A 131,998-nucleotide genomic window follows, 5' to 3' on the forward strand; every position below is an offset into this window, starting at 1 on the left:
ATAATAAAAGCTTTTCGCGAGGCCATGTAACAATTTCGACCAATTTCGGCACGTTTACGACCTCGTTCTGTGAACTCATCTATGCTAAGAAATCATCTCAGCGTCATTCTTAAGCTTCCGTTTCATGCCGCCGCAATTTTAGACCAGCCACCGCAAGCTAAGTAATATAAAGCGGACCTATCGCAGACGCTGGCACCACCCTCTTCATCCGGTTATCGATTTTCAGTGCACTGGCGATGCCCCATCGAATCCCTCTCCATTTAAGCGTGCTCCTCATCTCTTATCACCCAATTAGATAAGGCAAACCGCTCAGTGTAGGCAATGTGTGTTCTCGTATGAACAAGGAGAACGTCTGATTGGTCTGTCTAGACAACATTGTGGGTGACCGCCCGATGCTTGCGTCGGTGGTTACGCAAATCTGACCTCATGAAAGTGGAATAAAAACAAATTGGAACGGTTCTACGTTATAGGGCCTAAGCTTTCCCAATAAAAGCAACGAACAATGTAGTAAGGCAAGAATCACTAAATCTATCAAATTATAGAAAATATCGGGCGCGGTAAGTGAGTAGAAAACAACTTCATTTTCTGTGTCGTAAAACAACAGAATACAGATAACCAATTCGGCAATTGGTAATTCGGCATTACCAAAAGAATACAAACTCGCGCAGCATAATTGTGCAAATGAACTATGCACTTGAGGTTACAGCCATGACTTGCTATGCATGAGAAACTTCGGCACAAGCCACCTGACAATGACTGTTGGCGGAAATGCGCTTAGCAATTAAAATTTATAGCGGCCCAATTAATGGACGCCATATTAACGTGTTATGTGTGAGGCGTGTACTGCAGCGGCACTCCTCTGTCTGACTTCTCTATGAGTACTCGGCGCCATGAAGCGACGGTCCAGAGACACCGGCGCATGGCCTCCATATACATGAAGCCTCGGTGTATGCGAATGCTGAGAAACATGACTTGTGGCAGCTTGCTCCTTTCTCGCGCGTTTTTTATACTTGCTGAACCATATACTCGAACTTGGCGAAGTTCAAACAATACAACCAAAACGAGATGCGCGTCCCTGTGTATGTGAACGGTGAGAAGTGCGCCCACGCTGGCCAAACACCCAGCGACACATGCACAGTGACACACGTTGACGAGAGGTTTATTGAAGGCAGTAAATACGCACTGCATTCATAGCGCAGGTCGGTAGAGCGTTGGCGTGAAAGGCGTTCTTTGTGGTGCAGCTTGCTAATGCGTCGGTCCACTGTCCTTGAGGAAAAGTGCGACCTTGGTTCGATTCGGTGCAGCACAGGGAATATTTAACGTTTCCTGATGGTACTTCCTGCTGGTGGAACTCGCGCATCGTGAAATCGGCTGGTCCAAATGCTACCCTGCTCCTCTCCCATGCCTCCCGGCAATCAAATTGCGCTACCTAGAGGTAGCGTGTGGGGCGAAATGGGTGGCGTTCGGGGCACAGAATCCACCAAGGCCACCAACTACGACGTCAAGTTGTACAAAATGAAGGAAAAAAGTGCTTATTAGGCCTAGTCACGCGGTCCCAGTACGGGATCACACAACACGCAGGACCAAGGTAAACGTCAAAGTCCACATCAGGACCCTCTGTCCTCATTCTAGAAAAGTATCTGCTTTAATGCGGTCGTTTTCCCTGGTAGAGTCGACGAGGGAATCTGAGGTCTGACCAGCAGCAAATCCCCATCGTCGACTCTGTTACAATACGACGCGAATGCTATCCATTACCCGCAGGAGCTCCGCCTCGAAGAAACTGGTTTGCAATTTGTGGAAAGAATTCATGCGGCCACACCTAGTTCGTTTGTCCTTGCCCATCTGTTACAGCCAGACGACTCGTTTTGTACCTCAACATATTGTGCTGAATGTGATGAGTAAGATTTCAGAAGCTCTAATGCCAGAAAAAACATACGGTATGCTTGTAGCTTAAAGCGTATTCTTTTGTGATTCGCAACGTAAAATGCTTTAGTAAAATTTATATTACCCCTACCACTATTTCGTTATTGTTGAAAGCTTGCGGGATAGATTCTTCGTCCGTTAAAAGAGCTGTCTCGGATGACTGGCGTTCCGTGAAATTGTGTTGGAGTTCGACTGTTTGCTTTAGCAAGATGCCACACTAAAATAGAATGTACTCTTTTTTTCAATGCCTTTCAAGAATACTGTACAGATAAACCTGGATGATAAGTGCCTCATAAATTCTGGTCACCTTTTTTTACATACCTCCTTTACTCGGGCGTTCTTGCTTCTCTCTTTGCGAATAGACCAGTCCCCAAAATCAGAGTATAAATGCTAGCAGAACTTTTTTATAGGTTCATATTTAAATGGCACGTGCCTGTGTCTTATATATCACTGTATTTGACAGAAATAACTAAAAAAATGGCACAGCGGGTAGGTGTGAAGGAAAATGACTGCGCACTAATGTTTCGAATACAGATGACACGATAGTCCAACTGCATAAAGCGCCGCAAGGGCTCAATTTCCGAACGAAAAATCGCCAAATATATCGGCTTGTATTGTATCAAAAAACTATTCCCCAGTACGTTGAAAGTTATCAGGAATAGTGCGCGGTTTTACAGGGCCTAGTAGGAAGAGTAAATTTAATCATATCACATGTGACCACGTAATCATCAGTATGAAAGCAAATTTTGAAAATATGAATTTCTTTGAAACAGAACAGCGCGGATTTGACGGGGACAAGGAGGGAGACACGACATGGTCGAGCGCTGACTTGCAACTGAAGTTTATTCCTTGGAAAGACGAATATACAACAGATGCAACCAACAAGAGAAACCAAACAACATACATATATTCACAGTCAATCATACATGCCGCACTAAACAAGGGAGATAACTGTAATCATCATACCCCCCCCCCCCCCCCCCCCAATAAAAATGCCAGTTCTTTGGACGTAATCGATAAGGAGGGGCTACTCACACATCCGTCTTTTGACCAGGCGATGTGCGCTGCTTCGATTATTTCACGCGTTAGTTGGTTGCTATGTTTACTTAAAACTTGTGTTCAAGCGAAGTTAGGTCCGCGTCAAATCCGCACTGTTCTGTTTCAAATATGCCTTACCAACTCGCCCAAACGTTCGTTTTAATGAATTTCTTGTCGCTTTAATTTATTTGTAAGTTTGTTTCGGTGCAATCTATATTGCTCAGAACATGGCGTGTTTTCTTTAATGAAAGATATGTCGGTAGAAAGCGCTGTTGCGCTTAAGGATATGTAATAATGTCTACGTCAATTATGGTGTAAGAGCTTCGAAGTGTTTTTTTTTGTTGTGTTTTCGGTTATCGGCTCGAAAATATTCATGGTAGTTGATTGTAAACGTAGTGAATTTAATGGTAGTTGGCATTTCACTTTCCAAGACAGCCATCGCAAGGCAACGTGGCCACCTGCCAAGCACGCTCTCCTTAGCAAAATGCCACACTCCAAATATCGGGCACACAAAATTGAAATAACTGAAATCATCCGCTCCGACCTCCACCCGCACTTCATCGACCTGAGACAGAACATCCGCGTCGGCTCCTATTCGAAATTGACGTCACGATGGCTTGCAATAGACTATTTGCAATAAGCGACGGCGCTGCATGCGATATTTTCCGCAGCGGAGAGAACATCCAGCATTTATTCTGCCACTATGCTCAATTTTTACAGCAGCCATAAGTACTCTCCGATGCAGCGCGATCGCTGGACGTTGGGCCGCTGTCTGTGCAAGCGCTACTCAAACACCGGCTCTATCCATCCACGAACCACAGGGCTGTAGAAGAAAGTCATGTGTTTTGTTAAGGCTGACAGGAATGTGTGACCACCACGTACTTAGTCGTGCTGTTCACGAGCAGGGGTCACTTTGTCGCGTGGTTCCTCCGGCACTTCTCTCTCACCTTTACCTTTCCTCATTCCCTTCTGCTACTATAGTGTAGATAACCACACGCTTTTAGGGTTAACATTCCTTCTTTCCTCAATAATTTTTTTTTCCTTTTCCGTATTAAACTTCAGAGTTTAAACCAAACGGCAGAATTCGCCAACCAGGAAAAGCTCGGCTTTATGGACAAGGAAATAGGGCTATCTTATAAGCGCATGCGTTTACAGCTTGAACCGATGCCGACAAAATGGTCCTCTCTTTGTTTTTTGCCGCTTTGTAAGGCAATTAGGCGGCTTGGATTAAAATCACCACCTAATACAGCCGCGAGAAGATAATGTGCGCAGCGTGTAGAACCCTTCAACCTATTGCGTGGTACCCTTTAAACTACGTTGATAGGTTGTTGCAGGCAGTCTACCCGAGTGTTGCCTATAAATTGTGGTAGAAGCGTTTCTCGCGGAGCTAACTATAACCAAGAATTCAGTAGACTGCACAATCAATAATATTATCTTAAGATCATGATAATACTATATGTTCATACACTGATGCACGAGATAACACAGACAGTCGCGAAGGCTACAGTGCAAGTCGTTTTTACACACATTGCACAGCACACATTGCACAGCACAAACTACACTTTAAAGACATATTCGGGCACTTGATTCAGTGGCTTCAGGAAGTGCTACAGAGTTTCACTGCTAGCATGTGTGGGCGGTTCTCATGATAAGGAAGTAGGGTTGTCACTTCCATACTCAGTTATTCCAGTAACACAGCTTAAATGATCGTACTTACAAACCTTCTATAGGGTGAAGCACCTCTATACAGGAAATTAAGAATGGACTGAGAAAAATTCTGAAATATGAAAAATGCCTGTACAAGTGAATAGTTCCGATGAAACTGGCTTGTAGTGTGAGAAATACATGGGGTAAAATATAGATCACTTCACTTATCATTGGGGAAATAGCGGTTGCGTGCCGAAATTTGAATTGTGCGTATCGTAACATACAGCGAATGAAAAAGAGACATGTATCTGGCAAGTGTATATGGGTTTGGAAAGATAAAACAGTTGTATACGTGTGCCCATCGCTAAGCTTTCAAGAAAAATACAGTTTTCTTTTATATTTCACCTTCGCAATGTTTTTCAGAACACGTTTGAAAGAGGAGTATGGGCATTTCTTTCTATATGCCCATGCGCTTCATCTTGTTGAAGAATGCGCACAAATTTAGTAGAGCAATGTTTTTTTTTCCTGCAGCCCATCGTTGCATCTGCTTCTTAAGCAGTGTGTCCAGTTTTCGGGCTGTCTTCGCAGACTTAGTTGACGGAATGTCGTAGAATGGCTGCAGAATATATAACACTTCGTTAGGCATGTAACGCATATAGATTAGTAAGAGCACGAGCCCTAATCTCTAATAACAATAAACGCCTTGACTTAGGATCATTATTTATAGAAATATGTTGCGGAGCACATTTTGCTATTGCTAACGAGAATAATTGTTACTCATTAGTATGCCAGAGAACTTTGGAAATAGCAATCACTCATACCTTGGAATAAATGGCAGCTTTTTCTTAAGCACTGCAGACAGAAATGTCCTCAAGCCCCACCATCTGGACGCGTGTCACCAAGCAAAGCATATATATTGAGTGCCGACAGAACAATCGGGCAGGTGGCATTGATCCGGCTCTAGCGCTCCGACATGATCCGTGCGACGAGAGTGGGCATTCCGAAACTGATGATAATCGCCCTCAATTTTATGATCACGTTTTCGCAAGCCGAAATGCAAAACAACGAAGATGACTACGATATTAAGTTGGTGAGTGCTACCTTTTCTCTTGGTGGAATATAACAAGATATTGTCTTCTTGGGACTGTTCGAATTTAATCTCAACGTGTAAATAAAAAAAAATAAAACTAAGTAGTTTTACCCGAAATACGAAATAATGAAGACGATCATAAGATTTTGCCATGTACAGAAGCTCTTCAGGCGGTATTTTACGAATAGGCTTAAGCGGCATGATGGACTTACAAAGCCAGCAAGTCAACTTCGTCAGCCCAGCAGGAGCAGCGGCCACTCAGCTGTTATGCTTCTGGCAGCCCTTGAGTGAGGAGGAAGGCGGCTGCCGGCATTGCAGGCGTCGCACCTCCATTCAGGTCACCGTGGTGAACGAATTGATGCGTAAGAAAAGCAGTAAGAGTTTGTAGCTTGAAGCGCATTGTTCCTTCTGCTCGGGTGACGCCATGTACCATGGTTTGGCGTCCACACTTCACAGATGGGACGCTAGTGTTTAGAACGTTCATGCCAACTACGCAAGGCAAAACGCTACCGTCGCACCGCGTAGAGCCAAAGCCACCTAGAAAAAAATATTATTTTTTGGAAAGATAACACAGACAGTCTCTGCAGGCGTCACAGACTTTCTCTGCAGGCGTCACGTATACGTTGTCTTTTTTGGGTGAACGCAGAAAAATATTATTTTTTTCTAGGTGGCTTCGGTAGAGCCCATTGAACATAGCATCAGGGTGCGTTGACTTGGCGTCATTGTTTTTGCAGCAAAACACGTGCACGTGTTTGTCGCACGCGCAGTGTTGACGTCGTTACAAGTCGGCCGTGACGCAGATGCGTGAACATGCCTTGAAGGTCCATATATTTCCTATCGCAATGAACGACACGCATAAACCGCTTCAGTCGAATAATCAATAATGGGGCCAGATAACCTAAAACTATTCCAATCTGTTCCTGTCCTAGTCTACTGACGTCAAATTTACGTGTAGACCGACGCAAGCATCGGGCGGTAAACTGAGTGCGGTTTGGAAAGTCCAATCAAACGCACTCCTCGTTTATAGGAGGTCGCTATTTTTTTCTAAACGAATAGAATGACCTACATGGGGCAGATCTTATAGAATTGGCCGAATAGAATCGAGGAGCACGCTAAAGTGGAGAGGGGATAGATAGAGGCGAACCAGCTGACTGAAAATGGATAACAGGATGAGAAGGGCGGTGCCGGCGTCTGCGAATGATCCACTTTTCCTTGCTAAGTCTGGGGTGTCTGCTCGAAAATCACGGCGGCGTGCAAGGCAACGCTAAAAATGCCACGAGAATGGGTCCTCACCAAAGAGTTGGCAAAGTGGTTTCGTATAGGTGCCGAAAGGGCTCAATAAGGTTATGCTGCCTCGGAAAAATGTTTATTAAACGCCGATAAATCCATGGCCCCCGGCCGCTTCCAGTAGCAAGTGCCAGAGCAATCGGAGGGCAGCCATCTTTAATTCCTTTAGGAACAGGGGAGCCTCCGGCTATACAGAAAAAAATGCAGTTTTGTTCGACATATTCATGTGTTGTTAACGCGTACATGTCACTTTGACGCGGTGAGTTTTCGCAGGTTACTTTGAACTCGGGTGACAGACAGGCGAAGTGAGCGAATCCCGAAAACGTTTTATTAATGCCAGACTATTTTGGCCAAAAAAGCGTAGAAACAGAAATATTTATTTTTCATTCGTTGCGTGTAATTATGCAGAATCAATGTGCACACATATCAGATGACACGATGGATCAGATAACCTTCTCGCGGTTTCATGACGGCGCATGCGAGACAGGCGAAAGGGGGTGGCACGAAAATTTTAGATCAATCAAGAAGGACCAATTGAAGAATTGTTATAGAAAAGTTTGGAGCAGCTTTAAGGTATAGTGTCCATGGAGTACAATCAGAAGCCAACGAAGAAAAACACGAAGGACAGTCTCGTGGAAAGTACTTGTACCTAATTATCGAGCTACAGATCACATAACTTCATGGAAGCTATTGTGGAAGAAAAGACTGGCTACAGGTTGGGCACGAACCCATTTCTTCGCATTACGCCAGCGATGCTCTTACCGAAGGAGCTACCGCGGCACCGATTTATTCATCCACTTTCGTAGGTAAATATGTTTAAATGATGGCACTAAGCCTGGGACTGTTAGCCAGTGCCACCACTAATGGCCTTGACGGCGGATGCCGAGCACGCTTTCTCTGCAGGCGTCACGTATACGTTGTCTTTTTTGGGTGAACGCAACTGGTTATAAACCCACACATGCTATCTGCAAGCATCGATACTGCAGGATTGGAGACCTCGCTGTGTAATCAACAAGAAGAAACACCTTAATCTACATTGGATTTATACAGAAGATACGTCTGTTCTGTAGATTTGTACAGTTTGGCAGTAAATGTCCTCCAGTTTGGCAGCACCAGTAGAAAAAGGCGCATCGTCTTCTGGCTATCGCTAATGGCGAAGAGTAGAATGCGATAAATAGAAAAGGGCGTTGCCTCGCCTGAGGTGTAAAGTGACTCATTTTGCGAAGAAAACGGTAATTGAGCACACCGATGCTCCTTGCCATGGCTACCACTTCGACGTAGGCCTTCTCGGAGCCAGATTCCTTACTCATTTACTCCAGAATCCACCCGTTTTGGGACTTCGTGAGGTTGATTTCAAGTCCCCGTATATGTCGAGCCGTATGTCTCTTTCACAGTCTTGCAGTGGCAAGGTATAAACACAGTTTTGCTACAAACGATTGCCTGTCTTGAGGCGAATGGGCCACCCATCTCCTTGGTTACCCCGTAACTGAGATAGATGGAGGCGATAGGGATGTTTTGCCTTGTGCGCGTTCTGTTTTCCAGACAGACATCTCTAGCATGCACTAGCGAATGAACAATTTGGCCAATATAAACGAATAAAGCGCGATCCAATCGGGCGGCAGCTTTCCTCGTTATACTCCAAAGCTGTAAACTCCTTCTTCGAGCAGGGCATGTCTGATGGCTTCGTTCGATACTTTACAAGATTTTATTGTTTGCTTCCCTGCTTGCTTGCTTTTGATGACGTTTACTCCATACGCCACGTTGGCCAAGAAGGCGGTGGCTAAACAGTAGGGAGGCAAGGAAAACTTGAAAGATAAAGTTTATCAGAGTAACGTACAAAATGTTTAGGTCCAATATAGATACATAGTCCAGGAATGTGCCTGAAGCATCACAAAAATGACACCGTAATACAACTTGGCACGCCTTCGTTTGCTTTGCGTTCTAACACTTTATATATTTCCCTTCCGTTGGGATATTTTTGAGCGATTAGCACTCATTGAGCATTCCACGGACTTTCTGGGAGATATGTATCTATGCCTCTTATATATGCATTCATCTAGCTATGTTTATATCTATTTTTGTATCTAACCGTTCTCCAGGCTGTCTTAGTCACTGGGTAACTTGTGGTCGAATGGGTAGCGCATCGGGCTGCTGCGGGGAGAGAACAGCGATCGAAACCATCCATCGTACCAACTCGTTTCGCTCAGAATGTGGCAACGTGTACATATATGCTGCTCTTCAACGAACCTTCTTGATGCCGACCTCGGTTACTCTGGATGCGCGACTGGGCAAGTACCGCTGTTCGAAGAAACTCTTTGACGCTGACATGGCGTGCTGCGGATGTGCTACTCGGTCTCTGCTGGTCTGCAGTAAACCTGTTTGATACCAACTCGTGTCACTAGGTATGCGCCACTGGGAATGTGCCGCGGTTAAATAAACTGTTGCATACCATCGGCCAATCAGCCTGTGTCTCTGAGTTTTTGACAAGTCAGGGAAGAAATATCAGCGTTCGCAGTGACCAGCGTCCCACGCTTCAAGTCTCGCAAGCCGCACGCGAACTTCTCGGCAGTGCCAATCCAGTAGTAGTAGTAGTAATTTTAAGATGAAAGGAAGAGAAAAGTACAGTGCCGTAACTGTCTCTCAAGGGAGGGCACCTCAACAGCACTGCACGGGGAAAGGGAAGTGGGGAGAAAAAGATTAGAGAGAGAATGAAAGAGAGCGGAAAAAAAAACAAGAAGGTTAAAGAAGAAGCAAAGCGGGGCTTACAGCCGCGCTCTCAGCTGAGTCTCGTCACAAAAGCCAAGGAGGGCAGCAAGCGCTCTCTTGGCGATGGAGGCGGGGGCTGCGGGAAATAGGAGATCACCATCCGTGCTGCACGGCAGTCCGACTCGGCGATACGAAGCACAGAGCGCGGTGCGCTCAACGTCGAAGGATGGGCAACGCAGGAGAAGGTGTTCCAGTGTCTCATCCTCGCCGCATTCCGCACAATCCAAGGCGCAGCGTGTACCGACGGAGTCGCGATTGAGGAGCTCGGTTGCCGGATAACGCGTTTCTCAGCGTTCGTACGTACCGGTGCTCCATGCATACCGAAGGCCGCGAGGAAAGCTTCGCGGCGGTGGCGTCAGATGGCGTTGACTTTTCTTAGGGAAGCGCAATAGATGAATGCCGCTGCAGTACACGCGTCACACATAAATCGTTTCGATGGTGGCAATACGTTGTGCGGCTCTATTTATTATTATTATTTATTTATTTCATACCTAATATTTTATCATAATAATAATAATAATAATAATAATAATATTTCATAATACATAATAATTAATTCAAAACTAAACGGATTACTGTGAACCATCATAGTGAGATCGGTTCTACCGTATCTTTTGTCTGTATGGGTTAGGCTACGAGGTAAAAAAAATGATTGAAAAAGCATGACAGTGATTTGGAATTTGAAAAAGAAATCACACTTTCGCCCGAATGGCGAAGCTCCCACTGTGATTACAGATTAGTGGATAGCTGTACAAATTAAGACTAACAGTTTTAGCGGCCGTATAAACTTGAACACATTCGCTCACACACTAAATTAACAATTATAGAATGTGTAAGTGTGACTCAGTGAGGACGTAGAAAGAACAGACACACACAGGCAGCGCTGCTCTTGTGTGTCTGCTTTTTTCTGCGTCCATGTTTAGTCACGCCTACGCACTCAATTATGGGTTTAAACCAACTAGCCCCCCAACGTGTTTTACCTAATTTAACCAGCATGGTGTCGCGCGCGCACAGCTAAACATGAACCCATCTCACTCGATGAGCGCGGAAACACGTTGTCAAAATTTTGGAGTGAGGAACCGCGGCAGTAGCAAGCGAATGGACCTTCATGCATCTCTCGCTTCAACGCGAACGAAGCGCCGAAAGCACAGCGCATGCGAAGCTACAAGCACTACGGGCACTCTGCAAACATCGCAGATCGCTTTCAAGACACATGAGTGCCGGCAACGCGTCCATACGGCGTCCGCCAAAGGCGTCTACTACGGCTTCCGCGACTCGCGTGGCGAACGCCGTAGTAAGCGCCGCGGCTGTCTTCACTCTCTTCAAGCGTCTTTCCTTTCTTTAGATCACTATCATCATCGCCTTCACTCTGTACGGAGTCGCGAACGAAGAAGACATCGAGGCACCCTAGCAGTTGCCGCAAAAAAACGCCCCTCCTCCCTCGCCAGACCATCTTGCCTTGCGCGCGACAGGAGAGGACACGTACCTAAAGCCCCTCAGGGCCGGATTCTGAAATCCTCCTAACCTTAGACCGTTTCCTTACCTTCCGCAAGGAGCCCTCCATGCTACCTAAACGTTAGGCGCCCTCGGAAGGCCACCGCGAATTCTAAAAGCTTCCTTTCGCCTTCCCTGCGGAAGGAGCGCCTCGCCAAAGGAAGTGTAACGTTAGAGGCTTCTGGTTTCGAGATTACCCACAAAAAATGCGAAATATTTGTAATGAGTTGCCGAGACAAAGTGCCGGGACTGTTAAAATTGCATTTCTACTTTTATACTGGGGCATAAATTACATTTCTTTGGTTAATAACGTAAAAATGGTTCGAAAAGGATGCGCGTGGCAAGAAAGCAATCTCAGTTTAGCAACTATGAAAGCATCTGAGTTCGTTTGGTCAGGCGTCGCTTTTTTCCTTTCTTTGCGTGCGCTTTCTTTCGTGTGTGTGTGTGTGTATGTGTATTTGCCATGCCGGGCAAAGCATATTTTACGGAAGAAGAAAAGGACTTGTTCACGGAACTTCTACAAAGGTACAGCAATGTGATTGAAAGCAAGAAAACAGATGCTGTGTCGCTGAACGCGAAGGCGAAAGCGTGGGAGCGGCTGTGCACAGAATATAACAGCATGCCGCACGTGCGTCGACGCGAAGTAAAACAACTAAAAAAACTGTGGGATAACCTGAAACAAAAACTGAAAAAAGCAAAGGCGCAGCAGATCAGAGACGTCATGGCCACAGGTACGTTTTCGTCTTTGTTTCCCCTAAACGTTGCAAATATTTTCCACCTGAAAACTTGCAAAAAGAGAGCGTAACGTATTTCAGGTGGCGGACCACCGCCTGAGCCGCTAGACGACAGGCTCACCCGAGTCGAGGCGCTCGTGCCGCACGTGGCGGTGCGAGTGCCGAACCCATATGACAGCGACAGGCAGTCGCAGACGCCAGCCAGTGAAGCCGTTACAGACATTATTGACAGCATGATGCATGAGACCGATTCACGGTACCACGACAGCGACGATGGTAAGTATAGTTTCTACGACTACAACTGTTTTTTTTTTTGTAGTTTTGCGGCCACCTTGGCACGCCTCACCGCTCAATATGTGCAGTAATTGCTCGAGTGCTGCTCACGGGCCATTTCATTACGATAAAAGCCCAAACACTTGCTGGCCTCGCTGCCCGACGTTTCCATCATATAGCGCGGCAAAATTTGCGGTTGGACCGCATGTCGTATGTACTGTAAGGAATTAATGAATGTCAGTGTAATTACCTGTTGGTGCAAAATTGTGACGCACATTTTCCGCTCAAGGAGCAGGCTTTGCGTAATGAGCGCCTGACCTGATAATATGAAAAATAGCCTATTCCTTTGCACATTACTCCGATATTTTGCTACTTTCCCAAATTATCCCAATGTTGCATTGCTGCGCTTCCGGGAGCACAGACAACCGATTCCACTTTTCATGCGGAACTAGTTCCTCTGCATGGTTTAGGTGAAACCCGTATGCCTGTTGTGAATGCACGCATTCAAGCTACCACTGCAACGCAGCAGCACGATCTTGTGTTCGAGCAACTCGCTGTAGAGCATGTACAGAGTGTACATCATGCATTATGTACAGTGTGACGTAGTAAATAAAGGCGGTAGAGTGTAGTGCGCTGCAATAATTGCTGCCATTCTTTCTTCTGGACAGAGTAAAGTGGCATGAACAAGTTTGTTTTGTGGTGAACCGTTTATTTGTTCTTTTTAAAGCACTGTGAAACTTTTATGAACACTGTTACTTGCAGAGTTCGGGATGAATAGTAACCTTAGCCAGGCAGGTGGGTTTGCCGAGGCTACATCACAGCAGTGCTCGCCAGCACCTCCTCTCAGCAGTGGTGGGCTGCCTGCAGAAACAGCAACCTCAAGGCCATCGGGCAGCCAAAACAGAGAAGATGCTTTCATGGACCAAGGCTCAGGAGCTGAGCCAGTTGTTCGCCGTCGCCAAAGTGGTCGTCTTGCTGCTGTCGACACAGCATTATCGACGGAGCTGGAGGCTCGCCTTCGTGCTGTAGACGACGAGAGAAATCAAAGACGTATTGAACACGAGGCCAGGATGAAAATGATATCAGGCGAACATGCTTTGAAGATGCAGCAATATGCCGATGAACGACGCAAACGGAGTGCGCTGCACAGAATGAAGGTGCGTGTTCTAAAAGCTAAAGAGAAGGTACAAAACTTCAAACAAGCAATTCTAAAAAAGCAGCTCGAACTCCTCAGGCCAGGAGGCATTGCTGAATGTGACCTCGTTCCACAAGACTAAAGGCATTTTTTTTTCAGAGGCGGCAGCAATAATAAACCTAGCCACAAGCCATATAAATGAATAAAGTCAATTTCATTTATCCTGAAGAATCGCCACTGTCTGATATGCGAACACTTCTCCACTTTTAATTACGCAGCACAGATCGCAGTTTTACCTCTACACCGTGTCCATATCGCTGTCATCTTCACTTTGGGCACTTGTGAAGCAACGCTGGATAAGGTGCCTTCGATGTTGGGTACCCAGAGGTGAGTCAGGTTCACACAATGCCACACCTTCACCTTCAGGCTCCGGCTCGTCAACATTAGGGTTGGGTTCCCGCAAAGTGCAAGCAATGTTATGCAGTGCTGCACATGCGGTGATAATTGCAACCGTCCGCTCTGTCAGCGTTTCCAGCTTTGTCCTGAGGCATGCAAAACGTCTCTTCCAGAGTCCAAAAGCTCGCTCAATGGAATTCCTCGTTCTAATGTGACTCCTGTTGTACCTGCCAGGAGAACAGCAAAATAATGACTTCGTGCTTATTTCACATTGCTTGAACAAAATTCTTTCTTCCTAACCTTTTCTCTGCAGTTGTTTGAGGGTTCCTCAGTGGGGTCATCAAATAGGGCGAACATGCGTAACCTTGATCGCCAAGGAGGATGCCAGTTACTGCCTTCTGCTCATACATGACACTTACTCTGCTGTTAGTAAAAATTCGACTATCGTGGACAGAGCCAGGCCAGCTTGCCACGACGTCGAAAAACTGAAGCTCGGGCCCTGAGACCACCTGTAAAAGCAAAACAATGATTTCACACAGTGGCACATGCGTTGACGTATTGCATGCACACAGATGCCATGTACAGTTGTCCACACACTCGCCTACACCGCTCAAAATGACTGGGCTTCCTTTGCATTTATGGCATTTGCCGCTGCCTGCTAGGGTGAAGAAATCTTTTTCACGCAGGGTTACACAGCTATGGTCACGAATGTGCACGCCCTCTAGATAAATATGTGGTCGACATATATAAATTTGTAATGCCACATGTCAACTGCGCTCAACAGACATACATACGTAATGCGACACCTTAACTGTCATTTCACCTTACAACCTTTCGTTTTACCTCTTTTTTTCTCTCTGTGTGCGTGCGTACTTTTGTGTACAATGGACACAGCACCTGCATGATTCATGTACGGAAGTGAAGAGAAACGCGAATTGCGCTGCAGTCATTTCTAGCAGGTTTCGGGGAAAACTGGCCACTCACCTGCACATTTATGGAGAATACTCCTTTCCTGTTTCGGAAGACTTCTGCGTCGTCTCCACCGGGACTTTTAATGGGTATATGAGTACAATCGATGCACCCAGTAACCCCAGGGAATCCTCCGATTGAATAGAACCTTGTCATGACTAACCTCGCTTCACTGGCGTTTGGCAGCCGAACGTACTTGGGATACAGACGTCGGCATATCAGCTGTGTCACCTCCCAAATACACCGGCACACAGAGGGTTGGGATACACACACAAGGTCTCCTACAACAGTTTGCATGGAACCCGTTCCGTAAAAACGCAGTGCAATGAGGACCTTCAAGAGAGCAGGTAGCGGCGCTCCTCTGTTGTCAGTGTTACAATGCAGTTGCAGCTCTGCCAGTATGGCTGTAACAGCTCGCTTGGAAAAACGATACCGGGCTAGAAAGTCCCCTTCGTCGTAGTATTCCAGTGGATTCTGCCTGTCAGTCAGGCGCCGGGCTAGAGTCAAAGGTGGAGGCTTGTACACAGTCCCGTAACGGAGTTCATTTGCTCGTCGAAGAAACCGTGCATAGCTTTCGAAGCTATCGTCTTGCAAGGCCGTCATTCTCGCCGCTCGCTTTCCACAAGATCACAGTTCAAAAAAGATATGGCACAAAACGCGGTCCGCGTAACCAAACTGGGCGTCAGTACACGGCGGCTGGCTACCGCGGCCTTGGCTGCGCACGGCACCTACCCTAGCCGAGCGTACCGCGTGCAAAGTCATGCGGAGAAGCATACGTTCAGGTAGAGGAGCGCGGTTAGGACGCATGAAGGTAGCATGCCGGCTCCCTAAGCGCGGGGAAGCACCAAGGAGGCCCTAACTTAGTGCCCCTTAGTAAGGTACGTTCCAGAATTGACGCCAGGTCGCCTCACAGCGTGTGAGGCATCCTTAGTTAGGAAAGGAGCGTTTCAGAATCCGGGCCTCAATCTTTCAAAAGTAGCGCCATTCTTAGATCTTTCCGCCACCCCGCTCACCCTGGCGCGTCCTCCTCCACGCCTCCTGTCGCCCCAGCCTCCTCCGCTCCCCCATTGGCCAATCTGTGTCACGTGGAAGCGGGCGCCGCGCTTTTGTGTATTTTTTTTCTTTCCAGCGTGGAGCAGGCGCCGCGCTTTTGTATATTTTTTCTTTCCAGCGCGCGCCGACCTCCATTGTTGGGCCTGCGCGACGAAAGTACGGCAGGCAGACTGACGGAGTGCGTTAGCGTAATAGAATGTGCAGGGCCGAGAACTTAAGTGCGATGCCATGCTGCTGCACCTTCGGTTGCCGCAACAGACACAGCGAGGGCAAAAAGCTTTTTGCTTTGCCGTCCGGCGGGCGCAACGCAAAAAGAAGTGTGGATTCGCAGGATCGGGCGGGCTGACTTCGAGGAAGTGGCAAAGAGCGCACGGCTTAGTGAAGTAAGGGCCACGGCTACTCACAACCTCTTATTTTGAGCCTAGTTCACGCCTTCCGCTTCGAAAAAGTGAGTGTTCATGCTCTGCGGGGTTTTTAGCGCGTTGTTTGACTTTCTTTTTTCGAATGTGCTCTCTTTGTTTCATGTAATATCGTCTTGCGGTGAAATGCACGCATCTGCAGCTGGCCTGTGACATAAAAGCTACTTTATTCAGGGTGTGTTTTGAGCTCCACCAGAAGTTAGCACATTCTCGACGCTTTTGCAAGGCTCACTATGACTTACGATGCAGTCTTTTAGCTTCGAACGCATGCCCGTATGTATTGATTTCGTTTGTGGTGACTAACGTTTTTAACGTTCCGAAGCGACTAAGGCTAGGATGGAGGTCGTAGTGGATGGCTCCGGATAACTTTATCTAGCTCGCCTGGGGATGCTTAACGTGCACTTTGATCGTAGAGTCGTACGTGGGCCGGTAAATTCCTCGTTAGCGTTTCATAATACTCGTGCGCTAGTGCTGCTTTAGAAGTTGGCGCCTCGGCGCGATTGTATTTCTTCAATAAATTTTACTTACTAGTGTAACAACTTGTCATTATTTCGTGTTATTGACGGCGCCGTCAAGGCACCAAAGCGGCAACGGCAACACCAAAGCTAGAACCAGCGCTGGATGGGGCTCGCCGAAGCCTGTGCATGCCAAGGGGGTATAAGATCGCGGACAGCCAATTTTGTATGCGAACACTCCCTGCGACGTCTGCATTAGTGTAATGTTACGTGCTCTTCAGAGGCTTCCGTTAGCCATTACATGTGCCCTCCTGGAGCAGTACTTGTAAAAAAAAAAAAACAAGATATCGTCACGATTACCAAAGCACCCCGCAATGAAAAAACGGCCCTGTTGCCACGCATTGCTGACCACACACAGCCGGAATCTCTCACGCGCCGACCGAACAAAAGTGTCCTGCAGGTACGTGAATGAACCTACGAAACCACGTACAAATACTTTCACGCTGTCAACACCTGAAACATTGGTGATTACGCGCGTGTTTGAGTACACCGCGTGCTTGCGTCGTGTTTCAGCAACACGAACTCTCAACGTCGCGCGCTTTACGCCTTAAATACGCCTTGAATAATGGTCATTTTCTCTATTTCCTCCGCAATTCTAACACGAAATTCTAAAGGCCAGTTACCGACTGACGAAGAAAGATCTCGATTGAAAAAACTGCTCCGCAGGGCTCGAACGAACTTTTCTGCGGATTTCCTCCCGTAGCGTGTTAGCCGTCGTCTGCTACGACAGGCCCACCACCGGCGGCGCCACCGTCGAGGCCGCGCCGAGCGGAGGAGGAGGGAAGCGAATGGCGCTACTTTGGGAGATTGAGGGGCTTTTCACGTACCCGGCCACGTTCCTCGCTCGCGTACGCGAGATTGCAGCGCGTTCGTCGGCTCACCCTCACACGCTTTCACTCGCGGATAGAGCATACAGCGCCCAGCGACGGTTTTATTTTCCTCCTGTGAGAGACAGTTACGGCGCTGCACTCATATCTTCAGTTTCCTTTCCTAAAATCACTTCACACACACACACACACGGTTTTATCGCCGTTCGAATTTACCCGGAATCTCACGGCAACGCCGAAGGCAGAAATGCGCCTGGAAAGTCCATATATTTGCTATCACAATAAACTTTTGAACCTTCTAAAATTAGCATGGGAAATGATGGTGAAGAATCATCTTTTTTATGTGCTGTCATAGCATCATAAGTCCCGGTCTTTCGATGCTGGGACATTGACATTTTTCGAAATATTTGAACCATAATTGACGAATTTACGGTTTTCATATTGTTCTTGGCACAGGTACTGAACACTGAAGAGAAGCTGTGGCTGTACCAGCAAAATTATAACAGCAGTGAGATACACTTGCATGGTACTACTTCACCTTACACATGTTTATACATGATGAAGACGACCCTCAAAGATAATGAGTACAATTTCACAGAAACATTGAGATATTCTGGAAAAGAGTAAGTGGGCTTAAACGTTTTACCTAAAATTTCCTGTCAGAGTTCTTGCAGACACTTAATGAAGGAACTGATAATTATAACGAAATACATTGGCTCTTTTGCGTAAAAGGCTAAATACAGATATCGATAGAAAATTATGAGACAACTACACAAAGCTAGGCTTGTAGTACTGCCGGTCGTATAAATGGCAGCAAACATTCGCTTAAGAAATTACTTTGACGTAACACTGAAAATTAGAAACACACACAGGGCTCATAGCCAGGGCAGAAAGCGGACATGAGGCGGAAAGTGCGGCATGCGGAGCAAGTGAAACGCAGTGCCCCGCAGTACGCACACTATGGCGGCAATGGCTACGAGGTGGCGCCAGAGTAGCGCGTGTCATAAGAGTGTGTCTCTGCGGCAGCTGCGGCAAATTGCATCCACGCGTCAACCACACGCTGCTTCTGGCGACCTCCCTAATAGCGAGGCTGTCGCGTCCCACTCAGTTCAGGTTGCAACGTGCTGCACGAGACAGCTTGTCCCCGTCAGCCAATATATTGCGAAATAAAAACACTAACTGCGCTCAAACTTGGCCTTAGTGTCGTAATCGTCTGCGAATAATTAGGACCTTCATCAGGAAGCGTAGCAACAGAAAGTGGACCTGGGAAAGCCCTTATGGGGAAGCAAGAAATGAAATTGATTTTATACTTTTGATTTCACACTTCCTGCCGATCCCAACACAGTGCAGGATGTAGAAGTGTTACGTAAGTGTTACGTAGGGTAAAGTGCAGTGATTATAGGTTAGTGAGGGCTAGGATTCACGTCAGTTTCAAGAGATAAAGAGGAAAATTGGATAAGAAGAAACAGGCAAACCTAGATGCAGTAAGTGTAAAAGCAAACAAATTCAGGCCGGTACTTGCAAACAAATATGCAGCCTTAGAACGGCGACATAAAGATGACCTACAGGTAATGAATGAAATCGGAACTACGCTGGCCTCACAGGCAACAATTGAAGCAGGCAGTAAGGCACCAAGGCAACCAGTAGGCTAGTTCTCCCAAGTAAAAGAGAACCTAGTAAAGTAACGGCAAAGAATGGAAGTGTCCAACTCAAGAGATAAGATAGAATTCGCGGAACTGGCAATTGTGATTAACAAGAAGAAAATAAAAGATATTCGAAATTAGGACGTGAGAAAGACTGAGGAAGCCGTAGAAATGGATGCAGCATGAAATGAGTTAGAAGGAAACTTGACACAGGACAAACCAAGATGTGCGCACTGAAATATAAGCAGGGTAATATCATCAGCAATCTCGGAAGTATAGCAAAAGCAGGGAAAGGATTCTATACTGACCTGTACTGAACCTAGAGGAGCCACGATAGCTCCATTCGAAGCAGAAATGAACAGGTTACAGAGACTCCTTCTACAACATACGATTTAAACAAAGGTGGAGTAGACAATACTTCAAAAACTGGCGGCTCTCTATATGAAGTGTCTATCGACTTCAAGGGTCCCGGGAAAGTGGAGGAATGCAAGCATTATGCTAATACACAAACAGATAGACGTAAAAGAAACGCAATTTCTCCATGTTATTCACTGCATGCATGGAAAAAGCTTTCAAACCATGAAACTTGGAAGGCTAAGGAGTAAGGGTCGACGGCGAATATCTCACCATTCTTCGCTTTGCAGATGGCATTGTTCTGTTCAGCTACACTGGAGACGAGTTACAAAAAATGCTTGAGGACCTTAGCAGAGAGAGTGTAAGAGTGGGGTTGAAGATTAATATGCCAAAGACAAAGATAATGATGAATAGCCAGGCAAGGGAGCAAGGCTTCAGGATCGCCAGTCAGCCTGTAGAGCCTGTGAAGGGGTGCGTTCACCTAGATCAATTATTTATAGGGAACCCTGATCATGAAAAGGTAATTCATAGATGCATAAAAATGGTTTGGATCGCATACGGAAGACATTGTCAGCTCCTGACTGGAAGCTTACGATTATCATTGAAAAGGAACGTGTATAATAAGTGCATCTTGCCGGTGCTGACTTATGGGGAAGAAACTTGGAGTCTCACAAAGACGCTTGAGAACAAGTTAAGGACCACGCAAAGAGCGATAAAACGAAGGATGCCAGGCATAATGTTAAGAGACAGTGAGAGAGCGGTGAGCGTAAGAATGCAAACGGGTATAACTGATATTCTAAGTTACATTAAGAGAGAATATGGAGCTGGGCAGCGTATTAAGGTGCAGGTTAGATAAGCGGGGGACCATTAGGGTTACACAATGGGTGCAAGAGACGGGAAGCGCAGTCGAGGACGGCAGAAGGCTGGCGGGGCGATGAAATTGGGAAATTTGTGGGCGCTAGTTGGAATAGGTTGACGCAGGACAGGGGTAACTGCAGATCGCAGGGAGAGGCCTTCGTCCTGCAGTGTACATAAAATAGGCTCATGATGATGATGATGATGATAATAATAAGTTCCCGTTATTTTATCACTTCTACACTTTCATAAAACTAGAAATAATGTCCCTGTGCTTTTCTTTGTTTTGTTATCTGGTAGTTACGTGTAGATATGGCTAACAGAAATTAGACTACCCAGTGCGCCTTCTTCTCGATGACTTGTGAAAAATAAAAAAAAAATTGGCAGCGTGCTTTTCAGGCCATTAGTAGATAAGAGACATTTAATAGATTTCATATTTCTTACGGTAATTTCTGCAACTTTTTAGTTTCTAAAAGATTATATGTATGAACGAATTTGCTAGCTGTGTTGGTGTTTGAGAATGCAGGCAAGAGTAGTTTTTGTATATATAATAAGTAGTCCCATAACAGCGCAATACGCATAGTTACAAGGTCTTAAAGTAAGCAGGAGCCAGGTAGCTGGGCACAACCAAGTTGATGATGTTTGCTGGCGCTTGGAGACACTCAGATTGTTTTTTGGCATTCTAGCAAATTGCATAATTTGTCTTAGTTGAATAACCAACTATCCAAATATTATATTTAAATGAAAACTCTAAACGAAAAAATTTTACGGCAACATAAGAAAACTGCCAATACAGATTTCTGTTGCTATGTACGTGCTTGTAAATGTGTTTTTTTCTGAGCGTCAAGCGAATATGCACAAAAGGCCCCTCGAGGAACATTGCGAGGCACTTATTTCTCCGTTTTAAATGTTCATGGTCCATAGAAATATGTTCGTCTAAGGATAAGGAGGTCAGTATATTACGCTTTATTGTAATTTAATTGTCAGCGTTCGATGCGCGATAGATTTTTACGTTTTTAATTAATTTCCTTTACGAATCTGCACTTACGTTGTTACGTAGAGCAGGTCGATCTCGTGCCTAAGGTGTTCTTCATTTTACAGAGATACCTTTCAGTATTACGGGAAACTGGTGCGGACTGGAGGTAATGACAAGCCAATGAATGCCCTCGAAGTTTTTAAGCCACCAGGTACGTTGAAGAAAATACACAACCAAAATGGCATAAAAAAGGGTCACTTAATTATCGCTACGCGGATGAATGCGATATGATTGAGGCCACTGCGCGATGCTTAGACACTATGCCACAATGCAAGACTGCGGCTTCGACTCCCACCAAAGGCCTAGGGTTTGACTCCCAACAAAGAACGTAGGTTCGAGTGTCGTAATTAACCCTACTTTAAGTCACTGTGCCGTAATTATTTTTCCGTTATTACCACCAGTGGTCGTGGGTTCGAGTGCCCTAGTTACCTTAGCTAACAGAGCTACCTTACAGAGCCACATGTAGAGTGTAACTCTTACGGCATTCTTCAGTGTTTTGGCTACAGACTACAATCTTTTTGTATTCAGCAAACTGTGCGACACGTTACAAGTTTAGCATGTTCCCGCAAATTCCGCCGTGTGTCCGCAATATTTACTTGCGAATCTGTTTGGGAAAGCTAAAGGCATACTGCCCGTGCGAAACGTTCCTCGCACTCCCTGATGGTTGTTTGAACGTTTCCCGATTGTTTCTTAGAGACGTTTTATGCGTTTCGTGTCTTTTTGGGATTCAACGCATCCGTTCTTATGTACAGCTCTTTATTTCAGCCTTGGTACGTGTCTGCTTTGTTTCGTTATCCCGTCTTTCCGCATGAGTTATATGGTTATATGAAACAATGAGTGAGTGCACGCGATTTCTCCCTTGCGCATTATTTGCTTGAATAGTTAGCTAGAGTAAAACGGAAGAAAACATTACAAAAATACGTTGTTCTCCTCGTTGTACCAATTACAGTGTTGAAACACTTGTATTATGTTCAATCTGGTCAAAATTTATTGGCAAACGTCCAAACTAGTGGCTGTACCGCTTGATGGTTTGATGGTCGACGCTGTTTCACAATATTTTATTTTGCACCTTATCTAACCTATATCGCGGATATATGGTACCGAGGATATGCCTGCACCGTGGCGAGCTGTCACTAGAGCAAATAATGAAGCAAAAGGAAAAGTTAAACGCAACGGGCGTTTTCTCCGGCCACAACTCCTTCCACGAGCATACAGACTAGCCGAATATGAACCGAATCCCTTTCCTGGCGCTGGATCAGCCTAAACAAAGAAGGTTGAACTAACGAGGCAACGGATGCGCATGATCGTTGAATAGATGGTGACATGAAAATTGTTGGCCATAATAAATAAAAAAAAATAATATAATTGAAAGAATCAATTACGCCCTGCCTGCTGCAATATATGGTGACAACTGAATTCATGTTGAGTTAATTGCGCGGGCACCGAATCGATGACAAAACTGGCCTCCACACCCCAGGAGATGCCGATAACTATCGCCACCCAAAAGCAGTGAAAAAATTGACTAGTCCACTCCGTGAAGATGGAATGGCAGCAAAAGCTGACGACAGTCAAAGCTCTGAAACGAAAAGCGAAGGCTTTCACATCCGCTGCGGGTCGGCCTGAAGACAGTGCAATATCGGGCCGACCCGCGGCGGAGGTGAAGCAGGCGTTAAGAACTCCGCATACGTGAGTCGATCCCGAAAGCGGTGCAATGCCGGGCCGACCCGGCATTGCACCACCTCAATTTGTGTTATTATGTGCTAGTTTGGGGTAACAATACAGCTGAGAAGCTACACAGACTCGTTTTAGTGCAAAATAGGGCAGTCCACGCGGTATCAAGTGCTTCTTATGTAGAACACAGCGCGCCTCTTTTTTGAAAAACATAAAATCGTCAAAGTTAGACATTTGTACACTTACACTCTACTGTGTTCCTATAAGAAAGCAGTTCAGGCCAGATTATATGCTTTTCTCGATATTGCACAACTTGAGCACACCCCGACAACATGTCATTCTCGGTATCAACCGCCACGGCACGTTTGTTTTTCGCGCACACAGTACGGAAGACAGAGAATTCAGCATACATTGCCAACGACATTAAATCACTATGACACACTAAACATTGACATCACAACGTTAACGAAGAAAGACATAAGAAGTTTATTAACGTAATAAAAAATTGTTTTGTTGTGTCTAGCCATTCTATTATGTATGTATACTATGAGTACTTATAAGTACTTATGAGTACTTAGTCTTTCCATTTCATTCTTGCTTCCTACATGTTTTTAGAGAGCCGTGTTTGATTGTTATGCAATCTTTGATTCATTGTATGTCTGCCACAGTGCTTTTTAAGAAAGTTTAGTAATTCTAAATGTGTTTCGCCTCCATTGCTGTGGGTGGCTGGAGCCCAGTAAAGCTGCAGTGTAGCAGCTTTTTCTTCAGCCACCTTTTTCGCCTTGTAATGTTGCGAAATAAGGTTGCTTTGATTTGATTTGATTTGATTGACCCGCGGTTGAGGTGAAACAGGCATTAACTCGTCATACGTTGGCCGATCCCGAAGATATTCCAATACCGGGCCAATCCGCGGTGGATGTCAAGCAGGCGTTAAGCGCTCCCCATATGTGGGCCCATCCCGAAGATTCCGAAGGGCGCGTTATAGGTTCCCGAGTCCACAGGGGTATGTGCCATTGATCTTGGACCCTTTTTCCTCTATCACCAGAATCCACCCACATGATGATTTTTTCTGTTAACGAACGCCGAAAAAAACTACGGAAGTTAGTCATGCACTGGTTTCGCTGTAAAAGGCAGCAAAATGTTGGCCGCCGAGTAGATTGATTTGTCGACGCTTTACGAATATGTGAGGAGTGGTGCCTTGGGCGGATAGGGGGGGGGGCGGCCCCTCCCCTTGGATACGTGCCTGCAGTGTTCTTATGCAGCTTGAAATTGTATACTGAATACAATGCCTTAAACATGGTCACCAAGACATGTGACCAATTTCCAGTGCCGCATCTAAGGAACTAATAAAATGAAATTTCCCAGAAAAATGTGGCCCGCACGCTTTTGCTCAAGGGTGTACATACCTTGTCGACAATAAAACAGGACTAATGTTTGTTTAAAATAAGCTATCTGAATATTTGTATTTCGGTATCGTTTTCATGCTTCCGTTGCAGTTGAAGTCCTGGGGCCGTATAACGTAAAATTATTCCAATATCTTTTTTATTCCAATCTGCTGACGTCAAATTTACGTAACCACCGACGCAAGCATCGGGTGGTCACCCGCAGGGTTGTCTGAAAAGACCAATCAAATGCTCCCCTTGTTCATAGGAGGTCAGTTTTGTTTGCTTGAAAAACGAATTAAATTGCCTGCACTGAGCGGCTTGTCTTATATAATTGGCTGACAAGAGGCGAGGAGTATGCTCAAGTAGAGAGGGATTCGATGAGGCCGAGCCACTGCACTGAATATCGATAACCGGATGAAGAGGATGGTGCCGGCGTCTGCGATTGGTCCGCTTTCTCTTACTTAGCTTGCGTTGGCTCATCCACAATCGCGGCAGTATGCAACGGAAGCTTAAGAATGACGCTAAAACGTATCCTCAGCAAAGAATAGTAGGCAGAATGAGGTCGTAAACGTGCCGAAAGTTCTCGAAAACGTTACACAGCCACGCAAAAAGCTTTATTACACGCAAATAAACCCGTGCTCTCCGGCAGGGGCGAGTAGCCAGTGCCGGAGCGATCGGGGGCAGCCATCTTTTATTCCTTTCGGAACGGGGCAGCCTGCGGTTATTCAGAAAAAAATTCAGTTTTGTTCGGCATATTAATGTATCTTTAACGCGTACGCCTCACTTTGACGCGGAGGGTTTTTGCGGTTTTGTGACGTCGTGTGAGAGGCAGGTGAAGTGGGTGCAGCCCGAAAACTTTTGGCCAATAGCCGAGGGCTAATAGCAAAAATGGCGTCGAATCAGGAATAGCTATTTTTGTTTTGCGCGGTCAAATCGTGCATAATCAGTGTGTACACGTCATATGAGATGAGGAGCTATCGCGGTTTTCGTGACGTCGCGTGACAGACAGGTGAAGTGGGGGTGGTCTAAAAAAGCTTTTGACCAATCACGGTGGGCTGATCGCAGAGTTGGAATAGAAAAGTTTGGAATAGTTTTTCGTTATAGCGCCCCTGATGCTCTGCGTATAAAGGGTAGCACAAGTATCAAGTGCAATATAATCTACAATATGTGCTTTGTCAGCTTCACTGCCTCCTCCATATCCTCCCATCCCTGTTTTGTTTTACCGTTTAGCGTGGGACTTACAAGGCGAACTATTCTAACGGAATGTACGTTGACAATACCATGATTCACTTCTTTTCACTTTGCTGTCGTCATGGTTGCGTAGTTCTTGCGTGTATGTTCGGTTAAAAAATTACTTGTTCCCTTTATTTACTGCGCCTTCCAGATAACTTTATCCGTACTGTGGCAAAGATGCCTGACCACTATTTGTAGGTCAGAAAATTTTCTTGTAGGGGTGATGTGTTGCGTTATTCTTTTTTTTTTGTTAGAAATGTTCGATATTAGAACAGTTTGCCATCGAGTGTTTTATATATCACATCAAATGATGCCTTTTTCCACGCATTGAAATAAATGTTCATGTACCTAGTTAAGTCTGTACCCTCCCTGCTGTAACGCCCTACGGGACGATGCAGGTAACTAATGAATAATTAAATAATAAATAATATGCGAATATGAATCGATTGCGGCCCGCGCCTGAGTGTTCTTCTGCCACTTGGATATTTTCTTGTCCTAAATTTTTGTTGAATTAGATGATAATAACGGTTTGTGTCAGCACATTGTAACTTATATGAACCATTTGTGCAGTGCTTGTATGAATGGCTGTAATATCGAAGAGATGAGTGATCTTGAGTAATACCAATACATTTTCGCATATTCGCTCTCAAAAGAGTTGAGTCTCGTAATTTAATATTACTACCACTTCAGATGCAGCCTGGTATAGTCGAAACAATTTTGGCTTATTACTAGACTGCAAAGTACATTCAGTGCTGCGTTTGATGGAATACCACTGTCTCTTTTCCTGCTTTAGTAAGTGACAAAAAATACAAGGAACTTATTCTTAAGTACTACTCAGAAGAAGATCCAAAATGCAGCATCTTTTTTGTGAGCTCGCTGGAGCAAAAGCTAACTGACAGTAAGTATGACGCACTATTATTTCTCCCCCTCCCCCCAATGAAATAACACTTCCGAAAGAGGTACAATTTGTAAACATCTAGACATCAAGTTATGTTTTGCAGCAGATGGTGTGTTTTGGCGGTACAGTCTCAAAGATGCGAAGTCTTTACTCAGGTACACATCTTGGGCGGAATTCACTAAGCGAACTTAGGAATTGCGAACTTGCTATCTTTGGCGTCAGAAAAATATTAGGAACAAGCGTATTCATAAAAATAGGACTGTGCGTAAGATCAGCAAGCTTTCGATGGCCGCTGGTGCAAAGAAGAGTGTTGTAGTCGGTAAAATGCGTGCATGTAATGGTTAGCAGGGGTGGAAACATGAACCTTTGCGCCAGCAGTAAGCGTACGGCAATTCACAAAACACAAAGCACCGGCGCAGCTGCCGAAGAAAGAAGGAATTTCTACGATATGGGGGTAGCAATATTACGAAGGCAATTATGCTGCGCGCGCCGCTCGAGCTGTCACAGGTAAGGGTTGGAATGCGCTGTTGCGGTTGATTGTCCAGAAGCCACCACTAGATGGTGCTTGCGTACACCTTTGTGGCACGCTCTGATTTGATATCTCGAAGTAGGTTGAGCATTTTTAGTGCATAAATGTACAGGGTCTATTCTGCTGGGGAAGGCACTAATGTATATATTTATTTATTTCATTATTTATTTATTCCAAGATTACTGCCAGGCTCTGATTAGAGGCCTTAAGGAGGAGTAGTTATATGCACGACGAACAATACATTGAGTACAAGGTGCGAAGCGTGAGCAAAATGAAATAGCACTGAATTTGAAAATGTGAGCAGTGTGTCATTTTCGGAAACGTAGCATTTAGCGCTAACAATGTAAAATCATTCCAGAAGAAAACAAAATTAGAAGAATATGTGTATACAAAGCGTGGCAAACGATTTCAGAACCTACATCCTATCAGACAAACATAACGTAGTAGTGTGTATAAAAATATGTAGCAGTGGCAGATGCATAAGAGAGCACGTGCGTACCCCGCTCATTTACACAATTTCTTTAAACAGTTTTAAGAATGATTCAATGGTGTCACGGGCAACCACCGCAGCAGGAAGTACATTCCATTCCCCAATGGTTCGGGGAAAATACGAGTTTCTAAACGCTTCTGTTTTGCAGTAGTAATCTTTAAGCTGCTTAGCGCGGGAAGACCGAGTTGATCGATGAGCGAGAGGTTCGGTATACGTGCCCTTCTCGATGCTTAATTTTCCATGATAGAGCAGATACATGTACTTTAATCGTTTTTTATATCTCCGTTTTTGTAGGGTAACTAGTTCGGCTGTTATGCGTTACAGCTAGGCTGAGAACTACCTAATGTGTAATAGGCTTTGTTTCTTTATGCTGCGAGCAATAGCCTGACTTTGCATACTCTTCATGACGCTCTTTTGTGCTTTAGTAAATCGACGTGGAGCATCCGTCCCTGACAAAAGGTTAATGTGTGATTAGTGTGCCTTGGCTCTTCTATTGTTTTTCGTTTCCATTTTTTTGTACTTTTAGTTGGCGCTCGCTTGTAGGACTCGGGATAATTATTTTCCCCAGTCCTTTTCAGGCCATATTTCTCCATGGGAGATAAAACAACAAAGAAACACCTTAGCATTTGTAATATCAAAACATGTGGCTGTTGCACAATTCATTGCCGTCTTTCGCGCTGTTGCCATCATCCTCTTATTATGCTGCTCGTACTTTTATTTCGGCACTAAATCGAAGCGACGTCGTGTCTGTGTCCAAGGTTTTTCTCATCCTGTGGCCTGCGATGTGGCCGAACGTATGCGTAGGACGGGCGGCCATGTTGTCCGGGATATGATGTGGGACGTCCATACGATGGCATATCAAAGAAAGGGAGAATGAAATCGCGTACCACCATTTATACAGAAATCATGTCGACTGCTCGGATAAGATTGATGCTGTGAAATAAACTACAACTTGCAAACAGATCGAATAATTATCGCGCGAGCACCCATACGCACACGCACGAATACATACGCACATGCATGCAGGCACGTAAGCACACACAGTTATATACGGGGTCTTTAAGCGAACACATTCAAAATTGTTTAAAGGTTGCTTGTGGCAGGTAGCACAATTCTAGTTCATGAGTTGGTCTACTCGAAGAGGCGCACATTACTTGCAGAAAACATTGAAATGCATAGTATACTAATTGAAGAAAATTCACTTATTAGGTTTTTAAATAATTACTTTAGGTACCATATTGTAATTTGCAAATTTTAGCCGCACAGGTCAGTAGGCCGCTCCGCTTGAAACGAATTGTCAGGATAACACCTGTTTCGAGATAATAATTCCCGAACTTTGCGGCGATGGTCATTGGCATTCCAGTTATTTTCTTAATAGAACATCATTTTATGATTCAAGCACAAAAGTAACTGGAACGCCAATCAATTTCTCTGCAAAGATGGCGAATTATTACCTCGAAACTGGTGTCATCCTGAAAATTCGTTCGAAGTGGAGGCGCCTTGCGAGGCCTACACGGCTAGGAATTGTATATTGCGATATGGGACATATGGTATGCAGTTAAAAACTTAATTAGTGATTTGTTAATTATTCTATTATGCATTTCACATTTTTGTTGAAGTAATGTTCACCGCTTCAGATAGACCACCTCAAGAACTAGAATTGTGTTATCTACCGCAGGCAACCTTTAAAAATTTCTAAGTGTTCGCTGAATCGCGCTGTATATATATGGACGGTGATGCGTATAACTGAAGGAACCCAGGTTTTGGTAAAAACTTTCGCTGCATAACGCTCATACAGACCCTAAGACATTCTTAAAAGCAAGAAACAGTCAACTGTCTATGCGACCACGAGACGCAAAAATATTTCTGGCCTTCCCGTAATAGAGAGTAGATGCAAGCACGAAATGACAGCCCGCAAAGCAAATTTGTTGGAGATCATGCTTGCCTCAATCTTAAAATGAGTGCAGTGCATGTTCTGCAACGGCACACCCCACCACACTAAGCCGCACCATACCGCATTACGCCATACTGTGCACTTGTTGATATGGACGCTGGCCAGTGACAAGAAAACCAGCTGAAACAAGAAATCATAAGAGCTCTGGCTGTAGACTCAAGGTCACTTGAAGGTCGCCAACAACGGGAGCTAAGAGAATTTCATGTTTAAGAAGCAACAGCAGACGACAGGCATGGTCATCTTATGATTGGCTGGAGTTGCTTATTCTAAGCTCCCGTGTAGCATCAATCCTGGTCGAAATTACGTCACTCACGTCTTTCAGTCACTTCCTGCGACGGAATTTTTAGTTTCTCCTTTTTCGTTAAGAAACCCTTTGTAAACCTTTGTGAATTAAGCGCAAGAATTTTGTTCCAGCGCCAGATGGTCCCACGGTGCTCCCCGTCTGATGCGGAGTAGTCAGGTCAATATAACCGCATCAAAAAGCAAGTAATCATGGTCTGGTATTCCGAAATGTACAGCGTAATGCGTGCACGATGCTGAACGCGGTCACTAAAAAGCGTCGTACCATCAAGATCGGCATCTACGTCGCTCTAATTATGCCGCCTTGTGCGCTGTCCCGGCGTCGCCTAGTTCGCTCACTTAATTCAGCGAGTTTAGAGGAAGCTACGACCCTTGCGTGCACTTAGCGGTCTAAGTGCATATTTTATGGATTATACTGAAGGAATGAATGAACTCCACATCAAGGCGGTGGTGCTTGCAACGTTCGGCTGATAACTAAAATGTTTATGATTTTTATGTAGTCTTCGTATATAGGTTCAGCCACTGGGCACGTATCCGCAACTGCTCAGGCTTCGACTTCGCCTCACTGATAGTTCAGGCTTCACATGTTTTAACTATCCGCAGAAAATCCAGAAAATACTTATCGAGAAAGCGGTCACGCAAGGATACGCAATATCTCCCAAAATATTCACTGCATGCTTAGAAGAAATAATCAAGCTGTTAGAATGGGAAGGAGAAACGACAATCAACGGCGACTATCTGAACAGCGTTCAGCTTACCGATGCAATTGTCCTGTTCAGCAACGCTGGCGACACATTTCAACAATTCATTGAGGACCTTAACCGAGAAAGTGTAAGAGTAGGTTGAAGAATATTATGCACAAGACAATACTAATGTCGAATAACCTGTCAAGCGAACAGAAACTCATGGTCATCACTCAGCCTCGAAGTTGCGTGTAGCAGTAAGCTTGCGTGGGTCAGTTACTCATACGGAACGGTGACCATCAGAGCAAACTGTACAGAGGAATAAAAATGCGTGGCAGCGAGTGCAGCTTGTAGTGCAGTCGGAACTCATCGCTGTCGTGTACAAATAAATGTGTACAGAAGAAAAGCGTACAATCATTTCACACTTCCTGCACTATCATAGGGGCCATAAACTTGGATGTTAAAGATGAACCTTGAAAACACGTTAAGGACAGCTCAAACAAGCGATGGAACAAAAAATATTGGGCCTACAGATAGGAGACATGAAGAGAGCCGCCTGGATAAGAGAGCAAACGGAGTTAGTAGAAGTTGAACTTAATACCAAACTGGAGTTGGTCAGACCACGTAATTTTAGGGCAGATAATCGGTGCTTCATAAAAAATACGGAGTCGGTGGTAGGGCAAAGGAAGCGCTGTTGAGGACGGCAGACAATTAGGTGGGTTATGAAATAAGTAAATTTGTAGGCACAACTTGGAATCACGTAGCTCATGTCAGGGGTAATAAGGGATGGCTGGGAACTGCTTTTGTCCTGCCATGGACATAAAAATATATTGATGCCAACATCCAAAATTCTTCAGGTATTTTAACGCACTGTTGCTCTCTAACCACATTTCGCTTCGTACTGCGAGGCCAAATTGCATGATTATGGAACAGTGTCTGTCGCCAATTGAATAACCCCTCCCTCCTTGTCGCCCTACTATATGCGCAGTGGCTGCTCCGAACATACAAAGCGCTCAGTGTCTCAGAATCAACGACTTGAACAGATTTGATCCGAAACCATCTAGAATGTTAAACCATCTAAAATGTGCGTACATTCTGTACGTTGCTATGTAGTATTCTGACGTATGCTCATGCCAGGTCGGTAAACTTATAGAAACGTGGGCGCTCAACATTGCGGTGATGTTCGCTGATTAGCCTTAATTGCTGTGATTGCCACTTCGACTATGAGAGACAGCGCAGTTATTCCTCCAGGTCCTGATGTCACCATCCTATGATTTATTACTGGTCTCCAAAATTGAATTGTGCGCGCCTTTGTGCAATTCGCGTATGTGACAATGCGCAGCTGCCTTACCTTCAAAACAAACTCTTGACCTGGTGTGAGGCATCATCGTGTTTTATCATCTGAGGTCTCAAGAAAGCGCGATGAACGTTGACACGATGTGAAAGTGTAATAGGCAGCGAAACTTGCCCGCGTAGATGTTGCGTAGTGGAGTTTTCTGTCATGATTGGGAGTGTCGGTAGACATTTTATGACTGCTATCACAGCTCTCCCTGCCCTGCATGTGAAGGAAGCGCGCGTTTCGTCGTCCGTTGGCGTTTGACGACACCGTCGACTGCCCTTTAGAGAGTACTCGCTGTCGAGAGAACGGGTATTGAGCATATGCCCAGAATCGATCCACACCTGCAACCGTCTGCGGCGCGATTCCATACAATAATGATGAACTTACGGGTACTGGTCGGCTTCCATTTAGGCCTTATAAACAACATGTTAGAAAGTTTTCTGCTTTTTTCTGGCCCGTGATTAGTATTGGAATAAAGACAATATAGTGGGGGTGGTTGGTGGAGGAGATTTTGCTACAGGCGGGGTTAGCATGCTAGACCTGGGCAGCAAACACTACGCCAGAGCGTCTCTTTCTGCGACAAGTATGTAACCATGTGTCCAGAACTCCTGTCTCTCTCAGAAATGTGAGCGGAATGCATGACACTTCCACTGCCAATCATTCGACGGTGGTACAGTGAACGAGCGAGTGTAGTTGTTCTTGTCGGTGCTTTAGCAGACGCCCGGAAACGAAAGCTGTCGAAGGGGGGTATTTAGTTATTCGTCGTACAAATATGCTTTACTAAATATACCCTCAACTGCAGATGCATGATTAAGCGATCATGCTATTAATTGACTACTCCTCTTTCATTGCTTGTCATGTTTTACGCTTTATCGATAAGTGCTTAGATCCTGTGATGATAAGATGCAAGGTATTTTTAATTCCCAAGTACTCAGACTCTAAGAAGCCGAATTCGTTGCTTGGATGACCACTAGAGCACGTGGAAAAGTGTTTAAATCAGCTAAAAGTTAGTTGAAAGGAAAAGCAGTTTGCAATATTCTGCGGTAAGGGAGAGTCTAATTGCGCTGCCGTATGTGCAGATGCTATGGCAAGGTTAAATAATGTACTGAGTAGATATGGGCGTACAGTGTTTATTTAACGTTCTGCACAAACTTAACAATATGTACGATGCCGTCCATGTAAGATTTACAACCTGATGTTTGTGAAAAACATATAGCAGAGAGGGATATAGTAGCTTAATTGAATTACGGCAGTGATGTGCCTAATTCACCGTTCCTGCATAAAAAGCTACATAGGGCAAACTGGTAGTTGGGCACTTGTGTGTGGCTTGCGGAGCGTGCGTTAAGTGCCAGAAACAGAACAGAGCCGCAGTTGGCTGTTCATAGTATCGCGTGTTCTTCTATTACCTTTTATAAAAGCACAATAATGCTTCGACGTATGTGCCAGCTCAGTAGTTATATCATGAAAGTGTTTTTGTCAATTGAATGCAGTAAGTTGTGTCAGCAAAGCAACGATCATCTTACCACAAAAGGAAGTGAGGTATATCGGAAAGTGTAGGTTTCTATTTTGACTAGCGTGCTTCGCCTCGAGTTCATGTGCTTATACCTGCATTGCTCATGTTGAAAAGTAGATGTGCGATAGCTCATATCTATATTTTTCTGTATTGTTGCCAAGCTTTTATTATTATTTTTATTTTTTGAAATGAAGCATTAGTAGGGAGTCAGTGCCTGTGTTTGGCGCTTTATTTTATTTATCTGCTGCTTTTGCCGCGGTTTTACACATTACGGGACCGCACCAAAAAGCGCAGCTCTCACTTTTGATGAAGTAAGGTAGTCGTTTTCGTTCCATCTCCGCTATTCTCTCGTAGAGATTCTAATGTCGTATGACCAATGGCGTCCTGTATTTGTCACGACGCATTGGCAATCATCGCCGGCAAAGCGTGGTCATCATTTCTGCTTTGTAATTTCAGTGCATTCATGCGGTCGTAGTCACGCCACCATCTTCGTCAGTTTAGCTTCAACATACCGTAATTTTTATGCCGTCGTCGTACCTGCTGGCCGCCTCCTACAATCTTGAACGATCGGCCAGTGCGGGGCACATTGCAAGCAAACAAAGAAAGTAGTGCGAGTCGAGGTAGCGCTCGGCGTCATGTCATGCACCTAAGTGATGTCGATGTATACTCCAAAACGAACACGCCGTCATTTGAACGTCGTCGTCACTCGTTTGCTTTCAAACCATTGTGACGATTCCTTCTTTGAGTTCTAGTCGTCATTACTCCGCAATAATAGGTGTATCGCCATCAGTGTTCTATCATCAACATCATGCAGTCTTCTTGAAGCCGTCGTCGTCATACTGTCATTGTCATGTGATTGTCGTCAGTGCGTCATCGCTACAGAAACGCCATCGAGCTATCCGGGTCTTTTAGTCCTTGTCATGTTGTCGTAAAAATTGAGACGCTGTTATCCCATTCTCCCCATGCCTTTGTCTCCAATTCAAGATTGTCGTTCCGTCGTCGCTATTCTACGCTCGACATCCCACTGTTGCCATGTAATCGCCGTCGTATACTCTTTGTGATTTCTGCATCGCCATACTACTTTCATTATTTTAACATAGTTATTCCATGGTCATCAAGCCAGCGCTGTCCTTCTAGCTCACACATATCATCGCGGTCGGGTGATTGAAACCAAGTCATGGCGGCCGCATTTTGAAGAGGGTGAAATCAGAAAACACCCGTGTACTAAGATTTAGGTAGACGTTAAAAAACTACAGGTGCTCCAGGGAGTACCCCACTACGTACGGCATGCCTCATTTTCAGATTATGGTTTGGCCGTGGAAAAACCCTAGAAATAACTATTAGTTTTCATTTCATTGTCTTGCCGTGCTCGTTTTCCATAGGCAGCATTCGAGCACTGCCAGCGCGTTGTCGTAGCGCTGTCGTCGCGCTGTCGTGGCCATACCATCAGCCTCATTCGAGCCTAATCATGACATGGCCATCATGCTATTTTCTTCAGTTCACTGAAGTCATTCCAGCGTCGTCATGCTATTAGCGTAACTGCGTGGTCGTCATGCAGTGGCCGTCATGCCGTCGTGGTCGCTGCGTGGTCATCATTTTGCCGCAGTGATTCCAATTTCATTGCGCCGTTGCATTTTTGTCTTGTCTTAGTTATCGTTCTACCATTGTCATTGAATCATCATCATACAGCCATCTTCATGTTATAGAGATCGTTCCATTGTCGCCAGTCCTTCGTTGTCATGCCTGGCATGTGCATAATCCGGTGCTGCCTGTTTATGCTGAGCGGCGCGGTTGCTGTGAATATGTGGCAATATGGGTCGTGTGGTCTCAATAGCAGCTTGGTCACTAAGCAGGAAACACGTTCCTCACAAAAACAAATGAAATGTGCGTTAACTTCATTTCAGTAGTGTTTGGGATCTCTAGACTTCTGGTTAGCTATGTACAATATACTACTGTTCTCAGAGCGCGGATCAGTAGATAACTGCAGAACAAATACACATGCTAAGAAGGTTAAAAGATATCAAGCGCATTAAACTGCTTACGAGCCACATTTTCACGATTGAGTGAACTATGAACGAAAAGTAAAATTAACTGAGCAGTCGCCTTAGACGTGTAGTGGCTGTACCAGAATGAATAACTAGAGCGTGTGATCAATTGTACACCTATGGGCAGATAAATATACATATGTGAAGCGCATTGCAATCATCTTCCTAGAGCATTAAATGTCACAGTGAGTACAATAACGTGGGGAGGTTGTGCTGAGGTAAGAGAGTTTCAAACCAACCATCGGATATAAGTTGGATCAATCCCTACGTGCCAATGTGTACGTATGGGCCTCTCTTTAACAAAGCTCTTTCACGCTCACTTGGGTCAATGCTGCTCCAATATAATCTTTGACGCCAGCCAGGAGCAGAGTATGTTCCACTTGGTGTGTACTGGTTTTTTAATGAAAATATTTTATTCATGTTGGGTCACTGGGCCAGTAGGTGTGTGCCACTCGGAATGTGCCGCTCTACTATAATGACTGAAATGATCCCAAGGTTTGCAATGTGGGCTTGTTGTTAATGCATCATCAAGAGGAGTACGGTAGCGCGATTAAAATACGGGCCAAAAGAAGATACATAGGAACACACATAGCGTTGAGTGTTTCCCTGTGTGTCTTTTTTTTCCCGTCTTTTAATTGTGCTGCCGTAGTCACCTTAAAATGATCCCTTCAGTTTTACCGATTCTCATAAAAATTGAACGCACGTCACAAAAAGTTCCTCCAACAAAGAAAGCCGGCGCATTAGGAAACTGTGCCGCAAATACATTGGGTAGCTGCCGTTTTTCAATGAACACGTTTCGCGCCAATCCTTTGTCGAGCTGCGCTATAAATGCACTCGGTATGCACCGCTTTTCAACGGAGGTCTCGCCAACTTGCAACACTTTCTCTTGCGAACAATTCTCAGCGTTCACAGGCACCGGAACACGACGCTTCTCGTCTTGGGGGGCGCGCATGGACTTCTCGGTAGCACCAGTAGATGGAGCAGTGTGTCAAGAAAGAAAGGGCGAGGTAACGATCGCGGTTGCCCATGACGCGTTTTCCAGCGTTCACACGCACCGATGCGTAATGCATTCTGCATGCCACTCAAGGCTTCGCGCTTGCGATGCGAGATGATGCCCAACGTTCTTAGGGAAGCGATGAAGAGGACTCCCACTGCAGTACAGAACTCATAACATAGTTTCAATAGTGGAAACATCTTCTATGGCTACACTGATTAAGCGCTAACGCATTAGCTCTGATGGTCATCCTAAGAGGATTTCGGCCATTTTGTTTTTTTTTTTATTTCTAATGCCTCTGCTACATTGCTTCAATCGCTTATGTCAATTTATATATGCTCATCATTCTTCAGGCAGCAAAATATTTGGGCGGCAACAGACGCATTTATTCTGCTTTCTTTTTTTATTTCGACAACATTTTCGAGAAATCTACAAATGTTACTAGTACTAAATTACAATTGATAAATTATCGGCCCAGACAAACGTCATTTGCAAGAAAAAGCAGAGCAATCTCGCACCCACACAAACTACTATAATTACCTTCCTAGTGGCATGTTTTATTGGAAAGTTGAAGGAAATCGTAATAAAATCTAGTTCTTTGTTCCTACGTTTCCAAATGGCAATATGCACCAAAATAATCGGCCTAAAATGACTCCTTCAATGCACCTTATAACGCAACCGGCACCGCCAAATAGGCATTTCTGTCCAATCCCTGTGTTACGTAATAAGATGGCGTAAAATTAAGCGGTCATTTTTCCTATTCACATGAGTTTTTTTTTATTGACTCTCTTGGCAACTCTCGATTTGGTGCCAACGCGCTGGAGCTCCAGGGACAAGGAGGACCGCGTTGTCGCACCGCACAGCCAAACTTCGTTTGAATAATGCAAATATTGAACACCTTCTCCAGGAAGCATAGCAACAAAGTGTGAACCTGGATAGCCCTAATAGCGAAACAAGAAATGACATAGATAACATACTTTCTGCCGATCACAGTATAGTGAAAGATGTTGTAGTGTTGGGTAGAGTAAAGTGCAGTGATCATAAGTTAGTGAAAGGCTACGATTCACCTCAATTTGAAGAGAGCAAGAGCAAAAATGACCTGGAAGAAACAGGCCAACCTAGTCGCAGTAAGGCCAACCTAAACGCAGTAAAGCAGACCAATTCAGGCAATTCAAACAAATATGCAGCCTTAGAACAGAGAGATGACGATGACATTGAGGTAATGAATGAAACTGTAGCTAGGTTCACTTCAGAAAAAGCTACTGAAGTGGATGACAAGGCACCAAGGAAACCAGTAGGCAAGTTCTCCTATGCAAAGAAACTCTGCTATGTAATAAAGAAACGACAAAGAATTAAAGTGTCTAACGCAAGACATCAGATAGAATTCGCGCAACTGTCAAAACTGATCAACAAGGAAAAAATAAGGGATATTCGAAATTATAACATGAGAAAGACTGAAGGATCCGTTAAAAATTGACGCAGCATGAAATCAGTGATGCGAAAGCCTGGCATAGGAGAAACCAAGACGTATGCACTGAAAGATAGGCAGGATAAATTCATCAACAATCTAGAATTTATAGAAAATGCAGCGGAATAATTTTATACTTACTTGTACAGCCACGATACCTGCTCTAGAAGCAGTAAATAACTGGGTACTAAGCCTCATTCTTTGAGCAGTGATGCAGTTGGAAAGGCCTTGGAAGTCAGGCCCTGGGGAAAATGGCAGGAGAACATGTAATAACAGTAGATTTAATCTCAGATGGAGGAGATATCATGCAAGAAAAGCTTGCTGCCCTTTATACGCAATGCCCTACAACTTCAAAGGTCCCAGGGAACTGTGAGAATGCAAATAATATACTAATCCACAAAAAGAGAGGCGGTAGAGGATTGAAAAACAATAGGCCAATTAGCTTACTGCCAGTACTATTCAGCAAGATAAATTTCCAAATAATAAGCGCCACACTACACTTTAGTTAAACTAGGGAACAGGCTGGCTTCAGGAAGAAATATTCTACAATAGGTCACCTTGATGTTTTTAATCAGGTAATTGAGAAATGGCTTTCATGTATTACGAAAAGGCATTTGATTCAGTAGATATACCAGCAGTTACAGAGCGCTACGTAATCAAGGAGTGCAGGCAGTTTACGTAAACTTATCAGAAAATATCTATAGAGATTCGCCAGGTACCCTAACTCCCCACAAGAAAAGTAGGAAGATACCTATAAAGAAAGGAGCCAGACAAGGAATCACAATCTCTCTAATGCTATTCACTGCGTACTAGGAAGAAGCATTAAAGCTGTTCAACTGGGAATGCTTAGGAGTAAAGTTCAACGGGGAATTTATCAGCAACTTTCAGTTTACCAATGACACTATGCTGTTCAGCAACAATGGAGATGAGTTACAACAAATGATTGACGACCTTAACAGCGAGAGTGTAAGAATGGGGTTGAAGATTAATATGCCGAAGACAAAGGAAATGGTAAATGGCCGGGCAAGGGAACAAGAGTTCGGGATCGCCAGTGAGCCTGTAGAGTCTGTGAAGGAGCACGTTTACCTAGGTCAATTACTCACCGGGAACCGTGATTAGGAGAAGGAAATTTACAAAAGAATATAAATGGTTTCCAGTGCATACGACAGACATTGTCAGCGCCTGACGTGAAGCTTACCATTATCATTGAAAAGGCAGGTGTACAATCAGTGCACGTTACCAGTGCTGAAATTTGGGTCAGAAACTTGGAGAAGGACCGAGAAGCTTCAGAACAATGTAAGTGCCGCGCAAAAAGTGATGGAATGAAGTATGCTAGGCATAACGTTACGAGACCGAAAGAGAGTGGTTTGCATCATAGAGAAAGCTGGTATCGCCGTTATTCTAATTGACATTAAAACAAATATGTAGCTGTGCAGGTGATGTAATCCGTAAGTTAGATAACGGGTGGACCATTACGGTTACAGAATGGATGCCAAGCGAAGGGAAGCGCAGTAGAGGACGGTAGAAGACAAGATAGGGCGATGAAAGTAGGAAATTCGCGGGCACTAGTTGGAATCGTTTGGCGCAGGACAGCGGTAATTGGAGATCGCAGGGAGATGCCTTCGTCCTGCAGTGGACACAAAATAGGACCCGAAGCGTTAGCCTTAATTCTGACAAGTAAATACAATGCAAAGCCAATAGGCAATGAACGAAAGGAAATCATTGGGGGAATTACGCGTGGTTGAAAGTAAAGTGTAGAAAATAACGAAGAAATTTCAAACCGAACCTAAAAAAGGTAACTTGGCACCGGTGGGAGCCGAACCCACAGCCTCCGTAGTATACGCGAGTTGCACTGCCTCTTGCACTATAGCGACGGCTATTCATCCGGCCACTACCTTGGTTATTTAGGTTTACTACAGGGCACCTCACGGCCATAGCAGTTGAATGTTGAACAAGCCTTTATGCCTGTTGGTTTTATTTGGTCGTAATTACCGAAAAGCAGCTCCGCTGTTTCCCTTTTCGAACGGACACCGAAATAAACTGTTTATAGAAGTTTCTAAACGAGTGAAACTTTAACTATTATTGAAAGAATTTGTGAGGTCTAACCGGAATAAATTGAGTAGTCTAAAATAAGGGAATTATACAAGGTGTTTCAGCGCACACTTGCAAAAATTTTGAAAGGCTGCCTGCAGCAGATAGCGCAACTCCAGTTACAGTTACTTTCATGTTTACATGCATGAAACGACGTTTTGTTAAGAAAGTAACTGCAACGCCAATGCAATTACCTGCAAAGTTCGGAAATTATTATTTCAAAACTAGCATCATCTTATCTTTATTTAGTCGATTATGCATTTCAATTTTTTGTGCATGTCGGTCTCTTCCACTGAACCAGCACATGAACAAGAATTGTGCTGTTAGCCACAGGCAACATTTAAAAATTTTGAGAGTATTCGTTGAAGGACACGGTATAGCGGAACCCTCTTCACCAAAAGTTTAAAACTAAATTCTGCAGTATGTTTTATGAGGTACGTCGTATACGAGGACCCTCGAATATATTTAACCACTGTGAGTTAAAAATATAAGTGCGCCTAAATGTAAGCAGGCAAAACGCCATCAAAATCGCCGCCGCGGGCGGGATCGCTGCCTTGACCTCGACCTTAGCATCGCAACAACAGAGAAAATACAATACTGATGGAGATGGGCTCAGCGCTAATTTTGACCACCTGACGTCACTGCGCGTACGCACAAAACACAGTGCTTCAGGGTTCGTGCGTTCTGCCCCTGTCAGAATGCGGCCACGATGCCATATATCGAACCTACGACCGAACTGCCAGACGGACACTGCGGCGAGTGAAAGTTTTCACTTGTTTCACTTTCTTTGAGTTGCTGCGTTACTGGGCTGAAAAATATTCGTTCAGTGACGAATGTATATTTTATAAACAGGTAACATTTCTACCTGATCACCACTCAGATAAGCCCGCGTCAGTTCTTTCACGATTATGAAGCATCAAGATTTGCGCTGAAAGGATTGTTTAGACATAAAGATCAAGTAGAATATTATGAAATGAGGGCCTACATTACGCATCACACAAATAATTTAGAAATTACTTTCACGCTGCTCTACCGATGGTCATGTCTACATCAGAGCAAACCATACACGTACGTAAATAGAGAGGACGTGACATCGCGACTTGCACACAGACTCTCTACGTCCGTGTGTGGTTTGCACTCAATTACAAATGACGCCATGCGAACTATCCGAGCAGCCTGTCCTGTCGAACTCCAGTGTTGACCTTGTTTTTACAATAAAACAGGAATCGACTGTACGAAAGGTTGGTGCAAATGGCCTGATTTCCAGACCTTGACTTATGGCATGCAGCATGAAACACTTGAAATGCGTCAGAGTAACCCACGCTTACCGGAAGGAAGTGGACGCTTTCTCGCTGTCCGTGTCCTAGCGAGTGAGAGAGACAGAGCAAAGACAGATGAGTGCAAAGTGTAAGAATTAAGGCCTAGTGCTTACACGCAAGGTTTCTCCTACGCTTGGAACATAATGTTTGTCCGTGTGCTGTAACAAAAAAGCTGCAATGCAAGATAGCGCAAACGTTCACAACTTTACTAACATGAGTTTTTATTGTAGATAACGGAACCTGCCACACAATTAGGATCCTGAAAAATTAGCGTGCCATTTCAGGCCCGTAACTGCAGAAAAACAATGGACTTTATCATGTGCATTTATAGCCTATTTATTACGAACTTGTTTTCTTAATTTATACATACTATATTGTAGGCCATCAAATATTGAATTATGTTGAGCACTTATTTGCTGTACTCTTTGTGCCACTTTTCGCATACATGACGATGAGCAAAACGTGAACAAGGTAAATCATCTCGAATTGCTTCGAATTGTCTCTCATCGTCTTGAATTTCTATTTCCCGCATTCCCCGTCTTTTCCCTGGATTTCGCATACATGTAACACTGTCATTTGTACTCGTACATATGAAGTACTGTTTAGTGATATCTGGGCCCACATTCCGTTTGCGTCAGTTTATGCTGTTCCAAGACAATCTGCAAATATTATTGAAACTCACCATCACGCAATGTTCCCATGTCGAACTTGTGATGCATAAGAATATAAAAAAATATACCAGAGTTAACCTTCAGAAACACATCACGAACGTAATACAAATAGCAGTGAGAGGAAACCGCATTAATGCACGCAGCCTCTAGAATAAAATTTAGCAAAGGAAAAAATTCTGCAGACCCCATCATACGACGAATGTCGACGCGAATGCGATAACCGTTAAAGTCGTATTGAAAACCATATTACGCACCGTATTGCCTTCGCAGAGACGAGTTATGTTTCAGGCGTGTGTGCAGCAGAGCTTCTCTCTCCCGCTTCCCTATGGACATGCTGCGAAATCTTGGGGTGCCGTCGTGAAGCTGGCTCGTGGTGCTTGTCTGAATTTATAGTCAAACGACATTGTCTGAATATCTATGACACAGGTTCGATTGCGTCCTGAAAAGGTTAAGAATTCAAGAATTGCTTTCTTTGTGCTCGTTAAGAAAAAAAAAACACATGGTATTGTGGAATTTCCGAATATTTCATTGGAATAGGCCTATTACTCTTTCTTGTTTTCATGTAAATCAAAAGGATACTAGGTGAGGCTCACAGACTGCCAGCACATTTTACAGACACATCAGCAGTGTCGCAGAGGGCTCTCTGGTATGTGATGAGCAAAACGAGAACAAGTTGAAAGCAGGACCCAACGTTTCGACAAGTGGGCTTGTCTTCTTCAAGGCGACATATGCTTTCCTCGCCACAGTATATATAGGTGGGGTTGTTCTAAGGGGGAGAGGGTGTAAGGCGGGTCGGTGCGGCAACGAGGGAAGGTGTGTCAGCGTGTCGCAATGAGAATAAAGGAGGGCTGTGCACAAGGGCAGTGACCCGGCCAAATATCAAGCACGTGTCAACGGCGACTCACACGCCGGCAGGGGAAAAAAGGAAGGAAAAGAAAAAAAAGCATGAAAGAAAGCTAAGAAACCAAACTAAGTGTTGTTGTCTATAGCTCGAAATTTAGCATAGCGAATAGATTCTAAAGTTCCCTTTTAAACGTTTATGCCTGTTGGCTGCAATGTCGTGAACTTATGGATAAGATATGATTCTCTGTATGTTCTTTCTCGTTCAGAACGAAAATTTATCTGTAAGATGTAGAGTTTAAGTCCACCAACGTTCTGACCTAGTTGGTTGAAATGCTCGGCAACGGCTTTGGGAAGCTTTTTAGCTGTGTCCGCGCGATGTCCATTTAATCTGACATTCACTGATTGTCCTGTTTAACCGATATATTGTTTCTTACAGAAGGAACATTGAAGCATATAAATCACATCCGAACTTGTGCAAGTGAAGCTAGATTTGTCTTCGTGTGTATAACTATTTCCGGTGTTTTTAATTTTAATGTCACCGCAAATAAAAAGCACCGCAAATAGTTATACACACAAAGTCAAATCTAGCTTCGCTTGTACAAGTTCAGATGTGATTTATCTGCTTCAATGTTCCTTCTGTAAGAAACAATATATCGGTGAAACAGGACAATCAATGAACGTGAGATTAAACGGACATCGCGTGGACACAGCTAAAAAGCTTCGCAACGCCGTCGCGGAGCATTTCAACCAACCAGGTGATAACTTTGCTGAACTTAAACTCTACATCTTAGAGACAAATTTTCGTTCTGAATGAGAAAGAAAATACAGAGAATCATACCTTATCCAGAAGTTCAAGAGATTGCAACCAACTGACATAAACGTTTCAAAGGGAGCTCTAGAATCTATTCGCTACACTAAATTTCAAGCTATAGAAAACAACACTTAGTTTGGTTGCTTAGTTTTTTTTTCATGTTTTTTTCTCTCTTTTTTTCCCTTTTTTTCTCCCTGCTGGCGTGTCAGACGCCGTTGACACGCCGGCTTACACGCGGGCGTTGACACTTGCTTGACATTTGGCCGGGTCACTGGCCTTGTGCACAGCGCTCCTTTATTCTCAATTCGACACGCTGACACACTTTCGCTCGTTGCCGCCCCCACCCCGCTTTACACCTTCTCCCCTTTAGAAGAACTCCACCTATATATACTATGGCGAGGAAAGTATATGTCGCCTTGAAGAAGAAAAGTCCAATTGTCGAAACGTTGGCTCCTGCTTTCACCTTGTTCTCGTTTTGCTCATCGTCTTGAATTTCCATCTCCCGCCTTCCCCGTGTTTTCTCTGATACGTGGACGTTTTATTGTATGGAATTGATGTGCTAAAACTATAATGAATGCTGGAGCGAAACGGAACGTTCTTAGAAGAATCTTAAACTATTTATTTCAGGCCTTTCTCTTTGTGAGATGTATATTCGCGGTGATGTCATCGAGGCTGGCCCACCAGAAGAATGCATGAACGTATACAATCAAACCTGTAAGTATAGCTATCGTATATATACCGACGACTGCAAGAAACCTGTTCCGACCGTGTCAAATAATATAAAGCCTACGAAAGATCCACGACCAAGCAACGGCGACAACGGAAGCAGCAGCAGCAACAACAACAATAACAAGAATGATGGTGATGGAAATAATAATAATAATAGTAATAATAATAATAGACGAGGAAAATGAAATAAAGAAAGTAGTACTATTGATGTGGCATATCACTTTTTAACGCAACACCGTCAAACCACTTCGTGCCGTGGCCTATCAACTGGAAATGCCCCTTTGCATCGGTGACGTCATGTTACAGGAATTGAAACATGTCCTGACAAAGCACTTGGGGCCTCACAACTTCCGCTGCAACTTTATTGAACACATTTAGCGATATTACGATGAAATTAATAAAGAGACCCTCCAGGGGCGTGGTCAACCAAACGGGGTCCAGCACTCACTACAGAAACTCCATACTCGACATTGCAGTTATTGCTCTATAGTAACTGTATTTAGTAAATATTATACTTGAATAACATTGTAGTTATAGCGCTATACTTATATTACCAGTAGTCAAGATCTCGCATATTTGACGTACGCGGTTGCGCTTCTAACGGCGACACTGTTTTACTAGCGTGCACGCAAGGAACAATTGTGAGAATTGTACACGTGAGATCCGAGGAACGCCGTGTCATTCCGTTTCGCAGCGAACTGATTCGCGGCTCGATTTATACAGCGAACGCACCATCGACCTTCAAACGAGACCTACGAGTGCAACGCTCAAGCGGCAGACTCAATACATTGCCCTACAGAGGCTTTCACTCAACCGAGCAGACCAGCACCTTCGTATTAGTGTTACCCCGTTTACAGGTAGGCCAGCAGTAGGAAACGGAGTTCTCATCTCGCTTAAGAAGAGAGAGAGAGCGAAAAACTTTAATGATACGAAATGCAGAGAGGTGAGCCTGAAGTACTTCCTTCTAGCCAGCTATTCTGTGCTCGGCGAAGGGGAAGATGGAAAGAACGAGGAACATGATGGGTAACGATGTCGACAAAAGCAGGATGTAGAACATATTGCTATGGATAATTGTACGTTTATGTACATACCGTTACGGAGCGAGTTATACATGGATGAAGGCGAGGTTTGGCTGAGCGATGAAGACGACGACGAGGTCGTTTTCATGTGGGCCAGGTCAGACATCTTGTCTTACGCTAGCTTTCTTTCTACACATTTTGTAAATATAAGCTTCCCCTAAATCTTGCCTCCGACACACTTTGGTGGAAATGCGGGGTACATGACGCCTCCCAACGGAACCCTGCTGTGGCGGTCGTGTTGAATATCTGTCTTCAATGGCGGAAGATGCTACGCCTACATCAGCACCTGCCTCTTCAATGGTCATGCCGTTGCAATCCCGGGATCCTGGCACATTGTTCGGTTCTGGTGAAGCGGACGTTGAAGATTGGCTGGCGGAGTGTGAACGTGTGAGTGCTAACAACCGATGAGACCCTACCCTGATGTTGGCACATATTTTTTACCTCAAGGACACAGCTAAAGTATGGTTCGAAAATCCCACAGCTGAGATCGGGAGCTGGAACAACTGCGAAGAAAAACTACGCACTTCTTTGGGAAGCCCGTTGGCCAAAAGATCATCGCGAGAAAGATGGTCGCGTCAAGTGCGTAGACGCCTACAGAATCTTAAGTCTCATAGTACGTTGAAGACGTGTTGTCCACATGTCGAAAGGTCAATGCTGAGAGGCCGGAGGACGACGAGATTGGGCATATCTTGAAAGGGATCGCCGACGACGCCTTCAACATTTCAATGTGCAAAATTTCTGTACCGTCCACTCTACTACAAAGCAGCGCTGGCGCTTTGAGTAGGCTAAAGGTCGGCGCATTGACCACGCCTTTCACCGCCTTTCCCTCATGGCGGCGACGTCCTGTAGCTATGATTACACGGCAGCACAGCCGTAAGTTCCACCAGAACGTGACCCCTGCACCAGTTCAGGCCGGTGATTCGAGTTCGATCACTACTCCATTCGGCCAAGCCATTGTCCGACAGGAGGTCGCCAACATGGACATTCCCTCTCTGTTCACCGTGGCCACCTCAACACAAACTTCGTGGCGTCAGCCCACGTTCTATTGAGAGGAGCATTTCGCTACGCGATCTCGAGACCATGCTGTGTGGAGAAACCCTGATGATCGACCTATATGGTTTACGCGTCACCGTATCAGCCACGTCGCCCGTTACTGCACCACCCACTGTTCCTCGCCAGACCTAACGCCGTCTACCCCTTACCGCCGTTCAGAGAGCAACCGCTTTGCACCTTCAACCCATTCGCATTTACCAAACGCTGATGCTGGCACAAGGATAAATAGTCATGATAAAAAATTATGACGTACAGCGCGAAGGGCAAGGACGGCGAGAGACGACATACACTGTGCAATGCATGCCGCCTCTCCTAGTCCTTGTCCTTCACGCTGTACGTCATTTTTTATCATGAATCACCAACCAGCCCAAGTAATCGCACATTCTCGTTCCCTGCAAACTCACGACTCATCTACCCCTTTTAACCCTGCTCGTGTCTATCAGGAAAACTAAGCAGTGTAGCATCCGGAGGTAACGCTGCATTGAGGACTCCCACCACAAATTCTCTTGTGTCGCTATCGTGGAGACAAAGGTTGTTAGACGTTGACGTTGATGGCGTGCCTATTTATGCGTTCATCGACACTGGGGCGCACTTCCCTGTGATGAGTGCAGAGCTTCGTCATCACCATCATAAGTACTGACACCTGCTGTTTCATTTCATTTTATTTCCTTAAAGACCCCACAGAATAGGTATTACATATGGGGTGAGAACATACATGAAAAGTTGAAAACCGTATTTTTATTATAGTGCAAGGTAATGTGTTACGGTGCACAAAAGTATGGAAGAACAGGTTATCACTATGATTTTGTTATAAAAGCCGTTCTTTGTTGTCGCACGAAAAAAGAATGAAGATGAAAAAGTGACGGCGCGTGTACGCGTGCGCGCGACTTGTTGCGGGTCACCGGTGCGACTGCAGATGCATGCCGGGAGGGGGGGGGGGGGGGGGGGGGGGCAATGTATAGTGGCTTTCCTCGTGAGCTGTAGAAGAATTTGTGAAAAAGACAAAGAATAAGCATGTTGCGACGAGATTCAAGAAATGATAAGCCAGATTCCGTTTTCAGTGCCGATATGCTGACGTGATATTTCCTCCTGACGAGATTGATAGGCTAGTAATTTTACATTTCGAGGGGCGTAGCGCAAATGACGTTTTCAAAACCCGACTGTTTTGTTAGCAGATGAAGTGATGTCCGTAATCTGCGTTGCCCCGGTTAAATCACTCAACTGGTTATTCCGAGATATTTGTAGGAAGGGACTAGCTTAAGGTTGGCGTCAGCGATTTGGTACGTGGAAACAAGTGGATTTCTACGGCGGTAGAATGAGACAGTCTTACATTAGTTAGGGTTTAGTTGCATTAGCCAAAGGTTACACCATTCTTGTAGAGTTCGCAGGTCGTTTTGAAGAGATGTGTTATCGCAACCGCTGGTAATTTTACGATAAATTACGCAATCGTCTTCAAATATATGGATGTTAGAAGATACATGCTTTGATAGGTCATTAATGTAAATTAGGAATATAAATGGACCAAGGACGGACCCTTGAGGGATGCCTGAGTTTACAGGGATAGAGTGAGATGTTTGATTGTTGACAAACGCTGATTGTGAACGGTTACTTAAGAATTCTTTAATCCATTCTAAGATACCGCTATTAAGATGTAACGTTGCAAGATTTAATAGTAGACGCTCATGAGAAACATTGTCTAAAGCTTTGGCAAAATCTATGAAGATGGCGTCAGCCTGGAAGTTGGAGTCAAGGTTTACATGCAGGTCGTGAACAAACATAGCTAGCTGCGTTTTGCAGGAAAAGCCTCTCATGAAGCCATGCTTCGCAGGATGAGAAAAAGGTTAGCATCAAGGAAGTCCATGATATGTGTGTAGATCAAGGATTTTGTAGGGTGCACTTGTTCATGAGTTGGGGTGATCATTTAATGAGGCAAGTTCGTCAGCCGATTTGTGGACTGGAACAACCTTTACGTTTTTCCAATCTGGAGGCAGCATGCCTATTGAAACGTACTCTGAAAGTAGTAGATATGCAACAGAAATATGTTCTGTGTTCTTAGAAGTTTCGACGTAATGTCATCCAGACCAGCTGACAATGAAATTTTGATATTGCCTACTAGGAATAAAATGCCGGATTGAAGAAATGTTATTGGTGGCATGGTACATTTAAAGCTTGCATGGGGAAAAGAAAATGACCGTTCAGTTTCTTGCATAAAAATTGATGCAAAGGTCGTGTTAAACATGTGGGCACATTCAGCGTACGTTAGGACATCACCTGACTCATTCGATATGGTAATAGTGCGCGTGTTGTGTGGGTTTATTACTTACCGTAATTTTTCACGGTTTTTCTTCAGCATGTTCGGCACATCCAAATGAAAGAATGACCATTGGACGTGATGGATGGCGTCCAGATAGGCCGTTTCAGCGGCTTTGTACTTATTGCATGTATCAGGGATTTGGGGGACTTAGCTACGTGGACGAGACGTTTTTTTTCTTGTTTTCTAATCGTTTCATTGCTTTATTGAACCAGGGTGGCGCTGAATAGGAAGTTATGTTAATTTGGGGAATGTATTTGCCAACCAGATCGTTTGCAGGCCACACCGTCTCTCGCATCCTCCCCGTCGCCGATGGAGAAATCCCTGCCGTTCTTGGGGTGTGTGCCGTTCTTGGGGTGTGTACCGCTCATGTCTGCATTGCTGGTCATCTCATTTCAGTCCAATTTGCCGCCATTTCCAAGTGCCCCCATGATATAATCCTTAGCACAGATTTTTCGCCCCAGTCATGCTGCCCCAATTGACCTAGCGACCAGTGCTCCTCAGCTTCAGCTGCCCCATCTTGCCGATATTCCACTCGACCTACCACCACGCTTATACTATTGCCATAACGTTCGCTTGCCGCCTCAAGCTGCTACATACGTAACTTTGACGTCTTCACATGATATCCCCGATGTCGACTACGTCTTGTCTCCGATTATTGACGTTCTGTTAGCCCGCGATGTCGCACTTGCTCACACCATTGTTTCCATTGCTCACAAAACAGTGGTACTTCTCTTCTTAATGTCAGCCTGTTTACGAAGGTTATCCTGCAAGGCTTGTCGCTGGCCACAATTATTGCGCTTGATCCCTGGAAGAATGCCGCTTTTAATGCAGATTTTTCGCAACATTCTTGATCCACTAACTTTGCTCCTTTGTCTCTCGACGACATTAACAATATGATCATTGCCCATCTGACCCACTTCCAACCTCATGATATCTAACGCGTTTTGGCGTCCTATCATGACATCTTTGATTTGGAGGTCGCCCTCTAGGCTGAACGTCTGTCTTGAATCATCGAATGAACAATAATGATGCAAACTCTATACACCGCCATCCACATTGCGTATCGCATCGCATCTACCCTATGGACCGTGTGAAAACTGCATTTATTACGCCAGATGGCCTGTACCAATTCAAGGTCATGCTGTTCGGGCTGTATAATGCCCCTGCAACTTTGCAAGGTATGATGGAATCTTTGCTGCTGGGATATAATTGGTCCATCTGTCTATGCTAGTTAGAGGTCTACTCGCATACTTTTGACAGCAACCTCATCCGTTTATCTCGTCGAGTCACTCTTCAGCTGAACTGTTAAAAGTGCCGTTTCGGGCGACAACAAAAAGCTATGCTCGGTCACCTTGTCAGTGCTGCCGGTGTTCCACCAGGCCCCGAAAAGGTGCGAGCACTGCAACAATACCCCGTGCCGTACTCAGCCACAGACGTCAGAAGTTCCATAGGATTATGCTCCTACATTCGTCACTTTGTCCAGAACTTCGCGGACATCGTCCGCCATCTCACGGGACTCTTGAAGCAGGACATTGCTTTCGTGGGGGGAGCCGAACAAGCAGCTTCGTCTCCTGCGCTAATCCGTCTACTGACTACACCACCAATACTGGCCCATTTCGATCCCTCATCGTCTACAGAATTCGCACTGATGCCAGTGCTCGTGGAATAGGGGCTGTCCTTGGCCAACGACCGCGCGTCAAAGAACGTGTCATCGCCTACGCCACTCACCTTCTTTCATCGTCTGGACCGAAATGTTCCATCACTGAATGCGAGTGCCTTTCTTTAATGTGGGCTGTCACCAAATTTAGACCTTACTTGTTTGGCCGAACTTTTTCTTTGAGAACAGACCATGATGCTCTCTGCTCGCTCTCGTCCCTCAAGGATCTGTCTGGATGTCTTTGCCACTGGGCACTACAGCTCCAAATATTCGAATGTTGTGCACTACAATTCTGCACAAGTGCACCAAGACGGGGATTGCTAGTCACGCTACCCTGTCAATGCTCCTGACCTCATTATCATCATCGTCATTTTGTTCACTTGAAAACCCCAATGGGGCATTAGATAAGGGGCGAGGGTGGCAGCAGGAAACATTACAGAGCGTGTTATGACATAAAAGATAACAGTGAACAAGAAAAAAAGACCGAATTAAAGGACCTGCTATATATAACAAGAACCACATATAGAAAAGGTATCGTTAAGTAGTAGCGGGGAAGAGATTTCTCTCCTGACACTCATTGAATGATGATTCAATAAAGTTGTCCCTTCCATCCTGAGTGGAAGACAAAAAGCACAACAAGATATTTTAGTAATAGAAAGGGTTGTGATGCTATCGGAATTTTGAGGGATTTCTCTCATTGTCAATAGAGTCAGGAAGTTTGTCCCAGTCTTCAAGATTGCATGGTAGAAAAAATTATTTGAATGATTTGGTAGATCCCTAGAGTAGTTGTAAACTGCAAGAATTGAAAATACGGCGGGAAGTATGATTAGAAGGCAGCCCGAGGACAGCATGAATACCTGGAAAATTATTGTATATCTTGTGGAAAAGAGAAATACGTGTGATGATGCGGCGCATCGCTAAAGATGGAAGACCTAAGGGTGATTTCATATTGCTAATTCTAATATTCCTGTCATATTAGGAAGTGATAAACCGTGAGGCTCGGCTCTGAAGCACTTCTAACGCGTAATAAATAAGCTTGATCGGAACTCCGGATGTAGTATGCACACTCAAATCAGGTGCGGATAAATGTTTCGTAGGCTAGCTGACGGATGAAAGGGGGAGGAAGAGCGAGGGATCGTCTGATGAAGCCGAGAGTCTCGAAGGTATCAGCAGCGGGCCTGTGTATGTGTTCTGACCAGGATAAATTTTTAGTGATTGTTAATCCAAGATAGCGATCAGAGCCAACTTGCTCAATGCTAACTGAATTGAGGGAATAAGGAAAGACATCGTTACCCTGTTCCGAGAAACCAGCATGAATGTGCATTTAGAAACGTTTAAAGACACTTGCCATAAAGTGTACAAATTCTCAGTTTTACGTAAATCATCCTGAAGTTTAGACTCATCACTGTCGGAGGCAATTATTCGATAAATGACGCAGTCATCGGCAAAAAGTCGATAGTAGAGTGAAGATTATTTGTAAGGTGTAAGATTATTTGTAATGCATCTTCAAGGGGAGTACGGTAGCGCGATTAAAAGACGGGGCAAAAGAAGACACATAGGGACAAACACAGCGCTGTGTGTGTCCCTATGTGTCTTCTTTTGTCCCGTCTTTTAATCGCGCTACCGTACTGCCCTTGAAGATTATTTGGAAGATCGTTTATAAATATCGAAAACAAGAGAGGACCTAGAACCGACCCTTGGGGAACGCCTGATATTACGTCGCAAGTTTTCTACACCAGATTTTTGATACCAGTGAACTCTGAAAAATTAGTCAGGAAGCAATCAATCCATGACAATATTATAGGGTCAAGGCGAAGTCGCGAAAGTTTTGTCAACAACCTAATATGGGCTATGCGGTCGAAGGCTTTAGCGAAATCGGAATAGATCTCGTCCATCTGAAAATAATAATTCATGTTGAGGTGAAGATAAGTAGTAAATTCAAACAGTTGTGTGTCCGAAGACAGGCCTTTCCGGAAACAATGCTGTTTCGAAAAGAAAAATGAGTTTTTATAAAGGTGGGAAGCGACATTTGAGTATATAAGATGCTCTAGGGGTTTGCAAGCGAGGCAGGTGAGTGATATTGGGTGATAATTTGATGGTTCAGAATGATTAACAGATTTGAAAACAAGAACAACTTTACTGATATTCCAGTCCTTAGCAACATAACAATCAGAAATTGCTTGTGTAAAAATGATTTGCAAAATTTTGCTGGAAACCAGTTTAGTACTCTTTAATACCCTTGATGGAATATTATCGGGAGCCGGGGCGCTGGAAATCTTGAGCTCATCAATAAGTTTCCTTATTCTTCCTGCTGTAATTAGTACACGATCCACTTGGACAAAACTATAATCAGTAATGAAGTTTGGGAGGAGTGAGGCTTCCAGAACAAAAACAGAACTAATGTAGGTGTTCATAACATCAGATTGCAATTCAGGAAGGACCGGAGATCCATCAGGATTAATTAGAGGAATGTTGGAGAGTGCACTGTTTTTCAGGGAAAGCAAGTTCCAGAATTTTTTAGGTTATTGCATTCAGCAGGTCCAGGTGGTAGAATTTACTTTTTGAACGACTTAATACAATCCTATACCGTTGTAAGCAATCGAAATATTTCTGCTATTTATTACTAGAATATATACGTAGACTGAGACGCCTACGTACTGTCCATCTTTGCTTCAGATGATATCCCTCCAAACAGCGGCGAGACGCATCTTTAGGGCTCATTATTGGCCCTCTAACCGCTCCATTACAAGTCCATTTAGCTTGCCAGTTTGAGCTATACTACAACGCTCTGTATCGTCGTAATCTCAGGTCAGATGGCCCAGACCTTCTGCTTGCCCTACCTCTCCATCTATGCTCCAGCGTTTTTGACCAGCTTCAGGACCTACCAACTTCCGGTCGCCTGCGTGTCTCGCCTACATACCCCCGCATGCGGCGTCGGATTTTCAGGCCTGCTATGTACCGTTCTGTACGCCGCTACGTCGCTGCTTGTGAACGCTGCCAACTCCACAAGCGCCATTCACAGCTGCCTACAGGCCAGCTACAAGCGATTGATATCCCTGCAGAGCCATTCTACCGCCTAGGCCTTGACCTTCTAGGCCCTTTCCCTACATGCATATTGGGAAATAAATTGTTTGTGGTCGCAAGAGATAATGCCACGCACTTCGCAATCACCAGGGCATTGCCGACAAGCTGTTCCGAAGAGATCGCTGACTTTCTCCTCCATGACGTAATTCTGTATAATTGTGCCCCTCGGCAGCTCCTTCTTGAACGCGGGAAGTACCTCCTCACACTAGTGTTAGATGACCTCCTTCGTACCTGCTCGACTGAAGATTATCTCACCACCGCTTTTCATCCATAAACGAATGGGCGGACCAAGGGCCTGAACGGAACGCTGAGATGCTGGCCATGTATGTTTCACCTGATCACCGTGACTGGGATGCCACGTTACTATTTGTTCCCTTTGCGTAGAATACGTCACGGCATGACACCGCCGGATACTCCCCGTTTTATTTACTGTTGAGCCGATATCCTGCATTGCCATTAGAGTCCCTCTTTCCATGGGCTCCTCATTCATCTACTCAATAGGCCAGTGACGTCGTTGATCGAGCCCATGCAGCTCGTGAACTTGCTCACGACCGATTCTGTGCTACCAAAGACTCCCAAAAGTTCCGTTACGACAGCCGACACAGAAGAGTTTGACGTAGTAGTTCTGCGGAAACCCACAAGGTGGAGAGAAGTAATGAATAAAGGGAAAACCAGACATCCACCCGTTCGTAGCAATTGCTACAAAGGAAACCCAAAGGTTTCCTTTGTACGGTTCCCATACGGTTCCAATACGGTTTCCTTTGTAGCAATTGCTACGAACGGGTGGATGTCTGATTTTCCCTTTGTTCACACAGAAGAGTGCACTTCATGCCTGGCTATCTGGTCCTCCTATGGTCGACATACCGCCGCATTGGCCCCTAAGAGACGCTCCTCCCCCGTTACACCGTGCCTTACAAGGTGGTGCATCAACTCGGTGACGTAAATTACGAAACTATACCCCTGTGGCCTGCTTCTTCAACCTGCTCGCTACCAGCTCATGTTGTTAACGTCTCCCGGCTGAAGCCCTATTGCCTTTCTAGCTCCGCACTTTCCCAGCAAGCGCCAAAATGGCGCATCCGCCACTGAAGAGTGATGTTACAGAGCGATTATAACATGGATGAAATGACGGTTTCGCCGAGCGATAAAGACGACTTTGAGATCACTTGCACGTGGGCAGGACCAGGCATCTTCTCTTGGTCTAGCTTTCTTCGACAATATTTGGAAAATACATTCTTTTCCTACATCTCTCCAAAGTCATAACATTATTACGATATTATCGAGCGATGCTCAAGAGACGAGCCCCCGTGAGAACGACTATGAAGTTGGTCGGTGCCCATGGCGCTAGCGAGTGTCGACCTGGCTGCCTGGCTCCAGTGTAAATAGTCTGAAAATAGCCTATTTTGTCTGTGTCTTTCCACACGTAACATTCTGGTGGAGGTCAGCGATCCCCATCCTGACCACGGAATTCCTAAGTGGTCGACACATCGAGCTTGTCACTATGCCTACCGGTGGCGAGCCCGCCTCTAACTGCTTCGGCTTGTCCGTCTGCTCCAATCGTCACGGTTGCCCCACTTCGCGACTCAGGTGCGTTCTCTGGTCTGAAGGGACAGGATGTTGACGACTGGATCAAGCTCTATGAACACGCTAGTGCTAATAACAGTTGGGACCCAACGATTAAGCTCGCTAGTGTTATTTTTCATCTAGGCGGCACCCCACGCATGTGGCACCAAACGCATCGCGACGAGATAACCAGTTGGGACAGTTTCAAAGAAAAGGTACGGAAACTGTTCGGCGACCCCATTGGGCGCAAGGTTGCCGCGAGAAAGGCTCTTGCGTCTCGTGTTCAGGCAACTACAGAGCCGTACCTTTTATAGATCCTCGACGTTTGGCTCTTTGTCGCAAAGCTGACGGTAATATGTGTGAAGCAGATAAAGTGGTACATGTGCTAAACGGCATCGCCGTCGACGCTTTCAATTTGCTTATTTTAGGCAATGTCTCCACTATGGTCGCCATTATAAAAGAATGCCGTCGCCTTGAACAAGCTAAGAGCCGACGTATCTCACACCACATTGCGCGGCTACCCAACACTGCTGCTACGTCGACATGTGAGGGTCGACCGCGTCAGACCACCACCTGTGACGACGTCACCCGTATTGTACGCTGCGAACTCGAGGCCGCCTGTTCGCCAGCTTTCTCCACTACGCCTCCCGATCCGCCAGCAACCACCATTGCGATGATTCAGGCAGTCGTCAGACAGGAATTGAAAACATGGGTCTGAACACCGTGTGTTCCACGTCCCGACGCAGCGTTCCCCAGTTATCCAACGGCCCTCCTCGGCCCCGGCAGTTCTTTTTCTGTCACATCTCGCCGCAACCCGTCCGAATGGCGTAGCGCTGATGACAGGCCGATCGGCTTCCACTGCTGTCGCATCGGCCACGTCGCCCCTCACTGCCGCAACCGATGGCCACCACCTCCTCAGACTTACGCCGCCACTTATTCCCGCACCTTTGGGCCTTCTGTATCCTATGCCACACGCTATGAACCAACTGCCGCTGATGCCACTGCTCCGAACCTTCGCTACAGCCGCTCGCCCTCACCTCGACGCCATCAGTCTCGTTCGCCCCAACCTCGCCGCTTCTCTTCGCAGGCTATCGCCACCCGGACCCAGCCGGAAAACTAGGCACTGCAGCTTCTGGAAGTGAAGCTGCGTTGTCGACCCTGCCCTCAAATCCTCTGCTCACGTTACCTACTAAGTGAAACCTTCTTGACGTTGACGTAGACGGCTATCCTGTCACGGCACTCATCGATACAGGAGCACATCTCTCTATTATGAGTGCTGCGTTCCGACGACGACTGAACAAGCTCCTCACCCCAGCGTCGGCACGCGTCGTCCGCGTTGCGGATGGCGTTACTGTGCCTATCATCGGTATGTGTACGGCACGTGTCAGGATCGCCGGCCGCCACACTCCTGTCCTCTTCACCGTAATTGCTCATTGCCCCCACGACCTCATTCTGGGCCTCGATTTTCTCTCCGCACATTCTGCTCTTATTGACTGCTCTTCCAGTACCCTTCGCCTTGAGTTGCCGATGCTCGCAGAACCTTCCGACGCATCCCACTGCTGCTTACGCCCCACAGGCTTTCTTCGCCTGCCGCCAAAGTCCATAGCCTACACTGAAACGTTGTCTTTCCCATCAGTTGCTCACGGCGAGTACCTTGTCACTCCTCTGCCCGACATTCCAATAAAGTATGACGTCACCGTGCCTCACAGCATACTTACTATTACTGAGAACCGCACTCGCCCACCTGTCTGTAACTTTGGATTGGCAAAGCAAATTCTACCGCAAGGTATTTGCCTTGCCACCATTGATTGTCTCAGTGACCAATACGTGGCAGCGTTATCGACCGGTGGTTCTCGCGAGCTTAGCATGCCGTTCGCGCCAGCCTCCAGCGTCGATCCCAACATAAAGAAAATGGTTGCGACGAACCTGTCCTCTACGCAGGCTGAAGACCTTTGCCAAGTATCATCGTCCTACCGCGATATTTTCGACTTCGATGATCGCCCTTTAGGCCAGACGCTCGCGCTCAAGCATGGAATTTTTACTGGCGATGCTACGCCTATTCACCGACGACCGTATCGAGTTTGTGCGTCGGAACGCCTAGTAATTCAAAATGACAAAAAAAGTGAGTACCACATGAAAGCGTCTTATTTGTGATAATTGTTACCGCGAAATATTCTTTGCATGGACATGTTACGTTCGGGCGATGCCCTCGACAGACAGACTGTTTGCTTGCCGCGGCGTCTATTTTTGCCTTAAGCCATGTAATTTCACAGACAAACCAGTGCTTTATTTTTCCACATTGTGAGCGACTATTTCTCGCGTTTTCATGTTTTTCTCCGCGATCTTGATACGCTTGCAAGATGTAGTGCTAACAGACAAACTTCATTTCCTTATTGCAGCCGTACATGGTCCGGGGAATGCGTACGGGAGAGTTAGTAACGCTGTATACACTGGGACATTAGGGAGAGTTAACTATTCATGACAGGCTATTCACAGCGGGTGCCGTACGCATCTCGAAACTTTAAGGATATGCGACATAGAACTGCGTTGCTTAAGCTTCCACTGGTCCGCTATTCGCGCATATGGTATTACGTACCCGATCACGCAAACTGGCGTAGTCGAAATAAATTGTTTGCCATGTTTAATATTCACCAGTATCTCCGTGGCGCGGTGTCGCCGTTCAAAAATATTTCCGCCTCTAATGTAATTCCCCTTTGTGTTTACGGTAATTCGTACGCTTCGTGTTACGGTAACATGTTTCGTTTCAACTTGTAGGGGTTGCGTCGGGTTGCGTGTGACACACCGGTTTTATTTTCAATGTACAATGCGCATTCGATCGAGCTACGGTCATACTTGAAATTGTGTGAGTGGTGGTCGGCATTGCTAAAATACTGTGATCTTCGTGGCTGACTGCTCATGGTTGTGTTCTCCGGAGGTAGATGAGAGCATGCCACATTGCGCATGATTTTTTTTTTTGCCGCCACCCATTTGACTCCCTCATTGTGGTTGGCCTACGTTATTTGGCGTCAGCGTTCGTACAGCAAGTCATGGATCTAAATCTCCCCAATCCCGCGGGTTTATGATAACGAAACTTTAGGCGAACTGACAGTTAATGAAAGTCTGGTGTTTGACGTGCCAGGGTCGCGATGTGATTTAAGGAACGCGTTAGTGGGTGACTTTTTTACCACCTGGCGTTATCAAACGCGCACCCAATGCACAGCACCCGGACATTTTTGCATTTCCCCCACATTGAAATGCAGTTGCCGTGGCGGGGGGCCCTATAACGTAAAACTATTCCAAAATGTTTTTATTCCAATCTCCTGACGTCAAATTTGCGTCACCGGCGACGCAAGAATCGGGTGGTCACTCGCAGTGTTGTATAAGCAGATCAACCAAACGCTGTCCTCGTTCATAGGAGGTCTCTTTTGCTTCAAAAACGAATAACATTGCCTTCCCTGAGCGGCTTGTCTTATCTAATTGGCTGACAATAGGCGAGGAGTAGGGTCAAGTGGAGAGGGGTTTGATGGGGCCCAGCCACTGCAATGAACATCGATAACCGGACGAAAAGGGTGGTGCCGGCCTCTGAGATTGGTCCGCTTTCCCTTATATAACTCGCGGGGGCTGGACGAAAGGTTAACAATGCCGCTAAAGTGGATACTCAGCAAAGAAGAGTTGACAGAACGAGGTCGTAAACGTGCCGAAAGTGCTCGAAAACATTACGCCGCCACGGAAAAAGTTTTATTATACGCAAATAAACCCATGCTTTCCGGTAGGTGCGAGCAGCCAGTGCCTGGGCGATCGGTGGCAGCCATCTTTTATTCCTTGCGGAACGGAGTAGCCTGCGGCTATTCAGAAGAAAACCCAGTTTTGTTCCGCATATTAATGCATCTTTTACGCGTACACTTCACTTTGACGCGGAGAGCTTTTGTGGCTTTGTGACGTCGCGTGACTGGCAGGTGAAGTGAGTGCAGCCCGACAGCCTTCGACCAATAGCCGATGACTAATGGCGAAAAGGCGTCGCATCAGAAATAACTCAAATCATGCATAATCAGTGTGCACACCTCATACCAGATAGGGAGCTATCGCGGTTTTCGGGACGTCTCGTGACAGCCATGCGAAGTGGGGTGATCCAAAATGTTTTAGCCAATCGCGTAGGGCTGATTGCGGTATTGGAATAGAAAAGTTTGTAATAACCCGCCGTGGTTGCTCAGTGGCTATGGTGTTAGGCTGCTGAGCACGAGGTCGCGGGATCGAATCCCAGCCACGGCGGCCGCATTTCGATGGGGGCGAAATGCGAAAACACCCGTGTACTTAGATTTAGGTGCACGTTAAAGAACCCCAGGTGGTCGAAATTTCCGGAGTCCCCCACTACGGCGTGCCTCATAATCAGAAAGTGGTTTTGGCACGTAAAACCCCATAATTAAAAGTTTGTAATAGTCTTACGTTAGAGAGCCCCTGGATTTTATCCTGCGTTTTGTAAGCGACGTAGTACTAAGATCAGTTGCAAGGCTGCTGTTCAGCGGCTTCTTTCGACGAAATGCGTGTTTATAGTGCCATGCCGACGTGCGAGCTCTCTGACGTAATATAGGGCGTACTATTCTTTTATCACTTGTGGCTTGTCGCCTAATTGTACTTGCTGAGCGCAATTACTCTGTGGCGGGCATTCTTGCTCTAAAAATCAAGATATTTGACTAAATAACAGTTTTTAATTGCCATTTAAACCAATTACCTTAGGGCACATGTCGCAATATACAAGTTGTAGCTGGTGTCGGTGAATGCCACCCGCCCTGGTTGCTTAGTGGCTATGGCGTTGGGCTATGGCATTGGTAAAGCCGCTGACGGCTTTCTTGCCATCCATTGCCAGAGATGCAAATGTAAACCTAGATATAAATAAAGTCATCATTAGTAAAAGCAGGTGTGAGATTTCACGCTTGTTAATAGAAGATAGACACATATCAACATTCGGTGACGTATGCGTGAGTAAACCTTCCATTTCATTGTCGTCAAAAGAGCTCAATTACCTTTGTTCGTCCTGAAAATGTACAACGTCTGTGTATATTTGAGTGAAAAGAGTGGTTACGTGTGGTTCCATCTTTGTTTTGTGTGTGTTCATTTTGACCGAAAATTTTACACGTATTGTATGGCGTTTCGAGGGTGTATATAAAGCGACGAGAACTGGAAATAAATCCATTGCTGAAAGTTAGCGTTGTGTGTGTCAGATGTGCTTTTCGGTTGTCCTTTTTCAACTTGCGCTACAACAAAATAAGATAGATGTTGCAAGTTAACATTAAATAACCCAAGGTGATCGAAATATCCGTCATGCCTCATTACGGAGCGCCTCATAATCTGACCTTAGTTTTTGCACGCAAAGCCTCATAATTTAATGGTTTTTTCTCTTTGAATGTCATATGTAATTAAAACCCCTTCTGAGGCTGGCATCAACTTATATGTATTGTTACGTTTCGCCTACGACGCGCGGTATAGCCGGCGCGAATGCAACGGACGCCGGGGCTTCGTTCAAAGCGGCGGACATTTTGGCCCGTTCGGAGCTCCCGCCAAGCGCGTCCAGGCGTGTTTCAGTGCCACGTGTCTTCGTGTGTGCGTGTGTGTGTGTGTGTGTGCCCACGCTTGTCAAAGCGCGGCAGCCGGGGAGAGGAGCTCCCCAAGTGTGAAGCGAGGAGGTCTGATCGGCGCCGGGTTGGCGATGCGTCACTACACTCGTCTCAACATGTCTCTCAGCTCGCCCGTGCTCCGCCGTCACGTGGTCTCATCCCGTGACCTTCCTTCTTGCCCGCGACGCCGAGAGTATAAGAGCAGCTGCCCCCGGACGCCAGGAGAGAGGCTCCGATTTCTTCTGTCGAGTTACGTGCTCTCCCGTCTCTCACTTCGGTCGACCTGACCGCCCGCTCTTTTGCGATATTAGAATAAACCAGTTGTTCTGTTACCAGTCGACTCATGCTTTGCCGGGACCTTCGGATGCTTCCAGTGCCCCAGGCCGCCAGGCCAACGCTACCCTTGGGGCTTGCGACCCATTTGCAACAACGGGCGTCAGCACTGAGGTTCCAACAACTCGTGCCAGCGGTGCGATTCCCAACAGCTGGTGGCAGCGGTGGGATCGCGAGAACGGAGGCCAGCAGCGAAGATATGCGGTTGACTGTATGCTGAGCAGCAGAACGACCTTCCGGGAGCAGTGCAACGAGCCCTGTGTGATGACTGGTTGCCTGCAGCGGAACGACTGCGCTGAATTCTTGGCTGCGAGGTTTGGTGAGTGCGGGACTTTCTTCTTCTGAGTTTTGCCAGGCTTTTGTTAGTGTCAGAAACAGAGCTGGTAATTGTGGTTGTCGTTGCTGCCGGGTTAGTTTGCGGCAAGACAATAGTAGGCAGTAGAGAAAGCAGCATTCAGAGCAGCCATGGATTTGAAGTCGTTGCGCAAACCGAAATTGCTGGAGCTTGCAAGAGAGTTGGGTCTGGATGTCTCAGACAAACTCAGAAAACCAGAACTGCTGAGGGCTATTCTTGAGTTAGAAGCTGAGGATGACGAGCTGTCGGAATGCCTTGAGACCATTGAGGAGAGGGAGACGGCAAAAAGACAGGAGCGCGAACTTAAAGAACAGAAAGAGAAAGATGAGCGCGAACGAAAAGAACAGAAAGAAAAAGAAGAGCGTGAACGTAAAGAACAGATAGAGCGAGAGCAACAAGAAAAAGAGCGCGACCGTCAACACGCTTTGGAAATGAAGCGTCTCGAGGTAGAGATGGAACGCGCTCGTAATGGAAGTCAGGCACACGGTGCAGGAGAACGAGTATTGTTCAAAATGACTGACCTGATGCGGCCGTTTAAGCTTGGAGAGGACATTGGTTTGTTCCTGGTTAACTTTGAGCGAACGTGCGAGAAGCAGGGGTTCTCTCGGGAAACGTGGCCACAGCGCTTGCTCACTTTGCTACCCGGCGAGGCGGCCGACGTAGTCGCTCGCTTGAATAGAGAGGAGGCAGAGGATTTCGACAAAGTGAAATCGAGTCTGCTAAAAAAGTACCGGCTGTCCGCGGAGGCGTTCCGTCGGAAGTTTCGGGAAAATGAGAAAGGCAAAAGTGAGTCATATACAGAGTTTGCCTACAGGCTTATGTCAAACATGCAGGAGTGGCTCAAAGAAGAGAAAGCGTTTGGTGACCACGAGAAAGTTCTGCAGTGTTTCGGGCTAGAACAGTTTTATAGTCGGTTACCTGAGAACGTGCGGTACTGGGTCTTGGATAGGCCAGACGTTAGTGCGGTGGCTCGAGCCGCTGAGCTAGCCGAGGAGTTTGTGACGCGTCGGGCTCGCGGAGCTAAGGACGGTCAAAAGGGTGAATTTGGCTCCAAGTTTGAGAGGCCGAAGTCCACGCCCATGAGAGTAAAGGGGGACACACGTAGTGCGGATGCGAGTGAAAGCAGTCCGACCGAACGTAAGGAGACGGCGGCAGCCAAAGCCGAACGCAGAAAACGGTTCGAGATGAGGCAAGCGCGCGTTTGTTATGCGTGCCAGAAGCCGGGTCACTTTTCGGCGCAGTGTCCAGAAACAAAAACAAAAGTCGTGTTTTTGTCTTTATGCAGCACTGACGAGAACATGAAGCTTCTCGAGCCTTACATGCGAGACCTCCTCGTGAACGGGAAAGAGTGCCGAGTGCTTCGCGATTCCGCAGCTACAATGGATGTAGTTCACTCCTCTTACGTAGAACCCGATATGTTCACGGGCGAGTGCGCATGGATCAAGCAAGCCGTGGAAGCTCATAGCGTGTGTCTGCCCGTAGCAAAAGTGCTTATTGAAGGACCTTTTGGAGCGCTTGAGACGGAGGCCGCAGTGTCATCTATGCTGCCCCCCCAGTACCCGTACCTATTTTCGAACAGGTCCGATCACCTCCTGCGCGAGAAGGGGCTTTTGTTTGGGGAGGCTAGCGTTCAGGCCTTAACCAGATCGAAGGTTCGGGGGCTCGCTGCAAAGGCGGTAGTTGCGGGGCCGACGTTGTCGAACGATGAGAAAGGGTCAGAGGCGCAGCAAGCTGGTATTCAGAGCACGCCCGAACTGAATAAAATTGAGCCTGTAGCGTTAAAGGCACCAGATACTGGAGAGGAAATTCCCGATGCGGGAAAGTTAGAAGAGCTATCTGCAGATTTGCTCATCGCGCCTACGTCAGACGGACTTAATATGTTGCTAAAAGTCAGCCGGTCGGCTTTGATAGCCGAACAAAAGAAGGATGGCAGCCTAGAAAACATACGCTGCATTGTCAAGGAAGGTGTCGCCAAGAAAAATGCTCGCTTTGTGGAAAGAAGTGGGGTCCTGTACCGAAAGTATCTAGACCGCAGAGGAGTGGAGTTCGATCAGCTGATCGTGCCTCAGTGCTACCGTCAGGATCTGTTGCGCTTGTCGCATGGGGGTTCGTGGTCCGGACACCTAGGAGTTAAGAAAACTAAGGACCGTCTCTTGCAAGAGTACTATTGGCCAGGGTGTTTTCGGGACGCAGACCACTTTGTGAAGACATGTGACACCTGTCAGCGGGTGGGCAAACCAGGGGACAAATCGAGGGCGCCGTTGAAGTTGGTACCTATCATTACGGAGCCTTTCAGACGGCTCGTTATTGATACAGTGGGACCTCTGCCGGTAACAGCCACGGGGTACAGACACATTTTGACTGTGATCTGCCCTGCGACAAAGTTCCCTGAAGCAGTGCCACTTAAAGAACTAAGCTCAGTTGAGATAGTCAATGCACTACTGTCCATATTTGCGCGAGTTGGTTTTCCTGCGGAAATCCAGTCAGATCAGGGCACGGTGTTTACGAGCGCTTTGACGACAGCCTTTCTCGAAAGGTGCGGGGTAAAGCTGTTACACAGCTCAGTGCACCACCCCCAGTCGAATTCCGTTGAGAAGCTCCACTCCGTCATGAAGCGCGTGTTGAGAGCATTGTGTTTTGAACATCAAACTGACTGGGAGCTGTGTCTGCCTGGGGTGATGTTTGCATTACGGACCGCGCCGCATGCGGCTACGGGGTTTTCGCCAGCTGAGCTGGTGTACGGTCGCTCGCTGCGATCTCCGCTTCGCATGCTTCGAGAATCGTGGGAAGGCAGGGGCGACGACCCAGTCGTGGTGGAGTACGTGCTTAAGCTCCTCGAACGCTTAAGAAGGGCACAGGAGTTGTCAGGTGAAGCAATGGCAAAGGCCCAGCAGAGGGCCAAGGTTTATTATGATCGGACAGCCAGGGCCCGTCGTTTTGAGGTGGGCGATGAGGTCATGATATTGCGCACATCGCTAAAGAACAAACTCGACGTGCAGTGGGAGGGCCCAGCACGGATTGTTCAAAAACTGTCGGACTTCAACTACGTGGTCAGTCTGCCAGGAAAACGGAAAGCACAGCAAGTTTACCACTGTAATCTGCTCAAACCCTATAAGCAACGGGAAGCAGTAGTGTGTATGATGTTAAACGCTCCCGAAGAGCTTCCGGTCGAGCTTCCGGGACTAGGCTCAGTGACGAACAGGAAAGACACCGATCAAGTCATTAGTGACTTAATCAGTAAAGCATCGCTGTCGCCTGAGCAGAAAACCGAACTACACCAGCTCTTACAAGAGTTTCAAGGTCTGTTCTCTGAGAGGCCTGGTAGGACTTCTGTCCTTACTCATGACATAGAACTTACCTCCCCAGAGCCAGTACGATCCAAGGCGTACCGGGTGTCACCCCGCCAGAGCGATATTATGGAGGCTGAGGTAAAGAAAATGCTACAGCTCGGTGTTATTGAGGCGGGTGAGAGTGATTATACCTCCCCTTTGATATTAGTTGAGGTACCGGGCAAGGAACCTCGTCCTTGCGTCGACTACCGCAGGCTTAATTCCATCACTAAGGATCAAATTTATCCGATCCCTAACATCGAGGAGCGCCTTGAGAGAGTGAGTAGCGCTCAGTTTATTTCCACCCTAGATCTTGTCAGGGGCTATTGGCAGGTTCCACTTACAGAAGAGGCTAGTAGGTATGCGGCGTTCATTTCACCAATGGGGACATTCCGTCCTAAAGTTTTGAGTTTTGGTTTGAAGAACGCGCCATACTGCTTTTCAAGCCTCATGGATAAAGTGTTGCGGGGACAGCAAGAATTCGCTTTACCGTATCTAGACGACGTAGCGATATTCTCTGCATCCTGGCCTGAGCATATGGCCCACTTGCGGGCAGTGCTAACCCGCCTGCGCGATGCGGGCTTGACAGTCAAGGCTCCCAAGTGCCAGTTAGCACAGGCCGAGGTTGTCTACCTTGGTCACGTGATTGGACGGGGTCGTCGCCGCCCCTCTGAAATAAAGGTGGCCGCTGTGCGAGACTTCCCGCAACCGCGCACGAAGACCGATATTCGGTCGTTCTTAGGTGTCGCCGGCTACTATCAGAGGTACATCCCCAGGTACTCTGATATCGCGGCTCCCCTGACGGATGCTCTAAGAAAGACAGAGCCGCAAACAGTCGTCTGGGACCAGACAAAGGAAAGAGCTTTTAGCGCCCTAAAGAGCGCCCTAACAAGCCAGCCTGTGCTACGATCGCCCGACTACACAAAAGGGTTCGTTGTTCAGTGCGATGCTAGTGAGCGAGGCATGGGCGTTGTACTGTGCCAACGGGAAAAGGGAGAAGTAGAACACCCCGTCCTGTATGCTAGTCGTAAGCTGACCAGTCGTGAGCAGGCGTACAGCGCCACCGAGAAAGAGTGTGCGTGTATCGTGTGGGCCGTTCAGAAATTGTCATGCTACCTAGCCGGCTCGAGGTTTATCATTGAGACGGATCACTGCCCTCTCCAATGGCTGCAGACCATCTCTCCTAAAAATGGCCGCCTCCTGCGCTGGAGCCTCGCTTTGCAACAATATTCCTTTGAGGTGCGTTACAAAAAGGGGAGTCTCAACGGTAACGCCGATGGCTTAAGTCGAAGCCCCTAACGTGGGAATCAGCCTCAAAATTGTTTGTTACTGATGTTTTTCTTCCTGAGGCAGGATTTTTAACATATTGCTTTTGTGTAGTGTTTCAAAGTGATGATGTGCTTTCTAGTGCAATTTTCCGATTTGTGGACGCGTTCTGAGTGCTGCTAAACTACTGTAAGGAACTAGGCAGTAGTATAAAAGGGGAAAGAGCCTGGCAGGGCTTAGTGAGGGTTGTGCCGTGCTTGCTGACTGAGCGGTTGACTTTCGGCGTAGTTCTAACGCTTGCTGGGAACGAGAACAAAAATGTCAACTCTCCCGAAGTCACTTTGCAGTGTCCTGTATGAACCTGAACGAGAGAACGAGGCCTTCTCTGTGCGCTGCGCTCAAGAAACGCCGAAGGACGACCGTCTTCGGTTATGAGCATCATCAAGCGACATCCCTCCGGACAGCGGATGCAGTCCCCTGACCATCGGGATCTCCTTTCCCCGGCGGGGCGGTCTGTTACGTTTCGCCTACGACGCGCGGTATAGCCGGCGCGAATGCAACGGACGCCGGGGCTTCGTTCAAAGCGGCGGACATTTTGGCCCGTTCGGAGCTCCCGCCAAGCGCGTCCAGGCGTGTTTCAGTGCCACGTGTCTTCGTGTGTGCGTGTGTGTGTGTGTGCCCACGCTTGTCAAAGCGCGGCAGCCGGGGAGAGGAGCTCCCCAAGTGTGAAGCGAGGAGGTCTGATCGGCGCCGGGTTGGCGATGCGTCACTACACTCGTCTCAACATGTATCTCAGCTCGCCCGTACTCCGCCGTCACGTGGTCTCAACCCGTGACCTTCCTTCTTGCCCGCGACGCCGAGAGTATAAGAGCAGCTGCCCCCGGACGCCAGGAGAGAGGCTCCGATTTCTTCTGTCGAGTTACGTGCTCTCCCGTCTCTCACTTCGGTCGACCTGACCGCCCGCTCTTTTGCGATGTTAGAATAAACCAGTTGTTCTGTTACCAGTCGACTCATGCTTTGCCGGGACCTTCGGATGCTTCCAGTGCCCCAGGCCGCCAGGCCAACGCTACCCTTGGGGCTTGCGACCCATTTGCAACAACGGGCGTCAGCACTGAGGTTCCAACAACTCGTGCCAGCGGTGCGATTCCCAACAGTATGCATTCCCAATATTTGAGACGAAATGGTTTGGTGTTCCATAAATTATTTTTCTTCAGTACATAAAATTTGTTTTCTTAAGATGGTAACCGGAACAGTGCTCTTTTACTGCAAGTGTGACAGCGCCTATCTCAGAACCGCTGCTAGCTTCAAAATTTGCTCGAAGTGTATGTGCCTTGTGAAATCAGTCGCTTCAGTTCGTGCACTGCAGTATGTGGGCTAAAGTAATTAGTTCGAAAGGTCGTTATAGAATTTTTGTTAATGAGTCAATCAACCATTTTGATTTTCACTGTAAGTACCCTCCACCGCCTCGGCTAATCCTGCAGAATAAGTAACTTAGTGCCATATGTCATAGGCGACTGGCGTTATTAGACCACACCCGGTATCTTCGTCTGTGATTAGAGCTGCGATGGTGTTGATCTGCTAAGCACGAGGTTCCGAGAGTGAATCCCGGCCACGACGACCGCATTTCAATGGGGGCGAAATGCAGAAACACCCGTGTACTTAGGTATAGGTCCAGGTTAAAGAACCCCAGGTGGTCCATATTCCCGGAGCCCCCCACTACGGCGTGCCTCATAATCAGATCGTGCTTTGGCCCCTACAAATCCCATAATTTATATTATTAAAACCACATGCTTGCCATGTACTTGACTCGTGCTTTTATACCCAAGACAACGCGTGAAGGGCACGTGTAACGCGTCCTATCGCTACATGTCGCTCCATGCGCACGAGGTCGCGGGATCGAATCTCGGCCGCGGCGGCCGCATTCGGATGGGGCCTAAATGCAGGGAAACATATAACTCCATTATTTATTTATTTTTTAATTAAAGGCTTACCATGTACTTGAGCCGAGCGTTTATGCCAAAGACACCGCCGCGCCCCATCGTAACATGTGGCTGCACCAAGCTGACAAACGCTTCGTTGCATTTATCAATTAGGATCGCTGCCATCTGAGAGGACTTTTTTTTTTTTTAGCGTGTGAGGATTTTTATGCTTACCGAACGAGAAAAAAAACCATCCGTTTGTCCATTAAGGGGATCGCTTTCACGATAGGGCCCGCAGCAGCAGGCGAATTCACCTTCGTGCTGCCTATCGCTTCCACTCAAACTAAGCGGCGAGAAAGCAGCGCTTACGAAGCTTAACTCGCCACACTCCCTGCCGTCGTCGCAGATTGCTTTCAAGATTGGGGGCCACGCGTCTCGCTTCAACGCGAAACTGCCTCCATCGCAGGCTGCTTTTGAGGAAAGGCCCGAGTAATAGGCAGCCGCTGCCAGAGTATGGTTGGATGATAAGGCAGTAAAGAGCGATAACGGCTTATGATGATGGGAACGTAATCAGTGCGCCTGCCCCGTCTGCCGCCGCCACCTGCAGTAGTTTTCTGGCGTCATGATTGACATTACGCCACCGTTCGCAGCTGTTCGTGTAGCCACATCGCTGTCCTTTGTACTGGGAGGGTCAGGATTCATAACATTCATATTGGCGTTGGGCTGCTTAGAGATAAGTGGCACAATGCTTACGCATACCTAGACAACTCCAGAAGGAGTTTCTGCGTGGTTTTTTTTTTTTGCAGGTGGCGGGCTCTGGTTGCAGTTTTTGAGCCGTCCAACCTCTGCTGACAAAAATATCCGGCATGGAAGCAATTTTCAAGACGTTCAATTAGTACACATGTGTGAATGACTTTGGCTATCAGCGACTTTGCTATACTGTGCCGAGCAGCTGTATAAGACACAGGCTCTCGGAATCCGCATGCCAGCTAGTCTAATTTAAACCTTGCGATTGTGACGAACAATGCCAGAAACATCGCCTATGGTATTCCATCATTAGCAGTCAATGATTCACGTAAATCATGATACGGAACCGTGTGGTGCTTTAAACGAATCGTTAACCGATGGATTTTATTACGCTCATATTATATAACATTAAAGAAACTTGTACTATGACGCCAGAAGAAACATGCTATACGGTTTAGCCGTTGCCAGAGAGAAATTGCGATACATGCCCTGTCATCTTACGGACGGGAATTTCTCTGATCTGTGAATTTCGCAGACGTGCATAGACACGCACGTACAGCTCTCACCCTTTGTACAGTCCTTCCTTGTGCCCGCGTGGGTTGCGCTGGTTATAGAAATCCCGCCATGAAAGCTGCGCGTTTCCATGCTGTTGTTGATTTCTGCTTCGTTTCTTGTTTGACTTTTACTTTATCAACGCTTCAAGGGATGGCCAGTAAAGTGTTAGTCTCCTATAGCAATTTCCTCTAAAGCTCTTAGCGGGATCTGGACTGAAATTGCCAATTTAAGGTTGTTACAAACGTTTAGCATAGAGCTACGCATCGTTCTAAACCTGAATACAGCTTTTCGCGCACAAGTTGACGACAAAGAATGGGCTGATACACGAGCGGAGACTTAGAACAGTGTTTTATTTTGAAGAAAGCGACCACATATGTAGCACAAACTGACGCATCACGTGTGCGCCAGCCGCAGGAGATTCTAATCTCTACGCAAGATGGGTATCTCCTTGTTGGAAATCGTGATAGACGGTTTTGACACACATGTGTCGCCACACCTGGCAACCAATTCCGCTTCTTTGATTTCAAAGTACGCTGTTCTAAGTTTGCGTTTGTGTGTCCCAGCATCTTTTTTGTCCCGGTCTCGTGCGCAAAAAGCTGCATTCATGTCCTACCAGCATGCCCAAATACTCACCTTAGCGTTCTATACCAGTACCGCGACGATCTATGGTCTCCGAGTCAGGTCATGTTTTGGTATGAACGCCACAGGTGGCATATACGCGAATGCGTGACCACCTGTGATGGGGAAGAAGGCGGAGGTTTATAAGCCAGCCGAGGAGCCGCCAAGTGTGGCCCCACTTGGTGACGCGATATTTTCACATTGATGCTTGTGTGTTTGCAGGAGCAGAATGTTTCCATCTGTCACGGAGTACTGTGTGACAGATGGAAAACTCGAGTGCTGCGATCCTCACGTCAGCGTTCGTGTATGGAGAAGTCCTACCCTGCCTTATGCCTACCCCCCCATATTAACTGAGATATATTGAGGAAGTTTTCACGTCCGTTTTTTCTTTTAATTATTTACATGTGTTTGTGTTAAATAAAATGTATGAATGAAAACACAGCAAGCTTCGTGAATATAGGCCACTGAAGTCCTGCACGCAATAAAAATGGGTTGCGTGCCACCGCTAAGAGGCATTGCGCTCGTGACTACGAAGTCGTCGGCTAGATTGTTTGTTGCATAGACTCTCTGTTAAAGGGGAGCTTTCCTTTGCGAACCACGCCGAGTTTTCGTGACCGTGAGCGCTGTGGCGTTGCAGCTCTCTAGCCTATTAGGCCAAGCTATTTCAGCGCAGGACGCGCGCGATGTCACCGCCACTGAGTTCCACGCACCACCAGATGACGCTCGCAGCGACGCACCCGCGCAAGTGGTGGCCGTGCAGGGGAAAAGAAAAAAAAATATTATGCAGGAAAAAGCCAGGACACCGCTCGATTTTTATCTTTAACCACTGCGCCACCACCACATGGCGCTCGCCTTCACGCAACGCTGCCTCTCTGCAATCTCTGAATAAAGCCTTCCGTGCAATTTTGTGCAGATATTCAATGCACAAGAACTCGTGCTTCGGCTCTGCATGCGCTCACACAAAACTTAGCTTTATGTAGATTTCAACTCGTTGGATCTGCTGCACATTTTTTTTTGTCTTTGAATTATCATTGCAGTTAGATCATTTTTATCTTTTAGCAACTTTTTTGTCGAAGGTGCCGTGATTCCGTTTTCAAGAACACCCGTGGGTGTCAGCAACGGGCTGGCGAACACCCACGGCATTCGCAGTAGTGACGCTGACGAAATAATGAGAACAGCCAAGGTACACCTTGAAGTGGCCAACCTTATGTGGCGTGAGCCGCTGTGACACGGGCCACGCACTGACTAGTGCAACTCCGTGCACATAGCATGCGATAGAAAAAAAAGGGGGCGCACTTACGTTACAAGCACATTTTTATAATGCAACTAACTATTATGACAGATGCCCCTAACGTAGCGCGTGCCTAAAGAAACAAATTGGAAGAGACTGCGCAAGGTGAGCGGAACCTTACAGGCACTGCGGAATTCGAGGAGCGTTCCAGCGTAAGAACATTAACGGCATTATTTGGCCACGCCAAATGAGTTATACAAAAAAGAACTCGTTCATTTTCATCTCACTACCAGCTCAAGGCGTTAGAAAATCTATCAAGGCAGCAAAAAGGAAGCAAAGAGAAAGAAGTGTTGATGTACAAACATCAAATCAATTTCATATGCTTTATTCATTTTTTTAACTACGCAATGTACAGGCGCCGACAAAAGTGGTATACTCTACGCAGACGGGAGCAGAAGCAACGGCAAACTGCACCGCAACACCATCTACAGGCAGCATCTGGGATCGAGAAAGCCAATGGGTGCCCTTTATTATCTGCAAGGATGTCGCTTGACTCGTGTCAGTGTTTCGTGCTTCAGCTCGCCAAAATGCCGAGCGACGCCGCTGCAGTAGCAATCTGCGTGGAGTATTCCACTTTTGTCGGCGCCTGTACGTTAAGTGTACTCGCGTAAACAGAGAATGTGTAACTGTGAGTAGTTGTCTACTTTTTCTACGAGCCATAACCGCATGCAGCATAAACATTTTGATTTCGAACATTTTTTGAAAAATAAACGGAAGGTGCGTTTAATTTTTTCCTTTTGGTTAAAGGAAACAGAAAGTGAGGTAATTACATTAGACAAGAATTGCTTAAAAAACACCCCCCTCGGGTCGATTATTTCATTTTCCCATAGCATACATTTACTTCTTGCTCACGCTTTCGCCTACCTTTTAATCATAGACAGCGCGTTTTCTCGTAAAGGAAGAAGAAGGCGGGCAGCAAGAAAGGCAGACGAGCCGCACCCAACAACAGAGCAGCAAGCCGGAGCAAGCCCATGTGAGTACTTTCGCAAGAGTGACTTTTAATTGACAGCCCTATCTCACTCTCCAGCATAATGTGTCACGCATCGCAAACGTCGCGATGTTTTATGCGATTAGAACCCTTGGGATACTTCACCATGTTTCCGTATTCTGCCTGTAAGTGCATGGGTCTAACGGTCAGCCTACCAGCTTGGATTACTGGGTATTCCGTGGTGGATTGGGTGTAGAATCAGGTTCCTGCGCTTTAGGAACCGAGTTTCGAAGCAACCTTCAGACCGATGTGAATCACTGGCTATGTAACACTGGTTATGGGTCAATGTTCAATGGGAAATTAAGAAAGAATATTTTTAGCCTCGTTGACGTTGTTCGGAATCTGACTCAAGTGATATATATTCAGAGAAGCTTCTGTCAGAAGTTCACACGCACACAGCACGATGACTTCGTTGTTGAACTGTTTGATGGCGCTGGGCTGTCCAGAGTGTCGTTACATTGAAAAATATATGTGTAATAAAAAAAAGCTAGCGCCATCCTTATTAACCCTACTGCGGGTTGTAAGGAGAGCTTGGCCGCACTTTCGTTGTTAAACCGGTAAAATGTTGTAAGGCCACCGCGAGTAACATTACTTAAATAACCGGCAACACGCACGCCTAGTTATCGCAGTAACTCTCGTATCCTTCTTTGTCGGAGGCGACAAAGTGCTTTCGTTATGTGGTGCAATACGCAACTTGCCACCGACGGCATCGACAAGCTACTTGTAGTGTCCTTGCCCTGTAGTCTGAGGTTTGGGCTTCTCCATGTGTACTTTAATAAATAATGATTTTCGAAGAAGAGCGCATGTGATAATATTTCTTTGTAGCACGTGTACTAGTGACATAATAAGGACAGCTAGAAAGCTCTTGCCAAAGCACTGCAACTGCCTTATTCTCCCTACAGCGATGTGTTTAAAGAAACAAGATGTTCCAGGGCTTTGTGACAGCATCACGTCTTTAGGTAAACGCAAGACTTTTGCGTCTCGTGGAATGACGGGTTATAAACATGTTCGAGTTACTCTACATGGCAACCTTTAGGGCGCCACAGTTGCGTCTCACTTTTCCATTTGCCACTCACGGCTCCTTACGCCAGACACAGTGAGTTAGTTTCGCAAGCAACCATGTAGCTTTGAGCATCCACCGGTAATGGACGGGCTGTAGCACAGATAAAACATTTCGCGATGGTAGGCCCACCCCATCGTCACGGTTTGTGCTCCGTTCAGTTAGCAAGATCAGGACTACTGCTTCCGAAATTATTATGTATTGTCTTTCAGTCTTTATAGCAAAAATCACATGACATGGATTTTTGACCTCAGTTTTTTTTAACTCGCTCCTATGCTAGTTGGCACGTGTTTCGGCAGATGGCTCCGCAAGGCTTCAGGCGGTAGTGTCGCGCTGTGTGTTTTCAAGAAGACCGGAGTTGCGCCTGCCTTATCCATTCAGCCACGACTCGCTCAGCGAAATTAAGAAAGCACATTCGCGGACGCGACCCCGACTCTTCGTTGTCCTCAATGGCCTAACACTCGTGGCGCGACGCGCGGTACATATAATGAATACGATGAGATTTGATTATTCACATGCGTAACATGGCATTGGGCTTTATAACATAACGTGACGAAAGTCAGGCATAAATGACATCAAAAATGATGACATGTGTCGCATGACACGATTTACACTGTGCGTGACATGAAATGCACACGAGACATTTATGACGTGCGCGAATAATATGACACATTTAACATGAATTTCATAGCATCATTTGTGTCATAACATGGATGACAAATCATGACAAGTATGCGTGACACGATTGCTATTGTACAACAAGAGTGACATTAGGGGCACGTTATGCCTAGTGCTGAACCAGAACCTTTTCCATTCCATCGAACCGTTTGGTTCACCAACAGCTTCTCAGTACCGGTTCAACTCCGGAGCAAAAATATAATGGTTGAAATTCGAACCGGTTCGATTAAATTTTCATAAGCAAACAATAGTCACAGGAAAACAGCACAAATTTATTTAGTACAAAAGCTCGATGCTACTGAGATGCTGCACTGAAATATTACGTCTGTTGTTTGTTCTTCTGGCCTCATGCAGTTACATAATCATTATGCAGATCCAACACCAGTGCTGGAATCTCTGTGAAGCGAATCTTTATTGAGGGAAAGCGGAAGGAAAAGAGATAGAGAGAGGAGAGAATATATTTTCGTAACGCTGAGCCCTTCAGCCTGCCAATTTCCTTATGGGGAAGGGGAAGAGCATAAATATGGCGACCTAAGCAGAAATGTGGAAGATACGCTCGCCTAGCAGGCGAAAGGCCCCTTCACAGTCTCGAATATAATAATAATAATAATAAATTGGGCGGTTCTACGTGCCAAAACCACGATTCGATTATGTCTTACGCCGTAGTGAAGGACTCCACATTAAATTTGACCGCCTGGGATTCTTTAATGTGCTTCCGGTGCACCGTACACTGCGGTTGTCGTCGCCGCCGAGGCCGGGATTTATCCCGCTCCTTAGCAGAACAACGCCTTAACTACTACACCACGATGGCAGGTATCCTTAAATATGATCTGTGTCATCTAAATATTCTGAAAGCCTTGACGACTAGCTTCAATGTACACCTGGTGGATGGCCCTGTAACACTTTTTCACTAAACGGCCATTTCAGTGGCGCTAACGAAGAGACCAATGCCTGCTATTCGCAGACATTCGGGGGACGCGATACGAGTATATGTGCTACGCTGTCTCAGGTATTCGGCACCCGTCACAGTCTCGCGAAGCCACGCTTCGGATGCGACGCAAAGGTTGTCGCTTTAGCACAACACTAGTCTGCCCACTGACCCACTACCCTGGAAAACGTATTAACGGTGCAGCTTTTTTTAAAACATGGGAAGGTAGTGCGTATTTACAAATGGAGCCCCATCCCAACGTGAAGTTCAGACAATGCAGGGATAAGAGCAAGAAAAGATGGGCAACCTAAACGGGAAACTGCTATTTCTGCCTTTAAGCGTTGCTCCGAAGTGATAGGAAAACTTCTAACGCCCCTATTCAGGTATGGTTTGATCAAATAGAATGCTTTTGTTTCTGTTTTCGGTTCAGTACCTGTTCGATATCCTGGTCATGACATGCTTGAATCCAAGCGCATCTCGCAAATAAGCTGCCATGATTCTGTAGGATAACGGCTGAGCATGTCCATCTAGATAACGCTTTTAGAGACTGCAAAATTATCTGAGTTGTCAGAGTTGGCGTGTTTTCTAGCTTTACCACAGTCTTCATACTTGCATTTGTAGACTACATTTAACAGCAATTCAGCCAAAGGAATTAGAAGTTTTATGTAGTTATTGTGAGCTCCATTTGAAATTTTCTCTAAACAATAAAACATGACAAATGTGAATGGTTATTCGTATTCAGTGCGCTCCGTAGTGAATCAGAAGGATTTATGAATAAAGCACGCTGTGCTAGTGTAGTACTTTAAGTTAAAATACAACTTTCGCCTAGTAACAACGACTCCCCAAATTACCATAATGTATCCAAATACGTGTTTCTGTAGTGAAATAAAAAAGAAACCCCGAAATTTAGTTGTAAGGCTTTTGCGTAGAAGTGATGTGACTTTCCTACTATAACTGGATGATTTGAGGGTTAAAGATGACATTAACCGAAGCCATGGCTATGAATCACTGGCCTGCTGACTATGTGGGAATTTATATTTTTCCAATGTACCTCTTCATTTTATCTCCCTTCGCAGGCGCTGACAGGGGGTTAACCGAGGGGCCCGATTTTTATTGATTGTATCATGAGAAGCCAACAAACAAAAACACCGACGAAAAAATTGGGGAAATGACTCAATAACTGAACTTTAAAAAATTATAAATAAATGGCAATGAAAGCGGATGAAAAAACAGTGGGTGAACCTTGCCGCAAGTGGGGAACGATCCCACGCCTTCCTTTACGCCTGTCATGCCCATGTTTCTTCATCCACTTTCATTGTCAATAATTTATCATTTATTTAATTCACTAATAAGTACAAGTAATCTCCCCTATATTTTCCCTCGCGTCTTTGTTTGTTGGTTTCTCATGATTCACCTGCGTCGGTAATACAACTGCTATGCCATAGCCAAGAAAAACAAGGAGAAAAATTCGCATAAGACGTCGAATACAAAGGCTCAGTTTAAGAATATATTCCTATATTCCTATATTGGAGCTCCTATATTCTTGTCTTGAGCATGTTCCCGTCATTTCTGGGACTCCTAATGTGAGTGTACAGACCTCACTATTTGGGGGAGCTAGTGCGTTATATTTTTCTTCTAAGAAGGCACTCGCCATTATCCTGGCCGCTGTCCACCAGTATCACTTATCTTATGTCTATGGCGTGCAAATAACAGACAGTTGAGCGTACGTTTTAGTCTACATGTTGTGTTTTTCGAACAGCGCAAGACCAAAATGAACTGCACATGCACATAAACAAGTCCATATCCAAATACAGTATCCTGTACACCCACCGACGCGGTTACAGACCTCAGAAATCTACTTATTCCGCTGTTCTGACCCTTGCGCACCTACTGATACGGCTCTCCAGCAGAATAACATTGCGGTCGTTGTCTATCTCGACATATAAAAAGCCTTCTATACAGTTTACCGTCAGGTAATTCTGAACAAGAATAACGACCGAAGATTTCGGCACAAAATCCTGAACTTAGATGCTACCTCAGTAACCACACGCAGCATTTAATACTTAAAATTATACGTCTACTTCACAAATCGTACTAAGCGGCGTGCCACAGGGTTCCGTTCTTGGGCCCATGCTGTTCTCACTCTACATAAATGATCTCCCTGCAACGCTTAGACATTCACAGGCTGTGATACATGTTGACAACACCACTCTTGTATTCATTGAAGACCTTCTGTTTGATATACAGGATAAAATAAATGGAGAGTTAGATAATGTTTCTTAGTGGTTCACATCCAATGAACAGACTCTTAATCTTGGTAGGACTCAGTATACAGCTTTTCATTCCAGGAAGAAACAACTCCATACTGGACATATCATTACGAGGTACAAAATTACAACAAGTTGTCTCTTACAAATATTTAGGCATTTTCTTCTGTTCAGGTAAGCACTGGAAAACTCACATTAAGCACCTTTGCTCCAAGCGTCCTTACGGATCTTATATTCTTCTAAAGGCTCGTGAAGGTTTCAAATATCCTGTCCTACGCATTCTGTACTTTTCCTTCATTCAGAGTCACATATCTTAGTGTATTCAGTATAAAGAAACACTTTTATAACTTACCTTGATCCTGTATATTACTTCATTTATTTATTTAGAAAACACCTTACAGGCCCTGTCGGGAATTGAGTAAGGGGGTAGTGTAACAAAGAATTGACCAACACAAAGGACAGCATGATCAAGCATAGCAGATATATAAGAGGAAGGAGAGAAACGCAATCCAGTACATACTTCTATACCTCATTGCATGTGTTGCCAGTGCATGCATTGTATGAATTGAAAATTGCTGAAGCCATTCATAGTATTATCGAAACCAATTATCCACTTTCTATTACCTTGTTTAAGATCCCGTTACGAAATACAAGAGCTGCAACTAACGAGTGTTTTAATCTGCCTCCATGTCATAATCTGTACGGGAAAACGCTCGCGGAATTTAACGGCGCATTTGTTTGGAATTCTCTGCCAATACATATAAAAGAAGCCCGTAACTATAGGTCTTCTCTGAGAAAATACTTTTATTGAAAGATACTGTCGATAAAAGTACACTTGCTTTATATTTACATTCCTGCCTAAGTTGTACATCTCAATTTCATTGTTATGTATTATGTATGTTTTGTCTGCTCGCGTGCGTGAAGGATAAAAGTACACTGAGGTAATATTTACGTTTTGCCTAGGTTATGTATGTTAATTTTATTATTATGTATTACGTCTGCTGCTTTGTTTCCTCGCGTGCTGCGTTTTGTACCCTAAGTTGACTATGGACCCGGAACTAGCTATTGGCTACGGGTCCAGTAATGCGTTCTTATATTGTAAAAAAATGTGGTAAATAAAGAATGAACAAATTCAAAGAGGTCTAACAATAGCGCTAACTGGTATGTAAAATGCATGTTGTAAAAACAATATCTCACCCTGCATACTGAGGGAATCAGATAATAGAAACAAGCCCACAATTTCTAGCATTATCCGTAAAAAGCCGATGAAAGTGAGGATGCGAAGTGCCAAGCGCGCAAAACAAAATTTTCACTCGTCTCCTCCCCTCACACTCTGATCATCTTGCAAAGTTTCGTGCAAGAGAAAACGAAAGCACCCACCTCCCGTTCACAAGCAAGCAACAAAAAAGAAAAACACACAGAAAATGAAACCGGTTATCAAGGCCGGCGTCATGAGCACCATATTGATTGTACTCCGTGCCTGCAGATAGAATCGCCTTTAGATGTAGAACTTTATTTGAACACATCCTGCGGGTTTGCTGTGAAAGCGCTGTCGCGAGGAACACCAGCAACATCATCGAGTGAATTGTTCTTCGTACGTCCTCTCGCTTCATCGTCAAGAGGCGAGAACGCAGTACACACAAAGCTATCAGCCCTCTGCGCTTCTAGACATTGTGCCCTCCACAGATCGCTTTTGAGATAGGGTTCACGCTGCCACGCTCAGCGGTGCCACGGGCAGCCGCTGCCTGAGCATAATTCCCACATAATGGTTTAGGTGCTACCGAAGACAGCGCTCTTCCTTCCTGCCTTCCTACATTCGGCGTGTGAGATTCAGCCATTATGCTTTCTTGATTTCATGATTAAACCACCCTAGCATGCTTTCACTGGCCCCCGCAGCATACGACGTGCGATCGCGATGTTATCGAACTTGGACTTTATAAAAACATCATCGCAACGGGGCTGGCAGTGATGACAATTGGCCTTGAGTTATTATATTATTTTTCTTGCATGAACGCTTATAAAACAAACCAAGACTGGCTCTCACAGGCAGGTGAGAAAGCGACTGCCAATCATAATTTCCTTTTGGCGATGATATGCATGGGTCACAAGAGTACATTGAATAAAAGTGTATGATACGATGGCGACGCCGCCGCTGACGACAGAAATTCGCCTAAGGCGTCCATAGTGGGATCACAATAAAAACTAAGCCTAAAAGTCGAGTTCACGATTTTTTGGCGGGAATCAGAACAAAGGCCTTCCAACTTGTGAAATAATAAGGAAGCGATTGAGTCTTCCTTTTCTGTGTGTTTTCTTTTTCAGAGCTCCTAAACAACCTGTACAAAGATGTGTCTTTGCGATACGGCGACGGGAGTGTTGATACTGGGAATTGCCTGCCTCGTAAGTATGCTATGATTACAAGCGTCCTAGCAACAGATAGTCGCAACGTGATTGCATAAAGCGCCGAAATGCCTAATTTAGGGAAAACCTTAATCCTTTATACAGGCTTAGCGTATTTGATAACAAAGAACTTTTTCAAAATAATACAATTTACTTCACAAAGGAGCGGTATTGGTACCTATCCTCCAAGTAAACGTACTTTATCCAAAACTGCCCACCACTTTCCTGATTAAATTCGGTAAAAACAATATTAGGAGAATTAATTTAGCTTAGGTGCATTTTACACTGTTACACTCCATTTCCGTGGTTGCTTGCAATGGTGCAGAAGTTTTGGGACTTTTTAGCGAATTGGAAGGTCGAATGCCCCTCAAGATATGTTAATCCAAGCCGTGTCTTCTGCTCGATGTCTACCTTGTCATCTTGTCGATGTGTGCTTCATAATTGGTGGAATGACGGAAAAAAAGTTTGCTTTTGTAAGCATAAGCTGAGTTTACATAAATGCCGCAGTGGGGCTTTGCCTAATTTACAGTCTTTTTTTTTCTGCGGTTCCTCACAGCGACGTTAACCACCGGTACTACAGTAGTACTTAAGTCGTGCCGCCTTCTGCGTCAGCAGAGGAAAAGCGCCTCACTTCGCAGTTCGTGTTTACACGCACTAGCCACGTGTGCGCCTTTGCATGAACACGAGAAGGCAATGTACTAGTTTCCTTTCAGCGACAAATCTACTCAAACTCAGGCTAACTATATCGCATATATGCCGCGCATGAAGACAACTTCACTATATGTTTAACACAGTGCGGAGCCTGAAGTCGCCTAGTCCGAATCAGTATGATGTGACCTTATCATGCGTAGTCTTGGATTATGAGCTCACATTTATTGGTCGCAAACGGACGCGCCCGAACTTCGCCTGGCTGTCCTCGCAGCGAAGCTTCGATGTCGTCATCACGTGTACTGACAGCACCGACAGACGCAGACGAAATGCCGCCTCGCATTTCCAACGTCCTCATTGTCTCTCGTCTCCTACGTGCAAAAGTGCGCGGTAGAAAGCGTACTTCTGATCCTAGATTTCCGTCCTAAAAGCTTTGCGCCAATTGAAAAAAATGTCCACTTCTACAGTGGCCATGCAGAAGTCATCGCGAAACCCTCGGAAAACTGTGTATGCAATCGACACGAATTTAGCGACAACGGACGGGTTGGGAAACGCTACGATGAAACACTACTGCCATTTCAATTTTTTTTTAGAAATGCTTGAATGCGTTATGCGACGACAACGTGCAATGTTAAATTGAGCAGTTAAGCACGAGCAGCTTGTCAAAGTAGGTGATATAGCTACAGACATCAGAAACTCTCATTGCAACTGCTTGAAAGAAACCCGCCGTGGTTGCTCAGTGGCTATGGTGTCAGGCTGCTGAGCACGAGGTCGCGGGATCGAATCCCGGCCACGGCGGCCGCATTTCGATGGGGGCGAAATGCGAAAACACCCGTGTGCTTAGATTTAGGTGCAGGTTAAAGAACCCCAGGTAATCGAAATTTCCGGAGTCCTCCACTACGGCGTGCCTCATAATCAGAAAGTGGTTTTGGCACGTAAAACCCCATAATGTAATGTAATGCTTGAAAGAAGCAGCTTCGCCTAAAACTGGGTTTAATACAGCGCGGTCGCATTGCCTGCTGCCATTTTCCTCTACATTTGGCTGAACCAGGAGCACATACTTTCATCTATTAACGCGACAGCGTTAAGGGCCCCGTGTCGCCGAAATCTGGCGTCGGACGTCGCGCCGGAAAAATAATTTCCAACCAAATTCAAACCACGGACACCCAACCACACTGCTACCACGAAAGTCGCTCATGCGTTGTCTTTCATTCTTTGCGAAGTTATTCCTCAGAATTTTGATAACGGCCGCCCACAAAAAATATTTAATGAAAATAGAACACCGGCAGAGCATATCTTTTATGTCAGCTCTTCTCAGACTGAATTATTGAAAGTGCTAAACAATTACACGATATGAGCCACGCGAAAGGTCGCGTTTCTACCAGAAAGCTTACTTTGGTGCGAAGCGTCCGCCACCAGCGTTTCCCGGTAAACGCTACACTTACATAAGCAGCAGTTGCCGGGAAGCATGAAAATCAGTCAGGCGTCTTTGAACGCTATCGCGTTCCACTCTTAAAGGCGATGCTTAAGCATCCTCCAAATTTATGAATTGGCATGAGAAACCTGTCTAAATGGAATTATGCGTGAAGAATTTTGAACGGACGCTTTTGCAAGCAGCGGGAGAACGGCAAGAACATGCTTTTCTTTAATTTGTTTTATTGCAACAGGGAAAGGGGACGTAATACGTTGTTACGTCACTCTAATGCGTAGTAGGTTGTCAGAAGAGGACGCTCGAGAGAACGGCAGATAAACAGTTGTTTCTTAGTATGTGCACAAATGCGGAAGCTTTCGTCTTCGAGTTTACAACTCTTCTAAGGCTGTCGTTTTATTATGGAACCTTCCAGACAGAGGCACAGGACGCAGCCCAAGGTTACTATATTTACAGATAAAAAATTAGAATACTAAAGAACTGTACTATTACTAATATATCCTCCTGGGCGAAAGTTAGCCGCGTCGACGCATGTCAGTCGCACGAAACACGCTGAGGCATCGATTTAAAGCAGAATACATGCGCGATTTGTATTCCGTGCTGACAACACTCTCTTCACGGATACAGAAAAAAAAATGGGATAGCTTGCGCAGAAACTGGGCGCCAATGTCTTATAGGGAACGAGAGAAAGACTCGCAAACTTTTCACACAAGTCAGGCGAGCCCACACGCTACCGGTGTAGAGCATTCTCGTATAGGGTTCGAATACGAGTGCCTCGGCAAATTTACGTGCCTTTGTAATTGACAAAGGTGACCCCTGGTCTGCTGCTTGACCACTTGCGGTAGTTCGAATCTCAAAAGAGGACTATACAGAGATTTGTAGGTTGGCCTCTTGACCTTCGTTGTCCAATCAGAAACGGCCTCGATGCAGAGCATCCACCACGACAGTGGGAAGCTGATTACCGTTACCGAGGGCTATCTACCGATGAAATAGGTACAGTCGCTGCTCTCTGGATCTCGGCCATTGCGTGACTTCAACAGCTGGAAAAGTTGTTTCTGCGTATTTTCAGGGCGTCTCCATCTAAGATGGTTAGTGGGGACATTGCCTCCATCGGAGCATTCTATGCATCCAATAGAACCAGCGTAATGGGAAGCTTTCATTAACTGGCGATCAATATTGAAGGAAATAATACGCACGGCCACCATAAATGATGCAAATCGTTTGAGAAATAATACCTTCGTGGTAACTGTGTATCTTTTACGACAATTACGCAATGATTTCGGGCTATCCTCAGTCTACCAAAGCATGCAGACGGCACTTTAAAACATAATGACGTCTCTAAGTAGTTGGTTACGTCCATGATACGTGACGTCATACATTGTCACGTGTCCTCCATAACTGTATTTAATGATCTTTCATCCACAATAATCCACATAGCTTTAATATATGCCAACGTAAATCCACCCTAACGCACTTTTACCGACGCTAATCCACCTCGTGCTTTCGGTAAGTCTACATTACTTCGGCTTCATAAACTTTACCTTAATTCACTTTACTACACCGTAAGTCGCCTTACATTCTCTTCTTGTAAATTTAATTCTGCGTCACTACAGACTTCATACTATGCGATGATAACGTCGGAGATGGTCATTGTTCTGACGACACGTTGCGGACAACGCCGGATTTTCTGCCTTATGGGACATACGTGGCTGTCGCATTATACCCATATGATTGTGTTGTACCAGCGGTACAAAACAAGTCTGAAAGAAGAAAAGTTTCTCCGAGTGCTTTGTTGAACGACTTGATTTGATTGTGGGATGAGAGTTATCTCTAGGACCACATGTGGAGACAACTTCGAGCACTGTAGACATGGCTTATGTGGGTGCCATCACGTTTCATAATGGGTTGACACGAATGGATAAAGTGCTTAAACTGATAACGGCCTGCAATGGTAGGAGCAATTGTGATCAAATTGAGAGGAACCGATAAGGGTCGGATCGAGTCCGATGATATGGATCGATACTAGCCAATAAGGGGCGGATAGAGTTTTGCAAGGTTGATAACAACCGAACGCCGTTGATAAGGGTCGGATCTATTCCAATAACGTAGATAACGACTGATAAGAGTTCGTAAGCTTCTATACTGGGCTGATCGCGTTTGATAAGATTATTAATGACGCCGGGCCCCGTGGAGATGTGCAAGTGGCGCAACGCTTACGCACACTAAGACAACTGCAGCGGATTTTACACGTCTACTTTTTTTAATGGTAGTTAGACATTTCGGGCAACCTATTCTGGCAATGCGAAAAGATTCCGACGGTGCCTGCTCTTGTCTTTTGCTTGAGTCATCCGCCGATGGGGTTCAAAATTGCGCACGTTTACACATCTTTGGGGAGTTCAGTGCTGATAGTGGTCCTTGTGGGAACGATTTTCGGGAAAAAAATTATTGTAATAGTCAGTCGAAATCACAGCATTGTTGTTCGTGAAGAACTAGCTACACTGCATCTGTAAGTCATTGTCACATTCGCGACGTTGATCTGCGACATGCTGGAGCGCTATCGCCTCGTGCACCGCCTATAGAGGCGCCACTGAAAGCCACCTAGCGGACGCTTCCAACAGTACACGCGGGAGCAGTAGCAGACGACAACCCTTTGCAGCAAGGATGGCTGAAGTTCGCGGCTACGATTTCTCCTTTGTTCGGGTGCCAGGCTGCTTCTTCTGCGGTGACAGCTGTAGGGAAGATGCTGACCTCTGTGCGAGCGGGTATGAACACGATGTTACCGGTGTTTGGGACAACATGGTCCACATACGTGCAAGGTGTGTCCCGAAGGCAAACGCCATGAACCCCATTTACATGACATGGAGCTCATGTTCACTAGCCGATAAATTTTGTTGAGTGATGCGATCTCTCGATGGGTTTTTTTATTCTACCCTTGCCGCAATGCTGCTTCTGTAGCTGAATAATAAGCACCCGTCGTTAGTGCAGACTTATATCAAACAAATCCAAATATCAAACAATTCTGCGGATGAATACATGTGACGTCGCCGAATAAGTGCAGTCGAAGTCGCCTCAAGAAGATTAATTGCTAATTTATTGATGGAAACGCGTACAGCCAACGAAGTCACCAAACACACGGGTTAATAAAAGCGCGTGTTAGTGCTGTACCGTCGATGCAATTCTGCTGCATACGCCGATGAACTACCGTTCCCGCTGCAGTTTGTGCAATTTTAAATTCCCCAAGGGAGCTGCTTGGAAACGTACAAAGCTAAAGACTGACTAACTTTTCAGTATCTTTTTTATATTACTAGAGAGAGATGCCACATGATATATTTAAAGGCAGAGCAGCGCCAGTCAAAGAAGATGAGCGCTGGCGGCAAGGCCCGGTTTAGTCGTCTGTAGCGTAAGTATAAGAAAAAATTCAGTTGAGTACAAAACTCACATGTGAAAAGGGACTACGTTGTGAAGCAAGCAAATCACTCGGCGTGTTAAGTTTGCTCAGGCAGCATCGAGGTATGATGAATTCCCAAACGGACGGGACGCGAACTTTTCAGCGAGAAATGGAACAAAAATACCATATGCAGCAGCTATTAGCAATTCTCGCCCTGAACTACCTATTTTCTAAACACATTTCCAAAAACGCAAACAATATCTAAGATGCCCTCGGGCGAAAAGAATAAAGCTGTTAAAGAAGCACTTCCTTGGTATCATTCCGATAAGACACAGCGGGATTTATACCCTTTACAAAGAAGGCAGGGTGAAAACTTCGCAGCTCAAAAGAATAGACAAGAGTTATGCATGGAGCAACTACCAACAGTTAAACATGTGCAAGGCCACGCATAAAATAGATATAAAAACATGAAGTGCGTGGCAGCTGGTGCGGGGATTTACCCCGCCACATGAAACCAACAATTTCAGTTCTTGTAAACTTCAGTAGCTTTAACATACAACGCAATGCGCTCGTCCAGTCGTGCTGCCTAGCTAGCGCAACGCGGCAAAGAAGCGGAAAACAATATAAGCGGCAAACAGCATCCCGAACTTTAGCGAAATGCCTTTAAACTCCATGCTGCACTGCAGACGAACTTCGTTGCTCACGCGTCTAACTATGATCCAGTAGAAAAAACACACTGACGAGACAAAGGAAAGGATGAGAACAAGAAATTTCCCTTCGAAGCGACGATCCATTTTTGCTACCGTTGCTCCCGCTGATGAGGCTTTGGCGGGAATGACTAGAACCGTATCGCCGGCACGTTTTCACCGGTATTTGAGCCCCCCACCCTGCAACAATTCTTCGTCAACATTCCCTGAAGCTTTAGCCACCCCACACGTGCGAATGGTGTTGCCTATCTTGCTCTGAAAACGTGAATAAGATAGAGAAGCACGATCAACGACGCAACAAACAGCGGCGCGCAGCAGGCTCCTCTCCCGCGTGTTCTGCGCAAGGTCACCACCAGTGGCGCGTCTGTCGGCGTGCACGGCGCGTATAGAGCAGTGCATGCTCAGCGTGCGAGCGCACGCACTTGCCTAAACCGCGTCAATAGCATGTAACATTCGATATTGGTCGACGAGCCCCTTTTTGTTATCTATTTCTCTATGTCCAAAGCCAAACTACATTACAGAGGGGAGTGGTTACCTTCAGTACGAAGCGTTTCACTATTCAGGAGAGTGCATTCGTTGTAGGATGGTTTACCAGTTTGTGAAAAGCGCTTCATTAGATATGGTGGCAATGTGCACAGCATTGTGACTGCACTCTCAAGATGGTGGTGAAAGAAATAATGGAAAAGCACCGTTAATTCTGAATCATGCAATTCTAACCGCGGGATGATGCCTCGCTTAGGTTACACATAATGTGTATGGTAAACCGGTTTGTTGCGCTTAAAATGAGAATGAACTAAAGACACAAACGGGCGATTTCAGGCTGGCATGCTAATAAGGCAAGATAGAAATATGTTTTCATGCCGCATATAATGACACTTCTGTTATTAGACAGAATAAAGCAACCATAGGTGCGTTGAAATATATCTATTGAATATGGTAAATTTCCGTGGCTCATGCCCCATACTGATGCGGCACATCTGTTTTTCAAGAGGATTAATGACATGTAAAGCAAACGGTTCAGCGTCAAGCATGAGTACGAAGATTTCTTTCGACGATATCTCAGAGCTTTGTCAACAATGTGACAAGCAAGCAATGTGACATGAACATTCCTCAACCTTGCGGCGGAAGCCCGCAAGGTTGAGGAATGTTCATGATTGTAAAAATTAACATCGACCGGACATTACGACAAATTACAAAGGGAATCCTTGCGAGCTTCTAAGAAAGCTTCGCAATGAAACTTCATGCGGGTTCAAGGTGTGGAACCGAGACCACCCTCATTCAGGGGGCGGATGCTCGACTATCTGAGCTAACCACGACGCTTGCTGATCGCAGGATGAGGGCACATTCATCACTTTGTTACTATTGCCACTTACATAGGTTATATTAGCCGTCCATGCAGTTCGCATGGAATTCTGATGCCTACATGCTCAAAATGGGACTGTTTCTAAAGAAGTGGGGGTAATAAAATGAAATTCAGATGTTTAGGTATCAAAACCACGTTCAGATTAAGAGGTCGCTGTACTGGGGCTGCTAAATAACTCGTCCAAGAGGAGTTTCTTAACGTGCATCCACAGCACTGAATACAAGGATGGGGCACTTCACCCCCATCAAACTGCGGCCGCCGCGTACGGGACCGAGCCCGCGACCTCCAGCTTAGCCACTCAACGCCATAGCTAGCGGGATACACTGGTAGGTTGGGTGCGATTCCTGTTAGATTCCCAGTTGCTGAGTTCGAATTCTCAAGGGGATCTGGTAACCACATTGTCATGCTGCATGAAGCAAGTCTTGCGCCGCCAACAAACAACGTTGGGGTACGGTTGATGGGAAGTGAAGCAGCTGGTGTGGCTATCGCTCACTACTACGTGCCACAACGGCCCAGTCACAATAGACGAGGAGGACATGCCCAGCACGCCGACGGGGCGCAAGCAGCGGAACTGGCGGAATCAGGAGGCTCGGCTAAAAGTATATTTTGTGCACACCAGGCACCATTCTCTCTCTGGTTTTTCTTCACAGAGAAATTGATGACACCGGACTTCGCGTAATCGCTCAGAGCTCCGGGCGCATCAGCCACTTCGCTAGCCCTACCGCCGCAAAGTGCTCGACCCCCGCTGTCGTTGTAGTCCGCCTTATATCCAGTATATCATGGTCTCGGATTATCCCGATCGAGTACTGCCGTCAATGCAACTAGCCCACGATTCGGAGATCTGGTCGTCGGACTCGAAACTTTGGTTCCTTACCATCAAATCCTTGTTCCATCGCGTGAGTTCCCAAATCTCGCCGATCCTTTTAAACATTGCAATGATTGGGATAGCCCGGCAGCTGGAACGGATCGACGGCATACATCACGCCATTTATGCCGACGATATCACCGTCTGGACTAAACAAGGCTCGCTCAGCCAAAAAGAATAACGACTACAAGCCGCAGCAACATGCGTGGAAGAATGCGTTAGGGAAAGAGGCCTCCCCTGCTAGACGGAGAAGTCCGAGCTCCTGAGAGTCAGAAGAGGAAAACGCTCGGAAGAATAAATCAGGGTCTCCCTAGAAGGACAGAAGATACCAGAAAAAGAAGCCGTCCGGATTCTGGTAATCTGGGTGCAGAGCAATCAACGCTGCACACGCACCATAAACCTACTCAAGCAAGCGACGGCACAGGTGGGACGTATGATCACCCGCGCCTCACAAAAAAAAAGCGGCATAAAGGAGGAAAATACGGTCAAGTTCGTTAGGAGTTTCATAATCAGCCGGATCACGTACGCCCTCCCATATTACAACACAAACAAAGGCGAACGGGACCAGGCCGACGCCATCATAAGGAAAGCATACAAAACAGCGCTTCCCCTGTCGGCCGAAACCTCGACAGAGAAGCTGCTGGCCCTCGGACTCCACAACACGTTCGAGGAGCTCAAAGAAGCACAATTAGGGTCACAGGTACTCAGACTCCAGCAGATTGCCACGGACAGAAAGCTCGTAAAAAAAAACTGGGGCACAAAGAAATTGAAAGAACAAACAACGGCAAACGTACCCGACGAGTATCGCAGCACCATCAAGGTAGAGTCCCTGCCAAGAATCATGGACTCGAATTTACACACAGCCAAGCGGAATTCTGGGGAAAAGTATGTAGAAAAATACCTAGCAACCAAGGCGAACATGGTATACACAGACGCCGCAGTATATCCTCGAGAACGAAGGGAAACACAACAAATAGTCGTCGCGGCAGTAATAGACTCGGACTATAGGGGAATCGCTTACGCTACGGCACCGGATTTCACGGTAACCGAAGGAGAGGAAATGGCTGTTGCCCTAGGAGCTGTGGAGGGCTATCGCACAAATAGATCCCTTGTAATTCTAAGCGACTCCGAGGAAGCATGCCGAAACAAAAAGCGCTCCAACTCTCCCTCCGCACTGGCCGAGAAAATAAACGCATTAGACACACCATTTTTTGGGTACCGGGGCACACTGAGATTCACGGAAACCAAAGGGTTGATAGAATCACTCGCGAGCATACAAGCCGGGCAGACCGAAACAGAGATCCTGAGGATTTCATGACGTTGATCCTAATGTACTCTGACATACTAAATTATCATAGAAGGACGAGGATCAGATATCCCCCGCCCCCCAGTACACTCACTTCACAACAGGCAGTTTACTGGCGAAAGCTGCAGACAGGAACTTTTCTAAATTTACATATACTCAGCAATATGTTCCCAAGTCAATACAAGGACACATGCCCGTGGTGTGGCGCCATACCCACACTTTATCACATGACATGGGAGTGCAATACGAATGAGACATTCCACAAAATAGAAGATCCGACTGCGGTGCAGTGGGAGAACGTGCTCTCCAGCGGCAACTCTAGCCTCCAACGGAGGCTGGTGGATCATGCCCGACGATCTGCCACGCTCAGTGGTGCCCTGGAATAGGGGCGCCAACCATGCAGGCCGGAGATTGTCATCAACCAACAGAAGATGAAGACATCCGGCCTGACCGCTGAATTACTCTTTCTAGAGCAATAAAGTTTGCTCCCTCCTCCTGCTCCTCCTAGTTCATCATGTATGACCAAGTCATTGGAGGGCTTCTACCTACTAATGCTGCGATTGTTCGTAATGTTCTAAGCTCTTCGTCCGGAGACAGCCCCTATGACCACCTTAAGGCGACGATCATCCAGCGCACCACTGAAACTGAGTGGCATTGATTGCAGAAACGTTTTATATTGGAGGAGCCCGGCGACCGCTAACCTACGGACTTATTGCATCCCATGCAAGCTTTGGCTGGAGACATGGCTCCTTCAACCGACAGCGAACTTCTCCGCGAACATTTCTTGCAGCGCCTTCAACTGCAGCTGCGCATGATCCTGACCGCATTTTCACCCTCGACTCTCGAATCTATGGCTCAGTTGGCCGACAAGATTATGAAAGTCTGTTTTCCCTCCATTGCAATAGCTCATCGCCCTCCTCACCCTCCGTCCCATTACGCAGGCACTGGCCATAGCTAAGCGCGTCTCCTCGAAACTGACGAGGAGCTTACACCGCAAGGAGCGGGATTAACAGCTGAGGTCACTGCCATTCGAACACGCTTACCGCGTTTTTCGTTACGACCTCACCGCCCCAGCCCCGGTCAATCTGCACTCAGTTCTCGTCCTCCCGTTACGTTTTACTGGTACCACCGTCGCTGTGGCTCCCGCGCAAACCAGTGTCGCTAGGCCTGGTCCTACATGGGGACGGTTGGGCCGAACACTGACGGCGACCGCTGTTCCTGGCCCAGATACTGTCATCTTTTCCACGTTACCGACCGTGTCACCAAAGTCCGCTATCTGGTCGACACTGGCACTGAGATTCCCGTCATTCCTCCTACGTTGGCTGAGCGCCACCACCTTCCCGACTCTACTCCTCTCACCGTGGTCAACGGACCGGCCATCCGCATCTACAGCAAAAACTCGGTGACTCTTGACAAAGCTTTCAGACGTATCTTTCACGGGATCTTTTTCATCGCGGTTGCGTGCCAGCCAGTTTTCGCAGCTGACTTTCTTTGGTGCTACAAGCTCGTCGTCGACGTGCGGCACAGTCGCACCTTGAACTCCGAGACGAGCTGAAAAGGCGCTTCCTGCCACACTCTCCCTCTCCGGCTTCTCCAGGCACACATGGGCGTTCCTCACACTTGAACTGCTGTTCTTGTCGAGTTGTCGGGCATCTTGTGACCCCCCTCCTTTCAGTCCTCAGTCGCTCACAACGTCAAATATCATATCGTCACGACTGGTCCTCCCGTGCTTGCTCGGGCTCATTGCCTCGTGCCAGCTCTTGTAGTTGTCGCCAAAAAGAGTTTGAACGCATGCATGACCTTGGCTTCTTTCGTCCCTCCTCTAGTTCTCGGGCCTCGTTGCTCCATTTGGTGCATAAGAAGACTGGTGACTGACGCCGCTGCGGCAAATTTTGTGCTGTCCACAAGGCCATGGTGCTGGACTGGTGCCCAATACCTCACATTGCGGATTTTTATCAAGTTCGATCTGGTGAGATCCTACCACCAGATTATTTTGCAACCTTCAGATATTATGAAGGCCGCCATTATAACACCATTTAGGCATGTTTGAATATCCACGCATGCCTCTCTGTCTTCGTAGTACTGGCCAGACCTTTCAGCGTTTCGTTGACCTGGTATTACGTTGTTTGACGTGTAGATTTCGGTATCTTGAGGTCATGCTTGTCTACAGCACCACCGCCAAAGCTCATAAGCTCCATCTACGTCAAGTGCTTGCAAGACTGAGCAAGTTAGGTGTTGTCGTTAACTGTCCAAGGATAAAGTTCGGCGTTCCAGAGTTGGATTTCCTCGGCCATCACATCAGCGCACGTGGCATTCGTCAACTCTTGACCTGCGTGACAGCCATCTGTGAGTTTCCTCAGCCATCCACCTCTCGGCAACTGTGGGAATTGCTTCGTCTCGCCAAATATCCCCGCCCCTTATTGCCTCGCTGAGCGAATCTACTGCAGCCTCTCCACTTTCTCTGGGGCCTCAGACACCGATTACTTCAATGGCCTCCAACGACACCAATGCCCACGCGTTAAAGGCATTAAATAAACCATTCCCAGCGCGACACTCCTCGTTCATGCAAATGCGACGCCGCAACATCTCTCATGATTGACGTATCGAACACCGCTGTCGGCGCACTCTTACAGCTGTTCTTTGCTGGTGTTTGGCAGCCCATCGGCTTCTTTTCTAAGAAGCTTGCACCACCTGAGCGCCGCTACAGCACGTTGGGTCAAGAGTTGCCCGCTATATATTTGGCTGTAAAGCACGTTCCACACTTTCTCAAGGGATGCTCCTTCCATATCCTTGCCGACCATAAATCACCGACTGTTACATTCCCTGCTGACCAGGCAGTCCTACTCGCCGTGTGCGTTTCGCGCCACCGCCATGCGCGCTTCGCCATTCGTCCAGCTCACGGCGTCCTCACTAGAAGGGGCGCCTGGAACGCGCTATTACGTGCCACACTGGTGCGGTCACTAAAGTTGACGTGGACATGCCCTGTACGCTGACGGTGCGCGAGCAGTGGAATCGGAGGAATCAGACTTCTGCCTGATTGAGCGGGCTCGCCTAAAAATATAATTTGTGGGCACCACGCACCTGCGTCTCTCTGGTTTTCCTTTACCCACACGGCCTGTTAAGGTGAAAGCCTTTATTGGCTCATGCTCACGGCCCCAGCGGCGTCCGTTCGCAAAAGATGTCACACTCCGCTAGGGTGCGCTCGTGACGCAACCGAAGCCCTCACGCTCCAAAGCGGCGTCGGAAGACGCTCCTCGCTGGCCGAGTCAGTCGGAAAATCTCCGGAGCGCGCTCCCGTTTCTCCATCAATTAAGCGCGCTCACGCTGCCGATAGAAAGTGCAAGTCGCGGCAGGTTCAGCGACAGCATTAGAGTGGAAAGAAACAGCGTATTCCAGAGTCTCCCAACACAAGAAGGTTGTAAGCCAATGAACGGATGTGACTGAAGGGACTCAACCGGTCTCCTGGGACGAAGGCTAAAGAGGCAGAATGCAAGCGACAACAACGCCTTCGGAACAAGCTCCAGAAACAGCAGCAACAACAATAAGGCAATTCCAGTGGGACTCGAGCGTCAACAAGACATCTTTCCCCGCGACAACTCTGAAGCAGAGACGGGATTCACTGAAGAAAAAGTAGCAGTAGAATCAGCAAATAAATGAATGAATCAACATCACAGTGCATTTCAATCAAACATTGCAGTTCAGACTACGGCAACAGAGGCAGTCATAGAAAGGCTTTCGCCTACCGCTTTTTAGCTCAGAAAAGTGCCCATACATTTTTTTCCTGAGAGTTTACACTTTTTCGCTTGTTTGTCATTATTCTTTGTAGATTTTTGCTGCTCAACCAACCGAACATGCGCGATGTCTTTCAGCGTACCAGTATGAATGCGACGCTCTCTTTTTTACTCCTTGTTATCAATATCGCCTTGTTATCAATATGCTCTGTACAGCTCGTGCGGTTCAGCGAATATCTGCATTCTAAAATATATTGAAATTTTGTAAAGCTTTTCGTTGGAATGCTCTGTACGGCTCGTGGGGATCAGAGAATATGTCTATTGCAATGTATTGAATTCCTGTAATGATTTTTGCTGTTCATTCTATTGAGTGTTTGTTTTGTTCATCTCTATATCACACTGTCCACTGCTGCCCAAGGCCTCAGACTAAGGCCGGCAGTACCCTGTAAATAAGTAAGTAAATAAATTAGTTCATACGAGATAAAAGACCTATAGGAAATTGGTGGTTTTATTATATGGCCTCGCCAAGCTAACCTTAGCCAGGCTTTTAACATAAGGCTTGTACAATATACGATGATGAGATCTACAGTGCAAGGTCCTCAGTATTTATTGGCCATATGAATAATTTTTCTATTCTGATATAACCTGACTACTACACATGAATATTGCATGAAATTTGGAAATGTTTATCCAGATCAACGTGGTCGGCCTAAAAGCTGTAATTAGGTTTTAGCATGCTGTGGTCCTATTTTTGTAACCCAGCTTTACCGGTAGCGCGGCAAATGTGAAAAGACCCGCATTATTAAGCACCACACACCGAGACGCCAGTGGTCCCAAAACTGATTTGAATGAAATGCCTTCGCTCGTTGTCATACTCGACATACGCCTACTCATCACGCAGTTCACAATCAGTGGGCCACCACCAGCAGCTATTGGTTGTTCTGGGTAATGTGGAATCCTGTGCATGAGCGAAGACGCGCTTGCGCGTTAGTTGATGTAAGCTTTTTCCTTCGCACATCAGAAATAAGAAAACGGTGCGCATTTTATTGCAATATATTTTATGGACACTGCAGGCGCATTTCTGCCATCTGCGTCCCCGTAATGTTCGTAAGGAGTCCGATTGCGGTAATATCGTAGCCGCGTGCTGTGTGCGTTATGTGGGACTGAAATCGTAGGAGTGTGAGCCGACGAATGTGGTTCAATCCTGCGCGCGCAAGGGAGCAAAGCGTGGAGGAAGCGCTCTACCTTCCGTCGCCCGCAAGGCACCGGTGGGTGAGGAGGAGGGGGGTGTTATATTACGGCTACGGCGGCGGCCGGGCGGGCACCATATTGAAGGCGACATGTAATGGCGACTGAGTGCACCGAGCACTGATAGCTTCACGTGCCCTTGGTTCTCGCCGCTTAGTTCGATTTGAAGCAAGCGGCAGCACGATGATCAACTCACTCGCTGCTGCTGCCGTGCTCTCTCACTCCAGCGTTTTGACAGTGAGTGTGTGCGGTCATCGAGCGCGATGTGTCCATGTTTTCTTGTGCTTGCGTAGTGCCATGCTTGTTAATTTGGTTAGTAAGCAAATGTTTACAAATCTATATGACCGATACACCTACTATCCTTACTTCGTATAGCACTCTGCTAATTTGCTATAGCAATCGATGCTTCGCCATTCATTTGAAACTGCCACTTTTACAGCGTAAGCTATTGTGGGTTCATTTTAATAGTCGTTTCGTTTGGAGCCATCGCCAGGTTCTTCACCACTACAGGGGGTTGGCCAAGAAATAAATGGATTGTCTTCAGGAGGAAAAAAAATGGTTGAGGGCATGTATAAAAAATGCCAGAATCAAAAACATGTAGGGCATAAAGTGGACGCTAATATATCAGAACAATAATATTAATCATCTTCAATAGGATCCTATCTTTCCACTTGTCAGGCGATGTGAGATGGGCACCGCACAGCATCGATACTTTCGCAATTTGAATTACCATTTCATATTATTAGACCACATGGCACGACAGGTAGCATTTGCATTGTTAGGTGTAAACGGTAGTTCGTGTTTCCTATGAAGCACGTTTTCTACTCACTATGGAGGATTGGCCAAGAAATAAGTCGATTGTCTTCTGGAAGGAAATAGAGAATAATATGATGTATACAAAAATGCTAGAATGTAAATCTGTATAGCATAATTAATTAAATCAAGGAGACTAGAAGACTTATTTCATTTGTATTCACCACGAGAACCACACAAGCTACCCCAAGTATTTATGATCTAGTTACCAGTGGCTCTGTATATATATGGGTATGGGTGTGCATGTGCATATGCGAGTGTGTGGGTTCATGAGAGTATATATATGTATAATGCGTATGTGTTTGCATCTATGTTGTTGCCGAATATTCTGTAAGGGGGGGGTGGGGGCGCTGCGGGCCTCGTAAAGCTGCCTCGGCTGGAGTAGCTTTTACTTGCAGCCTCCTCCGTCAAGTAGTTGGAAATAAAGTTATTCTATTCTACTCTATTCTAGTTTACTGTTTGTCGCCGCACCATTTCTAGTGGTATCCCAATAAATTGTCATCATCAGCAGCAGCATCATCAGCATCGAATCGTACCACTTGTCAGGCGATGCAAAATACGCGCCGCGCAGCGTCGATACGCGCAAACTTTGCATTGCAGTTGCGTTCTGTACCACTAGGTGTCCTGATATGTAGCAGTTGCAAGCAGCAGTTCCATGTCGCCTGTAAGTAGATTTGGTTAACTCAAGCAGGCTAGAAGGCTATAATTCACTGCCCCCTTTTAAAGGCGCTGCCAGTAAACCACCATACACAGCATCGTGTCGGGGGAAGGAGAACGGCTGTGACATGTGCCGATCGTAGTCTCGACGCAACGATCGTAGTTCAGTGCGCGTTAGGGCACAACCTCGCAAGGTACGCACCGCTGCTGAACAAGCGAATCGTGCAGCTACGCGTGCCGCTGAAGCCTGGTAACGTCGGGCTCATCCCACCGTGGTGCAGAGGGCAGCACACGTGGCTACTCGCCGTCGACGCAGGGCGGACTGTTCAGATCGTTCTCGCGAAAACGACGTGACGAGACTTCGCCGCGAAGACCCTCTAGAGCGTCTAGCCGAAAATGGAACTGCTATGGAGCCGCTCCTTTCGCTCACGCTGCGACTGTGCCGCGTATGTCGCGCACGCCTTCGGCCTTTGGGCTTATTCTGACGCCCAAGCTTTCGCGCCGCAAGCAATAAATGCGTCTAAATATAATGGTGTCACTGATGGTTTCTTCCGTATCCATTGCAAGATGATATTTTCTTCCTGGCCTTGGTGTCTTCCTTGTTTCTTTGTGCTCTAAGCTCCAAAGTTACAGCAAGAGCGAGTTTACGCTTGTCTTGAGTCCACTTTTTGTCCACACTAGGTGCCACGTTTCTTAAGCGTGAAGACCAACTAGCCCAACAACACGTTCTACTAGGCTTGTCACTCCCAGCCATTCGTTCATGCTAAGTCACGTTACTCCCGTACAGTGCTAGTAAGGCAGTGGACTGAGTTAGTTTCTACGTATTATTTTTTGTGCCATCGCATAATAATAGCACTACCGTGCTCACTGCAGTGAAGTAGTAGAAATTGTTGCATATTTTATTGAATCACTTATGCGACGTGCTGTGCGGGCAAGGCATTCTAGGGAGGGCTGGGTGAAGCAATATAAAAGGGATCAATAACAAAATGAAACAAATCATGTTGTATTAGCGGCAAGTCATAAGTACAAAAATAATATCGAACAAACAAAAACGTCGCAGCTCGCATTAATCAAAAGGAAAGGATGTATCAAGCGATTGCGGATGATTATTCAAGTGCGCAGACAACGAGCGACTAAACTGATACAATTTCAACGGCAGGATGGTTCAAATTACTCGATGCGTGCGACAAAAGAAAAGTGTGTTTTGTTATAGAAAGTGCGTTTGGCTTTTTCTTTGATGATCAGCCCCCGAGCAGGCATCACAAGTTCGGTACGCAACGACCAAAGGTGACGCACGTCGTGACAAAAAGAATACGCGGTATAATTCATGGCGCAAGGACACGTTAGATGATGACAGGTTCATAATCACGGGAATACCCGCTCACAAAAACTTTGTTAATTCACCTTGAGAACAGGTGAAAAGGGAACATTTCCGGAGCACACAGCAAGGCCTCCTAAATAACGTTTCACGATCCATGATACGCAAAAATTATTTTGTATAACTACTATCATGGATGACACCCTAATACGCAGAAAACTGTGTTAAGCATTCGCTACCGCGATCGTATATTTGGTCGATGGAAGTTGAAATGCTGTCCGACAAACGTTATTAAAAGCTACCAATAGAACAGAAAGGAGGTTTGTTCTTATGGATAAACGCTTAATGTGGCAACGGGCCCTATAACGTGAAGATATTCCAAAATGTTTTTATTCCAATCTCCTGACGTCAAACTTGCGTAACCGCCGACGCAAGGATCGGGTGGTCACCCACAGGGTTGTCTGAACAGACCTATCAAACGCTCTCCTCGTTCATGGGAGGTCACTCTTGTTTGCTTCAAAAACGAATAACATTGCTTACGCTGAGCGGCTTCTCTTATTTAATTGGCTGACAAGAGGCGAGGAGCACGCTCAAGTGGAGAGGGATTTTATGGGGCTGAGACACTGCACTGAAAATCGATAACCGGACAAGGAGGGTGGTGCCGGCGTCTGCGATTGGTCCGATTCCCCTTATTTAACTCGCGGTGGCTGGTCGAAATATGCGGCGGCATGCAACGGAAGCTTAAGTATGACAATATAAGGGATCGTCAGCAAAGAAGAGTTGCCAGAACGAGGTCGTACACGTGCCGAAAGTTCTCTAAAACGTTAAGTGGCCACGAAAAAAGCTTTATTATACGCTAATAAACCCATGCAAGCCGGCGAGTGCGAGTAGCCAGTGCCTGGGCGATCAGCGGCTGCCATCATTTATTCCTTTCGGAAAGGGGCAGCCTGCGGCCATTCAGAAGAAAACTCAGTTTTGTTCGGCATATTAATGCATCTTTAACACGTACACGTCACTTTGACGCGGTGAGGTTTTGTGGTTTTGTGACGTCGCGTGACAGGCAGGTGAAGTGGCTGCAGCCCGAAAGCCTTTGACCAATTGCCGAGAGCTATGGCGAAGAGACATCGAATCAGAAATAACTATTTTGCTTTTGTTCGGTCAAATCATATAATCGATGTGCACACGTCACATCAGATGGGGAGCTATTGCGGTTTTTGTGACGTCTCGTAACAGCCAGGCGAAGTGGGGGTGGTCTAAAAAACTTTTTAACCAGTCGCATAGGGCTGATTGCAGAATTGCAATAGAAAACTTTGAAATAGTTTTACGTTATAGCGCCCAATGTTTCCGTAGGTCCTTCTGCTTAGGAATAATATTGCGAGAAGGAATATATGAGTTAGATAAATGTCAAGTTTAAGCAAACAGCAAATTCCACGTAATTCGAGCTCTATGCGCAACAGTGCAGTTGCAGAAATGCTGAAAATTCATTTTCAGTGGCGTTAAAATTACAAGACGAATTGTTATACTTTGCCTTTTTCCATGTTTTTTCACTTTAGTTATTGAATTAGGCATTCACCGTAATGCAGTGCATGTTGTTCTAATCTATGGTTGGTGGATGGAATTTCACTGTTGGTAATGATTTGTTCCATTGGAAAATGTACTAATGTATTGCGAACCGCTTTCGTATGCAAATTGATGTTATCACAATGTTTTATTATTGGAAATGTTTGCACAGAAACTCTTTTAGGAAGGACACGCAAGGTCACTTTCAATTTGTTGCTTCTGTGTAAAAAAAATCAAATTGATAAAGGCGACCCAATAATGTCGATAACACTGAAAATTACGAGGACGTAAGCTGAAGGCGATGATTGAAACTTAAACTAAATTCAATTTCTCGGTTTTGTGAGGAGTGTAAAGTAAGCTAAATTAGGGAATCGAGAATTGCTAGCGTGTATATCTATGCAGCAAGGGTTCTGTATTGTGAGTCGTGCGCCCAAACATTATATTTGTGGCCCCACCCCTAGCATGTAATCCATGCAATTGACGTAAAAACAAATATACGTTCTCTTGCAGTTCGCGAATGTAGCTATGGCTTCGTATGATTACTCTTCCCTGAAATTTGGCAAGTATTTGATTTTGTTACTCTTCACCGCTCACCGATGCAATGCGCACTAGTGCAATACCCTTTGAGGCTAGTCAAAACTTAAAATTGGCTTCTGGTTCTCATGACTACTGTTTGATTGGGCTGCAAAACGAAGAGCTTGCTAAGAAATTAGCATTTCCATGTTTTTGATGTATAAGTCGAACTGTTATCACCATTTATGTCCATTTACTGCATTTTTAAAGGAAAAATGCATCGGCCTTTGCAAAGTCGTATTATGTATGGGAACCAGACGCACAGCACTTCCTTCATTTTGGTGGTGGTAATATGGCGAGTCGCTTCATTTCTTGAATGCTAATCACCGTAACGTTTACATTTATCGTGAGATAGATCCACCTAATTTTTACGTCTGAAGGTCGTTGTACTGGTAACCACGGAAGCTGTGAAGGCAAGTGATATATTTAGATTATATTTATCAGTTAATTTACGCGGGGATAGACAGTTCCTTTGAATGGGCCGGCGTTCTGACGAATTTCCCCTTCAGAGACGTCAGCTAAGTTTAATTTTTTTTCTATGGAGCTAAACAGCCCTGCTGGTAAGAATTTATATAATTTTTAAAGATATGCAAATCACAAATAGTGATCTTTAATCTAAGAGCGCTAAAAACTTACACTGGACAGCATAACAGAGGATGGGACACACACGGCACAGACAACTGCGTTTATTGGAAAAAACGCGTTTGTTTTTAAAGCCTTACATCAAACGTGCGCGCATGCTCGATATGAATAAAAGCATTTGTAATTCCCAAGCCATTATCTCGTGGACGCGGCTGAGACTAACACCGTTAATCAGCCCAGTTCAGCAAGCCCATTTCCTTGAAAGATAAGGTTACGGAAGGCTGACTAACACACCCACTACCTTTTCTCATTATGTGATACGCTTCAGCCACTTCCTTTGTAATGCTATCACTGTGCACAAACAGGATTTTTGTCAAGAAAGAATTGTTTACACTTGCCTTCGAAGCAGTGCTTTGCCATGTTTAAAGATTTCTTGTGTAAAGAATTCTGGTGCTCCGATAGCTTTACACTAATGCATCGCCCTACATTCCCTATGTACGAAAGGCCGCATTACAAATGCATTTGGTAAACAACAGCAAGCTTACAGGGCACAGGCTTTTTCCCCACGTTATATTTTACAGTCTGTGTTCTTTCCTATTTCTTCTCGTTCCTTGGACAGCTGCTGCCACCTTAGCAACTTTATTAGGAGCTGAAAACAAAACTTTCACACCATATCTGGCCCGTACTTTTTTAAATCTGTGCGAGGGCATGAACGTATGGTATTACCGTCAGTTTCTTTACTCTTTTCAACCGGGCTACGACACTGCTCCAAGTCGCATTTGGAGGGCTTCAACTTCCGAAGGGTTATGACTGCACATGAGACAAGGGCCGAGTCTTTGAAACTGGCCTCCCTGCATCGATGTACCTATGCCTCGAGACTACTGCTCATCTTATGATGACAAGACTTCTCGACTGCCATGCCCATGGAGCCGTCTACTATCCCATTTTTGACAAGTTTTGAGCAGCATGACCTGTAGTTAGTCTTCTCTCTCCAATGGGAGTACTGCCAACACAGGTGGTCATGTTGGACGATTAGCTTTGAATCTAAGTATTGCAGCATGCTATGTTTTCGGACTTCATGTTTCCGGAACCGTCTTCTTTAAAAACATTGAGATTATGTGGGGATCGTTCAGGTTTGAGGGATTTGACAAGCATAAGAAAATCATCTACGTGCCTAAAAATTCGTATGAGATCGCCGGCCAAGTGTTTCTGCGCTTTTTTGTCAACACGGCTAAGAAAAATTTAACTTAGAACTGGGGCTGGTTTGGCACCCATACACACACCAGACTATTGCATGTATTTTCGGCCTTCCCAAACAACGTACGTATTGTTGAGGTAGACAGACATGAGTTGTAGACAGGATCCTACGTTAATTCCTGATTCAATTTAAAATAAACGCTCATAATTTTCCTCCTCAATTCATTGCTGCATGTTATGTGAAAGGGAAAAGAAGTCTTCCACGTCGACGCTGAAATTGGAACATGCTCCTGTGTTACCCTTCAGTAGGAACTGGGAACATTCGGAATTTGGAACAAGGATCGGGTTTGCCTCACTAAGTGTCGACAAATGTTTGTGTAAGTACGTAGAAACAAATATCTGCCAACTGTTGTACAAGGACACGATTGCCATGAAGGGGACTTCGGGTTTGTGCGTCTCTGCCCCAAAGAAAATTTCATGAACGGGTAGCTCAGCGCTTTTTACTTTGTTTGCTAGCGCTTCTAGATTGAACTTTAACAGCCGAGCTACTGCCTCCGGTTCGCAAAGGGTCGGGCTGTTTTTAACAGGCCGAAAATTCTTGGCGACTCTATTTCGAGCCTTTTTCAGCATAAAGTACTTCAGAAGTGACGGCAACGAACCCCTCTTTGACCGAATGCACCGCTCGTGAACGTTTATCACATAAATAATTTACCAGAGAGCGAAACCAATGGTTCTTTCCCTTAGACAGCCCGCTACTTGTTACAGCATCTACGCATTCAGAAAGACATGCTGATCTTTCAACTACTGGCGCCTTTTAAGACACATTGCGGGCAAAAGCATGTTTTGCAACAGTTCCATACCAGTTTCTATGCAGACTTCTGGTCCCAAGCGAAGGGTATTCTGTTGAGGATCCACGGTGACGTCTCCCAGGACCAAAAGCTTTCCTTCTGCTGGCCGTCGCAGGGTAGCCTTGGGAAGCGAAGAGCGGACGAAGTTCCAAACGAATTCTGTGGTGTCGTCTGTAGTGTTACAATACTCGCAAAAGATGCGCTGGTTCTTACATCGGTCCTTGACCCAGCATTTTATTCTACACACTAAGAAAAAAAAGAGTACCTCTTCCTCTTTTCGAAGAGTCTGGACTCGCCACGTATACGACACACTTTGTGGGAGACACCCGAACTCTCTTTCGGCAGAGAGTCCCGAGACTATCTGTGCTCGATACAAGGTGGTTACGTGACTCCACACACAATAGTCATGCAACTCTCTTGTAGTAGTCTGCTAATCCTCTCAAAAGAGTTGCACGACTAGTGCTGAGGGAGTCCGTTAACTATTCTGCATGAGTCAGACGACTCAAGATAAAGGGTCACATGACCAATGCGGAAGGATTCGGGTAACTATTCTTGATGAGTCTGATGACTCCAGCAGTGTGTGTCAAGTTACCCTTAGTGCGTGGTGCAGGACTCTTGTAAATAGAGTAAAATAACTAATCCATGTAAGTCGTTTGACTCTCGGATGGCAGTGTCGAGCCGATTTTCAAAATGTGTCACCAACTTTTGCTATAAGTACACACGACTACGGCTAGTTCTCAAGACGACTACTGTGAAAAGACAACATATACGAAAGAACCCATAGCAAGCTTGCCAAAAAGGACATGGCAGGTTAGCAACAAAAAGTTAACATTTCATCACCCTTTGTTGCCTTCTGGAAAATTCAAATGTATTAGTCAGCACAGAATCACCATGAAAGCAAGACAGTTCTCATTACTATTAAACTGGAATCAATAGCCAACCAAGCAAAATAGTCTTAAATATATGTAGCCTGCAGGTGCATATGCATGACACTGCAATACAACTCGGAACCATAACGAGACCCCGAAATATTATGTAACTCATGTAGAAGTTCAATTCAGCGCTGCACAAGTCTCTAATGTCAAAGCATTTCTAAGTTAAACCTATTTCACTGTTCTTCGAGACATGTTTATATTAGAACTTACGATTTAACATTTTAAGCAATTAAGCTACAGATAACAAATAAAAAAGGCTGCACTTATGTACAGAGGAGACCCAGATAATCAAGTGCAATAAGAACAATATTCCAACTTATATGACATAATATATGCGTTATACTATGCTTGCTAAAAACAACTGGTTGGCAATTGATAATCCAATCTAACAGTAAAAACAGCTGTCTTACCTCATGGTACTCTTGTTGGCACTTTTGCCCCACAACTTGTGCGTGTTAGCGTCAGTTGAAAATTGATCTGAAAAATACCACCTTAAAAAGTTGTGCATCAATTTTATTCTGTCAAACAACATGCAACAGTGTATAAAAGCTTCACAACAGATAATATTACAAAAATAAATACAGCAACATTTATACTAATTGTTTATTTATGTTGACAAACATACGTTTCCAAGACAAAGTATAAGAGCGGACACAGACAATTTCACAGATTGCAATAACCACTAATACAAAACTTGCCGTAACGCAAACACGCTGACAAAATATGTAGCACAGGTAGCTGTAATTTGTTACGGCAAAGATAGCACATGAATAATGAGGACAAGGGAGGAAGCAGAACACTTAAACTATACCCAGCTGCATGCATGCAGCTGTAACAATATACATGGCGCACCAAGATCCAAAAGAAACAAAGAGGAAGATGTGAGGAAAGTTTCTTTTACTCATCACAAGTTATCCTGTAAGAGCAGATTATGCACTGGCTGTAATCTACCCTCAGCGCATACGTAAATAAGTTACATTAGGTGCCACATTTACAAATCACTCATACAATGCTCTTGTGATTGTCCTTATTCCGATTTTTAACTTGGAAAGCATGATTGATTTACGTAAAGCCTCCCTACGGCTTGGCACACATACAGAAAGAAGTGTTTCTATAAACACTGGATGTCATGGAAGGATGACTGACACATACCTCTTTTAATTCTTTTGTCTTTGTCTTTGTGATTATCTACCACAGCAGTCTTTTGTAGAGTGAAACACATCCAAATAATACACTGTGGGCAAAAATGTGTGAATACCTGTTCTTGATTTCTACCTTTCTCTGGTGTCCCGCTAAGGTAATTTTGGTGCAAAAAATTGTCTTCCCAATGTATGCGTTCCCACAAAACAGGAGCAGATGATAAGCCACATTAATGGTGCGTGAAATAAAACATCTGTTCTTAACTTACCACTGCCATTCCAATCTGGTGCGATTTTCTGCTTTGTTGTGTACTCTAGCACAGGTGCTACGCAGTTCACTTGGTGCCCAAAGCAACTCTCACACCATAGCAGGATGTCAATTTTGTTTTTCAAATTCTAAGCGAAACTCTGGTTATGGGGGACAATTGCAAACTTATAGTTTTGCTTTGTATCTTCATAATGTTGTAGAGCAGGGTAGAAAGCAAGAACAGATATTTGTAATTTGGGTTCCCACTGTGCATTGCGTGGATATGTCTCAATGAACGATACAACTACTTGGTAGATAAACATATGAAAGATAAGAGAATTAAGGTCGAAGCCTACCATATCAGTTACTGGGAATTTTATGTGAAAATGAACTTTCGTGATTCAAAGTGATGAAACAGTTTTGACAATATGTGCCAAGGCAATCAAGTCACTCATGCTCTCAAAGAAAACAAAATAAAAACAAGCAAGATTAGAAGAAGTTCGAATTCGCAACCTAAAGCGAGACACCTCACATGACTGATTTATGTATTTACTGAGTATAAATTACATCTGGCGCATAATCTGCTTGTACAAGATGACGAACAATAAGTTACTGTTGCTTTCTCTCTGGGGCATTTGGCTCTTCTGAACACATGCACATTCTGTGGCACAGCTGCGTGGATGTAGCTGGGCACAGCTGTTATTCAGCATCAATCTGTTTTTATGGTCATGTACTATTATCGTTGTAATTTATAATTGGCAAATAGCCGAACTATTGGGTTAATCAGCTCCATATTAAACAAAACATACTGACAGATTTCCCTATTTATTGCTAACAAAGAGATGGGTACATCATTTCAGATTTCAAGAAACAGCGGTGGAACAGAACAAATGCTGAAGACACAAAATCTACAATGACCAGTACCTTTTTTTATTAAATGCCATGTACTAGCTCTTTCTGCAATGAATACCATTATTACCAAAAATTGTAGCCTGAAAAAATAATTGGGAAATATTTACAAAAGTGACAGAGATTAGAACTGCATGTTAATTTTAAATGTCTTCTTAAACAAGATCACGATAATTGAAGTTTCATTAATTTCAGCAAAATGCTGACATCCAACTATTGAAGCTAGTCAGTGCTGAAGGTATTGTTAGTTTGTAGGAGTCCTCAGACTGGCCGCTCTGAAATATTTGTCACCATACTTGGTGGAACATGCTTTGCTCTTTCAGATATTACTTTGCCAAAAAGCCTCCTGTAAGCCTTGTGGGACAATTCTGAGTGGAAGAGAAATCTATTTGATCATTAATTTTTGGGTATGTGTATGTCAGAACTGGTGCTAGTCTGAGTTCTTACAAAGTAGACGTTATTGAGCACTGTAATTCTAATGCCTGCCACTGCTATAAATTTCTGTTAGTGAAAATTGTCGCACTGTCATGAAGCAGTTACGTTCAATAATTAGTGGCAGTCACCGCTGAAACACTCAGTACAAAACACAAAATAAATATATGGAGTCAAAATTTAAATGTCCAACAAAGTTTTAATCAAGTCTACATTTCACAGAACTGTCTTTTTTTCTGTTAGCGTGCCAATACCAATTGCACATTCACAAACATTTTAGTATTGCACTTCTGGCAAATGCTGGAAAATTCACCGTCTTTAACAGAAGCTCTTGGGAAGACAGCCCAGATTCGCTTCAACAAAAGGACTTGCCTTAAACTTCGCGTCGCTATGTTGTAGGTCACTGTAGCAAGGGGAACGTTTTGCTGATCAAACATTACTCGAAATATTTTTATTATTTGTACTAGAGGTTTGAAAAGAGGGCCAATTGTAGAGCTCTTCATGCAGATTTCATATATTCCATTAGTTTTTGTTTAGCTGCTTCTTGAGTTATGCGCTACACAACGGCAAAATACATAGTGATATTTGCGGGCACTTTCTTGTGTATTAAATTTTCACAAAAAGCAGTGTGCTGCAGCTAACTCAGCTCCCTGGAGACTGCAAGGTGCCGATATCTATTCAAACAGCATGTAAAGTTACTAGAAGTATGCAAGATAGTAGGCAGGCAGGAAGGCCTGCCTACTAATATTGCATACATCTCATGTACGCTGAAAAAAAATTATTGAGAATACTTCTATAATTTTTTTTCTCATAATAGCATGAGAATGACCTTGCGCACTTATAATTGTTCTATAGAAATGAAATTTGGCATACATACTCTTCAAGATATGCAGAATACCGACATCTAATTGAAATTGCAATCTGTAAAAATTATTTAAAGTGGCCTAATATATTTTTGCATAGTTCCAGTAATTGTACAAGCTGGTTGGATAGGTATCGCCACTTTGCGGTATACAACTAGCTAAATAAGATACAGCATGAAACTATTTGCGATACTTTTCACACACGAAAGTGCCCATAAAAAAATATTGCCACTATGTAGGACATAACTGAAAAACACTAGCTACACAAAAACCAATGGCAATTCAAATCTACATAAAACTACCTATGAATGGCGGCACATTCAAATCTCTAGTACAAATAATTAAAAAAAGTTGTTTCGAGGAGCATTTCCCCTTAATAAGTGGGCGTCAGTGTTTCTACTCAAGGGTTAAAAATGCCTTGAGGCATACCATAGGGAGTTTTATAAATAGCACATGCATGCATCTGCCTAAAAAGCCCCTTGCCCTGCTCGCATTCCTTGGACATTTTTCTGCACTCTGTTGTATGTCACCGTTTGCATCCCTTAACACTGACGTCGCAAAACCAAAAAACAGCCTATTAATACACTGAATTTTTAGCCTGTAAAGGGTTTGTATGCGAATGGGGGCAGCCAACTCTAGCATGAGAATAAACAAATATTTGTTCTCGCCTTTATGAAACCAGTCAAAATATAATCTCGCAAATCTGGAAATTAATGCACTAAGAACCTTGCTGATTGTTACATTAGTGTCTCGAACAAGACCTTTGATGTTTATAATTCCTAGTTTAATTCACTTTCCTCCAGTAACTAGGCTCTGACCTAGAATACTCAGTGTAGGTGACTAACCCAGGCCTGGAAGGCAATATTTAAATCTGAAATAGACATTCATCCCCCCACCACATGGCACTGCTACATCATCAGAAGAAGCATGCATCCATGGACATATAGTCTGTAAAAGTATTTTTACATGATCTGTAGCGTTACTCTTGCACTAACAAATTCTGAAAATTAGGAAATACATCTGCTATTTAAAGCACTGCTGCAAACCTGTGTGTTTGAGAAATGCAATACTCAAAAGGTGTAATACAACCAATGAGTGCATGAAACCTATGCTGCCTTTGACATTCGTCAGTGTGGCAAATAAGCACTGAGAAATGCCAAGGGTATCATAGCTTTCATGTCTCAAACCTTGTATGCGAGTACCAGTATCTTTGCAGTGAAAGGAAGTCACATTATTACCAGACTTATGAGGGGAAGCCATGTTTCTCTAGTTCAATATTTTTTTTCTTGTGCTCCTATATCCTTGAGTTTTTCAAAAATAACGGGTGCTTGAAATAAGTACTCTATCTTGCTCTTAACTTTATCCTGCACCAGAGCCCGTGTTATGTTACATTTCTTGAACACATTTCAGTGCTGTAGATTATCAAAGGAAGAAAAAATGCCGTAAGTTGGCATTTTGGCCTTCTGTACAACAAGAATTATGAACCTATCAATTACATCCACAAGTACAAAAGAACTATGAGAAACGGGGCTTAAAGGCAGGTATACATTATAATAGCAGGAGTAGATGGTGAGTTGAAGTAGGTAAAGGCAAGGCGCAGAAGACCAGGACTTAGGAAGAAGAACACAAACGACAAGACGGGCGCCACTCGAGACTGGCAAGATGAGACGGCGATCAAGTTGACGCACAAAATGGCAGGATCGGTGCGAAAGCTTTGATGAAAGAAAGAAAGAAAGATGAAAGAAAACTGCCTTTACCTACTTCAAGCATGAACCAACTAGCCCAAGCAAGAGTTTTACTTGAGCATATTTCTTCTACATTGGGCCCTTTCTTTCATCAAAGCTTTCGCACCGATCCTGCCATTTTGTGCGTCAACTTGATCGCCGTCTCAGCTTGCCAGTCTTGAGTGGCGCCCGTCTTGTCGTTTGTGTTCTTCCTAAGTCCTGGTCTTCTGCGCCTTGCCTTTACCTACTTCAAGCATGAACCAACTAGCCCAAGCAAGAGTTTTACTAGATGGTGAGAATTCTAAGAGAAAGGAACTATTAAAAACTAGGTACTAAAGACACATATGAATTATAATAGCAGAAGTATTTGCAAAGAATTTGAAGAGACAAATTGAATGTCTGTTCAAATCACTCCACCCCAACATTCATCCATGGTTCGATAAGTGATCACAGATGGTGATGCTGTTTGGATAGATGGTAGGTGAGGCACAGCTCTGAAATAGGTAGAACATTAGAGGGGTCACCAAAGGTTGCACGCTGGTTGCACAGCAGGTTGCCTTGATCTCCGGACTCACTCGACACTGATGCGTTGAGCCTGGTTATACGTCGTTCGCAAGAGGCCTGGCCCAAGTGTGCGGCATGGCTTGGGTAAAATTCCGAGGCAACCTGAAAAACACAGATCCACATATTTAAGCACCAAAATATTCTGTACCATAGGGCAAATCTGAAGTTTACCATCTGCACATAGCAAGATGATGAAAACAGACACAAGTCACCAGACTCAAGATATATAGATGTGCAAAAGTGTAAATGAATGTGAAGAGCTGCTTATAGGATGGAATCCTTCATTTTGTCTTTTGTGGATCAATAATAGTACCTTAACATAGTGTCAAGTGTACATGACCCTCCCTATTTGTGTAAGTAGGCTATTCCATGCCAGCTGTTCCAACCTGGCCCACGACCACTTGGAATTTCTGTTTGAAAACTGAGGGCCCTTCGATACAGAACAAATCTCAATTTCACGCAATACTTAAGGAAAAAAATTTTCACTGGCATAAACATTATGCCAAATTTTGTGTAACGCACCAAAATATGCATCATAAAATGGCATAGCCAAAAATTTGGTTCCTTCATTAAGAGGGCCAAATGTTTAACGACAATGAAGAGAGGCCTTATACCAAAAACTTAACTGCTTATTAGCCACTGCTCAGTTTATTATGGCTGATTAAAAATGGACAAAATAGCTGATTAACTTTATTTTCACAGAAGTGACCTACAGCAAAAGCTGCAAATTTATGCAATCTATATGTTTAGGACTTGTGCTGCGTGCAAGAATGGTATCAGAAAGATACATTATGCAGCAGTGCAGAGAGAGGAGGATGAACTTGGAAAAGAAGTCAGTTTTGGTGTACGTTTATCGGCCTACTTACCATTGAGGCAGCCCTGGTAAATTTATGCCAAATACCATGTATGAGAGTACGTCGTATTGTTTTTAAATTGGTAAAGCTTTATCAAAGATGTTTTTGTGTTAAGCAAGAAAAAAATTGTACAAGTGGTCTCTTGTAGTTTCAAAATTTGCATCGCATTTTCGCTAATACACATAGCCTCTTGGCGGCTAAGACAATATGCATGGACTTGAGCATCCCTGCACAGATAGCAGGGAGTGTAAACTGCTTTGAAGTTACTTCTTTCATTGCTGAGTGACTACAAGCCATTTCACTCAAAAAGACGCCGCTTAATTACAGGTATTTACCTGAATCTTTCTGTCGGCTGTCAGCCTGCTGGCATCATCACTAAGGCTGCCAACTCCCTAGTGGACGTAGTCGGGACATGGTGGCGGCAGGATGCAGTGGCAGAAGCCGCCAAAGGCTCCCAACTCCCTAGTAGACGCAGTCAGGACAGGGTGGTGGTAGGACGCAGGAGTAGGAGCCGCCAGAGTGTACCTGCAACAAATTTACACAATTGTTCTTAGTCCTACCATGTCACGATTTACAATAAAAATTGAGCTGTCTTTGTAACACGGCTACCAATACAAATAAAGGTAAACAGTTAGGTCCTACGACACAACTAGAAGCCCGACAAAAAAAAAACGGTACTTATGTTTATGAAAATCTAAACAATGAAAGAAAAATGTGCAACTGATTTGTGCGTGGAAGCTCGGTTGAAACCTGAGCTCATACCATCAAAAGATCTGCTAGTCAACTGCAAGCCTGCCACCTTAAAATGTCATTGTAAATTTTTTTACATGCATTATTTTAAGCTGCATTATTACAAGTTCAAGATCTCTTAATATAAGTAAATCACCAAGCTAATTCAATTAACGAATTCCAGCGGTCGTTAATGCAACAAAGTGCAAGGTCGGAATGAAGCTGGCCAAACTGGCCAGTGAAAAATAGAAATGTGGTTCTCTACACCTTGTTTTCCTGGCTTTCGCTCTAGCACTGGAATATACAAGAATTTTGACATTCCTAATATTTCACCCTGCTAATTTTTATGCCATAATGCATAATACTTCAGCAAGAGCAATAATGCTTCCTTTTAACCGTAAATAGTGATAGAACAAGAAAATTCATTGGAGCCAATGTTTTGAGAAGAAAAATCTCCTTCTCTTTGTCGAAATATTGGCTCCAGCGATCCTTGTTCTATGGCTCTTCATCAGTTCAAGTCTGTCTTCCTGTGTATCTCTGTACTTTCAATGTTATGTCAATGAAATTGTAATAACGGATCATTATTAAATGTAGCTGATGAGGAACTTGGGCTTGTTGGTAGATAATGACAGAGTAACTGCGCAACATAGAGATACGGACAAGGGAGGCTTGTGTGTGTTGTCTCCTCCAGCCATGTCTTCCCTTTGGGCGATTACTCTGTCTCAATGTAAAACTGTTACCCTTTGCACAATAATAGTAAAATGCATAACGACAGGAAAGTGGACACAAAAATTACAACAAATAGCATCATATGCTAATGAGATATGCGAAAGTGCCTGCTACGATTTGTCTCACCCATAACGTGCTGGATAAGATGGCGAGTTCTGGCTGCTGCCATTTCTTAAATACCTAAAATAAAATACATTTCAAAATTTAAAAAATACACAGGGCAACAGCAGTAGCCGAAGACATAACGCATTGTTTAGTACAAGAAGGTAAACTAATCTCTGATACACGGCAGACGAAATTTCCTTTATTAAATTAGTAGAAAAATACACCACACTTCATTTCATTCAATACTGTCAGCGTTTCTTGGTACAAGAAAAAAGGTATTTCTGCATGGAAGCAGCAAAATAATAAATGGCCTTCTACTTTCACAAAATATGCTGCAGCGACTAAGCCAACTACAGCTGTAAATACTTAAAATTCTTGTATGCACATTACAATAGCCAAGACAGGATAAACTTAGGTTCATATGCAGCTCACTGGAAGGTAAAACTTTGCAATCAACTCATTTCTGCTTGGAAACTATACGCACTAACATAAAACTACATATAAAAGGACCCTTTTTTCATAAAACACCGGACTCAATACAAAAGATCCAGTAGCAATATTAGAATTTCACCACATAACACAGCCACGTTTTGTAAGCCTAGTAGGATTTACTATATAAATGTTGCAGCATATTCATACTTTTAAATAAATACAACCGTGAAAATAAAGATTACGTAAAAATAATACATTATATATAGGCTTAGATAGTCAGCTAATGTGTTTTCTACTTACAGCCAAATGCACATAAGATTTGTTCTGTTTCAGCACTTTTAAAGCGCTGTGTCTGTTCGCTTGTGCATGCAGCCACTTTACCGCTCTTAAAATATATGTGCTGCCACATCGCCTGACACTGCCATACAGCGTTGTAGCGCTTTTATTATTCGCGGTAATATACCTAAAGCGCTAGTAAATCTTCAGAATACACAAGCTGTCTTTTCGACTACCTGTCTTCGCCAGCCAAAGTCACACTGGTGCTAGTATTGTATCTACAGTTCAAGTTACGCAGTACTTGATATTCTACGTATTTTCGATGCGACAGGCCACTCGTCACCAGAGTCGTTAAGAACGGTGTTTCTCCTGGCAGTACAACTTTGCAATAATTTCAGATGCTCTCCTGACGCTTCCGTCTGCCAGTAGTATTTTCGCATACATACGCGCACGCATGCCTAAGAAACGTCAGTGAACTACCACGAGAAACGTGGCGCAAAATGTAGCCATACCGGAAGGGCCGAGTACGCGCCGTTTGTAAACTCGGAACAAAAGCTGATATGCTTACCTGAGACGTTAAGAGAAATATGGCACAAGTCACAGGTCCCCGCTGGTAGTGGTTCGTATGCATCTGGTCGTCTCTGTCCGTTGCGATCTCCCATATCACAATGAAAGATGCAGTGCAAACCGCAGCACTTCGCGCGCTTGTGGCGGTCCGGCGAGCTGCATTTGCTCGATGTCGGCAAAGACGAAATCGGCGATACGCTGCTGCTGGCGGCGGTCCCCTCGCCGCAATCACACAGCACGGACAGAAGATCGCACCGTAACTTGCCGCAACGCTTGGTTGCAGTCGCCCCTAACGCAGCGATTTCAGAACCACTCAAGGACAACGTACTCGCGCGTGATGCAGCGCAACTTCAAAATGGCGTCATGCTATTGACGGCTTCGGCTTTGGATCATTTTGTATCTGCACAACTGAGCAAAACAGTTGCGCTAGTTTCGGTTTTGTTTCCTCGCGTTGAAATAAAAACTGTTTTGCTCACTGATAATTTTACGTCACTTAAGTAATGTTCACGAATGAAAGAGCCATGAATTTAACACGCGTGTTGAAATACCCGCTACGTTCACTTGGCAGAAGCAAAATTTGCTCGTCCGAGCGTGGTTGCGTTTGAAATATCTATCGGTGGGCTGTCGGAGCATGCTCGCAGTGTGAAGACGCGGCGTAATTGTCCTTAATTTGCTTAGCTATAACGGTGCGGCTGCCCTTGATTTGTCGAGTGCAGTTTGCTCTGATGTGAGGTAGAACTACAAAGCCGCCCATGTTAGTGAATGATCTAGCGCATTTGAAGCTGCCAGAACTTCAGTATTTCCTCCACAAGTTCTTGCGACTGTGTGCCGCTGTCACCAAATGTGAGCGTAGTCATTTGGCGGAGATTTAGCAACGCATTTTCTAGAACTATCGTTCACCGCTCTCTCACGACATGGAGAAGCAGCGTGGTTGATGCTTAGTAAAATTTTCTATTTATTGCGAATTTTGCGATGGCAATTATATGGACACAACCGCCGAAATATATCTGTCGGTGTTGCCGTGAGCTTACGTATAAAGTCAAGTGCGATAAGATCCTATCCTGCGCCATTGGCTGTGTGCGTTAAAGGAAGTGTACGAGAGTGAGCCGAGATGTATAGTGCCTGGATGGGTGCCCCCGAGTATATATAGGTGGTCACGTGATAAAACGCGCGCAAGCCCGGGAAAGGAGGCGTTGGTTCAGCACACTTCTCCTCTGGCCGCTGCGACAGCCCGGTCTGGCACCACTCTCGCCCTGTCTTGGAGATCATTTGCGATGGGGCAAAGCAAGGCGGGGGGGGGGGGGGTGAGGGAGGGCGCTTTTATAGCGCCATTTCAAGTTTCGGCGACGCTTTGAAGGACCAGGCAGCAGAAGCGTTCTGTCCGCTCTGTTCGCGCACTTCATCACGCCGACGCTGTGACAGCGAGTGTTCGCGGTCATTAAGTGAGATTTGTTCATGTTTGCACGTGCGCGCGCGACCCCGTGCTTGCTAATTTCCGGAGTAAGCGACTGTTTACTACAGTTTATTCAGGCGATGAAACTACGAACCTTGGTTCGTGCAGTTGTTCGTGCAGTGGTTCATGCAGCATTGGGGGGAAACTGCTACATTTTTGTTTTTACATTTCTAGGGGGTTCGAAAGCAGTGCTGCGTACGCTAATATTTGTTTCTGGTCGCGGAACGCAACGCACTGCGGTAGCCCAGCGGCTTTGGTGTTGCGCTGCTGAGCTCGAGGTCACGCGTCCAATCATAACCGCAGCAGTCGCATTCCAATGGGGGCAGAATGCGAAAACGCGCGTACACTGTGCATTCCGTGCACGGTAAATAACTCGAGCTGCTGAAAATAAATCTGCAGTTTTCTATTACCGTGTGCCTCATAACAACATCTTGATTTTGGAACCTAAATCCTCAACATTTAATTTTACGTAGCGCAATTACATTTACGATCGACACTGTCGAGTCTCTTTAGTAGCCAATGCTTTTTAAAAATTTACTTGTGGTCAGAATCCAGTGTGACAAATCCGGGTCTTCCTTAGCATAGGAAGCCAGCTATCGCTTAAGCGTGTGAGATATTAACAAACATGTTCAAGGAAAATCGATTTAGAGTTCGATGTAATTGCACAACATGACAAGGACGAAAGAATGATGCACCGCATTACAACCAGGACAGGAACCCGAGGGACTGCCTAAAACAGAAGACGTTATCTGGTATTTCTTCTCCAGCATTTTAATCTTTCTCTTGCCAGACTCATCTCGAATATCAGAGGAGTCGCGATCTTCCACGACGACTCTTCGCGTGCTATTAAGAGTCAAACGACCCATACACAAATGTTGACTCTTGTTTTGTGACTCTACCCGCGCGAAAATGGGTCTTCGTAAGAAAAAAGAGAGTAAAGTTGCCGTGACTCACTTTTTGCTCTCTTTTTTCTTAGAGTGTAAGCATGTCTAAGTAGTCTTCGCTGGCGCCACCATTCACTCCTGACAATCTTGCAGGTTCTCTTGGTGTGGTTCTTCTGATGGGCGCAGCAATCCAGAGAGGGCTTGTAGATCCGTAGGGCACTTTCCATGACGGCAGTGCCAAGATGCAATGCGTGCTCGGCAGATGCGCATGGCGATGAGCAGAGACAGAAGACCTGAATCTGACAAGGGAATGTTTTGGTATATAAAAGAATCCCGCGTAATAGAAAGGATCTGAAGAACGACAGACTGGGCGAGCGGGTGGTTTTTCATGATGTTTAAGAAACAGCGCTAAAATTGTACACCAAACAACTGAATAGAGGGTAGGACACACACGGGGTTGACTTACAACTGCGTTTATAGTAAAAGACACGATGGCTTTTTAAAGCCTTGCATCAAGTGTGCGTGCATGCTCGATGTGAAAAAAAAGCATTTTTCATTTCTAACATATTGCCTCGTGGTCGCGGATGTAATGTAAGGCTATCGGAGCGCAAGACTTCTTTGGAAAATAAATCTGCAACCCTGGCAAAGCACTGCTTCTTAAATACTGTTTGTGCACAATGATAGCATTACAAGGGAAGTGGCGGAAGCATTTAAGGCAATGAAAAAGGGAATGGATGTGTAGTCCGCCTTCCGTAACCTTATCTTTGAAGGAAATAGGCTTGCTTAACCGAGATGAACAATGGTGTTAATCTCACCCGCGACCACGAGGCAATGGGTTGTGAATGACGAGTGCTTTTATTTAGTTTATTTATCTCATTTTATCTAGTTTATTTTATTTTATTGATTTTGCGAAACAATTCTTCTGTCACACGCATGACAGGGGGGTGTTAAAGAACTATGGGGTTTAACGTGCCAAAACCACTTTCTGATTATGAGGAACGCCATAGTGGAGGACTCCGGAAAGTTGGACCACCTGGGGTTCCTTAACGTGCACGTAAATCTAAGTACACGGGTGTTTTCGCATTTCGCCCCGTACAGGGGGGTCTCGGGGACCTCAATATTATGTTACGTTGACATGATAAAAAAATCGCGCGAGTTCCATGTCAGCAGAACAATTTTGGCCTGAATGAGCCTTGGCTGCTCACCTCCCCCCCCCCCCCCCCCCCCAAATAAGAAGAAACCCTTTTCGCGTTTAAATTAGGATAACAGAAAGTAGGTTTTTATTGGAAAGTTCGAGCCCAAAAAACCGACTTGACGGGTCTTGAGAAATAGCAAAATTGAAGGTTTCTGCCTGCGGGGTTGAAACTAAGTGTTAAAAGTACCCAGGGGTAAACCACGCGAGCAATAATCCACGTCGTCACTTTCTGCCATAACTGCGCTCTACGAAGTGATTTTAATAGGTATAACAGTAAACGTTATATAGTAATCAAGCAGGTGCCACGCGCTGTTAAGCTCAGTGTTATGCGAAGAATATTGATGGTAAATCATTGCACGCTTAGTTTAGGATCACACAAAGCGTTACCAGGTAGATTCACGCGTTTGTACAAGATGAATAGGTATGTGTGCAACAGCAGTGCGCCTGTGACGGCAGCGGCAAGCTGACGGCGACGATGGTCGTCTGACGCCTGCGGCATGATTACTACTCCAGCCGTTTGACGCGAGCTTATCACATAGCGTTTCTTAAGCTCCCCATAGGTACTGGACTTTGGCAAGAGAGATACACGCTTTGTGACATCTTCAGCTGCAACGTGTTATACAGCCGCACCTACCTCTAGCTATATCATATTGTGTATGTTACAGCCACCATGTAATTTTCACTCTGGCGATGAAGTGTCAAAACCTGTTCGACCGCGATCATGAAGGTGCTACGAAGTCACAGTTTTCTGTACAAAGCTGCTACGAGGACGGTACTGATAACTGCTGGTCGATTCCAAAGACAGTGCAATCTAACAAGCTTTCATGAGGAGAGAACGCGAAAAACTTGAGTAAGAATGTGAAAAACGCGAAAATATTGATCATTGCACTGAATGAAATGTTGAACAGTGAAAAGTGCGCCTCTGCATTCACTGCCATCTAGTAATACTGGTCGCGCAACTGCCATGCCTTTGAGGTAAACCTTAAAGAGGGGCACGTCGTACACGAACCCGAATCCTTCTTCAGATCGCTCACTGCGTTCGAAATCATTTTGTACCTCCGAGTCAACTTTACCGATCCTCAGGAATATTCGCAGCTTCTTGCTTCGCATGCTCTGGGTTCCAGCAGAACTCCCGCGCAGTGAGCAATTACTTCCCGACATTTCGTTGTTGAGGGGTGCATCTTTGGAGGAGTTTGTGACAATGCGTCTGATGCACACGAGAATTACTAATGTTACCATGACAACGACATTCCAAGCCGGTGCTGAGGAGAATTTGCCATGCTGCAGGTGCGCAAGTCGGCAAAAATTTCTCTGAAGACTACCTAATTACACTGAGCCTCGCTTGTAGAAAAAAATCGTTTGATGATGTTTTGGACTTTATACAGACACGTGTACTTAGTTATTCATTCCTCGGGACGGCATTTCACCCGATAACAATTTGAAATTATCGCTCCGTGCAAGACGCACCTGCTTAATTTTGCAACTGCTCGACTTTTATTGTATATTACATATATTGGGCATTTTCTCATTGCACATTTTGCTGTCGGATTGTATGGGGGACACAAATTGCGTAGTACTATCTGGAAGGAATGCGGGCATCACCGATTACTCGGGAACCTTCGACAGCTTTACAGCTTTGCCCGCCAATCAGGGATTCGAGGATCGCCAACTGCGCTCGCAGCTGTCGTGATTTACTGTTGCTTGTTTTTTGCTGGGCAGAGGTTCAGAGGATAAAGAGTTACCTTCGTGATTTACACTTTTTGCTACGGTTTTCTTCGCCATCACCGCAACGCGACAACATACACGAAGCACAATTTACCTGTTTTCGAGACAACGTTTTGCATGGCACATGATGGATGATAACTCAAGATAAAGATGATAAATGCTGTTGAAGCATAATGTAAATTTGTAATAGTACGTTATTGTTATTTGCACTCCACGCAATGAGACGAAAGCAGATAAGGCACTTAGATACGAACACTTGCGTCCCTATACACTATGCCATCTCAAGACGCGTGCAAGTATACCTGAATGCAAGCATTTATCTGTGTAGATTTTTAAAGACTAAGCGATTTCCTATTTTTGTATACCGCAATGGCGGGAGGGGTAGATTAGAGTAGATTAGGGGGGCTGCTGTCTAAAAGGAAATTATAACTATCGCCTTTATACTGTGGTATAAAATTTGTAAACATAGATAAGGTGCCTCAGAAAGGCTGGCCAACGTTTCGATAGGAGGACCTATTTTCGTCAAAGGCGGCCTCGTCATCCTCGGCATGTTAGTTTTAAAGGGTTAGTGTAATGACGTCACGTGCGGGTGTTGTCGCTGGCGGCTGGTTTTAGAGGGAGAGAGTTCAGAGGTAATGAGCGCTGTCGTCTGACGTCTGTGAGCTTCGTTCCCAAGACGAGGGGACAAGAGCGGGAGAGTGGGAACGCGGGGAGAAAAGAAAAGAAAGAAAAGCTGAGAGAGAAAAAGACAGGGCGATACCAAGACGAAAAAATAAAATAAAGAAAGAACGAGAAAGAAAGAAAATTAAAGACGGGAGCATGTAAGGGCGTTGGGGAGGCGAGAGGTTAAGGAGCATTCAGTGACGTCGTTGGCGGCATGTTTTTGTGGCATTAAAAGAGCCGGTAAGGCGGTCAGTGCGCGAGTAACACAAATAACAAAAAGAAACCATGAGTTGAAAGAGTGATTTGAGTAGCATAGCAGCAATACGTCGAGTAATTTTGAAGTAGTTAAGATGGTGACGAGGAGTCTGCGGTGCAATGTATGGCTTGACTGAAAGACAGCGGCATGGTCTTTCAAGGGGCATTGCCCCAGTCACTCAACGTAGGTGCCTTTACGGCGGCATCCAGAAATGGCGGTACCCTGGGTTAAGGCGACGAAAAAGGCATATTGACTTCGGAATGTGTTGGTGAGGGTGTTTCAAAAAATATATAAAGAAGGGACAAGAGAGGGGGGAGAACCGGAAGCTGAATAACAAAACAAATAGGAGGGTGACGTGCGCAGAAGCGGGCAGGGGCAAGTGCATGTGGGAGAAAGGGGTCGTACAGTTGATACAAACGTAAAAACCTGAAAGAGCATATTAAATTGAGTAGTAGCCAGGAAAAATATTTTTCCCGAAAAGGAAGAGTAGGTGAGGTTAAGAATGAAGGTTAGCTGGTAGCATGATGTGTTTTATGTCTTGGGAGATGATATGCGAATTTCAGATGTAGGTGACCGCTTTTTAAGATTCTAAGTTGCCACTTGCCAAAATAATTCTCGTTGGGTGTAGGAGGAACAGTAGATTTTGATAAGGAGAAATTAGGAGAGGTCGGCCTGCAGAGCGTGTCTCTAGCCTGCTACTCCTCGCATGGGGAAAGGGAAAGTGGGAAATACAGGGAAAGGTGGGTGGCGGGTGATTATGTTATGGTACAATGAGATACAATATACACGTTGTCCAAAATGCGGATGTGCACTGAAGACGCAATACACGTAAGAGTAACCTTGTCCATACGGAAAGTAATCTTGTCAAAAAAGTTGTTGTGAATACACATTTTACACTGACTGCACGTCGCACAGCTTCTAGAGGAGATCGTCTAAACCAGTCTCACTTAAAAAAGTTCATAGGAATTAAACTTGTTTATGAGGTATGATTCCCTATATTTTCTTTCGCGAGGGCATCGGAAATTTGTAGTATATAGAGCCATGCTTTATCAAATATATGACCATGTTCATTAAAGTGGCTGGCTACTGCTTTAGGTAAACTGTCTTTTGTGTCCGCGCGGTGAGCGTTGATTCTTGTATGGATTTGTTGTCCAGTCTCACCTATGCATTGTTTGCTACAAGCAGCGCGTTCTAGACAGTCGACTACGTTGCTTGATTGTGCAGGTGAAAGCCGCAGTTACCTTGTGTGCGTAATTCGACGCTGTACTTTTTACCGTAGTAGTAGATTGAATATGTTTGCATGTAGAACACTTGGGCGGCCACAGGGACTGGTTCCCAACTTCCTCTTTGTCTTTAGTTTGGCATGCATAATAGCATCTTTAATGTTAGTGTTGCGTGTGTAGGCTACTCTGGGAGGGTCGGGAAAAATCTTATTAAGTTTCTGGTTGCTGGTGAGAATTCGGTAATATTTACTGAGGGTGTTATTCACGTTTGGGAGTGCGTTTGAGAATTTTGTAATAAGAAGAGACGTTGTTGTTCTTGTGACCCTCGGGCAGGGCTTGATGACCTCGGCTTGATCAAGTTTGGTTGCAGCGGTGCAGGCTGTTTGAAGGTCACTGTTTGGGTGGTTCCTGTTTGATAGGGTTTCTTTAAGATGATCGAGTCTATCTATGTAGTCTTGGTTTTCAACGCAAATGCGACGCAGTCGTGTGGCTTGCTCTTTAAACATGCCTTGTTTGCAATGTCTGGGATGGTGGCTGGTATATTCTAGGTATTGTTTTCTGTCGAAAGGTTTCCTATACAGCGTAGCTCCCCGTTGTCAATGTATATTGGTGTGTCCAGAAAGTGTATGCGCTCAGTTGATGATTCTGGTGTGAATTTTATTGTTGGGTAAAAAAGTTTAGAAATGTAACATGTTTATCTAGACTTTCTTGACCATGTCCCCATATTATTAGTATGTCGTCTATGTATCGTAGGTATGTGTGAGGCTTGTCAGTGCAGCGAGATAGGAAATCTGTTTCCAGAATCCCGATATATATGTTCGCGTAGGTTGGTGCTAAAGGCGTGCCCATGCTTGTACCATGCATCTGTAGGTAGTAACTCTCATATACCAAGCAGTTATGTGTTAGAAATAATTCAATGAGAGACAAGTAGACTTCAGTAGAGTGTTGTGCATTGTGTTTAGACAGCGTTTGTTTTATCGAAGATAAACCATCAGAGGTTGGAATGTTAGTGTACAGCGCCGTGACGCCTAGTGTTGCGAGAATTGTGTTGTGGGGTAGTGTTCATTTAGTATTATTGTGCTCTATAATTCTCAGCAGGTATATGTGAAGTTCTATGGCTTGTTCTGGTTTGGTATGCCTTAAAACTGTCACTAAAGAAATTATGAGCCAATCCAAGACACATAAGCTATCTAAAAACTTAACTGCATCGGAGAGTCATATGATTTCAAATCTTAGTTGCCGGAATGACATTGTTATTAAGGAAGCAGATAAGGGTGGACGTACATTAATTGGCCAGTGGAAAAATACAATCACGAGGCTTACAGACTACTAAACAATCCAGAACATTATCGCAAGCCAGCTAACGATCCGACATTATCCTACACAGTGAGAATTACCAACAGGCTGAAATAATTTTTGCCTGATGAATTGATAACACCGTCAGAATGCAAATTTCCTAAACCAAGGAACAAAACTTCCGGGCGTTCTTACCTGCTTTCAAAAATTCATAAAATTCCACCGCTGCACTGTACATTGCTATTATCCCAGGCCGCCCGATAGTATCAGACATCAACACCCCAACAGAGGGCATCTCCACATTCCTTAACCACTACCTTGGTGACTTGCCAAAAGCACTTCCGTCATTTGTACAAGATACGCCACACTTGCTGAGAATTATAGAGGACATTAATACTAAAGGCACACTACCCCACAACACATTTCTCGCAACACTTGACGTCACGGCGCTGTACACCAACATTCCAATCCCTGATGGTTCATCTTCGGTAAAACAAAGGCTGTCTAAACACAATGCACAACACTCTACTGAAGTCTACTTGTCTCTCCTTGAATTAGTTCCAACACATAACTACTTCGAATTTGAGGAGAGCTACTACCTACAGATACATAGTACAAGCATGGGTCCGTCTTTTGCACCAACCTACGCGAACATATTTATGGGGGTTCTGGAAACAGATTTCGTATCGCTCTGCACTGACAAGCCCTACACCTACCTACGATACATAGGTGACATACTCATAATATGGCGACATGGTCAAGACAGTCCAGATAAATATGTTGCATTTCTAAACTCTTTTCACTCAACAAGAAAATTCACATCACAATCCTCAAGGGAGCGCATAAACTTTCTGGACACAACAATATATATTCACAATGGGGAGCTAAAGCCAACGCTGTATAGGAAACCTTTAGACAAACAACAGTAACCAGAATATACCAGCCACCATCCCAGACATTGCAAACAAGGCATGTTTAAAGAGCAAGCCACACGACTACGTCGCACTTGCGTTGAAAACCAAGACTACATGGATAGACTTGATCACCTTAAAGAAATCTTATCAAACAGGGACCACACAAACAGTGACCTTCAAAGAGCCTACACCGCTGCAACCAAACTTCATCAAGCCGAGGTCCTCAAACCCCGTCCGAGGATCTCAAGATCAACAACGCCTCTTCTTATTACTAAATTCTCAAATGCACTCCCAAACGTGAATAACACCCTCTTTAAATACTACCCAATTCTCACCAGCAACCAGAAACATAACAAGATTTTTCCCGACCCTCCCAGAGCAGCCTACAGACACAACCCTAACATTAAAGATGTTCTTATGCATGCCAAACTAAAGACAAAGAGGAAGTTGGGAACCAGTCCCTGTGGCCGCCCAAGTGCTCTACATGCAAACATATTCAATCTACTACTACAGTAAAACGTACAGCGTCGAATTACGCACACAAGGTAACTGCGGCTTTCACCTGCACAATCAAGCAACGTAGTCTACTGTCTAGAATGCGCCGCTTGTAGCAAACAATACATAGGTGAGACTGGACAACAAATTCATACAAGACTGAATGGTCACCGCACGGCCACAAAACTCAATTTACCTAAAGCAGTAGCCAGCCACTTTATTGAACATGGTCATATTTTTGACAAAGGAAGGCTCTATATACTACAAATTTCCGTTCCCCTCTTGACAGGAAATATACAGAATCACACCTCATACACAAGTTTAATTGCCTACACCCGACTGGAATTAATTCAGAACGTGGCAACTTAGAATCTTTAAAATCGGTAACGTAAATCTGAAATTCTCATACCATCAACCAAGACACAAAACACATTATGCCACTAGCTAACCTTAATTCTTAACCTCACCTACTCTTCAATATCGAGAAAACATTTTTTTGTCCGGTCTACTACTCAATTTAATATACTTCTTCAGATTTTTACGTTTATATCAAGTGTGCGACCCCCTTCTCCCATGTACACTTGCCCTCGCCTGCTTCTGCGCACGTCACCCTCCTATTTGTTTTGTTATTCAGCTTCCGGTTCTCCCCCCTCTCTTGTCCCTTCTTTATATATTTTTTGAAACACCCTCACCAACACATTCCGAAGTCAATATGCCTTTTTCGTCGCCTTAACCCAGGGTACCGCCATTTCTGGATGCCGCCGTAAAGGCACCTACGTTGAGTGACTGGGGCAATGCCCCTTGAAAGACCATGCCGCTGTCTTTCAGTCAAGCCATACATTGCACCGCAGACTCCTCGTCACCATCTTAACTACTTCAAAATTACTCGACGTATTGCTGCTATGCTACTCAAGTCACTGTTTCAACTCATGTTTTGTTGTCTTTTGTGTTAATCCCGCACTGACCGCCTGACAGGCTCTTCAAATGCCACAAGAACATGCCACCAACGACGCCCCTGAATGCTCCTTAACCTCTCGCCTCCCCAACGCCCTTACATGCTCCCATCTTTAATTTTCTTTCTTTCTCGTTCTTTCTTTATTTTATTTTTTCGTCTGGGTATCGCCCTGTTTTTTTTCTCTCTCAGCTTTTCTGCCTTTTTTTTTCTCCACTTGTTCCCACTCTCCCGCTCTTGTCCCCTCGACTTGGGAACGAAGCTCACAGACGTCGGACGACAGCGCTCATTACCGCTGAACTCTCTCCCTCTAAAACCAGCCGCCAGCGACAACACCCGCGCGTGACGTCATTACACTAACCCTTTAAAACTAACATGCCGAGGATGACGAGGCCGCCTTTGACGAATGTAGGTCCTCCTATCGAAACGTTGGCCAGCCTTTCTGAGGCACTATATCAATTTACAAACTTTATACCACAGTGTAGAATTCCATCTGTCAACCGCATTCTTGATTTTGGACTATCGCCTTTATAGGCGTTTATGAATAAAAACAGTAGTGCTACAATGGGGCGCGCTTATTTAAACATGACTAGAAGAAAGGGGGAAAAGTGTCGCCGGCCCGGCGCCGAATCGCTGAAAGACAAACATACTTCCCCCTCTTCTTTAGTCATTGTTGTCGCTTTAGTGCGGCACTTCTCGCTTCACAGACGAAGCTCGCTGTGTTAATAAGTATTACATGGAGAATAATTGATATTTGTGCGAGTTCGTATAGGTTGAACATATTGAACGGGCAGCGCAAGACGACGAAGACAAGAGACGAAGATGAAGACCTGCCGTTTGTCTTCGTTGTCTTGAGCTGCCCCTTCAGAGTGTTCGACTATTACGTGCACTCAGCAGTCGTGGGGATGACAGCGCTTCAGGTGGGCGACGTGGAAAAGCCTCGTCTGCTTAGAAGAGTAGCCATTAAACACGAGAAGAGCAATCCAAAAGGTCACATCGCTTAGACGATGGTTGATGACGAGAGGCCCGATGTAACGAGCCAGAAACATCTGGCACAGGTCGCGCATGCGAAGTGGCGTCCAAAGCCACACTATGCCCCCTTTGTCGTGCGACAAATTCTAATGCCGCGAATCGTAGCTTATCTTGGAGCGGTCCTGGCTGAGCTATACGGCGTGCTTCCACAGTGCGTCGGAGAGTCTGTACATGAGAAGTAAAATGCACAACGGTGTAAATGAAGCTGCTAGGTGGCTTAACTTCAAGGAGTTTCATGCTTTGCAGTGTTGCAGCCGTATGTGATAAAAGGCCCGATGTCACCCCATTTTTGGTGGTGCCTGGAATTGACGTATGTATAAAGCGTGTTGGTCAAGGTTGCTTTAGTGTACTCGACGAGACCATTTGTCTGCGGGTGATTGGGAGCTCCGGGATGAAACTGGCAAGCGCAGAGACGTAACAGCTGTTCGACTACGTCGACCACGCACACGCGACGACAATCGCTCACAATAGTACGACAGGGTCCATGGTGCAATGTAATGGAGAACAGGAGGAAGCTCAAAATATCGATGGCCGTTGCCATTGGCATCGCTGCCGCGTCAGCACAATGCGTCAGGGGGTCGACACAGGTTATAGTCCAACGGTCGTCGTTTTCCGAGCACGGGAGTGTGCCTAGAAGTTGAATGAATTGTTTGGTTTTACATGCCAAAACCATGATCTGATTACGAGTCACGCCATAGTGTGGTCTCCGGGAATTTGGGCCACCTCTAAGTACACGGTTGCTTTCGTATTTGGCCCCCATCAAAATGCGGCCGCCGTGGCAGGAATTCGTTCCCGCGACCTCGTGCTTAGCAGCCCAACACCTTTGCCAACAAGCAGCCTTGGCGGGTCGGAGCAGTATTAGGGTGCCTGAATTGCGGGAACTTACTACAACTGGCCACATACTTTTCTATGTTCTCTCGCATACTACGCCAGTAGAACCGGCCCTGAATGCGGTGGTATGCTCTGCTGAAACACAAGAGCCCAGCGGTCACGTCATCTCGCACAGCACGGAGCATGAGTGGTCTAAATTTCTTACGGACCACTAAGTGAGGCGGACACGATCAGCCACCTAATTCTTTTTGTAGAGTAGGCCATCTTGGATAATAAAGCCATTGTTACCTGTTGGCTGAGCAGCTAAGGCGAAACGAGAATCCAGGCTGCGGTCATTGCACTGCTCATTCCGGAAGGTGGCTAGGTTGGGAAAAAGAATTTCGTCGATGGCGGCGTCGTCTCATGAAAATTGTCGGCGTCACATGCAATTGGTGGTAGAGGGATCCTCGAAAGGCAGACGGCGTCCGCACGGTGGCGGCCGCTCTTGTAACAGTCTCCAAAGTAAAGTTCCTGCAAACGTAGCGCCAATCAAGCTAAGCGGTCAGACGGGTCGCGCAAACCAACCAACATAGTGGATGGTGATCAGTAGCGACCGTAAAGCGGACAGCCAGGCATCCTTGCTCACTTATGGTGTAATTTTGTAAGTGCTTGTTCAATGAACGGCTGGCCTCGGCGTTACCAAAACGATAGACGAGGATGGAGCCGAGCCCCATTCCACTAGCGTCGATGTGCAATACTGTTGTGGGAGACGGGTCATAATGAAGAAGGATGGCTCTGAAAGACAGCACGAACATCAGTTGACGAAACGAGGAACCGCAGTCCGCTGTCTAGGTGAAAGGCTTATTCTTGTGCAGCAATCAACTCAAAGGATATGCAGTATCGGCAAAGCTGGGCAAAAAAATGTCCGGAAACAACTCACGTGGTGATTGCGTTTGTTTAAAGTCTCCAGCGAAGTTTTGTGCATCTGGTCGCATACATGGCTTGTTGAATAGAGGTCCCAGTATTGGTGCCTGTCATTGGCCTAAGTGCTATTTCTTTGAGCTGATGGTACGGGCATCTTAATCAAGGCACGCCAAAACAACGTCAAGTTTATGGTTGTGCTCTGCAAAAGTGTGGCAAAAATGACGACGTCGTCAAGGTAACACAAACAAATCTCCAATATCATGCCGCGCTGTACCATATCCATAAATCTATCGTATGTCGCTGGCACATTGCACAAACCAACGGCATCAAGCAAGCCGTCTGGCGTCAGAAGAGTGGTTTTCTCTTTCTCTGGTGAATGCAAGGGTATGTGCCAGCAGCACAATCAGAGGATCACAGACGAAAATTAGGATACGAAATGACGACAGTCCATAACATCATCGATACGGGGAAGTGGATACAGATGTATTTTGTCACAAAATTCAGATGACGGTAGTCGAAGCAAAATCTCCGGGATCCGTCTTTTTTTTTTCACGAGCACGACTGGCGTAGCTCAAGGGCTAGATGAACCTTGTATAACACCCTCGGATTGCATGTCGTCGGCGTGTTGATCGACGATCGCGCATCCCACACGGACCCGCGGTCGGATAGATGCCTTATGGGATGCCTGCACTCCATGTCAACCTTTGGCGAGCCCGCATAGTTAGAACGCAAATTTGTTAGCATTCTGTCCCATATCCAACAATGAAGCATGCTTGCTAAGGACGCTGAGCAGGGTATGAGGCTGCTCTGATAACAGTGACTTTTTAAGTTTTGCAAACGGCAACGAGTCTTCAGGGACACGGGGGCAAGCCCCATGCGCTCGGGATCCGTGCAATGCGTCACCAGTTAAAGCGCCTTTGATAACGCTAGCGTCCACTTCAAGAGAGGGAAGTCACGTGTCGCTGGGTAGCACAACAAACTGGAATAATAAATTTGTCACCCACGGTGAAGTTGATCCGCAGGCTACAGGCAGGAGACATCGAAGAACGACGACACTTTTCTTCGCAACGGTCGAAGGCATAGGCTCAGCAATGGGATCAAATGTATCGGCGTCGACACCGCAAGTGGCAAGTCGCACTCTGAATAAGGGACGGACTGGTAAGACGCCATCTTCAATCTCGACGAAAGTGCGGGAACAGGTAGCAGCTCGGCCGGGGTAAGGAGAGAGGAAAAGTTCGCCCCTAGAGAAGCTAGCAGTGGCATCGCACTGTTGCAGGAAATCGAAGCCAGTAATTACGTTGTGTGCTGATTGAGAAAGCACTGTAAATTTGGCTTGATTCATTTTCTTGGAGAAATAAATGTTCGCGATGCACGCTCCAAAATGGGGGAGTAATTCTCCACTCACAGCACGGGATGTATTAGCCTCATTCCGGCGAAACATCACTTTACAGTCCAGTCGTGTTTTGAAGTCAAGGCTGATAAGGAAAACACTCGCAGCTGTGCCCACTAAGGCCAACATAGCAACACCTATATGTCGCGCGCCCAGGCCACAAGGCGCCACAGCTAGGTATGCGTCGTGGTAGAGGCGCAAGCGTTATCACTCTTTGGTTGTGTTGAAAAGCGACGGCATTCAAGATGGCGCGCGCTTTCATTCCTGTAACATAGAACCGGGCAGTTCGCCCGCCGCTGTTAAGTTGATGGCTAAACTAAGCCGTATTGTTTTCGCTCCACCGTTGCATAGTTCTGTCAGACACGACAAACCCTGCCCACGAAAACACCAATCTTGTTATGGCACATCCGGAGTGGCCGCATAGTGACCGCAGCCGTGGCCTTTCTGTCCCGCCTCGGCGGCGCGTTCGATTCCCACTGCCGCGGGGCACCCACTGGCTCAAGTAGGCACCAGCGTACCTCAGCTTGGTGTCCGACTTCTGTCAAGGGTAATACCCCTGGGAAAGGAGCCTGTGTAATAAATTCCCGTTGAAAACCTTATAAGCGCAAGAAAAGGAGGTTGAGGCTGCTCCCGTGGCGGATATTTGCCATGTAGCGTCCCACATGCACTGGTTGAGGTGGGGACGCCTTCCGGTTGAGGACAAACGCCCTTTTACAAGCATTGAGGTCTTATAATGGCCGAGCACCTGGCTGGAAGTGCGGTTGTGCCTATTTTGCTGGTAGGTATCCGGTGGAAGCACCTGCCTCGCCCGCCCTTGGCGTATTCTGTTCAACGAGTCCGTAGGTTGTTGGACCAGAGGCTCCAAGGGCCAACTACGCAAATCTGTACTGGACCTCCTGTCGAGAGGAGAACTCCCCACAAGAGCCAAGCAAGAGGCCAGGGAACACTTCCACTTATAAGAAAAAAACCGGTGGGTTTCCGGCAGCACCGGGACTTCAACTCGGTACCTATCGCTTAAGCGGAAGATGTTATACCGTTGGTCCTCTACTGCTGTCAGAAGGGTTGCCGCGACGACATCGAGCCGCTCCCTAGACGACCCTACTTTATCCCCCCCTTCTTCCACCTTTAAAAATGATATAATGGGGTTTTACGTGCCAAATCCATTTTCTGATTATGAGGCACGCCGTAGTGGGCGACTCCAAATTTTCGACCACATGGGGTTCCTCAACGTGCACCGAAATCTAAGTACACGGGTGTTTTCGCATTCCGCCCCCATCGTAGTACGGCCGCCGTGGTCGGGATTCGATTATTCCATCTTTGCTGTACCTTATAGGGGTAATCTTGTTAAAGTTTTCCGAAATTTTAGAAGATCACCTGTGACACGTTGCATAATTCCGGTGGTTGAGCTGAATTATTTGAAGAAGCAACACATCAATTGCACGAGACGTTGAAACATATGTTCAACTAATGAGGAAAAATTAACGTTAAAATAAAAAAATTACGGTACATATAGCAATTTACGAATATTAGCCGGAGAGTTTTCCAGGTGCATCCACCAGAAATAAATCTCCGAAACAACACCGGTTTCGAGATGTTATTTCTCAAAATGCAGGATGAAGTACCTGTGCGTTCTAGTGAACTTTGTGCTTCAATGCATAAAAGAGCCCTTCGTTCAAAAAGTAATTAGAACTATAGTGCATTTTGGCGGTGAATTTGATGGCGCATAACTCCAAACTGTGAATTCCTCCCAGACGGATGCGCCTTGAAGCGTCACCACATACTATTCCTAAACTGCAATTTGTGCCGCGAGGTAATTAATTAGAATGTTAATTTGTGAATTTGTTTACGTTAGTGAAATATGGGTTTTTTATTTTTCGAACTAGTAATGTCGGCCTCTCCGAGTGCTTCAGCTCATGGACTAGAGATACGTTACCTGCAACAGGCAATTTTTCAAGATTCTGCAAGTCTTAAAGCTGATTAGCCCTTATATTTCTGACTAATTTGAAAAAATAGGCATGCAAAGGAGTGATGTATACTATACACTTGGTATACTATTTTAGCGAAGGCTCAAGAAACGTACTAGTGGTCTGCAATGCGTGTGATGCCTCTGGGAAGCTGGTTCAGTACCATAATGTTTTGCGCATTGTCAAAGATATAGCACTTTAACGTGGTCCTAATTCACCACATGCTACTAGTCAAAATCTGTCATAACATCTGTATGGGCACGATCATTTGCCTAATTATATGTTTCTGTCTTTCTTTTCTTTCTGCAGTGGTAAACGTATTTGGTTTCTCTGCGACCATACTACTTATTGTCCTATACTACGTTACTGCGTGCTTGTTTTCGCTTGGTCTGATAATTGCAGCCAGTTTGGTAAGTACTAACTTACTCACAAAGATCGAACAATGTGAACAAACCCCTGCAACATAATGTTATCGCATTTGTTAGTACCCTGAACGCCCTGGATCATTAAAGAAGGGAGTGCAGCAGGGATTTGGAAGCAGCGGGAGGTAGCTGGTGAGCGCTGGTAAAATTTGTAAAACAGCTCCCACTGATCAACGTCCCCTCGCGGACTAAGACAACAATGCGCCCATCCCCCCGCCTTTTCGCGTACCACGTCATATTTGCACTCGGAGCCCAGTTTGTAAGCCGGTGCCTCGTGACCGGCAAGTACTTAACATTGTGAGAGCAATTATTGCACACGCTTGCAGCGAATTCGCGCCGTCAGTGCCGTCACCGCTGTCGTCGTGCTGTCCTACCAATGGCGTAGGCGCCGCTCCAGATTAGAGGAGTTCGTTCGGCGGTAGAAATGACGAAGCGAAGGGGACGCACCGTCAGTGCTCAATCAAGCCCGTGGCGTGGCGGTGCAAGCGCAACGTTCTGTCTTCCGCGGCTGGCATGAGCGTTGTGTGCGCGCACACAATAAGCACACCAGCACTCTTGCTGAGCTGTGTGTATGACGAGCACTGCGCACATCCAGCTATTGGCATATTTCACTCCACTCCACCGTAACTAAATCGAACACTTTCCATTGCTCTCATGGATATTCTATACTATATCCCTCTAGTACCTTGCAATACTGCCGATGGTACTAGAGGTGTACAGACATGTTTGCGCTGAAAAAATTTTCTTCAATGCCCAAGTGCCTGACAATCGGCCGGATGAGATAGCTTTATTTTTGCTAAATACTTGTTTTGCGACAGTCCGTCAGCTCACCGTAGGGGTCATTTCCCCTTGCTGCGGAAATCCAGTTTACCTCGCCTTGCCTCGCCGTAGGGGTCATTGCCCCCTGCTCTTTCTTGGAACCGAGGCGGCCGCGCGACTCGGGCGCCACCGCGGCCGCTAGGCAAATCTGCTTTTATATTTGAGTAAGGCCAGTTAGCTCTCTCTTTTCAAGCTGTCAAAACTTGTGCTCTTTGCCTCCGCTAAGCCGAGCTTCCGGCAAGTGGTGCCCCAGGACAGTCACGTTTTTCTCCACCACTAGCCATGAACGAGGCTGCTCCTACTCCTGCTCACAGAGACGACTCCGTGATTCCGTCTCCTGTCATCGCCACAGAGCTTCAGCTTCCTAGCTTTTGACACCAGAATCCCGGAGTTTGGTTTAGCAAGTAGAGGCCCGTTTCCATCTCAGGCGCATGACTTCACACACCTAGAAGTACCTACACATGGTTGCCGCGCTTCGCAACGACATCACGGTGCCATAGGCGATTTGCTAGCGGGTAGCCATTGGCGACCGCATAAACTACCTGAAACGCGTGGTCTTGCCGCGCCTCGAGCGATCGTAGCAGATTTGGCTTTAAATATTCCGCTCCGAGCAACTCAACCACCAACGACCGTCACCACTGCTGCACCGGTTTTGTCTGTTAGTGAATGAGCACTCCGGAAACGAAAGCCAGATTCCAATTTTGCGTCAGCTCTTCTTGAAATGCTTTCCACATTCAGCACGAATGGTACTGGCGGGCTGAACGCTTGCAAAAGCAGTCCCGGTTGGAAGGATTCTTTGTGGGGTACGCGTGTACGACTTCTGTGAATGAGACATCGGCGCCATTGAAAAGTTACACAGAGCCACCCTTCGTACGACCAGTGGGCTACCGAAGCACGCGAGAAACGAAGACCTGCTAAGACAGGTAAAGATACCGCCCACACAGGACCCAATGAACCACAAATTCGAAAGTGATGCCGCTTGGAAAACAGCACTACACTTACGGCCAGAACCCGCGCGGTATGCTAAGCTGTATTCTAAGGCCTCAGCTTAGACATCTTTGCTTTCTGGGAGGAATTGTAAAACAGCCTACGCACTCTCTTCAGAGAATGCTGACTCTGTTGACGTGTGCGATCACTTTCTCACGCGTAGTATTTAAGGCACGATGACTAATATAGTACCTGCCGAAGCGTACTTTCTCCAGCGACACACTGCGTTCCTTACATGAGGTGAACATGCCATGTGTAGTCAGAACGGCCGCGTTGCGGCTCTAAAGAACGGTAATCGCAATAAAACAAAGCTGGTTCACACACACGTAACGAACATTCGGTTAGT

At 45.6% G+C, this 131,998-nt stretch overlaps 3 protein-coding genes and 1 long non-coding RNA gene across 4 annotated transcripts; 3 read left to right on the plus strand and 1 right to left on the minus strand.

Moving 5' to 3' along the window:
* Positions 1-5,481: 5,481 nt before the first annotated feature.
* LOC126519216 (uncharacterized) lies at positions 5,482-44,628 on the plus strand. Its single transcript, XM_055065313.2, has 5 exons — positions 5,482-5,698; positions 18,023-18,189; positions 21,520-21,605; positions 26,537-26,641; positions 44,319-44,628. The coding sequence occupies exons 1-5, from the start codon at positions 5,582-5,584 to the stop codon at positions 44,603-44,605; spliced, it is 762 nt and encodes a 253-aa protein (XP_054921288.1). The 5' UTR covers positions 5,482-5,581; the 3' UTR covers positions 44,606-44,628.
* On the plus strand, positions 11,628-13,677 carry LOC126519217 (uncharacterized). The gene is made up of 3 exons (XM_050168836.3): positions 11,628-11,976; positions 12,061-12,255; positions 13,015-13,677. The coding sequence occupies exons 1-3, from the start codon at positions 11,709-11,711 to the stop codon at positions 13,527-13,529; spliced, it is 978 nt and encodes a 325-aa protein (XP_050024793.3). The 5' UTR covers positions 11,628-11,708; the 3' UTR covers positions 13,530-13,677.
* On the minus strand, positions 12,941-15,717 carry LOC126519307 (putative nuclease HARBI1). The gene is made up of 4 exons (XM_050168932.2): positions 14,768-15,717; positions 14,084-14,292; positions 13,684-14,010; positions 12,941-13,275 (listed from the first exon to the last, which is right to left on the minus strand). Exons 1-3 carry the CDS (start codon positions 15,353-15,355, stop codon positions 13,686-13,688), a joined length of 1,122 nt encoding a protein of 373 aa, XP_050024889.1. The 5' UTR covers positions 15,356-15,717; the 3' UTR covers positions 12,941-13,275; positions 13,684-13,685.
* A 27,472-nt stretch (positions 44,629-72,100) lies between the features above and the next one.
* Positions 72,101-99,102, plus strand: LOC129381952 (uncharacterized). The gene is made up of 3 exons (XR_008610027.1): positions 72,101-72,165; positions 79,433-79,510; positions 99,054-99,102. It is a non-coding gene; the product is annotated as an uncharacterized lncRNA (long non-coding RNA).
* The last annotated feature ends 32,896 nt before the right edge of the window (positions 99,103-131,998 follow it).

The sequence above is a fragment of the Dermacentor andersoni genome, chromosome 10 (assembly GCF_023375885.2).
Source record: "Dermacentor andersoni chromosome 10, qqDerAnde1_hic_scaffold, whole genome shotgun sequence".
Lineage (NCBI taxonomy): Eukaryota > Metazoa > Arthropoda > Arachnida > Ixodida > Ixodidae > Dermacentor > Dermacentor andersoni.

What these genes read in the sequence shown, in the direction of transcription:
- LOC126519307 (XM_050168932.2), bottom strand. Translation starts at nt 15,355, where the DNA reads ATGACGGCCTTGCAAGACGATAGCTTCGAAAGCTATGCACGGTTTCTT. An exon ending in TATTCTCCATAAATGTGCAG is followed by an intron (nt 14,293 to 14,767) that starts GTGAGTGGCCAG and finishes TTGCTTTTACAG; the next exon opens with GTGGTCTCAGGGCCCGAGCT. An exon ending in CAAACAACTGCAGAGAAAAG is followed by an intron (nt 14,011 to 14,083) that starts GTTAGGAAGAAA and finishes TTCTCCTGGCAG; the next exon opens with GTACAACAGGAGTCACATTA.
- LOC126519217 (XM_050168836.3), top strand. Translation starts at nt 11,709, where the DNA reads ATGCCGGGCAAAGCATATTTTACGGAAGAAGAAAAGGACTTGTTCACG. An exon ending in CAGAGACGTCATGGCCACAG is followed by an intron (nt 11,977 to 12,060) that starts GTACGTTTTCGT and finishes AACGTATTTCAG; the next exon opens with GTGGCGGACCACCGCCTGAG. An exon ending in GTACCACGACAGCGACGATG is followed by an intron (nt 12,256 to 13,014) that starts GTAAGTATAGTT and finishes TGTTACTTGCAG; the next exon opens with AGTTCGGGATGAATAGTAAC.
- LOC126519216 (XM_055065313.2), top strand. Translation starts at nt 5,582, where the DNA reads ATGATCCGTGCGACGAGAGTGGGCATTCCGAAACTGATGATAATCGCC. An exon ending in TTGAGATATTCTGGAAAAGA is followed by an intron (nt 18,190 to 21,519) that starts GTAAGTGGGCTT and finishes TTCATTTTACAG; the next exon opens with AGATACCTTTCAGTATTACG. An exon ending in CGAAGTTTTTAAGCCACCAG is followed by an intron (nt 21,606 to 26,536) that starts GTACGTTGAAGA and finishes TTCCTGCTTTAG; the next exon opens with TAAGTGACAAAAAATACAAG.